At 41.3% G+C, this 122,048-nt stretch overlaps 13 protein-coding genes, 1 long non-coding RNA gene and 2 pseudogenes across 16 annotated transcripts; 9 read left to right on the plus strand and 7 right to left on the minus strand.

Annotated features, from left to right (window-relative positions):
• Positions 1 to 4,694: 4,694 nt before the first annotated feature.
• Positions 4,695 to 8,422, plus strand: LOC115753218 (IQ domain-containing protein IQM2-like). Its single transcript, XM_030691739.2, has 9 exons — positions 4,695 to 4,819; positions 5,388 to 5,899; positions 5,990 to 6,104; positions 6,185 to 6,250; positions 6,332 to 6,420; positions 6,517 to 6,604; positions 6,690 to 6,929; positions 7,026 to 7,127; positions 7,402 to 8,422. Exons 2-9 carry the CDS (start codon positions 5,424 to 5,426, stop codon positions 8,176 to 8,178), a joined length of 1,953 nt encoding a protein of 650 aa, XP_030547599.1. The 5' UTR covers positions 4,695 to 4,819; positions 5,388 to 5,423; the 3' UTR covers positions 8,179 to 8,422.
• A 10,188-nt stretch (positions 8,423 to 18,610) lies between these two features.
• On the plus strand, positions 18,611 to 20,816 carry LOC115753221. The gene is made up of 2 exons (XM_030691743.2): positions 18,611 to 18,918; positions 18,954 to 20,816. The coding sequence occupies exon 2, from the start codon at positions 18,962 to 18,964 to the stop codon at positions 20,642 to 20,644; it is 1,683 nt and encodes a 560-aa protein (XP_030547603.1). The 5' UTR covers positions 18,611 to 18,918; positions 18,954 to 18,961; the 3' UTR covers positions 20,645 to 20,816.
• A 2,161-nt stretch (positions 20,817 to 22,977) lies between these two features.
• On the minus strand, positions 22,978 to 25,955 carry LOC115753250 (uncharacterized hydrolase YugF). Its single transcript, XM_030691784.2, has 8 exons — positions 25,606 to 25,955; positions 25,375 to 25,467; positions 24,512 to 24,723; positions 24,050 to 24,194; positions 23,895 to 23,967; positions 23,641 to 23,787; positions 23,404 to 23,529; positions 22,978 to 23,227 (listed from the first exon to the last, which is right to left on the minus strand). Exons 1-8 carry the CDS (start codon positions 25,881 to 25,883, stop codon positions 23,147 to 23,149), a joined length of 1,155 nt encoding a protein of 384 aa, XP_030547644.1. The 5' UTR covers positions 25,884 to 25,955; the 3' UTR covers positions 22,978 to 23,146.
• Positions 25,956 to 37,755: 11,800 nt separating this feature from the next.
• LOC115753219 (transcription repressor MYB5) lies at positions 37,756 to 39,403 on the minus strand. The gene is made up of 2 exons (XM_030691740.2): positions 39,079 to 39,403; positions 37,756 to 38,635 (listed from the first exon to the last, which is right to left on the minus strand). Exons 1-2 carry the CDS (start codon positions 39,360 to 39,362, stop codon positions 37,990 to 37,992), a joined length of 930 nt encoding a protein of 309 aa, XP_030547600.1. The 5' UTR covers positions 39,363 to 39,403; the 3' UTR covers positions 37,756 to 37,989.
• LOC125315426 lies at positions 38,433 to 39,474 on the plus strand. The gene is made up of 2 exons (XR_007198679.1): positions 38,433 to 38,565; positions 39,402 to 39,474. It is a non-coding gene; the product is annotated as an uncharacterized LOC125315426 (long non-coding RNA).
• Positions 39,475 to 42,714: 3,240 nt separating this feature from the next.
• LOC115753195 (ethylene-responsive transcription factor ERN1) lies at positions 42,715 to 44,751 on the plus strand. The gene has a single exon (XM_030691714.2). The coding sequence runs from the start codon at positions 43,589 to 43,591 to the stop codon at positions 44,459 to 44,461; it is 873 nt and encodes a 290-aa protein (XP_030547574.1). The 5' UTR covers positions 42,715 to 43,588; the 3' UTR covers positions 44,462 to 44,751.
• Positions 44,752 to 45,817: 1,066 nt separating this feature from the next.
• LOC115753192 (tubulin alpha-5 chain) lies at positions 45,818 to 66,871 on the minus strand. Of its 3 annotated transcripts, none has more exons than XM_048280309.1 (6): positions 66,743 to 66,871; positions 48,736 to 48,865; positions 48,072 to 48,286; positions 47,787 to 47,986; positions 47,031 to 47,539; positions 45,818 to 46,349 (listed from the first exon to the last, which is right to left on the minus strand). In XM_048280309.1, the coding sequence occupies exons 1-6, from the start codon at positions 66,792 to 66,794 to the stop codon at positions 46,037 to 46,039; spliced, it is 1,419 nt and encodes a 472-aa protein (XP_048136266.1). In that variant the 5' UTR covers positions 66,795 to 66,871; the 3' UTR covers positions 45,818 to 46,036. The 3 variants fall into 3 exon arrangements, with proteins under 3 accessions (XP_048136266.1, XP_048136267.1, XP_030547567.1); XM_048280310.1 differs by having other exon boundaries at positions 48,736 to 48,869; XM_030691707.2 differs by lacking the exon at positions 66,743 to 66,871 and adding an exon at positions 48,890 to 49,028 and having other exon boundaries at positions 48,736 to 48,857.
• Positions 57,305 to 64,783, plus strand: LOC115753194 (mitochondrial dicarboxylate/tricarboxylate transporter DTC). Its single transcript, XM_048280312.1, has 7 exons — positions 57,305 to 57,351; positions 60,817 to 60,986; positions 61,259 to 61,342; positions 61,538 to 61,599; positions 61,820 to 62,181; positions 63,973 to 64,187; positions 64,313 to 64,783. Exons 2-7 carry the CDS (start codon positions 60,867 to 60,869, stop codon positions 64,367 to 64,369), a joined length of 900 nt encoding a protein of 299 aa, XP_048136269.1. The 5' UTR covers positions 57,305 to 57,351; positions 60,817 to 60,866; the 3' UTR covers positions 64,370 to 64,783.
• LOC115753199 (arabinogalactan protein 13-like) lies at positions 66,493 to 67,183 on the minus strand. Its single transcript, XM_048280313.1, has one exon. The coding sequence runs from the start codon at positions 67,056 to 67,058 to the stop codon at positions 66,879 to 66,881; it is 180 nt and encodes a 59-aa protein (XP_048136270.1). The 5' UTR covers positions 67,059 to 67,183; the 3' UTR covers positions 66,493 to 66,878.
• Positions 67,184 to 73,386: 6,203 nt separating this feature from the next.
• LOC115753209 lies at positions 73,387 to 76,172 on the minus strand (annotated as a pseudogene).
• Positions 76,173 to 79,702: 3,530 nt separating this feature from the next.
• Positions 79,703 to 83,249, minus strand: LOC115753193. Its single transcript, XM_048280311.1, has 8 exons — positions 82,849 to 83,249; positions 82,287 to 82,373; positions 81,920 to 82,177; positions 81,635 to 81,799; positions 81,477 to 81,530; positions 81,242 to 81,388; positions 80,008 to 80,402; positions 79,703 to 79,970 (listed from the first exon to the last, which is right to left on the minus strand). The coding sequence occupies exons 1-7, from the start codon at positions 83,050 to 83,052 to the stop codon at positions 80,025 to 80,027; spliced, it is 1,293 nt and encodes a 430-aa protein (XP_048136268.1). The 5' UTR covers positions 83,053 to 83,249; the 3' UTR covers positions 79,703 to 79,970; positions 80,008 to 80,024.
• Positions 83,250 to 89,961: 6,712 nt separating this feature from the next.
• On the minus strand, positions 89,962 to 90,675 carry LOC115753197. Its single transcript, XM_048281458.1, has one exon. The coding sequence runs from the start codon at positions 90,561 to 90,563 to the stop codon at positions 90,267 to 90,269; it is 297 nt and encodes a 98-aa protein (XP_048137415.1). The 5' UTR covers positions 90,564 to 90,675; the 3' UTR covers positions 89,962 to 90,266.
• Positions 90,676 to 94,830: 4,155 nt separating this feature from the next.
• Positions 94,831 to 97,300, plus strand: LOC115753196. Its single transcript, XM_030691715.2, has 2 exons — positions 94,831 to 95,937; positions 96,845 to 97,300. The coding sequence occupies exons 1-2, from the start codon at positions 95,597 to 95,599 to the stop codon at positions 96,906 to 96,908; spliced, it is 405 nt and encodes a 134-aa protein (XP_030547575.1). The 5' UTR covers positions 94,831 to 95,596; the 3' UTR covers positions 96,909 to 97,300.
• An 8,015-nt stretch (positions 97,301 to 105,315) lies between these two features.
• Positions 105,316 to 110,438, plus strand: LOC115753222 (beta-amyrin 28-monooxygenase-like). Its single transcript, XM_030691744.2, has 4 exons — positions 105,316 to 105,900; positions 109,045 to 109,500; positions 109,604 to 109,791; positions 109,942 to 110,438. The coding sequence occupies exons 1-4, from the start codon at positions 105,399 to 105,401 to the stop codon at positions 110,260 to 110,262; spliced, it is 1,467 nt and encodes a 488-aa protein (XP_030547604.1). The 5' UTR covers positions 105,316 to 105,398; the 3' UTR covers positions 110,263 to 110,438.
• Positions 110,439 to 112,327: 1,889 nt separating this feature from the next.
• Positions 112,328 to 116,358, plus strand: LOC125315543 (annotated as a pseudogene).
• Positions 116,359 to 118,586: 2,228 nt separating this feature from the next.
• Positions 118,587 to 120,575, plus strand: LOC115753223 (beta-amyrin 28-monooxygenase-like). The gene is made up of 4 exons (XM_030691745.2): positions 118,587 to 119,137; positions 119,441 to 119,896; positions 119,985 to 120,172; positions 120,264 to 120,575. The coding sequence occupies exons 1-4, from the start codon at positions 118,645 to 118,647 to the stop codon at positions 120,558 to 120,560; spliced, it is 1,434 nt and encodes a 477-aa protein (XP_030547605.1). The 5' UTR covers positions 118,587 to 118,644; the 3' UTR covers positions 120,561 to 120,575.
• The last annotated feature ends 1,473 nt before the right edge of the window (positions 120,576 to 122,048 follow it).

The raw sequence follows: 122,048 nt of genomic DNA on the forward strand, positions 1-122,048 counted from the left end.
AGTCAGTGGCGTTTTTTTCCGTTTTAGCTCTCGATTTGCCCTAACGACGACGACGACATGGATGAGGATTTCAAACTTTTCCGACATTTTCCCAATTCCGACTGTCTGGCGGTGGGGTGAACTGTAGCAACGCCGAAAAATTCAGACCGCGACCTTCACGCGTCTTTTCCATCCCCCGCCCCCCCATGTCCCCTCGACATGGCCAAATGTTTTTCTTACCTTGGAAAAAGTGCTTAAAAAAAAGTCCTAAATCGAATTGTATCTGTGCCAATTCAGTCCCGAATCGTTTGTTGGTGTCAATTCGGTTTCTTGCCTTTTACGTTTATGTTGATTGGGTCAATTCGACCAATTTTGACCGGAAATTTTTTGGTGCGAACGTCGGTTGTCATACATGGCATGGCTGGCGTGATGAAGATACTTTTTTTATGTCTTTAATTTTTTTTAATAATATTATGATTTTTTTCTTCTTTTTCCTTTTTTCAATCATTAAAAAAATTATTAAAATTATTTAACATTGTCAAAATACTTTTTAAAAATATCTACGTCAAGATCGGCCGTACCGTGTAGAACAGTCCATGTCCACTTCGGTGAATTTCCGGCCAAAATTGGCGGGATTGACTCGGTTAACATAAATACAAAAGATTTAGGACTGGATTAGCACCGATGTAAAATGTTTATGATTGAATTGGCATCAATAAAAGGTTTATGACTGAATTAGCACTAACGTAAGAACTTTTTTTTAACACTTTTCCCTTTCTTACCCTATCCCATGTTTTGTGCTTTGTATCTCTCCAAAATTTTGAGAATGAAAGTTTGCGAATAAGATAAAGATGTGAAGAATGTGTATATTGGTTTAACGATGATTGGCATGAATGTCCATGTGTTCCGCAAGGCTTCGGGTGTTCCCCTCGAACGGAGGTCTAAGCGTGAATATCGCGAGATTGGGAAAAATAAAAAAAAAACATTTAAAATTAAAGATGTATCGGTTTTTCTTTTCCATTTTTTTTTCTTTTTCATCATTCGCGTTTCCTCCTTTAGCCGGTCGTATGTAGAGAGTATAGAATGATTGAGAAAATCAGCTATTACATGGCAGTCGATTATGCTGAACAACAAATAGGTGTCTTGTCCCACATCGAAGAGATACGAGTGTTTGAACCAATATATAATTGGGAAGGCTTCTAGCCTTGGTTCAGTGGACTAGACACCGCAGATTCTGCATGCGAGTATGCGATTATTGCACTAATTAAATTTTCCTTTTCACTTTTCATTTTTCTTTCTTTCATGAGATGAGGTCTTTATTCTCCAATTGTTTTTTTTTTTGTAGAGTCCTTTGTAGAAATACTAGAATTACTATCAAATATCTTCATTTGAGAGGATTTTTGTTGGTAATCATTAGCAATTTTGCGAGATAAATAAATTATTAAAGACAGTGTATTCACGTCTCAAAGTCCGATTTCATTATTCTCGGTTATTTGTGTAACAAGTTATCTTCTATATATAAAGACATAATTGACACTCGATCTAACACGGCTAATTCAAAGTGACTATCCACGATAGTCGATAGGGTCATTGGTAATTGACATATCTTTCCTAATTATCTCTAACATAATCAATAATATTCTTACTAAAAAGAAACAAAAGGAAAAAAAGAACTCTTGTAGCAATTACACAACAGGGGGACTCCCGGGCAGAAGTGATGATGCACGAGAGGTGCGCAGCATCCCAACATCGTATGCGGACATAACCTTAAAAATCTTGGAAGAGCATTTGGCTTGTACCGAAGTTCCCCGGCAAGCACGACGTGGCTGAACAGTCTTCCGACATGTGGAAGCCGGGGGGTATTTCCTGGCGGCTGGTGCGTACGGTACGTGGTACTTGTAATTATAGTATAACTCGATTAAAGAGAAATTCGATTAAAAAAAAGAGAAGAGAAAAAAGAAAAAGAGGTTTGTATTGCATGGAGATCCGAGATTGACAGTTGTTGGTGTCAGTACAATGTCTGGTTGTATTAAAAATTAGCCCAAAATTGGGACGAGGGTTATGTTTTGCACGTGACGGCGGCAAAGGCCATCAGATTCGTTAGCCAGTGTTGGTGCTAGGGGCGAGCAAATCAGACCGCTCGAACTGAGATCGGTCGGATCGGATCGGAACTAGTGATCCGGTTCCCGATTCTAGAGAGAGCGATCTGATTCCCGATTCTAGGGTTCGTTAGGATCGAACCGATCGAATTTTTTTTTTATATTTTGATCAAGAAAACTCCACGCGCATGGAGTTTTCTCAATCTTGCCTTTTTAGTCCCCAAACGAAATCCTCATTTCGATCTTGCCTCAACTGGTTCTTAGGCCGTTTTTGACCCGAAAGGAGATTGTTTCTGCTTAAATTCCATGTGCATTTTAGAAATAATCTTGCAAAAAGTTCTCAGCTTTGCCTTAAAAGACCCGTTTCAGGAAATGAACTCGAATTTTTTTTATGTCTAGCCTCTATATTTGTTGGATCGGGATCATTCGGAAATGGTGCATTTTTTTTTTTGGGCATATGTCCAATTCAATGGAACCGGACCGAACCGGTGGTCCGGTTCCCGGTTCCGAAAAATTGAGAACCACGACCACCGGTCCGGTTCTCGGTTCTTGAAGGGAATCGGATTGGATCGGATTGGGAACCGATTACCCCTAGTTGCTGCTGCTGCCCTAGACACATGTTAAATCTTGCTTGTTTTTGGCCACGTAAGCTCCCAAATTTTTTTTTTTTTTTGCATTTTACCATCACCATAAAATGCCAATTTCACTTGGATTATTTATTCCGCCTTTTCGGATGTCGCGGAAACGGTGCGTTTTCGAAGACCACGAAGAGTCGTTCGGACGATACATTCCCAGCGGGGAAATTTGAGGGGAAGTTAAGTTGATGCTTGCGCGGGAAGTCATCTCGGGGGTCCGCTGAATTGACCGGGGACCCAAGGAAAGGAAGTGGGAAGCCCTAGGGAATGGTTCAAAGCAGTGAATTGGAGTCATGCTTGTCGTCATCTCCATCCCAGTCCTAATCAAAGCAAAAGCACTAAGCTTAATTTTAATTAACTAAGTTTAGTTAAGTGACGTCATGCTTATCGTCACAAGTTGCTGTTATCTCCTGCCGACTGATCTCCGTTGGTTGGAAGGGAAGTGGTGGACTGCCCCATAATTTTCGGATCAAACGGTTCGATTCGAATCGATCATATTCGTCGTTAATGTCCCCCCGAAACCATCGGATTCTTAATCGACGGTGAAGTTGGGGGTGACCAATCCTTGTTGATTTGCATGGAAATTTGATTTTCTAGAAAGCGATGCTCATTAACCAAATGAAATTACAATCCCGTTCCATGAGAAGAAAACGAGAAAAACGAGCCATCGCATTAACTCCCGGAGCCATCGCATTAATTAGGGGGGTCTCACTCCCCCTAATTACGTGTGCCTTGCATGGCCTTCAGCTTTGAACATCCAACCTAAATTTTGGCTTTTAGCTATGTCCGAAGGATTCACGCGTGCCATGACATCATCCGACCAATTTGTTGTTTTCTCGGTCGAATCATCCGACCAATTAAAACGACACAGACAAAAGCAGAGAAATTTCCAATGCGGAAAATATATGAGGTTGACTTTTTTGACATGTATGCCAGAGCTTGCGGATTAAGCTCGACGCATCGGATGACCCAAGCGATTGCGAACTTGCGATTCAAGGAACAAGTCAACCCCCTACCCCCTCCACCTTCCTGATTTAGTTCTGAATTGACTTGGAAGAGCAAACGACTCCTCGGGAGTTGGAAAAAAAACTATCCGCAGGCGTGACGCGCAAGTTTAAGAAATTGTTTTTCGGGGGAAGGGGGGGAAGAAAATGATAGGAAAGAGCTCGATTAAATCGATTTTCTATTCCGAATTAATAAACAATTACATAAGACCTAGGTCTCTGCTACGAGGAAATTAGAAAGAGCAGCAAGGAGCGACCTTCCATGGGTGGATATTCTAAGATCCTTGGGATATATAGATGAATATATTGGAATAACCACGGTTCGAGAAACTTTGTTTTTCTCGGACGGGCGTGTGTCGAAATAGACCCTAGCCAGTTTGCTTGGAGAATTCTCTGGTTGAAGAGTGTACTTATTTAAGGGATATTACCTATGCGGGTACACGATGTAAAACATTGATATGCGTTTATCCGATCGATCGTGCCGCAGCTTCCCGTCGTCAAGATATTTGGACATGCTTGAGACATAGCGAGTTTAACATTCTCATTCCTAAAAAAAAAAATATATTAAAAGTATCATAAAAATCTCACAGAAAAAAAAAAAGGGGACAACGTCTTGAAAATTTTGTAAATGAACAAGTCTGAAATGCGTCTATCGCATGGCGTAGAATTTATGGATAGAAATATTTACTTAAAAAATAGAAATTGTATATAATGGACCCGAGTTTAGACGGGGCAACCAAAAGAAAATTTTAATTCGCAATAATTTGCGATAAAAAAAAAATAAATAGGGAAAAAACAACGAAAGAGAGAAATTCCTGTCCGAGAAAGATTTTTCACCCCTAGTGGCCAAATGGTCTACTCCACGTGGTCGAGACCAAAAATGAAGGAAGGACTCTCTCTCTCTCTCGGCGTCCCTATAAATAGCGAGCATCGAGCGAACGAGCCGAGTAAGCTTTTTTCTGTTTCCGCTTCGAAAAAGCGTTCGAACTTTGCACGACAAGAGCCAAACGGAAAGCCCCATATTCGACTCCCTCCTTCCCTCCTCGACGACGCGAGCTCTTCTCGAGTTCTCGTCGCAGCTTCGGAACTTGTTCAATCTCAGGTACTCTCTCCCCCCCCTCCCCGTGCCCAGCGCATTTTGCGCTGCCATCTCGTTTCGTGGAATTTTTTCAGGCTCTCTGTTCTGTTCCCCGATTCTCCGCGCAAATGGGGTGTTGTTTGATTCTTTGCCCGTTTGGGTCTCTGTAATCCAGTGCATTCCCTTCTTCTGTGCGTTCTTGGGAACGAGTCTTTTGTTCATTGGGACGGGTTTGCGGGCTGATCGCGTCGGGTGGTTTCTGGTGGTGATTGTTTTTTGAATGGAATAGATTGAATTGGTCCAACTGCTGAGTCTCCACCTGCTTTTCGGTAGTTTTTCTGGGTTCTTGGGTTTGAAGGGCGACTGCCTTGGGATGTAGAATTTTGTTCACGCATTTGTCTGCATTGGTCATAGATCAGTGGTCAACACTGATTTCGACGACCTCTTCATCAAGGTTGCATCGGTTCATTTCTGTTAGAATGCAGTTTTATTTAGCACGGTTTAGATAGGGATGCATTCCATAGTTACCGTGTAATCTGCTCTTGTCATTCTCTTAACATTGTTTCCTGGCATTTCGGTTTGTCTCCTTCAGAAAGAAATTTGGACCACCTGCTGTGTATCTCGTCGTATGGGAATTTCCTTTACCTGCCCATTGGCGGACTTTGCCGACGTGGAAAATGGTGTCCAGTCCATTATCTTCAAATCCATAGCATTTGGAGACGATGAAGTCAAGACTCCGGCTCGTTCCATCAGTTTCAATATTCAACGTTCAGGGCCGACGATAGCTAAGCCATTAGGCCCTGGGGTGATGGCACTCGAGCGTGCCGTTCGCTTGGAAGAGTGGGATTCGGAGACGGTAATTTCAATCGAGTCTCGTACTCCGATATCGAATGAAGAGAAGCAAGTGCCCGCCATGTCAGTTGGCCCAAAATCTGATGGTGGGAACGATCAGATCCCGAGGTCTGTTGGGATGGCTCAGGGATGGTCTGTTTTGGACCCAAACAATCCGAAACATGAGGCAGCTGTGAAATTACAGAAAGTTTACAAAAGCTTCCGCACTAGAAGGAAGCTGGCAGACTGCGCGGTACTCGTTAAGCAGAGCTGGTAAGCATCCTAAATGCTGATGGTGATCCATTATAAGTCTATGGTGCGAATGTAATTTGGTACTCATACTGCTGTTTATGGAACTTACAGGTGGAAGCTTTTGGATTTTGCTGAGCTCAAGCATAGCTCTATATCATTCTTCGATGACGGGAAACACGAGACTGCCATTTCACGTTGGTCGAGAGCAAGAACTAGAGCTGCCAAGGTACATCTATGAGCTCCAACCGAATGATATGTGTTTGTTTGCCTTTCCTGGATGTGCGACTAAGCTATTTCATATTGCAGGTTGGGAAAGGTTTGTCGAAGAACGATAAGGCTCAGAAACTTGCATTACAGCACTGGCTTGAAGCAGTAAGTTCTCCATGACAAGAAATTGTAACTAGTAACTACACGTCTTTGTCAGTTTGACTTATCCCCATAACTATTCTACAGATTGATCCACGTCATCGTTATGGGCATAATCTTCACTTCTATTATGGCAAATGGCTTCATAGTCAGAGCAGAGAACCCTTCTTTTACTGGTAATGGACTAGATCTGACCACGCGACACTTTTACCTCGTTGATATCATAAGAACTAATCTCTGACAGAAGGAGACTTGTTCAACTTGCGTTGCAGGTTGGATATAGGAGAAGGCAAAGAAGTAAATCTCGAGAAATGCCCCAGACCAAAGCTTCAACAGCAATGTATCAAGTACCTTGGCCCGGTTGGCTTCCAAATCCACTCGTGATTGTCCTTTGCTATTGTTGTGTATGTTAATTTCTTGCTTACAGTTTTCTTGTTCCTGACAGATGGAAAGGAAGGCCTATGAAGTTGTCATCGAAGATGGGAAGCTCTTTTACAAGCAGAGTGGCGAGCCGATCCACACCGCCGGTGAACCCAAGGATGGGAAGTGGATTTTCGTCCTGAGCACATCGAGAGTAATGTATGTCGGTAAAAAGAAGAAAGGTTCGTTCCAGCATTCCAGTTTCTTGGCTGGAGGGGCCGCAGCAGCTGCAGGGAGACTAGTTGTCGAACACGGTGTACTAAAGGTAATTTTTCGGGCTAAGAGATAGCAATATGTTCTTGGATTGGCGATTAGTCATCTCAGCGTCATTTAACAACGGTCGTTCTCTGTTTGTTTGCAGGCAGTTTGGCCTCACAGTGGCCATTATCGGCCCACCAAGGAAAATTTCGAGGATTTCGTCTCCTTTCTCCAGGAGAACGACGTGGACCTCTCTGATGTAAAGGTAAGATAGATAGAGATGGGTTCTTGGCTATGCCTTGTGTCTTTTTGTTTGATAAATGAAAATTCACTCGCACACACTTAGAAACATGAGTTAGCACTCATATTGATAGATCATGCGAGGAGGTATCTCCCTTGTTCCCGCATGCCAATCCTCGTTTAGGCAAGGTTCCACCTTAGACCTTTAGGATGATGCCAAGGGGCTTTATAGTTCGGTTATGTTCTCGTATACTTCACAACAAGCAAATAGCTGACTCATTGTTGTATTCACATTTCAGTTGAGTCCAGTGGATGAGGAAGACACGACGCCTAACAGGAGAAGCAGTTTTTACCTACGAAGCAACCCATCGGAAGAGGATTTAATGCAAAAGGCGGATGTCTCAGAGATTGATGCTTCGACCTTGACCGAAGTAGAAACAGATCCACTGCACAAAGAGAGTGGTGAATCTTCAGAACTGGAGTTGCGTAAGCCAAGGCACCTACAAAGCTTCGCTAGGAAATTGACCAGCCTCGAAGTACCAAAAGGGCGTCAGTCATTCGAAGACCTAGAGAGTGAGAATGTAGACGGTTATGAAACAACAGAAGAGCCCTTTGATTCTGAACCCATTTCCATTGTTCCGAAACCTAACTCGTTTGACAAACTCGGAGAGAGGGGAGTCGAAACTACACCCGAAGAATCGATTGTCCAAAGGGTTAACTCTCATAAAGAATCAAAGTCGTCTCGGCAAGTAAAGCAATTGTCTTTCAAATGGACGACAGGAGCAGGGCCCCGCATCGGTTACATGAGGGACTATCCCCTGGCGCTGCAGGCTCGAGCTCTAGAACATGTGAACTTGTCTCCAAGGTGTGCAGGATTTTCAAGGTCATATTTCTCTCCGCAAAGCGCTAGTGCAGGTACACCGAATAAATTGAGGTGGCCTTCTCTAGTGCCAGGACTAAACTCAGGCTCATCGGAACACGACAGTGCTTCTTTTCCTAACATCGGTGTTCTAGATTCTGCAGTGAAGTCCTCACCTCTGAAAAGGAAAGCATCAGCCCTGTCCCCTGGGGCCTAAGTAGAGGAATTTTTTTATCGACTTTATTCTTTTTTGTGTCAATAGATAATCGATTCTTGATACTTACTTGAAGAAGAGAAATTACAGCAAAGAAACTAGGAGGGAAGACTAGAACTTAGAGGAATTCCTTCTCATTTTTTTATTGAGAACAAATCTTTTCGAGTTCATCTTTGCACATAAGATGTACATTGTAGAACCCAGAGGTTTTTTGGCCCTCACCAAATGCAAATCAATTTTTGTCTCTAAGTTTGGATGAATACTTTGTTTTTCTGCAAGTTTGCCGCTTCAAATACTTTACATCAGCAGTCCAGTTTGTCCACAATTGAAATCCTGATTATTACTGTTGCTGCTGTTGCTGTTGTGGTTGTCGTCGGCGGCGGCCATCTCCTGAAGCATGAAATTAAACATAAAATTAGCCAGTCAAGTTCATCTAACTTTGCTTCTTGTTATTATCGTCGACGACATTGTTAATCATGGAAGCATGAGCGTGAACTTTAGAGGGCCAAATGTACCTCTTCCGTATAGGCTGCTGACTCAACTCATTTGTCCTTGAAAAGGTTCAACCGCTCTCCCATGGTGCGTGAGAAGTCACCTTGTAACTGGGAAGTCTTCTTCAATGTCTTCGAAAACTCGATGAACTCTAACAAAACTAATGATTCGTCTGTGTACTGGTCCAAAGTTTGCTTGATATCTGATTTTGCAACTTCAGTTGGACAATTTGAAGCACAACAATCATGCTGTTACGAGGACCAAAACCATCCTTAGAAATGTCAGAGAAGTTCCTCCAGAGATTCGACTTCCTCGTTCATTCAGCAACAGCAGCACACCCCTAAACTCACTGGTGATCTAATCTAAGAAAACTAAAAGTTCAGACAGTAGCTTCCATGCTGAGCTCCTATCAAAAGAATCAGCGCTACCAAAAGATCAAACAAGGCAGGTGAGAAATCACTGTACGCATAAATTACGTTGTAACACAGAATTAAACGGTTGTTGCTTCTCCAATTTGATGAAAGTTATACTTACCAGAATAACCAGTTACTCATCCGTATCAGACCTAAATGGTCCCACAAGTTTGCGAGTCCATGGCAGAATCATCCAATAGAAATGCCAACAAGTGAAAAGAGGATGTTCATGAATAACGCAGGACGTAATGTTTAAAATTCCTCAACTGAAGCAACACGGTTGAAGTATATTACCTCTAAACTGAGCCAACAACTGATCTTGTGCACACACCAGCGCCTTAACATAATCAGGATGAAGTCTACTTTGATGAGGACTAGTCAGGTGATCGCTTGCGCTAAATGGAGATTCCGAAGCAGCATTTGAGACCAGAATAGCCAAAATATCTTTAACAATCCGCTATAAGGTAGGATATTATGCCCATTTGATTCCCGCGAAGAAGGGATGTTAAGTCCGAACTCCTAGGCAACGGGTCTTCCTCCAAGTAGTAATCCAACTCCGACTTCACGTCTACTTTTTCTTTGCTTTCTCTTAGAAATAAACATGTCGAAATCACAGAGGCTATCCCCCTTCCCTGTGCTCATCTCCTTGGCCTGAAGAGATGCGGATGCCCGGTTTGTATGTACTGGATGGGCGGTTTGTATGTACCCAAACTTTGATATGATTGGTATTCTTAAAAGGTCGCGATAAACTCGACAAATTCTCTTGATTTTGCTGCGAGCCTCTTCTCCATACAGCCTAGGAAAATGATAGCAGATGATACCCTGGATCCAGGACTGCTGCCTCTCTGATAAGATCGTGAACGACAGGACGGTACTCATCAGCTTCTTCAACATTTCTGGCCTTCCCCATCTCCTCTGTGACCATTTTGTCAAAGCTAATTTCACTTCGCAGAATTTTGGGAGATGCAAAATTTGGTGTGGGATGTTTTGTGCCTGATAAGCCAATGACTTCTCATTGAAATTTCTCTTTTCTGTCTATGAGTGTGCATGGGGAATAGCTTTTCTTCCATTATTGAGTTATTCAGATATCGGCATGCCATAGAAATCCACTAAAGTGCAAAAGTCAGTTCTAGTTTCCACAGAAATGCAACTGGAATACAGTGAAGTTGTCTGAATTATGTTTGTCATAAAAGTTTTCCGACAATCTCTTTGTTTTTGGATCCTCACATCTGTATATGTTAATTTGTTTCGGTTTCGCGATCTTGATTAGCTTTCATATATGCTCAGGGACATTGAGACTGGTCGGCTGGAGGCCATGGTTAATTTTGTGACGTCATCTTGTCAGCCCGAGTTGCTGAAACCCTTAGTAGAGAAAATTTCATCTTTCCCTGAAGTGGTTTGTCAGGCAACTCTTCTATGCTAATTTAATGAAAACATTTCATGGTTCTTTCATTAGGTTGAGCAGAGGAACTTTCCAACGTTAGGTGAACTATGTTTAGAGTATCCAGTTTGCTAAAAACCTTGGCCAACACACTGGATAAACTTCTCCTTTAAAGAATCTCCATTGTGATAATTATCTAAAAAAAAGAACCCGACCAATCCGAGACTGTCCTTTTCGGGGTTAGAATGTTTATGGTTACTGTTGACACCTAAATTTTGGATTCTTATTTATGGCATAAAAATTAGGGACTAACATTAGTCCTTAGCAAAAATATCAAAATCATTTTCATATAGTTATTACTTAGACTAATTTATTTTAGCACGCACTTACATTTGCATTTGAGTCGGATCGACATCGGATGAAATTAATTTAGTTTGTATTAAGCTCGCAAGAATGTGAAAATCAATCAAGTTGATATCCTCCATGTGGTGAAATATCGCGAAGGATTGCACAACGGAATGGGATCTTTGGGGCGTGGAATTTTTGAAAAAATGATGATAATGAATGTGGGCGTAATAAGAAAAGAAGAGAAGCATTTCTCGAAGAGAGAGAAAAACGGAACACGAAGCTTCTGTTAGACTCACACTCTCTCCACTAACGAATTGGAAAAAATCTGAAACTGTGGAGTATCAAAAGTGATCTGGGCAATCCACGAAATCATTCTAGGCGCGGTTGAACACTACTTTTGTGGCAAGAAAATCTCGAGCAAAAAGAGTCAGTTGTTTATAGAAGGTTGCCGAATCCCTACGATGAAGGGATTTCGCGGGCACTTAAATGGTTGTGGGGATTTTTCTTGGGTCTATAAAAAGGGACCATCAATAAACTGTCAGGGGGAGGATGAGTGTGCAGAAAAGTCAAAAAAGGGGAGAGCTTCGTTGAAAAAGGGGAATGCAGAAAAGTTGAGGGAGCTTCACAGTACTATAGTGTAGAAAAGTTGGGGGGAGTTTTGGTGTAAGTGAGGTTGCTCGGAGAAAAGAAAAAAAAAACGAGAGATTGAGTGAGAAAGAGGATGAGATCAGCCATGAAAAGTCTCGCCTAGGCGTCTGATGATTGCTCCCTTTATCATCTTCACCATGTCTTTTACATGAGCGAGAGAGAGAAGGGTGAGGGAGAGGCTTCGTCCATTGAAAAGAGATTAGAGAGTGCAGAGAGAGGGAGCCTTCGGATTCCTCGTGAGATAAAAGAGACGGGCTAGAGAAAAAAAAAAAAGAAAAAGAAGAGAGAATAGGTCTGATTTAACTCCCAAGCACTCAAGACCAACGCATCTGTCCTGCAACGTTGGCCTTACTCCAGATTGCCATGACGTCCACAACCTGATCCGGAGCCATTATCATCCTTGACCTTCGGTGATAGCATCCAGAGCTATTGTAGCCCATACGTGGTGACATTGAGGAACGAGAGCTATTGTTCTCTCATCGTCGCCTTACCCAAGGAATCTCCCGTCCGAGCCAAGTTCATCCGTGCGAGAGTCATTCCCCCGAGCTAACGGCAAATTCGAAGTATCATCGGCGAATCGAGTGCAAAAATCAAATTCCGAAAGTGAATTTTCGAATTTAGGTATATCTCCTGATTTGATATTCCGAAGATTATGTTGCTCGTTTTTGCTTGATTTAGTGCTTCGATTGCATGTTATTTGAATGATGTCATATTTTGCACTATCAAATATGTTATCCAGTTGAAGCATCTAAAATTGGCAGCATATCTTTAATTCGGAAATTTGTGTGCTTGAAAATGTGAGGATTGCATATCTCGAAGGTTGTTTTGCGAGATTCAATATTCGGTTGCCTTGATTGGAAGATTTGCACGTTAAATTTTAAAACCGAGAATTCTGAATAAATCTTATGATTTGATTGAGATATTCTTTTGAAATCTTGCTGATAATCTGGTTAATTCGAAAAAAAAAAATCTTTTGAATATATCCAAGATACTCAAGATATCAAAAAAAAAAAAAAAAAAAATCTTTCAAAATGTGATCGATTAGGAAAATCTCCTAATCCGCAACTTGACACACGAGCAAGGATTTGAATTCAACCGTTAACCGTAAGATTACGGATTAAAGATTGGATTCGGATATTCGCGAAATGTTTTCAAAAATTGGTTGAGATATCCACTTTCTTGATTGATTTGATCGGCATAATATCTTTAGAATGAATATGCTCTTGCGTGATATTTAAAATTCTAAAAGATATATTGCATTGCATTTTAGATAAAAATTGCATTAAAATCATGTAGATATTTGCACGTTAATTTAATTTTAGAATAGGTTAATATAGATTCGCATTCTAGGATAGAACATGCATATTTGCATTGATTTTCATGTCTAAAATAATTCATCTTTAATATATTGGGGGATTAGGCAAACCCGAACCTTAAAACATGAAAGATAATTATCTTTAGGCATATTTTTTATTTAGGGTCATTCATTAATCCGAAAATATAGAAAAATAAAACAAGCTCGCCATGTCATTTGCATGCTAGGTTTAGATCATATAGAATTTGCATGTTTAGGTCTTCAATTAATTCGTAAGTCATGCAGCCATTTTAATTAGACCGTAACATCATTTGTACATTAGTTTCATTTAATTGCATGTCATCTAGGTTAGTTAATCAAATTAATTTCATATGCATGCTTAGGATTTCCTTGCATTTAATTTAATTCATTTGCATCTTAGGTTAAATTCATACATTGCATATAGGTTAGTCTTTATCCCATTAAAAAGAAAAAATTCAAAAGTGAGAACAATTTGTCTTGGCGTATGCTTCCTGCAATTACCTTGACTTCTGGATGTTCAATTAATTGATTGTGCAATCGCATGATAACCTTTGTTAGTGACTTAGGTTAAAATCAATTAATGTTGCCTGACAAACATTTTTCATGAAATAAAATGGTACCGAGAGGGCGTTAGAGTAATCTAGCGTAATCAAGTCCCCGGACTTAGAATCTCTGGTTCGTAGAAGTAATTTAGTTCTTCCGCTAATTTACTTAGGTTTCTAATCGACCTACCAAAAATGATTAGTGGCGACTCCAATTCAAATATCTTTGCATGTTAAGTTGCGATTTGGTATGGACTTGGGAGAGTCCGAGTTAGGTTAGTTGAATAATTAACCTAATAATCCATTAGCCTAGAAACCTGATTTTTAGGTCGCGACAATTACGAGGTTGTTGCTCGGGCCGTCTCCGATGCCCGTCCGAATCCCAAGCTCAATGATATCAGCAATGCAACATTTATTCAAGGAGATCTCAATAAGATCAATGAAAATCTTGGCAGCAACTTCCCTAAATCGGATATTGTCATTTCAGGTATCTCTTCTTAACTTTTATAATCGAGCCTTTGATGGTTGGCTTAACGATGGTTCTACATCTACAATCTTTTTTTGGTGTTTATGTTCTCTGCAATTCAAGTGGTATCTTCTTGGATAATTTTTGTAGGTACATTAACTTTTCACTATCTAAGCAGAGCTTCTCTGCAAGTACAAATAATTCCTTCTCCCACTGTTTTACTGCGATCGATACTGGAGATCCACATCGGCCAGGCATGCACCTGAAGTTGATTAAGTATCTGCTGAAGCTCAAGGCTAAACCGAAGCGTATTACTTATGTATCTTGTAATCCAGCTACTCGTGCATGCGACCTTGAGTACCTTTGTCACGGGCCGGCATGCATCGTGTCCGTCCCACCAGCTGCTCTTTTCCTCAGCTGTCTATCGCTCATTCCCGCGTCTTTGCAGAGAGAGCAAAACATAGCAGAAGGGTGTCATAAACTAAAAGTTATGCAGCCGATAGACATGATTTGCAGATCATCGAGCACCCCTTCGGCGCATACGGTGTCCGTTTCTATTAGAGGTGTCCTGGATTTTTCATCTACCGTATGCCTCTCCTGACCAGGATGAGCCCGGGGATCCCCACGGAAACAACTTTGAACTCTTCTCGAAGAACGGTTGGATGAAAAATCTGACATTCATGTGGCCCTCTGAATAAGGTGAAGAAATAGTGCAGAACAAGTATTGATGGCTGCTATGCCATTCCAATTTCACTTATGCTTAGAGGAAAAACATTCTCCACTGGAGTAACTAGAATCTGACTCCATCTTTTTTGAGTAATATTGGATACTATGTAATAGTAAAATCCGAGGTGCGCACATTCAATACATGTAATATTGGAATAGACCACGTTTTCCTTGTCGTGCAATTGATGTGCATTTCATGCACAAAAAAGTGGAATGTCCAAAAAAATAATAATAATATTTTTTTTTTTACTTTTTTGGAGAAAATTTTGGATATTGAAATTAATCTTTTGTTAAGTTTTAAAAGTTGCGAAATTATATTATACGTCTTTACACAATATTTATTCATTGTAAGAGATCTCGAGTGTTTCAACATTGATGAAGTTCTTGTGCGTGTATGTGACGTGGACAACTTGGTAATAGTCGAAATTTTGGGGCACGCATGGAAACATAATCGAGAGAAAAAGTTGCCAATGATATTATTACTGTGTTCTATGTTTCTTTTATCTCATTTTGCCCTATTTTACCAAATTGGTCATAGGTGTATCGGTTTGAGATTTTTGGCTGTCAAAAATTAGTTTGGGGGTAAAATTGTCACAAATGTACTAGTTTGTGATTTTGATAATAAAAAAATAATAATTTAATTTGTCACAGGTACCAGTTTGAGGTTCATTAAGGTTAAAAAAAATAATTTGAGATAAATTTGTCACAAATGTATAAGTTTGGGATTTTTTGTGGTCAAAAAAATAATTTGTGGTAAATTTGTCACCGGTATACCAGCTTGGGATTTATCGTGGTATTAACCTAAAATTTTATACTCCCTCACTCGCTTTTCAGCTCTAGCCGGAAATAGCACTTCGACTCGCTAACTTTCGAAGACGTCGTCGTCGCTAGCTCCCACTTAGGCGACGGCCAACGGCGTTGTCGCTACTTCCCTTTCCCAAGGGCCGAGTATTTCGAACTATAATGCCACTCACCCACCTTCTTGATGAGGTTTCGGGATTGTCAAAATGCAGCGAAATATAAATATAAATCGAAACCCTAGACAGGATTCATGCGTATATTGAAATCAATAGAAGCTCAAGACGTACATTTTGTAGATCGAAGTTAAATTAACGATCGGTTGTGTTTGGATTAGCGCCCCAAGTGTTGCGCCTCTATCGGTATCCACACACACAAACCGAAGTCTCCAACGATCCAAGTGCTAGCTTACGGATTTTGGTGCTCCTCCTCTTTGATTGCCTTTTTTATCTTCGAGACTCTCTCAAAGATCTCAAAAACAGAGAATAACTCTATGCGTTTTCTTTTTATTCTCATAGACGTCTGTAGGGTTTTCTACGTCTATATATAGCCTCAATATTTACGCATAATAAAATAAGTGGGGCCGAGCGATTCGGGCCCGCCAAACCATCTATCTCCAATCGTGCGTTTCATCGTTATCTCATAATATACACGATCGCGTAGATATTTATAATAGGAGAATAAATTAAAATCTACTTCTTAAGTAGATCAAGGAATAGAGAAAATATAAACTCGGTTCGCTATTTTGTGCGACCCTGTAGGTTTACTAAACATTAGTAGTGTGCTCAAAACTCTTTTTGGCTTACAAGTTATAAGCGGTCTCTAGCAACACATTATGACTATCTAAGTATAACGAAGGTCGTTTTTCGACACAACCTAATCCACAACTAATATTAGAGTATCAACCTTGACTGGTTCTTAGGGCAAACCGCTATACCGCTAACACTTCTAAGCGGAAGTGCCTTTGTAGCCTAGATCGTGCTCAGCTGGATAGGTTCTTACTCTTATTTACAGATCGAAATAACATAATATAGAAAGAGCTAAAGGCCCTCTGTTCTAAAGCACAAGTCAGGGGGTTGGATTCCATCGAGTTTGCCAGTCAAGTTTTAGCTGGTTAGTCGTAGGGACCTGCAGCTTTTCTCGTCTCTCTTATGTAGCTGACCAGCAAGAAACACTCTTCCGACCTTTCTCAATTGCCTCCAGGCCAGAAAGATCGAATTCAATGATTGAGCACAGCATCGCGCGCATGATCGAATTCAGTGTTTTCAGCTTTCGCGTCACCGCTGCTCTTTCGTAAATATAAATCTTCGAACAGTCGTTCCTGATCGCTCTTCTAGAAACCATCTTGAAAACACTCGCATGTTCAGACAACTTACGGTTTCGGATTTTCTAAATCCAACGTGTCCAGAATTGAGAGAGGATGCTCGTGCATAATTATCATTCTCGCATGTTCTTTCCTTGATTTCTCCGGGTCAAAGTTGCATTGGATTGCAGTATGACAAGCCGTTCTTCTGGTATCAAACCTTGAACATGCTGAGTCTTGGCTGCGAACAGAAGAACTACAGTACGGCAAAAATTAGTTCCTTAAACTTCAATTTGATGGAACATCTGCTGAAAACATTTCGGGGAAGTTTATAAGACTATTTGAGATCATGTGAAAAACAAAGCTAGTTCCTCTTACGCATCCCAATGATCACGGTCGAAGCTCTTAGGAATCAGACCTGGAGTGAGTACACAGACTCCAGAGGAAAATCTACCCTTCCGGGAGATGAACCGGTTGGAAAGTCGCCTTTGCCGACGTCGGAAGGACCAGAAGAATCTCCAATGCTGCTCATGATATATACTCTCAGTCTAACATAAAATGCGAAAAGAAGCCGAGAAATAGTGCCGTCTCCTACCTTCAAATCGGCAAAATCAAACAATCATAATGCACACGCTTTAGCTTCTTCTTTTTTTTTTTTTTTTTGGTTCAAAACAGGCTTTAGCTTCATGGAGTGAAAATCTAGCTTAATACAAGCTGAACTATGAAGAGCAGTGGCTTTCTCGTTAAACAAACTTTGAAAAGGAGGACGAAAGTTTGCACTACACGACAAAGGAAAATGGGCAATCTCTTGACGAAAAACAAAAAGAAGAAGAAGAGGGAATGAAAAAGATGTGAGAACTACCAGTGACTTCTCGGGGGAGGTGGTGGCGGCGGCGGCGGCGATCGTTCGACAGGTTGATGGCGGAATGGGAGGAGAGGGCCGCCATGAAGTGGCGGAGGAAGAGCGAAGAGTAGGAGACGGTGGTCGCAGATTCATGAAACGGGAGAGCGCCTACGTAAATCGTTCCTGTGTTCTAAATTGATGGAATATATGGTTAAACGCATAATTACTATTTATCATGAATTTACATTACTCTTTTTGCAGTAAAATACCATTTGCACCACCAGAAAAGAATAATCTACAAATACCAGGAAATTTGAATCGAAGGAGAAAAAGAATTGCATTTATTCTAATAAACAAATGACACGCGAAATATGCGACAAGATATTGTAAAGAGAAAATGATGCAAATGATTTATGAATTTTGACTCAACGTGCAATATTATCCACGAACTTTAGCTTTCGATTTTTAATTTATTTATTGCAATTCCTAAACTTTTGGTACATGTTTAATTTAGTCCATGTACCGTATGAAAATATTCAAACTCATCCTTCCTTAAATTCAAATTAACAGAATTTGTTAATTTGGCTTTCAATCCTGTACATTTGAGCGGTAGACACAAAAAAAAAAAAAAAAACAAAACAAAAACAAAAACAAAACGTTACGCATAATTCAACTCCAATTTGAATTCTTTTAGTTTGTTGAAGTTGCAAAAAAATTATTACTCATGTTACGGGATGACGTAAGCTATAGATACCCCGATTTGATTTGTACATCTTACATGAATAATCCACGTGTAACTTATTTTTTTAATCCACCATTCAAACGTACAAGATTGGAAGCCAAATCAACAAATTTAATGGTAGGATAATATTGGATAATTTCGTATAGTCTAAGGATTAAATTGAACATATTAAAAATTTAGAGAAGATATTACATAATGAGTTAAAGTTTAGAGATCATATTGAATAAATTAAAAATTCATGAATTATATTATATATTAAATCAAAATTCAAGAACTATTCGTGTAATTATTTGTGTGGCTAAGAGAGAGTTAATTTCTTCTTCTTCTTCCTTTTGTTTTATGTTAGTTCGGTATGAATGATATTGAAAATGTAGTGCTGCCATTAATTTCTGTCTTTCTTTTTATGTTTTCTTTGGCTTCGGCGGTTCCTTCCTCCTCCTCCACCGCTGGCTTAGGAAGCAAGGATCCGGAGCCCCTCCACGTACCGACAGCACTATTGACCCCCCACCAGCATGAACCTCGTTCCAGATTTTCAATCCCGGCGAGCACAAACTCAAGACTGAACTGAGACAGTGAACCAGGATTTGCTCCAATCCGATCACAAGATCTCCCAGAAAAATCCCATCCTTTTCTCGTAGTCAGAGGTGAGTGCGCCCCCTACCCAATTCCTCTCTCTGTCGTTAGCTTAGCACGAAATTGCTGAGATTGGAGGACAAACAGTGGAAAGAAGAAGAAGAAGAAGCACCCATGAAGGATTCGAGTCCGAGCACGGAGCCAATCGGGCAAAACCTGATAAGGCTCATAGGAAACCTCTGCTTCTCTGTCTTCGTGTTCTCTGTGCTTATTTTCACTGTGATTGCCATCACCTACCAACCCCCAGATCCTTGGCTCGAATCGGCCCCTGCCCTCACCAGACTCTTCACCCAGAGCGAGAACGCCACCTTCAAGAACGACAACTCCATCCTCAATACAGGCGAGGATCTGCAGCTCTCTCCTGTGGGTGCCTCAGCGGCTTCCCCTGATGCAGGGGCGAACCCCATCACCGAGGCCGTGATCGAGAAAGCCGAGGAGAGGATCCTCGGTCCTTCCTCGAAAGCGAATCTGGGTTGCCATAAAATGGCCGGAGGAGCTGTTAATTGCTCCGACCCCCGTATCTTGATCGCGGTCGAGAGGTTCAATTTGCGGACTTTTAAGTCCATTGTGTTTTTGGAATATCAAGCTCCGGTTAGTGGGTCGAAGCCAGATGAGTGCGATGTAGCTTGGAGGTTCAGGAACAAGAAGGAGAAGTCTTGGAGGAAGTATAGGGATTTTAGGAGGTTTAAGATGGAGATTGGAGACAATTGCGAGTATAACGTGGGGCATTCCGGTGGTTGGCATTCGGGCATCAATGCCCGTAGACCAAGTAGATTGAATGCTGCGAGGGGCACCAAAGCAAAAGTTTTGACACCTGTTAGAGACGATGAGATTAACGATACAATTCCGAGCTTGGGATCGGATGCAAACTTTAGGAAGGGAAGATACTTGTACTATTCGCCTGGTGGGGATTATTGCAAGGAAATGAATCATTATTTGTGGAGTTTTCTGTGCGGATTAGGAGAGGCTATGTACTTAAACCGCACGTTTGTTCTGGATTTGAACATGTGCTTGGCTGCAACTTATAATCCTAGTAAAAAGGATGAGGAGGGCAAGGATTTTCGATATTATTTTGATTTCGAGCATCTCAAGGAGGTGACATCGATTGTGGAGGAGGGCGAGTTCCTTAAGGATTGGAAGAGATGGAATAAGAGCCGTAAGAAAAAGGTGCCTGTGAGAAAGGTGGTGACATATAAGGTTACCCCAATGCAACTGAGGAAAGATAAGAGTACAATTATATGGAGACAGTTTGATGCTCCAGAGCCAGAGAATTACTGGTACAGGGTCTGTGAAGGGCAAGCTGCAAAATACATCCAGAGGCCTTGGCATGCGCTCTGGAAATCGAAGAGATTGATGAATATTGTCTCAGAGATTAGTGGGCGAATGGACTGGGATTTCGATGCCGTACATGTGGTCCGGGGTGAAAAAGCGCAGAATAAAGAGCTCTGGCCTCATCTTGATGCTGACACGTCTCCTGATGCTCTTCTGCTGAAGCTTAAGGGAATGATTGCGCCTCGAAGAAATCTTTACATTGCAACCAACGAGCCTTTTTACAATTACTTTGATAAGCTGAGGTCTCGATACACAGTACACTTGCTTGACGATTACAGGGAATTGTGGTCAAATGCAAGCGAGTGGTATAATGAGACAATGCTTCTAAACAAGGGAAGACCTGTAGAATTTGATGGTTACATGAGGGCCGCAGTTGACACAGAGGTCCTCTATAGAGCGAAGACACGTGTGGAGACATTCTATAACCTAACAAAAGATTGCAAGGATGGAGTTAATACATGCTGACCAGGTTGGAGAACACTCTTATTGCTTCTTCTTTTTGTTGTTTCATATATTTTGCTATGCCTTATGTCTCTCCATTCTTTCTTTTGAGTGAGAAGGTTGAGTTCATCTTAGCTCATCTTACATGTACCTGTTACTTCATATAGTTGCTGAATGTCAATACTGTAAACTTGCCGAACCTGTCTGTACTATTCTTCAACTTCACTCAATGTCCTTGTTCTTGGAAATTCCAAGTTCTTGCCTCTCTGTACCTGTTATTTGTTTTGTTCTTCATCCGATGCGTGTGCACTTTATGACTTTTCCCGAATGTACGTCACGTGCTCCGATTATGCTAATTTCGGTGCAAGAAGTAGAAACAGGATGTGCTAATATCCTGGTAGGTTATGACAAAATCGATGTGGGAAGAGGGGGCTTTTTCAACTGGAAGACTGCCCAAGTGGGAAATTATCACCTTGTATTTGTCCCTGGCATCTTGATGGTAAATGCTGTATACTGGGTGTCTCAAAAGCCCCCAATCAGAAATCTGGCAGATCCAGAGAAGTTCAAATTCGATCCTATTGTAGGTTCTGTTCGCTATCCGAGTCATGGTAGAATTTTGCAATTCTAATTTTTTTTTTTTTTTGCATTGCGTAAATGTTGCCCCCTAATTAATTGCCATGCCTGCAGTACATCTTTACTCTACAATATACTATTAAGCATTAAGGACGATACTTTTAACTCTTAACATGAAACACTATACTGATATTGTCATTGTATGTGGTGAATTTTTTGCCATTATATCTTTGGAAGTGAAACAGACATTTGCCTTATTGTTGTGACCATCATAGCACTCTATATCCCCAAGGTGGCCCTTCTCTGTAAGTCGAAAAAAAAAAACACGAGACCTCAAATTGGAGGAGTTAGTGGAAATTAAACTTTTCTATTGGGCTAGGCAATACACTTGCTAGAGGCAAAAAATGGAGTTCTCTTCCTCTAAAATTTGACTTCTGATTGGGGAAGAGAAGGAAAGCAGTGGGATTGTCCCTCAATCTGATTTTCCTCACTCCTACAGATGCATAGGAAGTGCCTCAAAATCTATCAATGAGGCATCAATGGGTATCAGATGAGAATAGTTAAGTAATGTTATATATTTCCATTCAAGCTGCTTTGATTTGCTCTTCAAATCAAACCGGTGCATGGAGATCAATCTATGATATTGTCAAGTAGAAGAAGCAATAGCTCTAAATATTGATCTCCTATCAGCCTTAGCTTTATTTCCTTCCTTTTCTGCTCGTATTGGGGAAGTTTGCAAAGTGCAAAGAGAAACAAACAAATTGCTTTTGATCAATGGGAAAAGCTAGATTTACCGAGACATTTAGGAAGTTACTTATAGGAAAATGAAAATTGCTAACGCAACGGTAAAATCACCGTCACCTATTAAAATTACTAAGCACGGATGAAAAAATTGTGATTTTAGTCACAGCTTGGTAGAATTTCCTTATGCTCTAGCCCGCTGATCAAGATTAATGCACGTTTCTTGTATCATACTGGAGAAACAAATACATTTTCTCCATTCTTCATAATTCGTGTTTCCGTTTTGGCATGCTGCAAAAGCAATCTTGCATAAATGCAGATGAATCTATTCCTGCAGAAACATGGGGTTCCTACCCCGGCAGGATCAATTTGTCTTTTTCTCTCGAACTGATCAGATCTCCTGTTACCCTCTTCAATGAACTTGTATTATACTGCAAGCTACTACACATTCAGCTGATGTTATTCATGTCGGTATAGAGATGCAGACACCACAGAGGTGGTACTTTGTATCACCCAGAACATCCTACTTTCATAATTCACTGTCTCCACAGAGTTTATATGTCTTGACATGTTGATGCCGAAATGGGAAACCCTCGATTAGCCTTAATTCAGGTTTTGGAAGTCTTGCTCTCCAATTTGGGCCGGTTTGATACGCCTCTCCGATTTGAAGAATTGTGTATTCACCCTTAATCGTAATGCAAAGCACAAGAAGTGCGCGGTCAGGTCGGGACAAGCTTGGTTCATTGATTGAGGGGAAGTGAAAAAAAAAAAAAATTCGGTTCACCATGTTTTCAAGTGCAAAGCGTGATGTCCATTCAAATTCTCCAGGGCTAAGGATGGCACAAAGGTGAATTAAGCGCGCTGGTTGATACATCATGCATGCCGTCAATTAGCCTCCTTTAATACTTTATCTTCCAAATAACTTACTACCAGATGTCAAATTGGAGTCTCAGCTTTGATTATCGTCGTGAAAATAATTACCCGCGGCATTGATTATAGAATTGTCGCCTTAGTCAAGCAATCGAAGTCGTATTATAAGAGCATGATAAGCCCACGCAAGATGAGGAAATATCAGGAAGAAGTCGACATTCATCAAGAGGCAGTGACTTGCTTCTCATTAGCATTTTTCAGTGCAGTAGAAATTGCCACTGTTCCTCGAGCGTTCTTACATCTATAATGAATTTGACAAACAAAGAATGATCCTCCAAATCATCATGTTGAGGCAGCCGACGGCATCGCATGACGAGCCACAAATGATTCGACAAGCGGGTTTACAAGATGGGGCGCTTCGTCCTTCGTATGTGTTACAAGAGAAAAAAAGAAGCTAGTCAGAATGTTTGCAGAAATGATCATCAAGTGTCGAGCAAAAGCACAGAACCAGTCAAGTTTCAGCACCAAATCGCAAAGGGAAAATGCCCACAGAAGCTCAATAGAACCTCCACGTTAGGGAGAGAGAGATAGAGAGAGACCTGAGGACAGTGACCGACATCAGGGAGCACCACGAAGTCTTCCACAGAGTCGAAACTCTCAAAGGCTCTTCCAAGCTCAATGGGTTCCCATGGATCCTTGTCTCCCCATGCTATCAGAACAGGACACTGACAACGAGAAGCGACCATAAGAGGAGCTTTTAAGTATCATCGCAATCTCTATCTCTCGATAGACGACACTGCATAGCTTTTGAGATCGTGGTTGAAAAGCAAACAGACCTTCACTTGCGGCAGTAGTTCTTCCGGAAGCGGACCACCTGAGTAACAAATGAATTCGAGAAAGACATCAACGGCACCGGACTCGAGTCCTGGTTGAAGGATCTTCTGAACTAATTCATCAGTCACTTGGGAGGTGTCATGGTAGCACTGTGACAAAGTTCATCGGAGAAAGCACCCAACTTAGTGAAAAAAGATGAGGCAAAATGCTTTCATTCTGCACTGTCATGGACTCGGTGCAATTTGCACTTTTTTACCTGGCAAAGGATACTTTTCACAGACTCCGGTGTTGCAACAGAATTGAAGAAGAATTTCCCTACCATTGTATTTCTGCCACAACGGTAACTCGCTTCAGAAATTGAAGACAATCAGCAAGAGCTTAAAGGTTCCAAGAAGGGACAATAAGTTTCACCTCAGCAAGTTCTGGAATGATCTGATCAGAGGTCTTCCATACCATGGCTGCTTCTTGATATGAAGCATCCGAAGAGAGATGTTCAGGATGACGATGCCCCTGCATATCTGCGGCTGCATCACCGCTGCTTGAAGGCCAACAACTCCTGCAATCAGATGGAGAACAGAATCGATGAGCGAGAACGTATACTAAGCGTACAAATGAGTTGTAATTTAGGTCTCTATTATCAAGTTTGCATATGCTGAACCATGAGATATCTGAAGAATGGGGCATAATGTAATGCGTCATGAAAAGTACTATATTACTAGTAAAATTAAAATCTTTACATCTCATAATCATCCATCACATCCCCGAAGAGCAACTTATCCTCTGATCCTTTTGTTTTCAGATACAAGAATGGAGTTACAAGTCGTAAACGGAAACCAAGCCCAACCGAACTAGCTATAGGCTAAAGCTCGTTACCTCCAATGGAGTTGCATATAAGAAATGCTTTATCTTTGACCACTTCAACGCTGAAGTTGTTTATCTGTGTTGCCCACCTCTCAAATGTGTAAAACAAATCATCACCGAAATCGCGAGGATTTGGTTTGTCGGAGTATCCATAACCGATCAGATCGATGGCGTATACCCTGTGCGATTTTGCAAGAACTGGAATGTTTTTCCTCCAATGGTCACTGGGCAAAAGGACAGACACATCAGCAACAGACGCATCAATCTGACTCGAGAGATAAAAGAACGTATCCTTAAAATACACAACTAAATGGCATTCGAATGTTTGTACTTCTTCTACTATGAAGCATAGGAGATCCGCCCCACCTGATATTAAACCAGTGTAACTAAATTTCAAGAGTTCCAAGTAGAGTCTACATGAAGCAAACGTCCCCTCGCTTACTCATTGCATCTAAGGTTCCACAGTCTAATCAAGAAATAGATGGCCATACCCAATCTTGCCACTACTAACAAAACAATCAGCCTTCACTCAAGGTTTTACAGAAATTGTCAGATGAGACTCTGCCATAGTAACACCAGCAACATCACAGAAGGAATTTCAAGCTTACGTAGAAGAACGAACAAAAATGGGAACAAAGCAATCAATACCCAACTTCGTCACTACTAATAAACTTTCGCTTACGTTTTACAGAAACTATCAGGTGAGACTCCGCCATAGTAACACCAGCGACATCACAGAAGGAATTTCAAGCTTACGTAGAAAAAGGAACACAATGGGAACAAATGTAGACACAAAACAGAGCAATGTCAAGCGATCAAAGCAATGAATACCTAGCACATAGTTTGTCTGATAATGAAATGTGAACGGTATAGACCTGTTCGCTCCAAAACCATGAATCAGAACCAAAGCGGGTCCGCTGTCTCCACAACACTGATACCGAATCGAATGGCCCCTCCAACGCCATATTCTAGAACAGAGCACAGAAGGCAAGCAAAAGAGACGACTTTTCAGATACTTTAAACACGAAAGACGAACCGAAAATTCACACCCCGCGACGATTGGTGTCACAAAAGCGACCCGCGTTCGTGGATTCCGTGTTACTCACCGGCTCTGGACTTCGGGCTGTGGTGGGTGTGGGGTGTTGTAGTCTTCGACTAGGTCCTGGGTCGTGTACTCGTTGAGGACAGCATTTGACAAGGAGGAGCTCGAAGGAACGGAAGCGCGACGTCGGTAACGGACGGCGATCAGCTCCCGAGAGCGGACGGTTTTGCCGGAGGATGAGGAAGGAGCGACCGTGCTCGACCTCCTCCGCCGGTGGGATGGATCGAATGGGAACTTCAGCTCCGTCGAGAAGTGCAGTGTGGGGGAGCTGATGCTCGCCATGCCCTTCGACACTTCCAGGGAGAGGGAGGGAGAGAGAGAGGCGTTTCGTTTCGAGGGGTGGCCGTGAAGAGGGTCAAAGTCAAACAATCAGTGGTCGGGAATTCTGCAAGCTCAACGTTCTACCGGATCCACGTAGCACGGTTTTGTCCTTTCCAATTTGTGTTCTTTTTCTCTTTTCTCAAAATAAGAGACTTTTATAGTCTTTATTGGAAAATTTAACTCTAGCTAATTTAACTTTCAAAATATATAAATTATGCATAGCAAGAGAACAATCAATGCATCATAAATCGTAAATTTTTTTAATAATATAGGTACTTATTAGCAAAACCTTTTTTGTTTAAAAGGGTCGGAAGTCACTTGCTAAATACTCGTGCAAAAAAAAAAAAATTATCGGCCTACTTTTCGTATGATTACTGTATTATGAGAACTTTTGTTTTCTAAGCATGATTAACGAATGCCTCGACAGCACCCTTTTTGTTGTACTAATTTGTGTAATAAACCATGTAATGAGTAACTTGGAAATTAAAATCATTCTTTTCTTTCTTGGAAAAAGTGTCGAGAAAGTCCTAAACATATTGCGTTTGTACCAATTTAGTCCTAAACCTTTTATTGGTGTCAATTTAGTCATAAATCTTTTGAATTTATACCAATTCAGTCCTAAAACTTTTATTGATGCCAATTCGGTCTTAAACCTTTTACATTTGTGATAATTAAGTCCTAAACCTTTTGCATTTGTGTCAATGAGTCAATCTGGCCAATTTTTACAGGAAATCGCTGACGTGGACGTTGGCGATCCCACCTAGATCCGGGCAAGGTTGCCGGTCACCCTCGCCGACCAAACCCTAAATTTCAACAAAAAAGAGGAAAAAAGAAAAAATAATTGAAACATAAGTTTTAAAAAAAATATTATTAAATAATGGCCACGTCAACGCCGGTCGCCCCGCATGGCATCACCGGTGTCCACGTCAGCAATTTCCAGCCAAAATTTACGGGATTGACTCAATTAATACGAATGCAAAAGGTTTAAGATTTAATTGGCACAAATGCAAAAAATTTAAGACCGAATTGGCACAAATGCAAAAAATTTAAGATTAAATTGGCATAAAAGGTTCGGGATTGACTTGGTACCAATACAATAGGTTTAGGACTTTTTGGACACTTTTCCCTTTCTTAATATGTATGATAGCAATTGAGATTTTGTTAAGTTCTATTTCTTGAGAAACCCTTTTAACATTCTTTTTTATGATCCGGTAAAATGTATTGGACGAGCTATCATGACTATTGAGCATATTCTGTATATTACCCTATAGGACCACATACTTAGGTGCCCGTACATTTATTTCATGTGCATAATATGAAATGAAGATTAATTCGATAATTAAAGAGGAGTGTATGCCATCCATCAACTTACCGGGCAAAGAGGTTCTTAGGGCATATGATGATCAAGGTAGACCTTAATTAGGCTTAAATGGAGAATTAAGTATAGGTTGGACCGAACCAACCTAACTTGCGCCCTGGATATTTGGTGGGGTCTAGTGGTGACAATAGGTCGGGCAAAATTATCGTGCCGCCTCGTGGCCTTCACGTGCCTTGGGGTTGCGTCGGATTGAGATGTGACATGTCGAGCCAGCCCCATTGGGCACCCCCTAGTAGTGGTGATCAAAACTGCGCCGCCCCAAAACATCACACGCGACACGCGTCCTTTCTAATTATATGTTTTAATGAGTAATAGCACGTGGAAGCGCAATAACATTTTCGTAACATCCCATACGAGAAATTGCGCGAGCTTAATCGTTATACATATGCCTTGTCATATTAAACGCGACTAGTTAGTAGCTGCCATCTTCATCCAGTAGTCAAGCAAATTCAATACATTACGAAAATCATGGGAAGAAAGTCGGGTCAACTAGCACCACCAGCCCAAAGGGCAGCCTATTACATTCACCAAACCACCATCTAACTCAGGGATTGATGGCCTCCGGTACACAGCATCTTTTCAGGCAAATCCTTACCCCTTTCAATGATCACATACACGGGTAATGACAATAACATGCTTTCGTTTGTCATGCAAAATAACTACATGCACTTCAGCACATATACCCTCCTCTCTTCTCATTGTGCTATCATCAATGTGACAAAAGCCTTTAACGGTAAATGATGGAAATCGGATATTAGGTAGAATCGACAAATGAGTGTAATTGACAAGTGAGTATAATCGAGAGGTGGATATAATCAGCAACCGGGTATAATCGATAAGCAGGTATAATAGATAGGTTGGTATAATCAGCAATGTAGATGTTACTTTCAAGCCCAGTTTAGTAATTTCACATTTTTTTTCACATCCAACACGCAGCCAAACCGCATAGAAATCAATCAAACACTTTCTAGACATGTAAGAACTCATCAAGACAAGTCATATTATCACAATATCTCAATACGTCATTATTGAAGTTTATGCATACTTATCATCAAATTCAAACTAAATTAACAAATATCAACCAACCGAGGCAAGAAAACTATGTAGATCAATCTAATTTAGCCTCTAGGGTTTTCACTTATCTTGAATAAAAAGTCTGAGCCACATGCTTTAATCAAATTGCGAACTCTTGAAAGCTAGAATTTTTTTTTTTTTTTAAGCTTCAGCAAGACAAGAATGGAATCTTTGCTTTTATTAAGAGAATCGGAAAGTAATAGTAGGAGGAGAAGCGACGGGTGATCTCTTTTTTTGTGCAATACGGGTAAGCTTAAAAACATAAAAAGATCTATTTGTAATGCAAAGGAGAAATGAATTTAGTAGATTACTCAAAGAGTTATTAAGAGATCAGGTCAAATAACCAAGGTTAAAGTAATAATAACCTTGAGTTGGAAACACTAGGTGTAAGAGAGAGAGAGAGAGAGAGAGAGAGAGATAAATGTTCCAATCCAAAAGCTACAAATGGCCTAATGTGAGTAGCCGTAATGAGATGCATGAATGAGGACTCAAGCTTATCGAGAGCGTTAATGCTAAAGAGATGTTCAAGTAGAAAAGTCACAAGTGGCATAATCATACGGTTCCAAAGTAAACATTTTGATAAGTTACCAAGATGTGTATTATATAGGTACGTAAACAAGAAAATCGTTGTCCGTTCTAAACATTGGTAAATCAGAAAAATATTTTGAACCCACTAAATTCATCAGTGAAAAATAACAAATGCTAGGAAAATCTCAACTCAATAAATTTCAAAACTTAAAAATCATTGAATGCGTTTGGAGTGTATCAGTCCCCTTCAACAGATACTATGGCGGTAAATCAACTATTGTCACTCTACACTATTAATGCACATGTTGGCTTCTATCAATCTAATCTTAAAGCATCGCATCCGGGTGACTCCGATTGCCGAAAATAATCCTTCGCACTTTTCTCACGTGACAAAATTAATGACCCACATGAGATTCCATGCATCCCAACCAAAACTCCAAGTTAATTAACACTTTACTTTACATCCTAAATATTATTATCAAACACAGAAATTTCAGATGTCATAAAAAGAATCGGACCGAACAAGGAATTGGACCGAATCGGCCGAAAATTTGGAACCGGTGAATATCGATCCCTTTCCGGTTTCAAGAGTGGACCCACCCATTTGGACCGGAACGATTTTCTTTAAGTCGCACTATAAATTTTTCAAAACTCTAATTATCATTCTTTTATCACTTAGAGTATGAGACTCAGTCACGCTCATGGAGCATTTTTTTTTATGGATTAATATTAAAGTTTCTAAGTTGGAGATGGCTCGTGGATCTTTTATAGACTTGGTTAGATTCAAAGCTTGAGAAGTTAATTTATTTTAGTGGCTCATGAGCTCTCAAGCCATTTTGCTTGCCCTTTTTATTCATGAGAATAGGAGATTAGTGTTCATTTATCCTCAGTAGATTTACTTGCTTGGTTGCTTGCTCATGCGAACTCGTGACAAACTCTTTTTCACGTGAAATATGTAAATGTAGGCTGTGAATGCATTTGGAGTGAAGCTTGCGAACATTTTGGCAAACTCTTGTTGTGATTGTTATGATCGGAAACTTCGTGCCAAACTCACAGAATTGGTTCTTAATAGTCATTCATCGAGATGATGATCATCATGCTTAGCTTAGAACGAGCTTGTTCTATTAACATCACTCGTGCAGTAGTTTAAACTATGCAACAACACTTGTAGTCTTATAGGAATAGGAGGAAAGGAGTTATGGCCGGTTCCTAGATCCAACCAAACCGGTTTTCGGGTGGGTCCAGGATTAGGTGGGCTAATTCCCAGTTCCACAAACCGAGAACCAATCCTTTCAATCCGGATCCCGATTCCAAGATAGGAATCAGTCCACCCCGAAATCGATAACCCCTTATCTCTAATCTGGACTAAGACCTGAATTGGAAGGATTTTGAGCCGGACTTTAGGTTTCCACTCTTGCCGGCGCTTGGATAGAATATTATTAAACCCAGTTGATATTAAGAAGACCGGCTCAATAGGCGCTTGATTGCTTACCACTAAGATCCCTTATCTCCTTAAACTACAAAGAATGTCGGTATGTCCTCAAGCGTTTCAACAGTGCTTTTTGTCATACAAACATTATAAACCTAAAGTATTCTCTCGTGTTTCCAAAACCACCCCTCCGTCGCATTCCTTTCGAAGCTCATCCAAAACGCTCCGTACAGCTTTGATTTGTCAATTTAAACAGAGCTCCCATGTTATGGAATCCCCACCCGACTGACTTAGATTTGTTGTCCAGTCTCAATAATTATTTCCCCTATTGCTGCCGTTGGTGTTGCGGCCGAGCAGTTGGCAAGTACCTTTCCAAGTCACTCGCCCCCTCATCTAATCACTAACCTAATCAGCGGAGACTCGCGTCTTAACTCTGCGTCCCGAAAACTTTTCGATACCCCGTGTTCGTACCGTGAATTTGATCTCTAGCAATCCTTTTCGATCGCCACGTGACTCTCGCGATCTAACCCGTTCTCATGTCGGCGGTCCTCTGCCGTGCCGAGCCCTCCCTTCCCTCTTTTACTCGAACGGGGGCGGCCCAAGCGGGAAATGTTTTGCGAACCGGGCAGCGGAATTCCGGTAAGGGGAAAGCCAATCTTCGGCTATTGATTAAACTTGGAAGGCATCGAAACCAACTTTAGATTTTCTACACCGGGAGATGGTCAATTCCACGAGTTTTCCCGTTGCGTCTATTTTTGGTGAGAAAGAGGAAGTCATCATTTTTTTTTCCTTTTTTTTTATGGGGGTACGTAATGGGAATGGTAGGTCGTTGATGCCGAGCCCCTTTGACTTTTGGAGGTAACTTTGACCGTAGGTTGTCCGAGAGTTGACTGGTAGTCTACTCCCTATTGGTTGGTTCCTTTCCTTTTGCTCCATATCATCATTTGTTAAATTTTTTTTTTTTTGTAAAATTCGCTCGAAAACTCATAATTTGGGACGACCGAATCCTTCGCCTGGTCCCTCGTATACTTGCATTTATATGTATTCCCGCCCCGCCCCGCTTCCTTTGTTTTATTTTATTCTTATGGTACCTTAAATTTCACGAAGAATATAATACGTAGAGACGATTAAACAATGTTCTTATCGCGAATTTTTCTCGAATTAGTGTTATCATTACAGGCCTCTCAGAAGAAGGGTCCCAGATGGGAAGATAAATGACGAGATTAACGCGTACATAGGGGATACCGAAATTACTGGAAATGCCACTCGATGTGCGTTAATCTGAAATACCGGCAATAATTTACGTGATTGCTGAGTGCCGACGACACGATGTCAAAATTTTTACGCCTTCCATAATGGAAGCATCACCGGATGGATGGCTAGGATCTAATGCTTGTAATACGATGTCCCCTAACCGACGTACATTTCCGCGAGTCCCTTTCAGCTCCTTCTTTCCAAGTATAGAAAGCTCTTGGTCTTGTTAATTGAGAGTGAACATCCGGCAAGAAAATGACTTTACACGCGATCCACTCCCGGGACTTAAAGGGAGGCAATTTCCGATCGCCTCACCGATCGGACCCTGCTCCATTTCCGACCCTCCGGAAGTCCGGGAAACGGGTTTTCGACCGTGAACCCTAACGTACTTACGATCCTGTCAATTCAGCTTTTGGAGAATAACAGAGTTCAAGAGGAGTCAGATTCTTCCAAACTACTATGAAAAATAAAAAATAAAAAATTGCCCTGGAAATGTCAGTGTGCGCTTCCCCTTCTGGGGACGTGATCTCCAAGCATCAAAACCAGAAGCAGAGGGATGTCAAAGAAAGGTTGTTCTGTCTAACATATTCTGACCCGTCCGGTTAGAACGTTTGGTTGGCCATTTCCAGGGGGGCCAACCGGACTCAGCCGGTAGTCCCCCCCGCAATCTACCGGTCAATCCTTGCGGCACCCTTGAGGCCCAAGGCCCATGTGGCGCTCCCTTACTGGTTCTGTTCAGTCCTCCGCGCCCTGCGGCCGACTGACATGTGTCGGTCACCCCCCGTTCCCCGTCGTATGACTCGGGACAAATATATTGAGAACCCGCACAGTGCAAGAGAGATCCTCCGACCTCTTTGAAGAGATCTCTCTTCGCTCATTCTTTTCTGGCTTCGCGACCCCCTGCAAATCATTTCCTTTTCGCCTTTTTATTCAGGACCCCATCTTGGTGATGATCATTGGTGTCATCATGTTCGAGACCCCCGAATGCATCGCCTGCGGAAAGAGAGAGCTCCAATGATGGCGGATTTTTTGCATGGTTTTTCTCGAATGCGGCTTTCTCATGGAGGTGAGTTGTCCATCTTTTTGCGCGCACCGGAAATTTAGCTTCTTGCTCTGTTTTCTTGCTCTGTTTCGCTCGACTTCGAATTCATGCGATGCGTTCATCACATTACACGTAAAGATAGCTGCTTATGCGAAGTTAATTTTTCCTCTGTCTTTTTGTTTTGGTCTCTTGCTTTGTGGTTCTGATGTTAATTCTTGCTAATTTTTAGATGGGTTGGAGTTTGCAACTCTTCCAGCTTTAACTCTGTCTGTAGCCTTCATAGATAATGTCTGGTTCATGGCCCTGCATGCTTGTTGGACTCCGAAGTTCATTCTTTTCTTTTCCCCTTGTCACGAGATTGCAATGACGATTTATCGCGTTAACCAATAATCGCTAAACGATTCGCATCTGTAAAGTACATTATATCTGTCGAGCATCAGCCACCTGCATTTTGACCAAGTAAACTCATTTTCATGTCCATTTAAAGGTAGCAGACACGAATGTCTTAGGTTAAGGCTCCATTTAAGTTTGTGGCTGGGTTATCTGCCAAAGACGCAGAAAATCAAAGCCCAACGTAAATATTGCTTGTAATTCCTATAGTATGAAACCCTGCTGTCCTGGGAAATAAAAGATAGAGACAAAGAATACCATAGATTTAACGGTTTTTTGCAATAGGTATGGCTGCAACCGAAAGGTCCAAAAGGAACACGTTAAAAAGGATTATAGCAAGCCAAAAACCTCAAAAAAAAAAAAAAAGAAGAAGAGGAAAAGTAGGGTGAAAAAACAGAGTAGAAGAGAAACAGAGCAGAACCATGTTATGTGTTCAGCCAAAATCAGGACCAATCCTTAATCACAGGAATGACACAGAAGCCTGAGGAATCCGACTTCTGTAGACCGGTTCCCCGCTTCGTATATCTTGATTTCCATGAAACGGCGGCCTAGATTCAGACATAGCAGGATTGAGTCAACTGAGCATGGATTGCCTGGAGGGAAAGAGTCTTTTTCGAGATATAATTAAGATGGTTTTAGTAAGTTCCATAAGGAAGTATAGCCAGAAAGAAGAAAGTAAGCTCTGTAGGCAATTGCCTTGTAGATTAGCATGGGGTCAAATTTCACCCAAAAAAAAAAAACCATGATGCAGCAATTCGTGTTCTCGTAGACATGCTAGTAAGGGATTAGATTTCAGCATCCGTCGCGAAGCTTCCACCACTACAATCGTCTTCTCACCGAGCTAAGAACATGACACTGCAATATTCAGATTAACCAAGGTTTTCATTCTTAACAAGCTCAGCATGTATTCGAGCGACATTTCGCGGCGTATATCGTAGAGTCGTCTTATTTAACCTAATTGACTACATATCGAGAGACGATGGAACTTGCCGAATCTGAGAGAGAGAGAGAGAGAGAGTTTTTGATTTTTTTGGGCAGCTCTTCGTTTGGGAAAAGCTTTTTTTTTTCAGCTTAGGGGCATGCGTTGGGGGAACATGTCCTTTAGTTTCTTTACCAAGGATTAAAAGAGAAAAAAATAGTTTAGGGCATGGGTTGAGTGGTCAAACGAGCGGGGCGACGTTTTGCACTCGTCACTTTAATCTGTCTGGACGCCCCATTAAAATCAACCCCATCTACCAATCCCGTCCGCGTAACGAGACTGGTAGTTTCGTGAGCTTCTCTGGCTTCCCAAGCTTTTGAACCGAGGGTCGGATTTGATCATTGGAGTGAGGTCATAGCTACTGGCACATTATTGTTATCGGCCGTTCAATACCCCAGGAAAATAAAGAACTTCAAGAAAAGGTGGCCGCCCAGTGCGCTTCCCCCGCCGCCGCCCTACGCAGCGGCGGCGGCGGCCTAGTTGCTATTGTTTAGTGGGCCGGGCCTCGCCTCACCCCCCCGACCGTTTTTCTTGCTGTAGCCCGGCTCGGCCAGGACCAATCTGTCCTCCTCTGGACCACTCTCTCTTTTACATCTCTGTTACGGTCTTGAATGCCCTGGGTTTGGACATGAATTTTAAGCCCACCAGGCAATGCCGAGCCTAGAAATTTAGATGGACAGGCCCCGGATGAATAGTTTTAGGCTCGCTGTCAACCCGCCTGCCAAAACCCGACCGGAGGTCGCCCGCCGATCGGGTCTAATTACTCCTCAAGCACCAAAGTTTATTACGCGTGTCGGTTATCGTACTAAAAGATGTGACCATGTACATGAGATTGTTTGAAACGATATAGTCACGAAGTATGCTTCGGCATAGACATAGTGGATGAGTTAATGGACAATGAACGTCCTCCACACAAATGCAAGATGTCTGAAATAAAAAGAGTTGCTCTTTTTTCACAGGCTTCCTACGAATGGGTGAGACATCAAGAGGAAGCTAATGGGTTCAACTCTACACTCTTGAAGATGGAGTTCAATGGGGGGAAATCTTGCACAAGTGTGCATGCTTTCCAAGGTAACTATAGGTTTCATTTCTTGTCCGTAGAAAATTTCTTCTGGGACAGATGAAGATTTTTCACATCTGCATGAATGTGTACTACGCTAGGTGAATGGTGAAGCTCTTTTACTAGAAATGTTGATGACCCGAAATTACTATAGTGAGATTCGAATCCTATGTTCGATTAAAACCCTCGCGTAGCAAAGATAGTGGCGGCAAACATTGTTTGGCTACTTCAAAGAAGAATTATTCACACTCTTCATTCATTAAGTGTCTTCACCGTACTTAATCTAGATAAGAAGCTCTAGCTATATAGGCATGCAATCAAGTTGCTGTAAAGAGACAATAAGCATCCCTTCAAGGTGATCAATGTGATGAGTTTGCTGATAAGGGGATCCTGAAGGTTAACTTCAGAAGCGCTTAAAAAAACCCAGATTACTTAGAGCCCCTAAGACACTATAACCGAAAATATTAGCACTAAAGCACCGTAATTCTCAAAAAATGTTCGACCATCCTCAAGAAAATAATTTACCTACTAAGAGACTCTACTGATGTCGCCATATAACTATATAAGTTATTCACCTTCTAGGGTTTCTTTTCAATATCTCGAATGGCTTAAGCAGATATCTCATGTGTACCATCGTGTTTAATGAGTATAGTGCGTAGAATGAAACTAAACCAGCATTTGAGCTTCATGTATTGTTGCTTTAGAGTTAACATTTTATCTCAAGTTCTCGGTGCAACAATGTTTCTCATCGGTCCACTCATCTCGCCTTAATTTAACCAGGGAGTTGAAGCTTAAAATTATGAGATCGTGAATTCAAAATGAAGTGTAAAGATTGACCAACCAGTCTACATTCTTCCTAATACGAACTTTGATCCTAACTTAAGCACATCTATGACCACAGCAAGCTAAAATGCGTGAATCATCAACTGGAAAAAAAAAATTGCCAGAACAAACGTAGTGGAATCAACGTCCTCACGCAGTTCGTTACAATTTGCTTTTCACCTTCTAGGGTTTCTTTTCAATACTTCGAATTGGCTTTAGCAGATATCTCATGTCTAGCTGAGATTACTTTCATTGAGTACAATGCATAGAATTAAACTAGGCCAGCGTTCAAGCTTCATGAACGATAATCGTACAATGAAGATTATCTGGTGTTCTTGGTGCAAAAATAGTGGCCATACGTCCATGTTTGCTGACCTATCTATTCAAGGTTCCACATGCCCACTTTTATGCTTATTAATATTTATATGAGTTTAGCCTTTTTCACCTTGACTCGGGAAGTAGAACCTTAAAAGTATAAACTCGTGGGGCTCAAAATGGAGTACAAAAGTTGATCAGCCAGTTTTAAGTTCTTCCTAAATATGAATTTTTATCCAGGGTGGAGCATGTCCATGACAATAGTTAGCTAGGATGCACGAACCGTTGGCTGGAAAACTAAATTGCTAGGAACAAGCATAGTGAAACCAATGTTCTAGACATGAATCTACTGCGACCTGATGATGCTAACAAGATGAGATATAAAGCTTGAGGGCTCTAACAAGATGATTAATGTAGTGCAGGAGTCTCGATTCTCACCATTGATGTAACTAAGAAAATTCGAGTAGATAGATTCTGGAATACTCTAATCGTAATTGTTCATGAAAAAACCTACTTCTTTTTTACAGTACGTACCTACATGGGTTAAACATCTATGGCTGGTCTGTTCTAGATGAAGTATCTTACACAACAACTGAAGAACATGGTAAGACGACAAGAGCAGTTCATGACTATGAACCAAGAAGTGGTAACACACCTTTGTTGGATGACAATCTGAATTCAAACACTATCGCAAAGCCATTAACTTTCTGGTGTATCGCAACGCCGTCTATGTAAAGCCTAATGTCATCCTAATACTCTCATTTCAGCTTAACATAGCACACCCCTCATGACTAGGGTTTCCTTTTTGCGGCTCTTAGCATTTCTCTAGCCTCTGTCACTAATTAAATCTGTTAGCATGTCCACTGGAACAAGCTTTAGCAAGCGTGCATCGTATTTCCTTTGTGAGCCATTCGGGTATATATTGTTGTCTTTCGTTGCTGCAAAATTTTCAGTATATGGATGCTTGCTGACTCGTAGAACAGTCATAACTACATAATGCTCGTTCATATGTGCTAGTGAATATGTCAAACCACTTTGTTTTCTCTGTGGGTGTCAATTTCTTCGCTTTTATCGAGATCTATGAATAATAGCAGGAAAAATGGATTTTCCTTGTATATATGAAATTGTTGCCTAGTTAAATTGGAAAATGGCGTAGTTCCTATAAAACTTTCCAAGAATTATTGTCCAAGCTTAGGCGTAAGTGTCTATTGCTGTGGCTACCTAGATGTGGTTATTGTATTGCGACAGGAATTCAATTGCTGTGTAGATTGGAAGAACCAACGTGCTGGATTCAATAGTTTTGATTAATGATCAAAAGCAAAGTTCTAGTGATGACTAGGCATACATCCTCATGTATTTTGATGCTTTAGGATGAGATGGAAATTAAGATACTGACCACAACTTATAACTATCTGATTCAAGAAACCTTATCAGGTGAAAATTAAGGAAAGTTAAGCGACCAAAAAGCTGGAACTGTCGATTGATTATGAATTTCTTGTAGGAATCTCTAGAAATTCTTCACTTTCTTCCGGAAAATGCAAGACCAAGGAGTGCATTCGGCATATCAACACACATCTTTATATATCAAACAAGTACAATACCAAGTGGAAGGTTTGTTTACATCAAATAACACACACCATTACAACAAATCAGCCGTGATAAATAAGCAGCTGATTGAAGAGATTCAACAAGAATCAGCACAACACGCATAGAACGACATTCCAAACCCTAGAGAGACCTCGTAATTTATGGCAGCTGATAGCTAGTACTCTCCAACTTAGGATATACATATACTGCTATTCAACCTGGTCATTCAGCCTCCTGCTATTATTGTCTTGGTTAATCACCGAAGACATGATTGCAGATTCCCAGCCAGTTCCAATCCCAAAAGCAGGTGCGGCAGCCATGGGAATCAGAGAATCTGAATCTGGCGAGGAACCGATCGCCTGTTGTTGTAGCTGGTGCTGGATTGGGAATGCTTCCTCGTTGATCAGAGAGTTCAGGAACGACGAGAACACGTCGTCCCCGCAGCAGTTGAGGTCCTCCTCCTCAGTAGACAGTCCATTGCCGCTTCTCAAGCCCAGCAAATAACTGGTTTGGCCGACGTGAGCCGTCGCAGTCCCATTTTGGTACACAGCCTCCATATTGTCGGCACTTTGGAGCTGATCATTTTCTTTTGGGATGGCTGGGCTGCCGCTGCTGGTTTCTTCGAGGCCGGAAGAGATGGGACTAGGGTTAGGGCTTCGGGCACGAGGTGCCGGTTTGGAAGAAGGAGCTCTAGATGGAGGGTTGCTGCTGGAGTTCTGGGTTTCTGGATTGAGCGGCTTGTGTGTCCTAGGATCGATTCCTTGACTGATGAGCTTCTTGCTCAGGTGAGTGTTCCAGTAGTTCTTGATCTCATTGTCAGTCCGTCCTGGGATCCTCCCAGCTATCAAAGACCACCTATATCATAGTGCAATCACACACAAAACATCGGTCAGGATAAGATTCAAAACCGCGACACAATGAGTAAGAGAGAGAGAGAGAATGAGTTCTTTAGCTGAGTTCCGCAGAGATTTCTGATTAATCAGTGAGTGTTATTATTGTGGATGCTATGGATGTAAATCCTGATGAGCTAGAAAATGCGAGAGAAAGTGAGCGAGTGATTGAGTGAGAGTGTGTGTTCCTGTGAGAGATAGATGGAGAGCTGAGATTTTGCAGGAACTGGTGGCGAATCAATCGGTGAGTGGGAAGAGAGAACTAAGTGAGCGAAACCCTAATCTGGCCCTCCCGAGATTCTCGCGATTCGAGAATGAAAGAAAACCCTAGCTGAGATCGAGAAGACTCAACCCCGATCCATCCGGGACTCGACGATGTTCGGAATCGAGGAGGAGAAGGGTTGGTACCTGTTGCCGAGGAGGCGGTGGAGGCGGAGGATGAGATCCTCCTCGTCGGGGGCGATCTGGCCGCGCTTGACGGATGGGCGGAGGTAGTTCATCCAGCGGAGGCGGCAGCTCTTGCCGCAGCGGAGGAGGCCGGCCCTCTTGGGGAGAGTGCGCCACCGGCCCTCACCCTCGCGGTTGATGTAGCCGGCGAGGAGCTCGTCCTCCTCCGGCGTCCACGGCCCCCTCTTCAGCCCCACCTTGCTGCAGCATGGGGTCTTCGTCCCTCCCGCCGACGGATTCCTCATGGGTTGTTGCTTCTTTGTTTGTTTTGTTTTGTTTTGCAGTTGCGAGCGTGCCGCAGAGTGCGCGCGCTTCTCTCACTACTCACTGGAGATGGTCGATGGAGCGAAGGAGATGGAAAAAGGAAGAAGAATAAGAAGAAGATGAAGTCTCTCTCTCTCTCTCTCTCCTTGTGGTTTTTCGGATGTGATGAGTTGGTGCTCATTCGTTCGCCGAGTTCGCAGGGAATGGGGAGCCGAGCCGAGCCGAGCCCCGAGCTGAAGGAGGGAATTCCTTTTCCTGAAGCGCGGTTCCTGAGGAGTGCTCTATACGCGCAGGTTGTTGGGCTCGGCCCAAGGCCCAAATCAAATTGTCTGCCCGGTGTTGCCTTCCTTCCCTTTGGTAGGGTTTTATAGTAGGGTAGGAACAGGGATCAGCATCCTTAGAGAATTTTGCTTTCTATTTCCCCGGACATTAGCATCAGGCGATCGATTGTGCAGGCTGAATTTCTAATTTTGAGAAGAATTCACTCTCTAGCACGTATTTCGTTGTCCGATGGAAGAGGAGGCTGGACACGTCACGTCATGTTCCGTCGAGTTAAGATTTCATAATCCGAAACCATCGCCGAATGAACCAAAGAGAAATGTAGGGTATCAAAACGCCACCAAGGAACTTCGAGACCGAAGTCTAATTTGGTCAAGATGTTGCTAACCAAATTCGACGGTCGAGCCTCCACCTGCGGTAATCCTCGGGCCGCCTCCCCGATCCACGAGTGGATCCTATCTAAATGAATTGCTGGCGTCTTCCAATGTGTGGAGCTAACAAAGATTTTGCAAGAAAAACTGCCGGAATCCCCAACGCTGGCGGTGGCCAGTGGGTCGTATAACCGCAGTCAGTCAATGTGAGCGCGTGCGATGCAGCCCGACGACTGGCGCGTGTTGTGGGGTGGGGGTGTGGAACTGGGAAGAGAGCGGGACCCGCAGGCTCATTCTGCCCACATCCTTCCTTCTTAGTTCTTAAGGAAACAAGTTACCGGGTGCAATTGAAAAAGGCCCTACCGAAAATGACCCGCAACTTCATGAAATTGCGGGTAAGCCGGATCCGAATCCGGTAAGATTCACGAGGGGAACTTGATGATCCGACGCGGCCGTGCACGTGTACCCGCAAGGCTCGTCCGCAACTCTGGAGCATTTGGGCATTCTCTTGAACATTTCCATTCGATTTGAAGTTCGCGGGTCGCTGTCGAACTTCGAATTCAATCGCCTACGAGATCCAAAAACATTTCTTTTCTTGTCTTTTCCGCAATTGCTGCATTTGGGCTGGAATCCTGAAGATCGACCGTGTGTTATCTCTATGCTATGTGGTGTGTTGCGCTCTCTTTGCCCGTGTGGTCAGACATCACGTTAATGATTGTCTTGGTTGTTCGAGGCGCCGGCTCATGTTCGTCTTGGGCGATTGTTGGGGAAGCAAGTATCACGTCATACCAAAAGTGAGGACTTAATCTTGCCATGCCAATGACTGCCGAGATGTCGAAAATTTGGAGATAACGCCATTTTACTTGGAGCAGTGCCATTTCCTAGGGAAGCCCTCACAACCTTTTTTGTTTTTTTTTTTTTTTTTTTGCGGCGTCGGTAGTACTAACATTCTGTGATCACTTTGGTTTGAAGATCTCAGGTCATAAAACTAATGCTTGAAACTTGAACTAGCTACCAGGCTAGGAGTAAGTTTCATGCGTCTTCTTCCAACTCAGAAATCGATTTACACACTCTTTCAGGATTATTCTTGGGTTTTGAATCTATTGCACTTGCTAGAATTTGGGTTATGCACAGGTCCTTTACCCCGTCAGATGCTCTGAGAATCGAGGTCTCTCATGTTGTCTGGTCCCTTCAAATAGAGCAGTTTGACTTAGATTGATCTGTCGAACAGGTTGCCTATTTAAGGCAAGTGTATGCGGACACTCGTTTGCCGAGTGGGTTAGTGCAAATTGAGTCGGCACATAGACATGTTCTATCCCAGTTCTCAAGAACTCAATGGCGTTATTGATGATCTGAGTATCTCTTAACCTTTATTCATGTCTCATGTCATATCACAGAATTTTGTCCAACAAATTGGCTCTGTCTTGCAGTGTCATATTTGGCCAACCGAGTCGAAGGTTCTGTCAATGCTAAAGTTGTTACAGTTTAGCAACCTCTGCAGGTGCGTTTAAAGTTCCACAGATCATTCTGTACCTGCTGCTTTGAGGGAACGTAATCGTCGGATCCGTGTAAATGCCATAAAGTCTCCCAACTCTTCTCTACTCAAGATGGGCAACTGCATATTAGCAAAGATGAGCCTCTTGTCTTGGCCATCTATAATAGGATATTTAAGAAACTATTCATGTATTTTGGGAAGTCAATTGGTCCAAGCTTTGTGGCTTTAATGTATGATTCACGGAGACTGCTGAATTTTTCTTTCGCTTTTGCGTGCGCTGTGCAGGTCATGCTCTACTAACACAGCAAACTGCAAATTGAACATTCTTTAGTAAAGGTGCAAGCTTTACCTCACGAGCTTTGGCTTCCAAATGGTCATCCTTGGATTGTAATCTGTCTCCTGCAAACGACATTCGACATATAATCGTCATTCCTTCTTGCTTTATCAGGAGGTTACTGGAATAATCATAATTAAACAAAGTTGTTTTCGCAAGATGCGCTACTTCTTTTCCGCAAAGCTAGTTTCCAGAGTCCTGAGAAGGGTAGCTGATTGTTTGCTGTTCACTCAATGTCAAGAGTCAAAGGGTTGTCCTGCAGGCAACCCCATGACAGTTCTTGAGTCTCATCAACTGTTCCTTATTGCATGCGAATCCGACAGGTATAATGCATTGCTGAGACTTGTGAATGCAATTCATAAGAACTTCATCCAAATCGCTGGATGCGTCATCTGAATTGTTGGATACTTACATCTGAGCTTTTTTATCCATCAGAGAGCTTCGCATCGCTTGAGCCAGGAAAAGTTCCTTATATTCTTCTCTGCGGTGACCATGATCAAGTAGGGTGACTTTGTTCAAACTACGTCGAATCAGTGACGCTCTCATTTGATTGGGGAAAAGGCAGCTAAGCTAAAGTGGTTCGCCTGCTTAAATTTAAACCTAATGCAATGGCTATCTTTGTCTAGACTCCAGAACAAAATGATATGTCGATTTATCCTTGATATTGTTGCCATGAACATGATAGCTACAACGAAAACCGGCATAAATGAATTAAGCTAGATCATGGGCACCGTTCTGATTAGCCAGGAATGACTTGGAGGACGTTCGGTCGTCTCCTTTTAAGTGCTTAGAAACTATTTCCCAGTATTTGATTCAATTCAGTGGCTTTGATAATCTTTGAACGCATAAAACATAGTATCGAACAAATGCCGCATCGCCGCAGAATGATCTTAATGTGCCAGAACAACACAATCCCCATGATCAATCATCAAACCTCTCATTTGGTGTTCTTGCTCCTCTGTGTTGAGACAAGAGGATGGTCGTTGGTATTGTGGGGATAAGATGAGATTGAAAGATTCTTTCCTGGGAAGAGCGTGCCAAGGAAAGATTCCCATTTGAACCTAACCTGACCTTATGTGCCCACCATCATCTTACATCTGAATCATCGGGTCCACCTCCTCCTTGGAGAACTCTGTCGTGCATCCAAGTGTCGAATTTTCGTGATCTTCCTCCTCACTTCGTTGACCAAACCATTTTCTGAGAAAAATGACCTGCAACACACCGTTGAGGCCTGCCAAAACCAATCCTGCTCCTTGCGTAAGCAGAAATGCAATAAAGCCAAATGTTTACTTTTGCCATGATTATGTTAATCATGTAGTTTTGTGCTTTCTGACCGCTTTATTAATCAAAACAAAAGTACTATAAAAGAGCCAAAGCTTTGACTTTTTGATCTGCATATTGTATTCTTATAATCTTTTTCAAGATTCTAATGCTGTAGGTGGCTTCCATGACACAGAGACAAAGGGTAATGATCAGCATGTCAACAGGTCAAACGACTGACTCTGATCTGGTCTGCTGATTGAATATGGAGAGCGATGTCAGCTCAGGCATCTCACGAAAAAGAACAATTTCAGCCCCCACCAAATGACAAGAGCATAGGAACGAGCGACCCACTCCCCCCCTAAAGTCAGAAGCTGCCCTGTCTCTCTCTGTCTATAAATCACCCTCCTCTCTCTTCTCTGGGTCATGCAATTAGCAGAGGATTGAGAGTATCCTCTAATTTTGGCCATGGAAATTCAATTCCAAAGGCATGGCAATTGTCATCAGCAGCAGCCGCCCCAGCAGAAACCACTCTCACCCATCAGGAAAACCAAGTTCAAGTCCACACCCGCTAACAACACGGCCAAGAGCAAGTTTGTCGGAGTCAGACAGAGGCCTTCAGGGAAATGGGTGGCCGAAATTAAGGACACGACCCAGAAGATCAGAATGTGGCTTGGCACCTTCGACACTGCCGAGGAAGCCGCAAGGGCCTACGATGAGGCCGCCTGTCTCCTCCGTGGTTCCAACACGAGGACAAACTTCTCCCCTCATTTCCCTACCAGTTCTGCTCTTTCCCTCAAGATCAGGAACCTCTTAAGTCAGAAAATCAGTTCACGGCGGGAACTGCCCGTCATTTCGCCTCCCAATTCGAATTCCACCAAGAAACCTGCTTCACAGACCAAGTCAACTACTGGCACTAGCAGCATGATCAGCCCCAGCACTGTTACCAATTTTAACACGAGCAGTGACAGTGATTGCTCCTTCTCCGGTGGGATGATGCAAGATGCCCGGATTTTCAACGATGCTTACAGACCGGATTTGAGCAGCTGCCTAGCGAGCCTCGGATCAACACCTATGTCTCAATACGACCATTCATGGGCATTCGCCTCCAGCCTGGAGCAGCTCCCATTAGTCCAAGAGGACGGATTGCCGAAGCACGGGCCATATGCTTCCACGACTGATTTCGAGCTCTCAGAGTTTGAACGTATGAAAGTGGAGAGGCAGATTTCTGCTTCACTTTACGCGATCAATGGACTCAATGAGTACTTGCAGAGCACGTACAGTTCCAACGAATCTATGTGGGATCTTCCCACATTGAGCCAATTGTTCTGTCAAAGTTGAAACAGAGACATCTTTCTTTCAATCCTGTTCTTTTGCGTTCCATGGACCTTATTATGTGTTAGGTTGATTCTGTCAATTACAGCGCAGAATACAGAATAGTGATGAAGATGTTATGCTTCATTTTTATGCTGAGAACTTTCCAATTACAGACGCCATTGGAAAAGAGCTTCTTATTGCGGCAAATAAACTAGATTATGCCTGAGTAATAGCCCATAGCCTTAAATGTTTCTACCCTTTTCTACTTCGGATACATTGGGAGTGTAAGATCTTCTGAGCAGCTGTGAAGTCATTCTAGTTTGACCGAAAAATAAAAGAAGTCATTCTGGTGTTTTCTTTTTTCTCCCAAGGTGCTTCCTTTCCGGTGTAATGGTATTCAATTGATCTCTTCTTTTTTTCGTTCTGGCCAGAAGGAATGGCTGTTCCTTCCATCGAATCATTAGGATAAATTTATGCGATTCGTCTCGAGTTTTGACTATGTCCAGTCCGATGAATCTTTAGATTCAATGTCAAATGTGGTAAACTTTTTCAGCTGACAGTTGTTTTTTATTTATTTTTTTGTGGTCATAAGCTGACAGTAGTTATCGGTACCTGCATAAAGACATCTTAAATAGATATAACCCTTCAATTTCGGCAACAAATGGATTATAGTGATCAAGCTAAACTTAAATCTATAGTCAGATAATATGCAGTAAAAGGAATACCGTCTCATTCTACAGTTCTAGAGAAAAGGAACCAATACATCACGAATCACTCCTGCCGAGTACTGATTGGCCAGAAAAAATTTCAGAGTGAATTCGGAGGACCCTATCTGGATCCACCTTCCATTGTCTTATACACACAGGACGATCTCACAAATCTAGATGATCTTGCATACAGCTTTTTGGCAATGATCGAGCCACAAACACAATAGCCATTGCTGGAACCCATGAGAGAGAGAGAGAGAGAGAGAGAGAGAGAGAGAGAGAGAGAGTCAAGCAATGAGTAACAAGCCATGAGAATCGAGAATGATTGTAACAGAAGGAGAAGCAGCAATTCTTGTTGGAACCAAGTCACAAAAGCTGCTGCTGACCAAACAGCAATTCTGTTCAAGTATCAAATCACACCGAAAAAAAGAACAAAGAAATGGAGGCACACTCCTTCCCAGATCCAACATGTACAGGTGCCAGATGATGTACCCTTACATTGCATTAATGTTCTCACCTGGCATAAGGTGAAAATTTTGGATGCCCGCCCAACCAAGAATGAGGCTTGTGATGGTATTAATGAACTGAGTTGCTAGAGATTTTGACAGCTGCAGATGTCATCCAGATTATCATCCTTCGGTGACTATGGAATGGCTGCTTGAGACGCGGCGGGTACAAGCAAACCGGGTTCGATATTTATTGCCATCTCAAGTTTCTAGCACCACAAAATACGACACCTTTCATAATAAGGCCACAAGTTTCACAGTTTCATAGGCATGAGGAAATAGCACACATCTACACGAGAAATATAAACAGAATTCCATCAAAGGTGGCGGACAAACCCTGACCACTGAATCATTCCTCAAGATCTCCTTGCAGGATTACACCACTACTAATAGTCTTCAGTTTCTTCCTCATCATCGACACCTTCCGCACCCACTTCCTCGTAGTCTTTCTCGAGGGCAGCCAAGTCTTCACGAGCCTCGGAAAATTCTCCTTCCTCCATGCCCTCACCAACATACCAGTGAACAAATGCCCTCTTAGCATACATGAGATCGAATTTGTGGTCAATTCGTGAGAACACCTCGGCCACTGCTGTGTTGTTGCTGATCATGCACACAGCACGCTGAACCTTGGCAAGGTCACCCCCAGGAACAACAGTTGGAGGCTGATAATTGATACCACACTTGAAGCCAGTGGGACACCTGTTTGATCCAAAGAACATATTTTCAGCTCCGAAGCAAGATGAATGCTACAAACCTCTCGAAGAAGAAAAAAGGTCATGAAGTCACCACATTTTTTAAACAAGCACAGAAAATCATTTTGCAGTAATGGTAAACAAAACAGGCACACTTTACTTCTTGCAGTCACACGTACACTATCCAAAAGCGTGAACAACTCATTGGTACTTGCTTACAAAACACACAGAAGAAAAGTTGTCTGGCAAAACAAGTCTTTGCTGTAGCCTGAACAACAGGATACAGAAAAATTGGGCAGCCAGCAGAGTGAAAAAAAGAAAAGGATAGGGAGGAGAATAGAAAGTGACACTGCACCAAAAATTTGGCAAATTATCAAGCAGAGCTGCCAAACAAGTTCCTTTTTTCATTTTCATTAATACTACGACACAACTTTTTGCGAGCCTAGACAGTGAGTCTACGTTGTCTGAATATGTATGTCTCACTTTTCGAGATAGAGTGATGAAACAGCAACCAAGAAAAGTTTGAATTAGCATCACATTCCACAAACATAATAAGATGACCATATCCATCTTCTGACAATAAAGGTATTTCCCCTGTTACGTTGCTTTGTACTCACCACTCTCCCTGGTTCTTGCCTTGTGCTTCATAAGTAAAACCTTACTTATCGAAAGCAAAAATTGTACTCACCAGTCAACAAATTGAACAGTCCTTTTGGTTTTGATAGTGGCTACAGCAGCATTAACATCTTTAGGAACAACATCACCCCTGTACATCAAGCAGCAGGCCATGTACTTCCCATGCCTAGGATCACACTTAGCCATCATGCTTGATGGCTCGAATACCGCATTAGTGATCTCAGGAACTGATAGCTGCTCGTGATATGCCTTTTCGGCAGAGATTACGGGAGCATAAGAAGAGAGCATGAAGTGAATGCGAGGATAAGGAACCAGGTTGGTCTGGAACTCTGTGATATCCACGTTAATGGCTCCATCAAACCTTAAGGAAGTTGTCAAAGATGATATGATTTGAGATATCAATCTGTTCAAGTTGGTATAAGTTGGCCTTTCAATGTCCAGGGATCTCCTGCAAATATCGTATATAGCCTCATTATCCAAGAGCACAGCAACATCTGTGTGCTCAAGGAGGGAATGAGTAGAAAGAACACTGTTATATGGCTCCACGACGGCTGTTGAAACCTGCAAATGATAAGCGTTAGACACTGCCTACGATAAAAGAATGGCATCTTCCTATTCCGAATTTTCAGTGATCTTCTACATAATAAGATCCATCCATCTTTCAAATGAGGGGAGAACTCAAAGTAGAACAGCAATATGCAATTCCAGAATGAAAAAAATTGAATCTGCTATTGTATAAGTCAGGAGATCTTGACAGCGATTTGAGAACCACAGTTCACATATGAGCAACTAAATGGTCGTCATGTACCTGGGGAGAAGGATAGATGGTGAAACCAAGCTTCGACTTCTTCCCATAATCTACCGACAACCGTTCTAGCAACAAGGATCCCAGACCAGAACCAGTCCCACCACCGACAGCACTGAACACCAAAAATCCTTGCAACCCGGTACAGTTATCTGCCAACTTCCTCACTCGATCAAGGCACAGATCGACTATCTCCTTCCCAACTGTCGAACAACGCGAAACAGTGTTAAGAAGCAACAGAGCAAATGGCATCTATCCAAATCGGAACCGCATTAAACTTCTCCCTACCAGTATAGTGGCCTCTGGCGAAGTTGTTGGCAGCATCTTCCTTGCCAGAAATCAGCTGCTCCGGATGGAAAAGCTGCCGGTAAGTTCCAGTCCTGACTTCATCAATGACAGTTGGCTCCAGATCCACGAAGATAGCCCGCGGAACATGCTTGCCTGAGCCAGTCTCGCTAAAGAAGGTGTTGAAAGCATCCGCCGAAATGCCTACCGTTGTGTCGCTACAATGTCACAGGAGACACCCACTTAGATTTATCCTCGTAGCAAAATGACCTCTCAAACCAACAACATTACCAATGACTCGAGAACTATGCGCTAATCTGAAAATATTGTACTCAGAGGTTTCCATTAACAACTACCAACGCGAGTCGATTTCCCTTTCGATGTGCCTGACAAAACCTATAATCAGGTCAGAACAACGCCAAAAACGAGAGGCCGAAAGCTATCATCTCCACGTCCACGCACGCTCGGCCGACCTCGAAGAAGAAAGCCATTTCAACCAGATTCTCCACCATTTCAATCTTCCTCTCTAGCTAAACCACAGTCGAACAACAGGCACACAAACACAATGCAAAGAGATTTACGCGACAACCGAACAGGACCGCGGACGACGAAGCACAACATTGCAAGAGATGCGGATCGGAAGGGAAGAAGGAGAAGCCGCGGTTACCTAGGCATCATGCCGTCCGGCTGAATGTCATGCTCGAGGCAGTACAGCTCCCAGCACGAATTCCCCACCTGAATCCCCGCCTGCCCAATGTGTATGCTTATGATCTCTCTCATCCTCTCTCTCTCTCTCTCTCTCTCTCTCTCTCTCTCTCTGTGTCTCGAAACCCTAGACCTCCCAGATCTATGCGAAGACGCCCTTCTTCTTCTTCGATCTTCCTCTGCAATGGAGACTCGCGTAAATGAAAACTCTCTTACCTTCTCAGGTCCGCCTTTATATACCTGCTTCAACCTTTTGTTTTCCCTAATTCTTCTTTTTTTCTTCGCAGAATTACTTTTTAACTGGATTGGCGAGATTTTTGGAGTCCGGCGACAAGTTGCCTGGCCCCTCGGCGCCAGCCTTTTCCGTGGGACCCGCGGGGCCTCACCTGAATTGACGGTAATACCCCTCTTCACCTCAGGACCAGTCGGGTCTGGAGGGTAAAATGGGAAAATGAAATTTCGGGGGGACCGGCTGGGTTGGGCCACGTAGAGAGAAGGCCCAGAAAAGGTTCGATCTGCAAGGGTGGGGATTAGCTGGTGGATGATGCATTATCATGCGATGCTTCGTTGTCTTTTTTAGCTATTTTTGCTAAAATTCTATATTTTCGCAAACTTGTTTTACTATTTTCTTTTCTTTTTGTAGTTTTGTCATTGCCGAGGTTCCAGAGGTCTGCAATCGTAGTAGCGGCGAATTTGTGCCGTGTTATTGTGCTCTCGTGTGATTTGTACCCGTTTGTCTAGACAATCCTTACAAATGAAAACCTGTAATTTTCGATAATGAGTGAAAATCGCATGACATGGTGTCGATTTTTAATTCTTTGTACCAAGTCAAATTATGTTTTGCCTTGTTAAGCATCGGTAGGGATAGGCCCCATCATGCTGAAAATCAGAAAATGCTCTTCCTCTAGGCAGATCTCGTGAACCGCCAGATCCATGATCGGATCTAGTCGATCGCACTCGTGACTTCTTTTTCACCTTTGGATTTTTAACCGGGTCGCCACGAGTTAAAAAAAAAAATCCGGTATTGTATCGGGTTAAGGATAAGATTTGATCAGTGGGATCGGGGGAGAGTCCGATTCGGAATCTCGTGCTTTTGGGAGCGCCAAGGCTCCGACCATGTTGTCGCTCGGACTGGTCCACGTAATACCCATCTCGGCTTTAAATCTGCTGGCTGATGGACACGCCCTAACTGCCCCAGGCGTCCGGAGCTGATCTTTCTCGATTTCGGCTGATTCTTTAGTCCGCCAATGATCATCCCACTGCCGATACGAACAAAAAGGAGGCACGTTCCAGCGATACGACGTCGGAAGAAGGACCTAAGAAAATGTTATCCAAGGCGGGGGGGAAGCGCTCGGCGCTTCTTCACCCAATAACCGAAGAAATGAACAGGCGAGAAGAGTTGGCATCCCATGTGACTATATTCCTCCGGTAAGGATGCGAACAAGATCAAGATGTACACTCTGTCTTTAGAGCATGGGCAAGTGGCTTAGGTAGAATAAGAACATAACCTCGCATTTATGTAGACTTAGAACACTTTCCTATCGAGCGATGATGTGCCGTTCAATGTAAATATATCCACACTACACTTATTCATCCTTTGAACGTGCGTTTATTGATTGGTGATTCACTTTTATAGGCTTTTTCGGGAGAAAATAAAAGGTCGTACATGTCGATGGTGCAGATGAAATGCCAATGGAAATTTCAGGGCTCAATGTTAGATGTGCTTGATTGTTTCTTTTTTCACGAAAGGGAGAGGGAGAGGGAGATTAGGGGGGCCGAATATGACTTAGCTGCTCGAATTTGAGCAAGTGGTATCCTTTATGGGGCGCAACTCTGTTAGGCCCACCTAGTGGATAACAATCAGCTCGCGTATGGAGTTGAATGAAGCTCTTTAGGACCTGTCCCAAATTCGACCGTCGAACCTATGCTTGCCCCTTAGGTCCGACCGAGCCAAGCAGACCCCGTAAAGGTATGATGTACAAATTAATGGGGATAATTGCTCAAAATCTGTCTAAACATTTGCACCGTTGCAAAACAGCTCAAAACTTTGAGAGCCATTAAGCATCGTCTAAATATATGATAACTCGTGTCTTTTTAACTTGAATATTATCTACTAAAATTTTCTTAACTCCGCAAACCATGCATCTCCTTCTTTTTTTTCCTCCTTTCCTAACTTCATTAACCATGGAGATTTTGAGCAATTATCCCCAAAACTTTGAGAGCCGTTAAGCATCATCTAAATATGTTAATTTAACCCCGTAACAGGTAAGATGGCACCAAAAGTAAAAAGTCGGGAGGTAATCTATGGGTTTTCCAAAATCCGGGGACTACTATGCAAGGCCGTCGAGTGGACCGGGGGGGTTAATCTGTAACTTTTCAAAGTTGGGAAGCAATTGCGTAGCGGCCCCAAAATTCACGTGGTTTCGAGCAATTCGCCCGATCCTCTTAAAGTTGCCAAGTAGGCCCAGGCCCAAAACGACAAGGGTTGGTGAATAGCCCTTGTTTGACTTCACAGCTTGGTCATAGTGGCCGATGATAATGGGCCTACATCCTTCGTTCACTATATAGTCCATCGTCAGCCTTAGGCAGCGCTACATTTTCTCGGGTCGGGCCGGGCCCATAACCCACCAGTTTTCTCCAAGGGCAACCCACCAAGTATTGAGGATGCTTTCGAGTTCGATAAGACACGTTTTATGTATGCGCGTGCCGACTAGCGCGAATATTTAAAATCGGTAAATTTCAAGATCAAAGCTAATAAATTGTCGAGTCCAAGTATTGGTGGATAGACAGTAGGATTCGCCATCTTCGTGCTTTTCAGAAAGAACTATTTCTTTCCTTTTTCCTCCCTCCTCTCTTGTGTACCCTTTTCGTGTTCAAGAGAGTCGGCTCTCTCGTGCTTGCTTTTTTGAGTAATTAATAGCTCTCTTTCTCTTTCCCTCCCGTGAGCAATCTTTTGTGTCCGTTCGCGAAAAGTCCATGGTCAACAATTTAAGCATGAATTGCTTAGTCACGAAAGGCACTACGACTTTGTGAGTGTTTTATATAAAACACGTGATGATAATGCGTGAATCTACAGTTGAGATTATTTTGTCTCTGGCGGTATTATTAGGGAATTATTTTCCATTTTAAAATATCAACCAGATTACAAAAAAAAAATCATAGGGGAATTGGATATAAGCCTTGTGAATTCTAGAGTAACACTCATTTGCCCATTTTATTAGAATCGTTAACAACGTGTTAGCATGAGAAACCCACGTGACTTTTAAAAAATAATAGTATATTTTCAATTTTATTTTCTGGGACATCTCTCTTTTCTTCTTAATTGCCATGAAAAACGAAAAATACTAAACTTCGGATAAAACTAAATTAAGTAAAACGCTAACAATTTTAGAATACACATTAAAAGATTGTTAAGGTGTGATAAAAATATCTACTCTAATAGAACTAAATAAGACACTTTAATAAAAGGTATAAACGAGAATAAAATAAGAAGAAAAAAAGCCTCAATAAAAATAAAGGTCAATCGACATAGTTGGTTACTTGTGTGTGTGTGTATATATATATATATGTGTGTGTGTGTGTGTGTGTTTGTGGGTCAATACTCGTTATGTATATTTAAGTGATTGATAAATGTAGATAAGACTAATAAAAAAATTTCAAGAGTCATAACTGAAAAATGATCGCCTTAGCTCATACAAGGAAATGTTTAACCGAATTGTAAGGTTAATTTTTTAACGTCTTTATTGATCAATCACCTTTTCATTGATCAACGATTTAAGAGTACACCGCGAGTATCCAAGTCTTGTTATTTGACCTGTTTAGAGAAAATTCCAAATAAGAACCCAAAATGCTCTTATTTTTTTCAAATAAGAGTGTGAAGTAAATCTTATTTCAAATAAGGTGCTCAAGTGCCCTCATTATTTCAAAGAAGGGCCTTGTTGAAGGGAATTTTCATCATTTACTTTTTTTCCTTTTTTGCTTTTTTCTGTTTTCCTTTTTCTTTTCCTCTCTCGCTTCTCTACTCATTGCCTACATCGGGCGAGGATCGCCCTCACCTGCACCGGGCAAGCGAGGGAGACGTCACTAGTTCGGTAAGGCCAACCCCGGTCCTAACTTTGGCTAGCGAAGCCGGATGAGGGCGATGGTATCCCTCACCCGAGCGAATGAGGGCTTTCCTCGTTGGTGTTGGGCAAGGGCCACCCAGCCTCGCATGGGCTAGGTGGGTAAGGGTGACCATCGCCCGAGTCGAGCGACCTCCGCCGATGGCTTGGGGAGGAAAGAGAGAAAAAAGAAGAAAGATAAAGATAAAAGATAAGAAAAGAAAAAGAACAAATAAAATAAATAAAAAGCAAATAACAGAGATGCCCTTAGCTTGGTCATTCTTTACAATAATGAGAGTACTTCAAGCTTTTATTCGAACAAAATCCAATTCAAGCTCTTGTTTGAGAAATGAGAGCCCTTCGGACCCTTATTTAAAATTTTTTCATTTTTTTATTATCAATATACTTGTGACGCTCAGGAGAAAGTATAGAGAAGTAGGAGGTAACACAAGTGAGAACTCGAAATGATAGAATAATCGCCGTAGGTATCCACCTAAGGGATCAGAGCAAATAAGAACAACTCATTGTTCTAAAACCAAAGGTATTAATTTATCAATTAATCAAGTCTGCCTTTTTATTCATCACAGTATGCTTATATAGACGAGCATGGAATACTCCTCCAAGCATGAGTAACTCTTCATAGGAAACAAACTTACACATAGGAACTTGAAAAATAATAAAGTCCTAGAAACTGGAAAATGACATTAAATACTTTAGCAACTCGAATCGTGACTCTTTTAGAACTTAAACAACATTTACTAGACCTCGAAAAAGATGAATGATAATGGTAGTTGGTTGAAGGTCTTCAATACCTTGACTATTCTTAAGCTGTCGAATTGATGTCCTTCGATGAATGTGAAATTGACTATCGACGGACGCTTGAGAATCGATAACGAGTAGATCGTCGGCTATGAGGAGTTCAATCAGTAACTAGGAAGTCCGTAACTCCTTTGCATTGTCGGCATCTTTAGGGAGGAGGGTGATAGACTTAGTAAATGGTACAATATGCTCATTAGTAGGCAAAAAAAAAAAACAAAAGGGGGCAATATGTAATATTTCCAAATTAAAAAATTATTTAACCATTGCTTTTGAGTTCCGTGATTTCGAACACGGCACATATTTCAAAATTCCGAAGTGGTGGAAGGCTCATTTAACCCAATTCTCGGTCATCGCTCTCATCACAAGACAGATGTTAACAACCCATTCTTTAACGGTTGCAGTTGAACAAGCATTTAGCGCTGGAGGATTAATTTTGGACGACCGTCGTTCAAGATTAAATCCGGATGTTGTGGAGGCTCAAGCTTGTGTCCATGATTGGACAAAGGCTAAATTTCGACAATAAGAGCTAAATCAAGACGACGAATTTTTCAAAGATGACAGTGGAGATACCACTGTTATGGATACCACAATGGGTAGCGACGATTGACGATGAGGTAAGCCGAGGTTATCAAAGGTAAAAGAACTACATGAGCTTTGATTCTTCTATCCTCAAGAAGATATGTATGCGCTTAATGATAATTCATTAAGTTCAAACCTCTTCCCTCTCCCCTTTTTTCCCCCAAATTTGATTACAATGTACAATTTGATTATAATTTATTATTTTTATTTCATAATGTATTATATATAATTAAATTTTAAATTCGGAACCGGAACCGGCTCTTGAACAGGTCCGAAACAGGCGGTTCCGAACCGGAACTGGAACCGCCGGTTCATGGCCCATGGCCATGTCTAATCACAGTATGCTTGTATAGACGAGCATGAAATACTCCTCCAAGCATGAGTAACTCTTCGTAGGAAAGGAACTTACACATAGGAACTTGAAAAATAATAAAGTCCTAGAAACTAAAAAATGACATTAAATACTTTAGCAACTTGAATCGTGACTCTTTGAGAACTTAAACAACATTTACTAAACCTCGAAAAAGATGAATGATAATGGTAGTTGGTTGAAGGTCTTCAATACCTTGACTATTCTTAAGCTGTCGAATTGATGTCCTTCGTTGAATGTGAAATTGACTATCAACGTACGCTCGAGAATCGACAACGAGGAGATCGTCGGCTACGAGGAGTTTGATTAGTAACTAGGAAGTCCGTAACTCCTTTGCATTGTCAGCATCTTTAGGGGGGAGAGTTATAGACTTAGTAGATGGTGCAATCTGCTCCTTAATAGGCAAAAAAGACAAAAGGGAGTAACGGGTAATATTTTTGAATTAGAAAATTATTTAACCATTGCTTTTGAGTTCCGTGATTTCGAACACAGCACATATTTCAAAATTTCGAAGTGGTAGAAGGCTCATTTAACCCAATTCTCAGTCATCGCTCTCATCACAAGACATATGTTAACAATCCCTTCTTTAACGGTTGCGGTTGAACAAGCATTTAGCGCTGGATGATTAATTTTGGACGAATACCGTTCAAGATTAAATCCGAATGTTGTGGAGGCTCAAGCTTGTGTCCATGATTGGACAAATACTAAATTTCGACAATAAGAGCTAGATCGAGACGACGAATTCTTCAATGATGATAGTGGAGATACCACCGCTACGGATATCACAACGGGTAACGATAATTGACGATGAGATAAGCTGGGGTTATTAAAGGTAAAAGAACTACATAGACTTTGATTCTTCTATCCCCAAGAAGATATGTAGGCGCTTAATGATAATTCATTAAGTTCAAACCCCTTTCCTCTCCCTTTTTTTTCCCCTCCAAATTTGATTACAATGTACAATTTGATTATAATTTATTTTTTTATTTTATAATGTATTATATAAAATTTAAATTTAAATTCGGAACCGGCCTGGAACAATAAGTTCTGAACTAGAACCGGAATCGCCGGTCCATGAACTGGAACCAGCGGTTCATGGCTCGTGGCCATGTCTAATCACAATATGCTTATATAGACGAGCATGGAATACTCCTCCAAGCATGAGTAACTCTTCGTAGGAAAGGAACTTACACATATGAACTTGAAAAATAATAAAGTCCTAGAAACTAAAAAATGACATTAAATGCTTTAGCAACTCGAATTGCGACTCTTTGAGAACTTAAACAACATTTACTAGACCTTGAAAAAGATGAATGATAATGGTAGTTGGTTGAAGGTCTTCAATACCCCGACTATTCTTAAGCTGTCGAATTGATGTCCTTCGATGAATGTGAAATTAACTATCGACGGACGCTCGAGAATCGATAACGAGGAGATCGTCGGCTAGGAGGAGTTCGAACAGTAACTAGGAAGTCTGTAACTCCTTTGCATTGTCGGCATCTTCGGGGAATGCTCCGGCATCAACTTGTCCTCCGTACTAATTACTGTTTCTTTTTTCTAAAATGTTTTATTAGTTACATTATTATTTTCATCAATTTTTATTTCCATAATCATTATTGATATCTTTTTATTTTTAGCTAATTTATTTTTCTTTAATTTCATCTTTGCAAAATTCTAGGGTGAAAGAAAGATTTTCATAGAAAATGAGATTAAAAAAATGCACATTTACTTGATAAAAGTCAAGTGCATTGCTCATACTAATGAAAATGATGACGGTGCAACGAAATGAAATTCACGAGAGCAACGCATAACAGTTAAAAGTTTAAGGGTACACATGTATCGTCACAAAGTCAGAGATAGTTTTGTGCAATTTCCCCGAGAATCATATGAGAATTCACAAGTCAAAATTTGCATACTATCAAAGTCTCAAGTGCTGCCGGCAAAGAAAAAGTTAAGTCGCATCCATTGCAAGATTTGAATGAAAAAGTAAAAGGGAAAGCATATATAGATAACCACAATTATCTCAAAAAAGCATAGCAATTGCGCATACATTATTTTGGATTTACATTATCCGCACGCACAAAATATCTTAATTTAATCAAATTCACAACGAGTTGCGCTTTTTCCACTTGCTAACACACTCCCTAAAATTATTTTTTTGACTATAATATCATTTACGGGTCCCGCCTTTTAGCACATCATTTTTATTGACAATTATTAATTTCAAACATGGGCCCCATTTTGTGTTTTCTTTATTTATTTTTCTTCCCTATCTCTCTCTTTACATGTTCATTGCCTTCTTCCTCCTTGCTGTTCGCTTGCTTCTCCGCGTCGCCGCCCCTTGCGCCTAGACCCGCGGCCCACTAGAGCCGAGCTTAGTCTTCTCGGTGAAGATGGTTCAGAACCTCATCGAGGAGAGCAACGAGAAGCAATTGGTGGCAAAGCGCAGTCGCAACGGTTGTAATTGTGTCAACGACAGCAAGAACAACAGTAGCTTCGAAGATGAATTAGACATGTGCAAAGGCTTCATCGAGTCGGTGACCGGCAGATTATCGAGCGAGTTTGGATGTTCTCAAGTTGAAAATACTGCATCTCTCGAAAGGTATCTCTAAAGTAGATGTTGATTGATAGAGGGCTACAATTCCTCCACAATCCATATGATTAAAACCTCCTCTTTCCTTGTCGGTACTCTCTCTCTCTCTCTCTCTCTAGTTCCTCAAGCTCATCATCATCGAATTGGATCTTCATCCTAAAAATCGTTTAGGCATATAGTGGGGTCAAACGATGCTTTGCCAATTTTGTGCCCCTTTACGAAGAGTATACAATAATCAGGAAGGTCTTGATGATGGCGAGTCAAGGCCACGAGGAGTGGCGACGTGGAGAAGCAAGCGAACGGCGCATCAGGGTCAGAGGTGTGGGTGAACGTACTTAGTAAGAAGACGATGGACACGCAAAGAGAGAGTAGAGAGATAGGGAAGAAAAAGAAAAAAGGTAAATATAAAACGAGGCCCACAATGGATATTATAGTCAATACACTACTTTTATGGAGTGTGTTAGCTAGAAAGGGAATGGAAAAAGCGTGACTGTTTACAAAACTTATAGATATACCGTGAATCTCTATATAGTTTATTCATTGACCCATAACCCTAGATCGCGACAAAAGAAAAATCTATACATATGTTCCCAAAGATTCAAGATCCAATAACGAATCCTCTTCTTAAAAAGAAAGAATCTCGACGGATAATTTACGGTGGATATTGGGCGCTCTGTTAGAAATGTTTTCTGCTATGTTATTCCAATCTCTAAAACCTATAAAAGTCACGGACGAATTAAGACGTTCACTAAGAAAACAAATTGTTCATTTGAAAAAGTAGAATAAAACGGAAAAAAAAGAGAAAATTACAGAGAAGAATCACTTAAAAAAAAAAATTGTTGTGACAAGAAAAGAGGGAAAATCAAGTGGGCACATCACACATGCGAAGCAATAAAAGGACATATTCGACGTGACGTCGCAGGAATATAAGCAGGCCAATGGCCAATGGCATCTCGCAAAATAACAAAATCCTTAAATTAGACAGTGCCAAAAAAGAAAAAGAAAAAGAAAATCCTTAAAATAAACGGACAAGAGAGAGAGAAAAAAGAAAAAGGAAAACAAAAATCCTTAAAATGGGCCAATGGAATCGTCTCGTTTTTAGGTCAGGCGGTCCAAGCAACTTGTGGCTGTGGCGGCGGCGATTCCGAGGAGGATCGGCGCAACAAAGACTGTAGGGACACTTTCGTAATTTTGGATTCTTTTGAAGACCCAAGGATTTGTTAGCCTCCTGCCGAAAGAGAAAAGACATTGGCAAAAATATGGGAAAAAGACCAAATCAACTATAAAACGAGAATTTCGACCCAAAATAAATAAATAAATAAATAATAAAACGATAATGTCGACCCAAAAAATTAATAATAATAAAACCAGAATTCCAACCCAAAAAAAGACTGTAAAACGAGAATCACACGAAAATATACATATTAATAAGGGAAAATGACACAAGTACCTAAACTTTGAACTCAATATATAATGCGGTTTCCGAACTTTTAATTTTTTCAATTTAGCCACTGAAATTTAATCCAATGTGTAATGTGATCCATAAATTTTAATTTATTCAATTTAGTTCATAGACTATATGAAGATGATCAATGTTATCCTTTATTTTAAATTAATGAAAGGACTACATTGAATATTTTCATATAGTCCATAATCTAATTTGAATATGTATCAAAAGTTATAGAGACTATATAGATAAAACTAAAAGTTCGGGGATTACATTAAATAAATTAAAAGTTTAAAAATTCACATTGGACGAAATTCAAAGACTATTTGCGTCAGTAGTCCTACTTATGATGGATTTTTGTTTACATTGGAAAAATGGTCGAGCACTTTGTAATCATCGCATAGTGAAGTTTGATCGATTGAGTTGAGTTTGTTTAGGAAAGATGGTATGAGGCATGAGGGGAATTGACAACTGCATGGTGTGGAGATTAATAACTATATGGCATGGTCATCGATAGTTATATGATGTGGTTATCGCAGAGGGCGAAGGAGGATTGGCATGTACCAACTCATTGACAAAGCCTATGGTGACCAATTATCGTGAAACTTGGCTAAGTGTTGGACACAAAGAAGATGGTTAGGTATATTGAATAGGGACACCGGTATCGAGTGACGATAGAGTGTTCTAGCGAATTTGATAGTTGTAATTACTTATGGATAATGTCTCATCAGAACGCAAACAATACTCCTAAAATTTTGGGAAACGTGCACTAGTAAGAGCAATAACCGCTATATCTGTATCATGCTTAGGAGGTTATAAACATCCGCTACATTCGTTGAAAAGGAAAAATCTATCTCGAACGTAAATTTCCAATGTTCTTAATCGATATTTTAACTTTTACCTTATCATCTTGAATGTGCATTTAACGTTATCCGTACTTTTACTTTTAGAATTTGCATTTCATCCTCATTTTAAATGCCTAGACTGTTACGGGGCTGTCCTCACAAAAAGCGAAGAATCAACTTCTTAATCGTAAATCCTCATTTTTCGTGAAATAATTTTAAAGTTGTCACGGTCCTTTTTTTTTTAATCTCGTGATTGGCTTCATCGAAATAAATCTTGCGTAGGTAATTCACACGACATGTGAAAAGACCGTTCAGAAAACTGGAAATATGCTAAGACGAGCCCCAAAACTCGTTGGAGGTGACTTCGAAGCCCATCACATCGCGAAGATACCGATGGTCCCAAGTTTATCTCCGGCGGAATTAGTAAGAAATTCTCGGCGCCATACAAAAAACAGTCCAGACACGCAGCTGTCGCGTTCAATGACCATCCTGCCCCTGAACATCTCTCACAGGAGCTGCAGAACAAAAAGCAAAAACGCCGGGTCCGGTCTCATCAGACATGGAAAAGTCAATGTTGATACACTCTCGAGCGAAGTTGACCTTGAAGACGGAGCTCGCGAACCACGTTTGGAGAACAGATCTTCGAAAGTTTGGTGGGGAGTTGGCTTGGAATGAGTAGGTAAGTAAGCAAAGAGCTCCATGTTGGGTCCAAAATGGTGGGAGTTTTAAGACGGGAGGTTTGACCCAATGAGATAGGCCATTCGGTTTAGATTCGACTTATCTCGACTATGCATGACTTGCTAACCCTATTGAGATAAATTGACTAATCCCACCGCAAGTCTTTTAAGAAATAATGCTCAAACGAGTGACGAACGACTAGACATACTCGATAAAATAGAAAAAAAAACGTGCAAGGAACGATCTAGAAACAACAGATGCGATATTGGGCAGCTCATCGTTAATTCAATCGCTAAGAGGAAGGCGCTAAATTTAAAAATCACACTAGCAAAATGCCTAATAAGTGATTCGAAAGTTTTCGTGTTCGAAAAGAAAAGAAAGGTGCAATATCGTAAATTTACGCAAAATCGGAGGCCAAACACCAAGGCGTTTTCCTTCTTCACAGGAAGCAAGTGGACTTGTCAGGTTTTTTTTTTTGCAATTTCATTACATTTCTTATTTATTTATTTTTTAAAAATTAATATTTATGGTGGTCGCCTTACTTCCTCCATCTGTCTCCGCTCTCTCTCCAGTCTCTCTGCAGCGACGCACGAAAGCCCCTCCTTTTCTGTGCTCTCTCTCCCTCACCGCGTTGAATCTCCAGCGAGGATCCGAATCGCCGAATGGGAGACGCGAAGAAGCCGAAGTCCGGCGGCGTTTGGCCCACCGTGAAGCCCTTCGTCAATGGAGGTGCCTCCGGCATGCTCGCCACCTGCGTCATCCAGCCCATCGACATGATCAAGGTAACCACGGAAACGCATCGTCGGGGGGGTTTTCCTTCCTTTCGCGCTTCATTGTCGAGGTCTCGCGTTCAATCTCCCGGTTTCGCTTGCGCACGCCGTCTTTTTGGGTTGGTCTGCTTCCGTGACCTGTGACCGATTCTGCTCAGATTCGTTCTCTCTGGTTTATGCATTTTGGTTTGCATTGGAGTGGGATCAGTCCGTTGTTTCAGATCTACGGCCGAGCGGTTGGATTTGCTCCTCTTTTTGGGTGTTGATTTTCGTTTGGTGTGTAGGTGAGAATCCAATTGGGTCAGGGATCAGCAGCTCAGGTGACAAAGACCATGCTAAGGGAAGAGGGCATTGGCGCTTTTTACAAGGTATCTAGCTCTTCTGGTTTTGTTTCAAGTCTGTAATTTTTCCTTCCTGCCTGCCTGCCTAGTCGATCTGGTAGTCAAAGCTGAAGTCTGTAATGGCAACTGTTGTTAATAATCTCAAGACGGGCGCTGTTGCATTTTTCGCTTGAGCAGTGACTTGATCTGCCCACTGGTTCTAATACCGATGTGTTTGAGCAGGGACTTTCTGCTGGTCTGCTTAGACAGGCCACCTATACTACTGCACGGCTTGGATCATTCAGGTGAGTGTTTTGCAAGTATCTTGTCATACAGTATCGCTGATGGATAGTTTCACGCGTTGTGCCCGTGTGAGTCGTGCTTGTTTAATTTGTTGCTCAATTAGCTCATCGCTACTTGCACGTGTTTGAACTCCATCTTGCAAACTTATGGCCTCGCAGTTTACTCTCTCTTATCTTGACCCCATAAGCATTACTTAATAGGTTTTTCTTTTCCTTCTGCTAGGATTTTGACTGCTAGAGCTATGCAAGCTAACGATGGGAAGCCTTTACCTCTATACCAGAAGGCCTTGTGTGGGTTAACTGCCGGTGCTATTGGAGCTTGTTTTGGTAGTCCGGCAGATTTAGCTCTTATTCGTATGCAAGCTGATGCCACGTTACCTGCGGCTCAACGGCGGCATTATACCAATGCCTTCCATGCTCTTTATCGCATTGTTGGTGATGAGGGAGTTTTGGCACTCTGGAAGGGAGCTGGCCCTACTGTGGTGAGAGCAATGGCTTTGAACATGGGAATGCTGGCGTCCTATGATCAGAGTGTTGAGCTTTTCAGGGACTCACTTGGTTTTGGTGAAGGTGCTACTATTATGGGTAAGAAGATTATTTTGTGCCAGTTGTTATATGAAGTATAAAACAAAAAAGTATCATCTTTAATATTTTTTTTGAGCTGAAACTTACTGAATTTGAATGCCTGCAATGTGACTCCATTGGAGATTTATTCATTTTGTTAGTTGCATGGTTATTATTTTAAGGTCTTGTCAAACCATCTGTCCATCCTCTGCACCATCTTGGTATACTGTATTTTTACCTGTATTCTATTTAAAAGTGTGATGAACTGAATTTCTGCCCTCTAGTGTGATTATATGAGAATTTATGACTCATGCTAATTGGTCGACTGATTTGGCCCTTTGGCAGCTTGTAAATTCTGAATTTCCCATTTAATGATGTGAGGGTGATGGGTCAACGTTCAACCCTGGTTGCCAACTCAAAGTAATGGCCATGTTTTTAGCCATATCAACAATTTATGATAACTAGAGTATTTTGTTGAAGTAAATATCTGCCACGAAGTAATGTCCTAGCCCATAAGTTTCTACACTCTGATGGAACTGTCCAGTTTGAATTACCTTCAGATTTTTTAAGTTCCTGTTAAGGTGGTGTTGATGTGAGCAAGAACCATGGTGTAACTTGCTGGGGAAAAAAATCAATACCAAGTTTTCTACAATGGTCGTTTGCATTTTTAACGATTCATTTAGGCCATAGATCATGTTTTGTGCTTGGGGACAAACTGCAAGCACCATAATGTGGTCACGTGAGATTGGTTGGCTAATTTTACACGTGCATTGGCCTGGTAACCTGCTTTCGCTGCTTCAATTCTGCAGTTGGTATATTATGTATGCCGGAGTGCTGCTTAGTTAACTGGATATACTCAGCAAAGTCTTCTAATTTGTCTATCTGATGTACTGATGGGTTTGTAAAGCTTATGCAAGGATAATATGTTGTTCCACCAGAAGAATCAAGGAACAATTACACTGAAAAGCTGCATTAAGTTGCTTGAACATACAAAGGCTCAATGAGATAAGCCTCACAGCACTAGGACTATTATGTCATTTTTGAAAAGGGATTCCCTATGGTAGATGATCTTAAAGTTTTTCTGCATCATTTGTAGTGGTGTTATAGTTTGTGATTAGTGACCTGGTCTAGTCATTATTTATCAAGAAGCAAAACAGTGTTTTCTGTATACTTCCTGCTTTTGCTTCAAACGATATGCTGTTTTCTTGTTATTTCACTACTCTTTTACATGAAGAGACCTGTAGCAAATACTCATCCACTAGGGTTCACTTAGAAATGCTCATAATCTGTCATCAAGGTTTCCAGTTTAGTAGTAGTAGAGAGAGCTCCTTCGCATAATCTAATGTTCTCTCCTTGACGTGCTTCTTTCCTTTTTCTATTGAGGACCCACAGAATAGGTTGTTAGCATAAATGGCACATGCTGAAGCCTCCTTCTAGCTTCAGGCATTTGGTAAAAAATTCATTTCAGCGCTTTCATCTATGGCTTTCTTCTATACATACACAAGTACGATCATAGTTCCGCATGACTGAGACATCTGAAAATTCGTTCCAGAAGTGAGGCAAGGGCTTTATTTGCTTCCAATCGTACTCTCTAGAAAGTTTTATTTCTGTCCCTTTGTGTAATTTGTAGTGAATTGTAATTTCTTTGGCCTGCAACTTGCTAACAGTTAGTGTTTTGTGGAAATTTTCTTGATGCAAGCAAAAAGCAACCACGTCCGGGCTTTTTATGGATCATGTACACCGGTTACGTTAATATCAGTTGGTTGAGCTGATTCTAATGCTAGTGTCTCATTTCCTTGCATACTTTTGCAGGGGCTAGTACTGTGTCAGGTTTCTTCGCTGCCGCTTGCAGTTTACCTTTTGATTATGTCAAAACCCAAATTCAGAAAATGCAACCTGATGCTGAGGGAAAGTATCCATACACTGGCTCCTTGGATTGTGCAATGAAGACCCTGAAAGCCGGAGGGCCGTTCAAATTTTACACTGGCTTCCCTGTGTATTGTGTTAGAATTGCGCCTCATGTGATGGTATACTCTCTCTCTCTCTCTCTCTCTCTCTCTCATGGCCACACATGGATGCTTGCCACTTGTGAATGTTTATCGATGTTGATAACTAATTTTTTTTTTTGTTTGGTTGATTTTTGCTTTTGCAGATGACTTGGATATTCCTCAACCAAATCCAGAAGTACCAGAAGTCCCTTGGGTTATAGAATTTAAGCTGATGGGATTGTTTTCCAAGTTCACTATCATTAATAAGGATTTAAAATACATTTTTGCTGTGTTGAAATCTTAGACAGGATTGGCGATATCACACCCCCAAATGCGGAATTTTTCTTTTCTATGATGCAACCGAAGTAGGCTCTCTCTCAATATGTCTTGATTTGTAGCAGTAATTCTTTTTGGGGGGTTATCATATAGGACACTACAGTCTTCTTATTCTTGGGTGTTTTAAGGGAATTACTCGGCTGAAGAGCTTTTAGGGAAAGATTGCTCCAAGTGAAATAAGCTTTGTACTGAGAGGATAACTGATTTTCTTTTTCAGAACCTACTTACCTTAGTTGCTTTTCTGGATGGGTTTATCATCCACTGAAGTGATCAATTGAGGTTGCTTCACTCTTGTTGGATACTATGTTTCTCTGTTATTGGTATCAGAGAGAACTGTTCTTTGTTTTCATTGAAGAGGTGAAGTTGGCTTGTTTTCTGTTTTGGTTTGTTATGGTTTCCCTTCTCATTTGGTACTATGTTTATTCCCATCTCTTGTTAGATACTATGTTTCCCATTATTCGTTTAATCAAAATCTGGAATGACTTGGGCTTAAACCGAGATGTTTAGTGATAGAAACATCAAGGTTGGCACTGGCAGGAGAGTGGACAAGATTTGTCAAATTCATGAAGTAGAGAAGATAACATAAGTCCTTGCCAACGCCATTTTGGCTTGCGTTTTGCATCTTCGGGTTTCTATAGATCCGATACTTTCGTATCAGAGTTTTCAGAACCGATAGCGAATAGGCAGCGCGAGTATTAGTTAACTTTCTCTTGAAACTTCAGAGGTCAAAAGTGTCGTACACTGAAGCTAAAAAGAGGCATTTTAAACTGTGAATGCCTATGTGAAGATGCAAAGTATGTTAGAAGACGATGCGAGGAAGGAGATGTCGCTTATTAGCCATTTTCCCCTTGATTGCTTAATCGCAGCCACAAGTAAAGAAAGAGTAGTTTACCCATCTTTTTCGCTGAAAGCCATTGTGTATCCTTCGAAATTTCAAATGATAATGAATACCCACGAGTTCGGTTACCTCATGTTTGATTTGGAGATTCCTCGACCTCGTCCAGAATTTTGACAAGTCTGCGGGCTTGTAGAACAGCCGGTGTTTCCCATTCTGAAAAATTTAGGGAACACATATGGACAGATTCGGAAACCCAAATGATTAGTCGAGTCGGTTGAGATTAGGCTTGGAATGCAGCAAAAGGGGTCATGGGTTCAAGTCCCGGCCAAGACGACTTTCTTGAAGCCACCTCCGAGAGCCTTGGCCCTTCTGCTCGGGTGCTGGGGGTGAGACGCGAGTGCGCGCTACCGTCGCTCTGGTGGGGATATCGCATCCCAAATGCGCACGATGGTATCAGAGTAACTGGGGTTTAATCCGGGCAATGCCTTTGCGTCCTAGGCTAAAAGTCTAGCGATCCCCGGTACATGCCACGACCGCCCGGTAGAATTTACGTCAGCTAATACTAGTTTCGCTTCGATTGGTCGAGAGATCTAAAAATCTACAGTTCAAGTTTTCAACACGGTCCGCCCTTTCGACCTAAAAAAAAAAGACTCGGTAAGCCCAGAGCCGAACGTTCTCTCCCCCTCAAATCGTAGGTAAAAAAGGGTGCGACTTGAGAGAAGTAGAACTGCTGTAGACCCATTCGGCGCAAAACAACGGACATATTCATCTGTCTTTAACCATGCAAGGGGCCCACGATGTTCCCGGCTCATAAACGGACGAAACTCATCCCCCCCCCATGTGCGTCTTCTTCCCCATCATCTGGTCCTTAGGCCACATGCTGTTGCTCAGTTCCCCATCCCACATTGCTTTTTCTTTCTTCTTTTTACCAAATGTTCTTTTTGACGAGTACATTCACCAGCCTAAATTCCTTCAGTTCATCAAATGAGCTGAGGAAATATCTCAAGAATTAGGTAGGATCCGAGCTGAAACTCGAGCCATGGGAATGGGTGCGTGCTCATTCCCACACATTTCTACTGAAAAACAGAGTACTTCGGATGGCTTCTTGGATTGGAGTTTGATGATGAACCAGAGCAACAATGTCCCAACAGCAGAAGAAGGGAGTTCGAATTCATGGAAGCCCGAGGGAATTTTATTTCTTCAAAACAGGGTATTCATAGATAAAAGTCACAACAGCCCAGAAAGCATATCATGCCCAATGCCTTCGAACATATGAATATGAATCAGATTAAAAGTGAAAAAGAAGAAAACCCAGAAACAAATCATCATCCCTTCATCAACCACAGACCCAACCACAATCTCACTAAAGATCCTAACTTTATAATAAAATAAGGAAGAGAAACCAAGCCAACCCCACAACCTCTCTCTCTCTCTCTCTGCCCTCCAATCCTCTTCTCCCGCCGCAAACTCATCAGCCAAGAGCTAAATAGAGAGAGAGCGAAAGCAAGAGGAAATAAGCGATCTCGCCGCCTACGTTGCTCCTCATCGTGCGAGCCTCAGAACAAGAAGCCCAAAGCAAGAGCTGCCACGGAGGCGAAGAAGGTGGGGACGAAGGCGGAGGCGTCCGAGGCCGGGCTCGGCGCCGGGGCTTCGGCGGCGGTGGTGGTCTGGGCGGCGGCGAGAGCCAGGAGCGCCACCATCAGGGTCACGAAGAGCTTCATCCTCATTGCCTCCATTTCTGTGCTTTTCTTGGAAGGATTGCAAAACTTTCTTGCTGGCTCGAAACGATGAACAGAGAGATATATTATGCAGAGCAATTCAGCGTCAATGACAACGGTCGTGGCGTGACGAAGGATGGGTCATACCTTACATATTTATACACTGACAACGGACATCTCTCTCTCTCTCTCTTCGTTGTTCTTACCTTTTTGAAAAAAAAAAAATTGGGAGGGGAGAGAGAGAGAGAGAGAGAGAGAGAGAGAGAGAGAGACGTTAGGGTTTTGACAGAGTGGAACAGGGGGGGGACAGAGTTGCCATACAGCTGTCTCCTCTCGCCTTTTGGGGCCTCCCCTCTGGCTGTCCTCTCTACTCCTGTGTTTTCCTAATCACCTTTCTTTTTTTCTCTTTTACATTGCTTTTTTTTGGGGGGGATAATACCATAAAAAACTCTAAATTAATGTGCACATAATAAATTTATTCAAAATTATTTTTTTTACCACAAAAAACTACAAACCGGTACACCTATTATAAATTTCCCCAAAATAATTTTTTGATCACAAAAAACTCTAAACCGATACATTTATGATAAATTTATCCTAAAATGGTATACATATGACAAATTATTTTATGTTAATTTTTGTAAAATTAAGTTAATATCACAAAAAACTCTGAATTGGTATAACTGTGATAAACGGAGAATAAAAAGCCTAAACCGATAAACCCGTCTACCGACACGTATCATTTAACTTAGAAATTTAATGGTAAAATTTAACGAAAATTGATGGAGGATAAATTTATTTTTTTTATCTGGTTCTATCCTATCTATACAAGTCATATTGCCTACCCTATGTGCCGTGTGCAGGTTACGAAACCTTACTCTCTCCTCACGCGTCCCCACCTCATTCTCCCCGAAAGGAAGGGATTCGACCACCGAGAAATTTCCTAGTGGTTGACGATAAATTTGTCACATGTATATCAATTTGGAGTAAATTTATTGTATACCAATTTGAAATTTTTTGTGATCAAAAAATTAATTTGAGTTAAATTTATACATCCATCACAGATGTATAAATTTAAGGTTTTTCTTGATATTATTAACCCATTACCAAAATTTTCATTCCCAAAACAGAAATCATCTTTAAAATCTACTGGGGTAACTGTAGTTTACTTTTGCTCCCCAAGCCACACAATATTCCATTCAAGTCCAAAATGACCCCCTACCTCTCTCTTATATTTACGTCGAGTCCTCATTCTTGTTTTGGTGATTCGATTCGATTCGATTCGATCGAGAACGAGAATGCATGAGCCCGCAGAGCCCATTTGATATGGACAGCTATGCCATAGGCGCAACTGATTTACATGCTGCGATTCCACATATCTTTTAACCGTCGCGATCGCGAAGGTGATGCAGCGGTAATGTATCTCCACACCTTCCTCTGTTTTTCGAAGCTAAAATTGCCGCGATTTGAAATAACCACCATATCGGATTCGAATCCAAGGCGACCGGCTCCTTTCAAATTTGCCGATGCTTCCCTTGCCTTTTCAGAAAAAGAGAGAGAGGAAAGAAAGGTGGGTCATGTCGTGGGTTGAGGTGCAAACATCAAGAACAACCGAGGATTCAAATTTGAAACCAGCCTCCCAAAAGCTCCGCACCAGTTAGTTCTCTCAGTTCTATACAGTACCATCTTCCCCGCGCGTAGAAAGAGTTCATCACAGAGGCTCAAGAACTCAGATATCTGCTCTGGCTCACGTAAATTATTCTAAATCTATTCTGTCATTTTCCTTTAAATTAATCAGACAGGGGAAAAGAATGAGATTCTTTAATGGAGGGATTGAAGAAACAAGAAAGGACGAGCCAAACTCTGTGCTGGCAATGGCATGGAGTCAATTATAGGACAAAACATGGGGTGACACATTTGGAACTCTCTCGTCATGTGCAACCCAACATCACTGATTTTTCTTCTTGTTGCAGATGTCAATGATTTCATCCAACAGGACACCACCCAAGCATTACCAAGTTTCACTAACGTCCGCATGATTAGCCTGAGTCTATCCTTCATTACACAAACACCCTTCTGAAATGACTGATTAACAAGTAGAGAAGATGTTCAATTCTCTAGCAACCGGGTGTTCAATCCCCTCGAAACTTCGATTCGTTCCCTATTATCTAGAGACGGCGGATACCCTTAAACAAGTTAACATGATTCATTAAGATGAAAAGTTTCTGTCCGATCGATAAATAGGCATGTCCAGTCCACATTTCCTCCATGATTCCCTTGGCTTTTGGAGATAGTCTTCCGTGCAACACGAATGCATCCGACAGAGTCATGTAGCTTTTGCATTACGTCATTAGACGCCTTTATCCTGGCATCGACAAATGAATGATTCCAAAAATATTTTTTAAAAAATAATTATTTATGTTACCTGAAATAATTGGGCGACGAAGAATATTTTCATTGCAAGTGCGGGGCATTTGGGCAGTGGCAGGGAGAGGGACACAGAAATCAAAGCTAAACACTGAGGCGGACTTTTCTCTTTTCCCTGATAAGAGCTACAGATTGCGCAGTGGAAGGCTTGATTTAGCTTGAATCGCGCAATGAATTGGGGCATGTTTTCCCTTTGACAAACGATGAAAATGGGAAGCCTCAACTCGACGACTTAAAGAGAAATATTAGCGAGAATGAGCAAAATATTCCAATCATGATGTCTGAGCCATAACTGTCGGGCTGAGGAAAGATCAATCATCAATGGCCTCTGTGGGGGCTCATCCAAGAACCTAAGCTTGCGGTCAGTCTTATTATATGTATGGCCACGAGAACAGGAACAAGACCTCATCACTTTAGCGAAAGAGATTTCTCGGCATATCTAGCATCGCATCGGTTTAGCTGCAGCTGTAATTGTAAGCAAAAGGTACCGGACCTTCATTCATCAAGAGTTCGACCCGCCGATTCCGTTTTCAGTTTCTTCCTCCTAGACATAGGTTATGATTGATGAGCATCCGAGACTCTTGTGCATCTCGATCTTTAAAGTTTGAACAAATATTGTTTCATCATAATGGTATCGAGATTCTAATCTTCTGTGCTAATTTCTCTAAACAACTTTCTCTCCTTGAAAGGCGTCCGTGTATCATTTCCTTTTTTTTCTGTTCCTTTCTGGTAGAGTGAATTTCGATACAGATGATGGAACCACTTCCATAAGATCTCCCTGAGGATAATAATGTTCCGAGTTTACGTGCATTTGATTGCAATGGCAGCGAGTGAGAGGAGGGGAAGTGGGGATCATTGAAGGACCAATGCAAAAGCATGAGGCAGAGTTTCTGACTTTCACTCACATGCAAGTTTTTCTTCCCTAGCCCCACATGCTTTTCGGTGGTACTGTTTTTCATCTTTGGGACCCCATACCGGACCAATTTTCTGTTGGCTAAAGCAATCTGGGAGAATAGTAACAGCTTTTTCACGAGGATGATATCTAATCTTGCACCAGCACTTTATATTACAGTTGCAGGGTAAAAAGACTGAAAACAGGAGGACGGTCCACACAGCAACAAGCCCCACAATAATGACTCGAACTGTTGGGCTTATGGGTGGGCCGTGGGCCTCCCATGTGGGCTAACCCAGCCCATTACCCTCAAGATTAACCGCCAGAGGCAGTTATTCCTTTTTGAAGTTATCGCTTTCTCTTCTTAATGTCACTCCTTCTTTCAACGACGTTCTTTCAAAAGAGACTAGAAAGTATAGTCAGGAGAAAATGTGAAGATGGCACTCTGTTCTTCTCCCGAGCGAACGCACGAATCGTGGACGAACACTCTCTCTCAAAGGCTACAAAAGGAACATTTAATCTGTGGAAAACAAGATATATTCGTCACGTGATGTACTTCTACGATCACCGATTCAAGTTGATTATATGCACATTTTTCTATGTAATCCGCTGCATTTGTATTGTGATTCGTTTCCCTTCACAAACAAAGAGACATAATATACACAAATTATGGAGAGAGATTAGAGGTGTAAAAAGGGTAAAGTTGTCTTTGGGCTTATTTGGTACTTATGTAACTTTTTTTTTCGTTGGAATGTAATTTTTGTTAAATAATGCAATAAAATGATTTTCCTTTATATATGGTATCGGAGCTTATAGTCAATTGGCGGGCCCACAATTTGTTTCAATGATTGGTGAAATATCAAGGAAAGAATCTAGTGACCAACAAATTTTTTGGCGTAGTCCTAATGGCAGCTTTCATGATTCAGTCTGGAGAAAGAGACTAGGGATGAGGGTGGGGCGTTGATAGATATTCAAGTTGAGATATCTTGACGCAAAAGGATATCCGAATTAAGGAGGAGTAAAACCTGATATTGAGCTCACACGTGAGGGGAAGATTGTTAGGATGCATGCACGAGTTGTGTTAGAGAAGTTTCACTTCGGAGAATTGATGTGGTGTAAAACAGTTAATATATCTCGGTTAGACCATAATTCTTTGGCTTAAGTTTCTGAGTAAAGGTGGGTCTAACTAGAAATTTTAAAAAGCTCACATCTTGAGGTCCCTCTTGGCGGTCTCCTTCGGTAAAGGCATAGGATTTCTGCTGCGCGTATTGTTTTTTGCAAAGGTACATGTACTTACTACTTACACTCAATCTTTATTGCATACTCTAATGGGTTTCCTTCTTTTCGATCCTTTTTATCCACTATTGATCAATATCCTCTTCCGAAGTCCGTAGCTAAGGTATTACAAAGGCTTGGCTGGAGGACAGCCATGGTAGAAGAATTAAAGGCATTACATGTTAAGCAAACTTAAGACTTGATGACTCTTACTTCAGGAAGAATTGCCATTACTTGTCAATGGGTGTATATTATGAAAGTCAATCTCAATGGTTCTCTTGCTCGCTCAAAAGCAAGAGTTGTTGCAAAACGGTATAATCATGTGTATGGGATTGACTAACTGGATACTTTTTCTCCCATCGCCAAGTTTACGTCTGCTCGTATTTTGATTTCTCTTGCTGCCACATATAATTGGCCATGGTTTCAGTTTGATGTAAAGAACACTTTCATGCATGGTACTCTTAATGAGGGGGTGTTTATGGAGCAACTTCTCGGGTTTGTTGCTTAGGGGGAGTCTAATGGACTCGTTTGTTAGTCAAAAAAGTCCTTTCTTATGGTTTGAAGCAATCCCCATGAGGATTTTTTAAGGTTTTACTCTCGTTGGGAATGTCTAAATGTGGAAATGATCATCCTTTCTTTTATAAAGAGTTAGGGGAAGGCAAACTGTTCTTGATTATGTATGTTGATAATATTGTCATCATTGGAGATGACTCAATTGATATACATAAACTTAAACTTTATCTTCAGTAGCAATTTCAAACTTAGGACTTGGAGAAGTTGAAGTATTTCCTAGGAATTGAGGTGTCACGATCACGTAAAGGTATTATTTTATCATAATGAAAGTATGTCCTGGATTTGCTCACTAAAACAAATATGTTGGGATCAAAGCCTCATGATTCACCTATGGAACAAGGAGTTCAACTGGGTGCTAATGGAGGAGGAACTCTTGATAATCTTGAGAGATATAGAAAACCGATTGGCAAACCGAATTATCTCATAGCTACTTGAGCAGACATTGCCTCTCTAGTTAGTATGGTAAGCTAGGTTTTTGTCTTTCCCTTGTACATTTCACTGGGATGCAATTATTAGAATTTTGAGATACTTGAAGAAGGCTCTATGGAAAGGAATTGTTTACCAAAATCATGACCATAGTAGAGTTAAAGGATTCTTTGATGCCGATTAAGCAAAATCTGTAGATGATAGGAGATCAACTACTGGCTCTCGTACCTAGGTCGAAGGAAATTTGGTGTTCGTGGAAGAGTAAGAAACATGGAGTAGTTGCCCGCTTCGGTCTTGAGCTAAGATATAAAGCCATGACACAAGTGACATGTGAATTAATGTGGATTTAACAACTATTGGCTGAGTTAGGCTTTAAAGCTTCAACTCCTATGTCTCTATGATGTGATAATAAGGCAACAATACATATAACTTCCAATTTTATGTTTCATGAGAGAACAAAACACATTGAGATTGACTGTCATTTTATTCCGGAGAAACTCCAAAGTGAAATGATTTTTCCCAGTTATATTAGAACTAGCTAGTGAACAATTTGCAGACATCTTTACTAAACCTCTAGGTAATGAGAGAATCGAATATATTAGTAATAAGCTGGGCATGATTAATATATATGCTCCAACTTGAGGGAAAGTGTTACAGGTATAAAAAGGGTAAAGTAGTCTTAGGCGCTTATTTTATGTGTGTGTGTATATATATAGATTTTTATTGAATAATACGATCTAATGATTTTCCTTTTTACACGCATTTTGGATTTCTACTGGGACCTCCATAGTAAAAGTAATGGCCCCAATTAGCGGCAATGCCTGTTTGGATATTGTAGCAGTCGGATCGCCCCACGAAGGTGCTAATCCCTTTCGGGGCCGAGAGCTTGTCGGAGCTGTCGACGACCTCAAGGTTCTTGAAGTAACTTACCTTCCGAAACCCTTCTTCAGGGAAATGGCCGCTTCCCATTTCGGTCGATGTGTGTTCGCCGCCGGGTTCTGCGTTCACGACCTTGCCTCCCCACTCGACCTCGGATGCGCTGTCTCCCAAGTATGAGAACAGGGACGAGGGCCAGTAGCCCAGATCATGGCCATCGAATTGCAGCCACCAGTGCCCTCCCTTCGGATCCTTGAAGAAATTCACCAAGCAAAAAGGATTTTATTGTTTATATGTTCAACAAGCTTCTCTGGAGCTCAGAATGGAGACAAATATCTTACCTTCCAGACAAGTATACTCATAATGTGCCTCTTTACCATAAGCAGAAACCGGTGTTATGCTGGCTCCCATCGCTATCTCTTTGTTGGTTTGTAAGTATCCCGGACACAGGAGGTGGTAGCAACCGGTCTCTTTATATGCATCCTTCTGCCAATTTTTGTAATTTGAGAACGAGTTCTTGATGCAAACGGATCGCTGCCCCCTTGGAATGCAAAAATTTAATGATTCAAAACTGACAGTCCAGTAAGAAAAGAGTCGTAGTCTTATTATCGCCGTAAAGTTGTGGACTGACCTGCATGGACCAAACAATCCATAAATATATAAAAGGCATGTGCATGTGCATGTGCATGTGCATGTGCATGTGAAAGTAAAATCATCAGCCCCCTCCATTTTCCTGAGAAAACCATGTCCTCCAATCTACTATCATCTGCCAACCGACTTCGATGTTGTTGAGGTCTTTGCCGACGGTGCCTGCCACAATCCACAACTGAGACAAGCTAACCTCGTTCGGTTCCTGAATCTTCAGATTCCACACATTTATGGATGCTTTGGCTCCGCAGTAGTTGCCTCCAACGACAAGAGCTACTGCATACTGATCACCCTCAAAAGAATCAAGAGCCGAAATTCACATTACAGAAAACGAAACAACCATTAGAAAACAAAGCAAAAGAAGTTGGGAGGAAAAGGGCTAAACATCATCTTCTTCACCTCATGCCGTACTTGGTGTTCTCTGGGCATTCACCACTCAAGTGCCAGAGCTGAGCCACTGGGTTTGTCCATCCTTTTCCTTCTGTGGACACTTTGTTATCATCAAACAGCCCTTCTGGATGATAGCTAGGTCTCATCTGATCACCAGATAAACCCCATTTTTTGTTTCAAATGACATAAAAAAAATCGATCACTCCTTACCAAAAAAAAAAAAAAAATCGATCACAAGAAATTCTCAAAAGAAGAAGAAGAAGAAACATAATTAAGTAAGATGAACGGGAAGGAGACATGTGCAGCTGAATTTTGTGGTCTTTCAGGAGAGGGGTGATCAAATGCTGGCTGGTCGGAGATACGGACACAGTCGATTACGTCCTCGTCCGGGCTCTGTCAATACCCCCCAAAAATCAGAAAAAATAAGAGAAATTCACACTATCGTCAACTTGAAAAAAGAAAAGTCCTTCCATTCAGTTTCCTTTAGTTACTCAAGAAAATTAGACAGTCAATACAGCTTCCATTTGAAGAGTAAAAGATCATTTTGAAGAAATTAAGAAATTATCGGAGAAATGATAATGATATAAATAGAGGGACGACACTGAGAAGATCGTCACAGCTGGAAAGTCAAAAATCAAAATGACACCTGAGAAGTGAGGAGTTTCAAATTCAAAAGTCAAAAAAGTGAGTTAATCAAAAAGCCCATTACCTTTTCAATGAGCAAGGTAGGAGCTGAGTTTTTCCCGTTTTCTTTTCTCATCCCACGAAAGCAAGTGCATTTTCCGTCCTTTTTTTTTTATTAATATCACGAAGAACCCTAAAATGATACACATATAAAAAATTTACATAAAACTAATTTTTTTACCATAAAAAATCTCAAATTGGTACACCTTGATGAATTTACCATCCGTTTATTTCTGTTATATTTTACTATCAAATTGCTGAGTTGGATGACACGTGATTGTTGATAAGTATACTAATTTGGACTTTTTCGTTGTATTAATCCAATTTAATAAAAGTTAATGGAAGATAAATTTGTTATTGGTGTATCAATTTAAGATTTTTGGTGAAAAGAAATTAGTTTGGGATAAATTTATCATATGAGTACCAATTTAGGGTTTTTAGTCATCGGAAAATTAATTTGGGGTAAATTTGTCATATGTATACTAGTTTTAAGATTTTTATGGTAAGAAAATTAGTTTGGGATAAATTTGTTATATGTATACCAGGTTAGAGTTTGTCGTGGCATCAAAATTTTTTTTTTCCATACATTCCTCACAAACTTCCTCCATGGAAAAAGTTTGAGAAGAAAATAAAGAGCGAGAACTGAAAAAAGCTTGCGAAAAAGCGACCTTAATGCTCTTGAGGGCGGGTTTGTTCAAACGCCTCAAGGGCTTCCGAACTTGGAGCTTCTGCTTTGAGCTCGGGGCTAGAAGAAGAAGAAGAAGAAGAAGAAGAAGAAGAAGAACAAGCTATGGAGACGGCAACGAAGAAGAAGAAGAAGAAGAAGAAGAAGAAGAAGAAGAAGCACAAGCTACGGAGACGGCAACGACGCCCCAGAGGGCACAGGCCAAAGGTCCCGTCTTTATTCGTCGGTGAGAGTGCAAGCCACCCCAACTTTCCATGGTTCGAACGAAAGAGTCCAGCCAAAGCCCGGAAAGATTTGAACAAAGACCCTCCAAGAAGGAGGAGCTAGGCTACGCAAAAGACGGTGGGAGGCGGAGCTTAGAAGACAGTAGTGCGGTTGCGCTGTGAGACCAGCTTCGTCATCGTCATCCCTTAACAAAAGCCAAATTACCAGAGAGATCGGATTGGGAAGGTCCTCTTCCCCTTCTCTCTCTCTCTCTCTCTCGAGAAAATATGCGGTGATTTCGAATCACAACGTTATCATCATACACTTCACACATAATGCTACTCAAATTTATTGAAAAAGTGACATGTGTCTAAGTCACGCGGAAATTAAAAGATGAACAACTAAAAACCTTGCACGCTTGTCAATTAAAAAAGTTGTTCCCCTCTCTCTCTCTCTCTCTCTCTCTCTCTATCTTTTGATTAATTACACTATCTCACTTTTCAAAGGGCAAAAATCCATCTAAGGCAAGATCTTATCTTGTGATAAAGCTACTTCAAGGAGTACTTGGTTATCGTTTCGCCGGGCTTCGCTTATATATATATACATATTGAAGGTGTGTTTTATTTTGCATTTTGAGGGGAAAAAAATTCACCTAGCCTTTAAACCCCGCACGCCCTTTTTTGTCGTTTCAACAATGCTTGTCCATCTCTTTTGAACAATCGTTAGTTTCGTGACGGAAAATTATCAAAAAAGTCCTAAATCTATTATAATTATGTCAATTCAATCATAAACTTTTTGTAATTGTGTCACTTCGGTCCATTCGGACAATTTTAACCGACCGGGGCTAACGTAGATCTCGGCCGACCCCGGCCGTTCGGCGATATAGTATCTTAATAATTTTTTTATTGTTTATTTTATTTTATATTTTTTTCTTCTATCTTCTTTCTCCAGCTGGTCGTCGACGGGGACCGCCCAAAGGCAACCACATCAGCGTTGGCCAACCAAAATTCGTCGGATGAGTTGAAGTGATTCAATTGCAAAAGGTTTAGGACTGAATGATAACCGAATTAACACAATTACATTAGGTTTAGTTTTTTTTTTTGGTAATTCTCTTGTTTTGTGACTACTCAAGCAAAGCACTTCACGCAAAGTCTAACTCAAAGGATAAAGTCCTCATCCGGAGAAGATAAGTTCACATGAATCGAATCTATTGCATGAGACTAATATGATCAATGGTTATGATGATGATGAATCTAGATCCAGACAAGAGTTATGGATATGGCACGAGGTACCACATGCGAAACAAGCACTTAATCACTCAACAACCGAACTTTCATGGATGGTCAACTTTTCCATCATCGAAAGTTTGTCCTCTTTTCTCAACCCATCGAACGGTTCATGCACGGCTCATGCGCATTACCTCTAGTCACTTTTCACCCGTGATCATGTTCTCTCGTGTTCTTCCCAAACGGAGATTCTCCGGTCGTCAGCCCCAGTTGCCATATTCTTTTATAATGTTGGAGAACTTCCATATTTCCAGTTACTGTTGTTGCATGTAGTTCTGCTGGTGCGGTGCAGAGTCAAAAGGGTTCCGAATACGGTAGCCCAAGACCACTGTGGCCAATGTCCGTCGAGCAGGGGTTCCCGTCTACCCATGAAATTATAGCTACGCACTACTGCGTTCATAGGAGAGAGAGAGAGAGAGAGAACTAGAATAATTCTCACTATTATAGTTCAAATTTCATATTTTTTTTCTGAGACTTTTATCTGGTGTGGGGATGCTGATGCTACTTTGAGGTTTGGCTACTCATGTGGCTTTGTGGCAATCAAGTCCAAAATGACTCCGCTTCTCCCTTATGTTTACGCCAAGTTCTCGTTTTTTATTCTTGTGATTCGCTTGAGATCGAGACAAAACTAGAGCCACGAAAGGAGAATACATGAGACAGGGTCCGTTTGGCATGGACAGCCATGCTATATGCATAATTTCTCTGTATATATCCCGTGATCTGTTTGGTAACACGTAATCTGAAATCATATCTCGAAAGTGTATGGTAACTTATTGAAGCCTGTTGTAAGAAGGTGACAGTCCCACGGACCTAGTAGTAGGTCCTACCCTTTATGTCCAATATTTTGCTTCTTCTGTCGAGTAAACAGCTATTTTCGAAGAAATTACACGTGATGCGTGAAATGAATTTCTTCTGTCTCACCTCTCCTAACCTCAGATCTTTAACTGTCTCGATGGTGAAGGTGATGTAGCTGTAATGTATCTCCACGCCATCCTCTGTTTTCGAAACTAAAATTGCTGCTATTTGGAAATGACCATCATATCAGATTGGAATGCTAGGGGGCTGAGTCCTTTCAAATTTGCCGTTGCTTCTTCCCTTTCCTTTTCAGAAAAAAAAAAAAAAAACAAAAGAGAAAAAAGAAAGGTGGGTCATGTCGTGGGTTGAGGTTCAAACATCAAGAACAACCCAGGTTTCAAATTTGAAACCAGCCTCCCAAAAGCTCCTCACCCAGTCAGTACTCTCAGTGCTATACAGCACCATCTTCCCTGTGCCTAGAAAGAGTTCATCACAGATATCAGCTCTGGCTCATCCACAAATTATTCTATCTATTTTGTCAAAATTTCCTTTTAATTAATCAGACGGCGGAAAAGAATGGGATTCTTTAATGGAAGGATTGAAGAGAGGTCGAGCCAAACTCTGTGCTGGCAATGGCATGGAGTCAATTATAGGAAAAACATGGGTGACACATTTGGAGCTCTCTCATCATGTGCAACCCCACCATCACTGATTTTCCTGCAGATATCCAACACAACACCACCCAAGCATTATCAAATTTCACTGACATCCACATGATTAGTTTAGGCCGAGCTGAATCTATCTTTCATTATACAAACTCCGTTTTCAGTTCCTTTTTCCTGGAAAGGGGTTATGATTGACGCGCATCCGAGACTCACTGATAGGAGGGAATTGCAGACTTTCTCATTGAGCAAATCTTGCTCTTGAAAGCTAGAACCACACGCATTGTTTCACCTTAATGGTATCGATCTTCGAATCTTCCGTGCTAGTTTCTTTGGACTACTTTCTCTTCCCTTGAAAGGCATCACTGTATCGTTTCCTACTCCTCTGGTTCTATTGGCTATTTAGAGCAAGACGGATGTCGTCAACTTGCCCATGTAGATTATTTAGCTTCTTTCAGTAGGGTAAATTTCAATATAAATGATGGAACGACATCCATAAGGTCTCGCTGAGGTTAATAATGTCCGAGTTCACGTGCATTTGAATGCATTGGCAGCGAGTGAGAGAAGGGGAAGTGGGGACTATCGAAGGATGTAGGCAAAAGCATGATTGAGAGTTTCTGACCTTCACTCACATGCAAATTTTTCTTCCTTAGCCCACATGCTTTTCAGTGGTATTATCTTTCAATTTTGGGACTCCCATACCAGACCAATCTTTCTTCTTAACTAAAGTAATTTGTGAGAGTAGCAATAGCTTTTCACGAGGATGATATCTAATTCTGCACCAGCACTTTATATTACAGCTGCAGGGGAAAAGGACTGAAAACAGTAGGCCAGTCCATACAGCAACAAGCCACTCGATAATGACTCAAACAAAGAGACACAGTATACACAGATTTAAGGAGAGAGATGATCAAAAGGCCTGTTTTTTTTTTCAGGCTTTGGGACATACTTGGTCAGCTCTACAACCACTTATTCCAAACTTAGAGACACAGTCAAAAACTTCCAACTGCACAAAGAGGTCACTTAGTTACTGGCCTGACCACAGGTTTGAAGGGCAGATGGCATGGTGGGGATGCATTTTATATCCATACCATGGGACAATGAGAGAGAGAGAGAGAGAGAGAGAGAGAGAGAGAGAGAGAGAGAGAGAGAAGACATCGATCATGCGCATTTTGGGTTTCTACCAGGGCCTCCGTAGTAAAAGTAATGGCCCCAATCCGCATTACTGCCTGTTTGGACATCGTAGCAACCAGATAGCTCCGTGAAGGTGCCAATCTCTTTCGGGGCCCTGAGATTGTTGGAGCTATCGACGACCTGAAGGTTCCTGAAGTAACTCGCCTTCCCGAACCCTTCTTCAGGGAAATGGCCGCTTCCCATTTGGGTTGACGTGTGTTCACCGCTGGGTTCCGTGTTCACGACCTCGCCTCCCCACTCGATCATGGATGCGCTGTCTCCCAAGTATGAGAACAGGAATGAGGGCCAGTAGCCCAGAACGTAGTCGTCCCCGAATTGCATCCACCAGTGCCCTTCATTCGGATCCTTGAAGGAATTCACCAAGCAAAGGGATGATTTTATTAACGCATTCAACAAACATCTCTGGAACATAGAAAGGAGACAAACGACTCTTAATCAATGACGTGACAAAATAGAACCACTGAATTCTTTCTGTCTTGTTGCTTCCATGAAGAGCTAGTCACAGCTTTCAATCCCTAGATGGCTTATGCCCTTGTGAGACAGCATTAGATCCAGCAAAAGCCAAATCCGACGAGTAAGAACAATGCTAGTCAAAACAAAATGGATGCCTCTAGTACTGTTCCCAAGATAACAAGGCCCCATTGTTAGTAGGGATGCGCAGTAATATATTTATTTCCTTTTCTTAATCTATGTACCAGACAGCATTGGCTCCCATACGCATGTTTACTATAATCTGGATTTCTCATGTTTTAATTTGACAGTCTTCTCAAAAAGAGTGTCCCAGTGTGGGGGTACTTTGGCATTTACCTTCCAGACAATGAAGGTAGCTACATCTTTCAACCCATAGATACCTTGAACAGACCAATACCATATTAAATCTTGCAAGAAAACCGAAACAAACAGCACAAGAAAATTGCTAATCCAAACAACACAGATGTTTCTGATATGTGTCCTGAATTGCCTTGGCCCTATTATGGCTTCAAGTACTGCCAAGTCTGCATACCAACGCACTGTCTGCATATTGTTAAATAAACAAGAGAAGTTCCAAGTGGTCCTTGCGTGGGTGGATTGTGACAACAACCACCATTTCGCTTTGTTTCAATGTAAAATCCTTAAAAGTGCGCATTAGCGCGTTGGTCGGTATGTTCACCTAGATCTAAGTGTGGGATGCACTGGTATTTTACCTTCCAGACAAGTATACTGATATCGTACTGCGAATTACGATAAGCGGAGACCGGCGATATGCTGGCCCCCATCGCTATCTCGTTGTTGATTTGAATGAATCCTGAACACAGGAGGTTGTAACAACCAGTTGCTTGATATGCATCACTCTGCCAATTTTTGGAAAAAGAGAATTAGTTCTTATTACGAACGAATCCCTGGGACTGTGGAATGCAAAATTTAACGATGCAAACTTACAGTCCAGTAAGAAAAGAGTCGTGTGTTATTATCGCCGTAAAGTTCTGGACTGACCTGAATGGACCAAACAATTGTTAAATATGTAAGGCATGTGCATGTGAAAATAAATCATCAGCCTCCTCCATCTCCCTGAGAAACCCATGTCCAATCTACATCACCTGCCAACCAGCTTCAATGCTGTTGAGGTCTTCGCCAAAAGTGCCTCCCAAAATCCACAGCTGAGACAAGCTAAACTCGTTCGGTCGCTCTATCTTTGGTTCCCACACATTTATGGTTGCTTTGGCTCCGTAGTACTTGCCTCCATCGACATAAGCTATGGCATGCTGATCACTCCCAGAATCAAGAACCCACATTTACATTAAAGAACACTAACTAAAGAACACAAAAACAACCATTAAAACAAAGCAAAGAAGCTGGAGGAAAGGGCTAATCATTATCTTCACCTGATGACCTCCTTGGTTGATAAGACCAGGATCAGCAGACTTAGGCTGAGGTATGGTTCTGTGCTGCTTTCTCCCGTATCTTTTGACTGAGCTTGCTCTAAGAACATCATCCTTGTCTGTTCTCCTGATGGGTATGGTGTTCTCTGGGCATTTACCACTCAAGTGCCAGAGCTGAGTCACTGGGTTTCTCCTCCTTTTTCCTTCTGTGGACACGTTGTTCTCATCAAACAGCCCTTCTGGGTGGTAGTTAGGTCTCATCTGATGAACAGATAACCCCATGTTTGGTTTCAAATTACACAAAAAATTGACGACAAGAAATTCTCAGAAAAACAAAAACGGACATAAAATGAAAAGGAAACATGTGCACCTGAATTTTGTGGTCTTTCAGGAAAGGGTGATCAAATGCTGGCTGGTCGGAGATATGGACGCAGTCGATTACGTCCCCATCTGGGCTCTGTTAATACCCCAAAAAATAAGAAAAACTACGAGAAATTCACACTATCATCAACTTGAAGAAAGAGAAGTCCTCCACACAGTTTTCCTTAAACAGTCAAGTCAATACAGCTTCCTTCTGAAGAGTAAAACATCATCTAATGCAATTAAGAAGGTATCTGAGTAAAGAAATAAATAGAGGAACGAAACACCGAGAAGATCGTTCGCAGCTGGAAAGTGTAAAAAAAAAAACAATGCCGCTTAAAAAGTGAGGAGGTTCAAATTTAAAACTCAAAAGAGGGAGTAATCAAAAGCCCATTTCCTTTCAATCAGCACGGCAGCTGAGCTTTTCCCCTTTTCTGTTCTCAACCCACAAAAGCAAGCGCATTTCCCTTCTTCTTCCTTTCTTCGTACATCCCTTACAAACTTCCTCCATGGAAAAAGTTTGAGAAGAAAAGAAAGAGCGAGAACTGAAGAAAGCTAGCGAAGAAAGTGACCTTAATGCTTTTGAGGGCCGGTTTGTTCAAACGCCTCAAGTGCTTCTGAACTTGGAGCTTCTGCTTCGAGCTCAGGCTCGACGAAGAAGGAGAAGAAGCACAAGCTACGGAGACGGCAACGAAGCCCCAAAGGGCATAGAAGATCACGGCCAAAGGTCTCGCCTTTCCTCGTCGGAGAGAGTGCAAGCCACCCCAACTTTCCATGGTTCGAGCGAAAGAGTCCAGCCAAAGCCCGGAAAGATTTGAACAGAGACCCTTCAACAAGGAGGAGCTAGGCTACGCAGAAGACGGTGGAAGGAGGAGCTTAAGAAGACAGTAGTGCGGTTGCGCAGCGACACCAGCTTCCTCATCGTCGTCACCCCCTTAAAAAAAGCCAAATTTTCAGTGGGATAGTGGGAAGGTCCCTCCTCTCTCTCTCTCTCTCTCTCCTCCCACAAAAATCCAACGTAACCGACTGCTCTCTCTCTCTCTCTCTCTCTGCAGATCTTGCGTCTTGTTTTTCGTTTCGAGGGGAAAAGAATTCACCTCGCTTAATGCATTAGAAATCACAATGATTTTTTCCAAGTATGATTACCAAGCACTTGCGAAACGCTCCTTGAAAGAGAGCCTTGTTAACCTTTGCCTTTAGTGCATTTGTGAACCATACTTGATAAAGTAACCAACTTTCATTTCCAATACACCCAATGACAAGAAAGACGGTGCATTAGCAACTACACAAATTCTTTCCGACAAAATACTTATTACAACAAAGCCTTGTAAAAGAAAAGAATTACACAGCCACCATTAAATTGGTGCCAGATACGTTTGTAAATTAATGACGGGAGACCTAGTTCTCGAACTTCAGCTTCCTAGACGGTCTAAATTTATTTCATATAAACATGGCGCACAGGAAAGTTTTTGAGATAATTTGCGATATGGTGTGGGATATTGTTTCCACGTGCGAAGATCCTTCAATGTTTTGGCAAAAACGAAAGAGGGTAATCACCAAACATCAAAGGCATGGACCATGGAGGAACCATCGGGCTCCAGTCAGACATGGTCGTCATATGATGGAGGGGAACAATCCTTCTTCGTACCATGCAATGCCTTTCAAACCGCGAGCCCGCGCACCTTCTTTCTGTCGTTTCAAACAACTTTGTCCCTCTCTTTCGGATTAATCTCCGATGTCGTGCCTACTCCAGTAAACAAACTTCACGTACGTCCAACCAACTACAAGGGCAAATTCTTATCTGGCCGCGAGTTCACGGGAACCGTATACGATCCGCGGGGGGCACCGCATGCTAAACAGTAAACAAGCGCCTTAATCACTCGGCCATTGGCCGGTCCGACTTTTCCAGTTCTTGAAAAGCTCGTCATCTCATCACGGCCTAGGTAAATCATTCCAGACACTTTTCACCCGTGAGACACTCGTGCTTCAACAGGGAGCCCCGTTGGCGATTACTGCCATGAAAGTGTTGGGATTCTGGGGTGATCTAATCATCGAAGCGTTGATTTCGTAACCTTGATTAATTATGTGCTGACTTAGTGGGATCTCCTTCCCCTGAACATAATTTCGCACTTTTTAAGGAAGTTTCGCTTTTCTCTCGCTAAAGGAATCCAAAGGTCTCTGTTACAAAACCCATTCCTGAAAATAGTTTTCAACTTTTTTTAAACTTCTGTAATCACTTGGGCACTGGTGTGCTCTGGCAGGACATCGATCCCACCACCGCCGCCCACCAATCAAGCTTCTCCACAGCACGGGCTTAATCCAAGACCATGGTTCTTCTCTCGTGTTCTTACCCAAACGGAGATTCTTTCGTCGTCAGCCCCCTGTTGCAATGTTCTTTTGTGATGTCAGAGGACTTCGATATTTCCAATTATTGTTGTTGCGTGTAGTTCTACTGGTGCAGTGCAGAGTCAAACAGGGGTTTGAAGGTAGCCTAAGACCAAAACATAGTCAATGTTCATTGTTTTCTGTTTAAGTGTTCAGTCGAGCAGGGGTTCTCGTCTACCCATGAAGTAAAAGCTAGGCACTACCGCTTTCATAGGAAAACACTAGCGTGGACCTGGTTCAGTTAAATTGTGCATGATAACACTTTTGAAAATAGATTTCTGCTCCATAAGTATTTTTAGAGCAGAAATTCATTTGACAATATAACTTTTGAAGCAAAAATCTATCCAAGTAAAAATTTTTACTTCGAAAGAAATTTCCATTTCTAAAATTATTTTTCTCTCAATTTGAGAAGTTAAAAAAAATAATTTTTCTAACTCAATAAGTACTTCTCACTTCACTCTCTTTTTATTACGCTCTCAACCTCTTTTCGATTATACCCACCTCCGCCGCTGCTGATCGTGTCGGGCCGCCGCCCATCGCCGACCTCCGCCGGCCGCCTCCCACGACTATCGCCAATCGTCGACCATCGCCTGCCTCCGCCCACCGCAGGTCTCGCGCATCTGCCACCCATCGACTACCCCCGATAGCTAACCACTGCCGACCTCCGCCAACCATCGCCCATCGTCGCCCCGCCATAGCTAGCCACTGTCGACCTCCGCCGGCCACCGCCCATTGCCAACCTTCACCGGCCGCGATTGCCACCAACCGCCGATCTTCGCCGATTGCGACCGCCGCCCCTTCTTTGCCGACCATCGACCACCACCACGCGCGGCCCGTCGCCACGGGTCGCCGATCTCCATTCCTGGATTAAAAAATAAATAATAAATTTGTATTTTTAAAAATTAAATAATATTTTAATAATAAAAATATTCTTAAATAAATTTAAAAAGTTCAAAACTGAAGTAGAAATTTTTCAATTGCCGATAATAATTTTTCATAGAATATTTTGTATTAATAATATTTCAGAAGTAGAAATTTTTAACGGTTACCAAACAAATTTCTATGATCGGAAATAACTTTTGGAGTAGAAGTAAAAAAATTAACTTATGCTTCTGAGAAGAAGTAGAAAAATCAACTTATGTCCATAAATTGATTTCTGAAGCAGAAGTGTTACCAGTGCCCCCTTAACTTAGGACATGACCTAATGTCAGATTGTCATGGGACCTGCATGCTGCGTTCACCTGAGACCCGCAAAATCAACAGTTGTGATCCAGCCTTGCAACTCGGATTCAAGGAAAGAATTAGCTGTTCTCGTGGTGGAGACCTAGCTCCTTGGAACAGCTTTAATCTACCGGTCCAAAGTCTTTCTAGGAAGGTTAGTTTCTCAACGCCTCAATGTTGTTTTGAAGCGATATTTGACTACCGATTTTTATCTTCTCGGCATGAGATGTTTAAGACTTAGCGAAGATACAAATGCGGACATAGAAAACAAGTGCATCATAAGTTTTCAGTAATTTGAGATATTGTATTTTATCTTTCAACTTTTAGGAAGAAGATCAAAAGCGGGAAAAAAGTACTACTTTGATCTGTACATGAACAGAACCTTATAATCTGGGAACTAGAATAATTTCAACTTCATATTATAGTTCAAGTTTCATGATTTTTTTCTAAGATTTTATCTGGTGTGGAGATGCTCATGCTAATTTCAGTCTCGGGCTTTGCTGCAGAGCCGTCCTTAATTCAAGGGGGAAGCCTGGAAGGGCGATCATCAATCATGATCCGCCAGTGTAATTTTCCTCACTTCAGCTGCTCAGGCGTTACACGTTCTTGATTATGTACTTTATGACTACGTAAAAGCTGCTGCATTTTATGTCGATCGCCACGATTCCGAACATCGCCATGTTAAAGAAGAAGAGGAAGGCGATCATGGGGATGACGGAAGGTGAGGAGAAAGGGCGAAATTATTGGGGAACCCCAGCCATGTGGCGGACGTGGAGGAGGGACAAATCAGAATTGATTGTGGGTGTACGAAGTGGGGAACACCCTTGATTTACATAATTAGTACGACAAGTCGTGTCCTTGGAAGGGGGTTTTTGATTTCCAGAACATGGTTTGCGCGCATAATAGTGAAACATGTGAACGTGCTTGTGCTTCGACAGTAGCTGTGTAGATGTGCCCATCACGGGACCTTGTCTCTGTTAATGTCATCAGTTAAGGTCCCGGGGGGCTTATGTAGGGGAGGACGGAGATGAGGTGAAAAGTCGGATGTTCTCCAGCTGCTTGACTGGGCCACGCTGCCGCGACGGAAATGCCAGTAGGAAAAGAAGGAAGCTTCCTTCATTGTCGCAGGAAAATGCACTCATGGAGTTACTTGTTGCACTGCTTGCAATTCTGCAGACGCGCAAGGTCCCCCTGTTCCTTGCCAATGGATTCCAATTCGGGGATGGCCCCATCGCGTCCTTGCCGGGGTGCGGTTTCTTGAACCTGTGAACTTAACGCATCTCGATCGCAGGAACATTTGATGTATCAACAACAAAGAAATGAGTGAACCAAATATGGGATGCTCTCCTGCAGCTCATGAATTCACTGATCCTCTCTGATCCAAAACCAAGGCCCACCATTGAAAGTGAAGTGAAAAAGGTGGAATAGGCCGTCCATGTCCACTATCGAACCAAAAAACTACTCCCACTAGTCCTAGCACCACCTTTTTTCCTTCTCCAATATCCACCTAAATTTTTTTAACAACAGATTGAGGCATGCTCACTCCCTGTCTATTCGATTCGTGAATCATGCCATACAACTACAAAACCCAGAGGGGAAAAAAGAAGAAAAAGGGAACTGCAGGGGACCTACACTAGTCTCCTAGTCCATTCTCACCACTTCATGAATAGACTATAATCATACAAAAAAAAGCACCCTTAATTGATTAGATACGTTTTCGAAAGGTAAATGGTCGGTCAGAAAAGGTCACCTGTGCATGCTCGTAGACACGTTGGCAAGCTGAGAAAGTCCAGGTTGAGCAACAGTGCCGGCCGGTTCCTCAAACTTCAATCAGAACTCATGTACAAGGGACACTGGAGAACCAACACTGGGTCGGGCCCAGATTTTCAATTCGTATTTTTACCTGAATCAATCTGGAGTGGACTCATCAGCCAGCAGAAGACGGAATTCTATCTTGTCTTCATCAGACACATTCATATATACAGATCAATTAAGCTTCATAAATCTTGAAGCTTATCTGTACCACGAAAGACTTCAGGAGGTGAAAAAAGGCATGAAGATGATATCACTCTTCCTTGCAATTGTAACCTAGTCACCTGGAGAAACTCTCAACCTAAGCTAGTGCTTTATGGAGAAAAAAAATCAAACACTCAACAATACTATAGTAAAAAAATCCAGATTGAACAGTAATTAGAAGACTGACAAAGTTTGTCATTTTGCAACAGTTTGCCTTACCTGAAGGATACAGCATTTCGCAGAATCATTCCTAGCAAATACAAGCAACACCAGGAAGCTCCAACTTTTATGGCAATAATAAAGGAAGAAAGAAACTCAACACTTCAGTTTAAAAGAAAAGGAGGAAATCATATTTTCTTATGACGAGCAACCCACCTTAGGTAGGTAAGACTTGAGCCAAACCTGGGAGGATGACCCAAAAAACGGAATTGTTTGCACTTGGTGGTGCAAGAGGTTGAACCTGTGCCATGCGCTTGATGCACATACACATGCCTGCTTCTTAACAACTAATAACCCCTTTCGACCAAAAAAAAAAAAAAAACAACTAATAACCCCGACAAGATTGAGAAAAAAGAAAAAGAAACCACTATTCTTTTCTTCATTGTGTTTTATGCTTTCCCTCGTCCTATTGTGCTCTCTTGTAGTGCCAATCAAAGTTCAGAAACTCCCTTGTGTTCCTGCGCATGGTTTTCTGACTTTCAGTTACATGTTCCCTCTAGCCACAGAAATGGCCACCAAGCATCATCCAACTTGTACCATTCCTCAACTATTCGACGAACATTAAAATGAAAGAACTTTACTTCGGCATCAATAAAAACCTAATTCACCCTTAGTCCTCAGAAACACCAGATAAAGATTAGGCAGCTCACTGTGCCTTTAAATCAAACTCAAAATATGGAGTTCTTGTTTGCAATCCAAACTGGTGTACTGAAAAAATAACCAGAAGTTTCTTAAAAAAAAAAAAAAGAGTCATCCTTGCATCTTCTTACTTAAATTTTCTTCCTGGTGAAACATTTAAGCTCGCGAGCTGGAAATTTAGGCTTGCTGCAACCAGTCCTCTTCCATAGGCAACAGTCCTGAAAACCTTAATTTGTACTGAGATGTCTGCTCTTGTAATGTTTTGAACAGAACGAGTTCATCCCCTCGACAAGGGACCTTGTCCAAATACCATAAGGAACTCCAAATGCATCTGAATGAACCGGGAAAAGAAGCAAGTTGAAATGGTCTGCACCTACATTCCCTGTCCCTTGGCATCCTAAGCCATATTCAAACAAGAGCCTCACTACATAATCGGGACCTAAAAAAACTCCACAGTCTATATTATTTCCCGAATTTCCTAAGAAGTTTCTTCAACTTTGCTTTCAACTACTGAAAAAATGAAGAGACTGAACATTGAGAAGTTTGTCACTTGACTACATCATAGGATCATGCAATAGGAGCCTCAAGCTAGGCATAAGCATACTTCTATCCAATAAGAAAGTCTCACTCAACAGCACATGCAACTAAGAGAACAAGCAATCTCCCGAGTTCTCTGCCGCTAAGCGAGCAAATGGGTAATGCTGTAGTAAGCAACTGAGAGCAGGATGCAGTAATTGATAAGATAAAGGAGAAAGATGGTTTTGCATCGGAGAGTGCACCAAAAAGAACATTGCAGTCACAAAAGTTCATGCCTTACCGAGGAATGCAACATTTTAGCCTTTTAGTACCTCCAAATGATCATGATACCCTAAAATTACCAATGAGGAATCATATGATTCCTCATCTCACACATATCCAATTTGAGTCTACACTGAATTCTCACTTATCATGGTCTTTGATCTAGACGTACAAAGCAACATGCACAAGAACATTACCCAATTTCAAGTACCAATCTAGAGCTTCCAATTTAATCCAGGACACACACCACCAAAAAACTCCAGTGATCATGTTTGCATATGGCAATAGCAATCCCATCCCATACATATCACAGTTCATACAGCCACAGAACATTGTTACCAGCCCAACCACTTCAATTCACCAATCTAGCCAGGCAATTATCATCAGCAAGATCGATACTGAAAAACTAAACTCGAAATATTCACCTCCATTTCAAGATTTACTGAACCCCATTTAGTCTAGTCGCCCACCAAGACAAACGAAATTACAGAGAAACAAAATGAAAACCCGGATACGACATCTGTTAATATAACACAATAAATACAATGAACTCCACCGGAGCCCCAAAAAAAAAAAACCAACTTCACAAAAAGAAGGAAAAAGAAAACGCAGAAACTATCTGTAAAACCAAAAGAGACGCAAAACAAAAACAACCCAAAAGCATGGGTTGGATGGTGAGGAAGTTACTGTACAGGAAATCCACCCGAACCAATCAATCGGAATGCGAGTCGTGGCGGTAGTCATCGTAATCGACGGGGGTTTCGCTGCCGTCGGAGTCGGAGTCATCGGAGGCGTAAGAGTAAGAGTAGTAGGAGTCGGGTGGGGCCACGCAGAGGAAGGTCCAGATGAAGAGCGCGAGACGACCCAATTGATGGAGAGGGAAGCAGCAGACGAGATCCAGCAGCTGGCGGCTGCTCACCCGCTCCGCGACCGGAATGCAGGCCGCGCTTTGCCACATGTGGGCGGATTCGTGGGCGACTCTCAGTATCATCACGCCATTGAACACCATTTCTTGGTTCGTTTTTTCTGCCTGGGATTCTGTTGTCAGAATCGTCGAATCTGTCCGAGAAGTGGTGGGACTGTGTCGGAAATTCCTGATGAATCTTCGAGGTCGGATTGGATTGTACCTCTCTCTGTCTCTTGCTCCCAAGAAAGTCAATTTTGAGCTTGGTCTGTCTGCATTGGGGTTCTTGGAAAGTCTCGGTTATAATTTACTAATTAAAAGTAATGAAAGTCATCATATGTATCGTCTATAAAAAATTAATAACTACAATTGTCTAAAATTATAGTTACCTGCAAAACGATTTTTTAAAATGGGTTAACATCACGAAAAATTCTAAACTGATACACCTGTGACAAATTTTTCCTTCGTTAAATTGGGATAGTACCTTGAAAAATCTCAAATTAATACAATTGTGATAAATATAGGATGAAAATCCCAAACCGGTACACTCATGAACTTCCATATATCATCCAACTTAGCAATTTAACGATTAGATTTAATGAAAACTAACGTATGGTAAATTTGTCATGGGTGTGCCGGTTTGGGATAAATCTGTCACAAGTGTGTCGGTTTAAGATTTTTTGTGGTAAAAAAAAAATAATCAGAGATAGATTTGTCACAGGTGTATCGGTTTGGGATTTTCCGTAGTATTAACCCTTTTAAAATTCATATCCATAATTAATCTTATCACACTATCAATTAATTTGTCTTTTCCTAAATGATTTTCTTGCTCTCGTGTTATTTTATAACCATATATTCTGAAATACATTTTATTTAGTTTTTTTTGCTATGTGTTTGCGTGTATCTTTTAGTAACGTTTCATCATTTTCCAACCTCGCCTCGAAGTTTCTGCGTCAAAGAGCTTCTAAAAGATGTCGTGATAAACGGGAAGTACAATACCTTAGGACAAATTGTAATCCCAGAAATATTTGATTTGGCAACCCATAAATTAATTAGATTTTGCTCAATTAACCCATCTATGTGTCGATCTGTAGTAACCAAACTTTCAAGGAGCTGAAATTCAACACAAACCGCAAGACAATGCCCTCGATTTCGAGTAATTATTTCAAGCGGTTCCCTTGATTATGTATGGTTGTCTGTCAACAACTTCATAGACAGTAGACGTCATATTGTTTAAGTTGTAAGGAATGTCGTATCCCATCAGTTACATTTTCGTTCGTTCATTGAACAAGAAATTTACTCAATATTCTTGTTACTTCAATATAATTTAACTTTCTCTAGATCAATATATAGATTTCATGTCCCTTTTTTTGAGAAAATCAAGGAAAACCATAATTTTGGGTTAGACTCTATGTTTCCCTGGTATCAATCACTTTAAATAAAGTGCAGAATCCCAATCAAATATTCACAGAAATACCTGGAATTGACGAATGACTTTTCTCGTTTCCTTCGATATGTGGACTCAAAGAGGACTTCCTAAGGCCGATCCTCCTAGAAGTCGATGAAAATCGACAATACAATTTGACTTTACACTCCTCAATTGTTATCATGAGCGAAAATTTATCTCCTTAATATCTCATAAACATTGCTCGATAGCATGTGTATCTAATATGTTTATTAGAATGTCTCGTAGTAAACGATGTATCTCCTAGTCAAATGTTGTCCAACGATGTTGCTCGAGGGAAATTACCGCAAGAGTCATAAACTTATTATATATCGGTCAATTCAATGTTAAATATTTTAATTTGGCCAATTTAATTCTGAATCTTTTGACAGTTTGCTAATTTAATCCTTTCGGTCAATTTTGATAAAAAATCGCTTACCTAGTGGCCTAGGGTTGGAAAAGAAAAAGAATAAAAAGGAAAGAAAAGAATAAAAGAGAAGAAAAAGAAAAAATATATATAAAAATTCGATTTTCTTTTTAAAAATTGCAGAAATTGTCCAGTTAACGTTGGAATTGCCACATTAGACGACCGATATTCACATCAACATTTTTGGTCAAAATTGACCGGAAGGATTATATTGACAAATGGTCAAAAGTTTAGGACTATATTGACCAAATTAAAAGGTTTAGTACTAAATTGACCACCGTAAAATTATAATTTTTTGTTGGTAATTATCCCCTGTTGCTCATGCACGTTGAATAGAAATTGGGGGGGCCAAAACTTGTCGAAAGAAATGTAGGGCAACTGGTAATACAAATCTAATAATTAATCACATGGAATTATATAAAATGAAACTATATTTTGTTCGTAAACATCTCAAGAACAGTTTGTCACAGCCAAGCCAATTAAACCAACTATAACCTATATTGAGATTCTTTTTTTATTATTATTAGTGATAAAATAGGAAGGGATGACTCGTGCAATCATCCCTATGAATCTTACCATAAAGTTTTTCGACCCGTTAGGAAATGTCCGACTTGAGCCATAACCACTCAATCACCTAATTAATTTGTAAAAATTCATCAGTATCGCATGAAACTCGAGGACCATTGTAATCACATGGTTCTACTCAATGTACAGTATGTACCACCAGGCATTAGGTACAAGATTTGAGTCGCCACTCCTCTCATTTCAAAGAGTTTTCTCTTTTTGAGTAAAATTCCAAACCACGACAAAAAGTTCATTGCATGCTGTAAACATCTTTTGGAGAAATTAGCAAAAGAGCCCTTGTTGTTCCTACAGGTGAGTGCTACGGAGCATGCGGATGTCCCCTACATCCATCGACAAAAAGGCAATTTAATAAAGCCTACACTTCACCTTTTTTTTTTTTTTGGCCAAATTTCATTGCACTAAGTTTGGTCCTTTACTGGTTTTGACAACGATGTGATCTCCAAATTTCAAGTGTCGCCTACCTCGCTTCTTTTGATGTCCTACCTGATTCAGATGTTAAATTTCGAGGACTGCGTCTATGTTAATAAATATGGTACATTCGGAGGTGGGAATCCAAAACCCTCTTAACCCGTGGCGACAAAATAATCACGCGATTTTTTCTATTTCATTCTAATTAGGATGCTCGAAATAATTAAAGGTCGCATAACCTTTTCGATCTTCAATAGAGGGGGAAACAAAAAACTAAGTTATGCAATATCAAATTTGCCTTGTTAGCTACTGCTGAATTCTACCCCAAACGCAAAAAATCATGGAAAATTTAAGTAGTGGTTGCAATCACCTTTCTTTAGGGTCCACCTTGGATTTTCGGGGGTGGGGAAGCTCACAAGAGGAAGAATGAATTAAACAAGAAGAAAACGAAACTTGCATTAGGAAGAAGGCCTTAGATAATCACATCTTTCTTTGTCTTGAAGTGGAGGTTTTTAGATTGCTTTGGCCCAAATCTTCTTAGGCATAAACTTGAGAGACTTGATGTTCCAAGGCCATTATGATGGATAAAGCACAAATGTGAGGCAAAGTTGGAAGCTTTAATGGCTAATCATTCGCATAAAGATGACTTTTGCCATATGCCTCTTTTGCATCCGTCAATGCTTCACGTGGCTTACGAATCCAGCACCGAAAACCAATTTATCGAGATAAGCTGGAGAATTACCAAAAAAAAGTTTTAAACTTCTTGCAATTGTACCAGTTCAGTTTTCGAAATGCACTTTGTTCTATGTATTCAATAAGTATTGCATGACTAGATAAATCAACGAGGAAATCCTTTTTTTTTTTTTTTTTGCCAATGCAGTTCTAAACTTTTTACATTTGTCTCAATTCAATCAATCTGAATAATTTTGGTCAAAAATTGCCGACGTTGAAGCTAATCATCCTACATGGTACATCTTTATTAATATTTTAAAAAAATTGATTTTTTATGATTTTTATTTATTTTTATTTTTTTGCACTAAAGGCCGGCGAGGTTGTCGGGATCTAAGATAAGCAAAATTGAAATAGATTTAGGACCCTAAGATAAGCAAATCCCATCAATCGTTAAAGTATCCAACCGGGCACTAAGGGGAAAGAGTACAGTCTTTTGTCTTTAGTTTATAGTAAGAAATGGAGAAATTTCAAATAAGGACTTTTTTTTTTTTTTTTTTTTGGTCATATCAAATAAGGACTTGAAACAAGCAAAAGTTGAACCGGACGACACCAATGTGTAACCGAATGTTTATACTGCCGCTTATGCAATTTCTGTTCTTGAAGGCAGACAAAAAAAAATGAAACATTTTTAGAGAATGATTATGATTCGTGAGACATTTGCAGGATTGATTGGCATCGGCAAATGGGAATGCTGCTGGGTTCAAGAACGAGGACGAACGACTCGCGCATCATGTAACGTCGCCCTTTCTCTCTCCTCTCTCTTCTTGGTTATCATGAGGAAAAAGTTCTAGAAACCCACACCTGAAGAAATGATGCCATTGCATGCTGGTTGGTAAAAATTTTTCCTTTTCAGAAAAGCAACTTTTTAATCCAAAAGTTGTCGTCGGCAAAGTATGGGAATGGCAATCTTTACTGTGTTGGTATTTCTTCTGGGGAGGTATTAACAGTCTACGTCATCCAATTGCGGACAGTTGTCTTGTTCTTTCCCTCCCTGATCTTCCATTGTCCCCTCTCTATCTCTCTCTCTCGACTTCCCAGCTGTAGTTTCCTTCTTTTTGTTCTTTCTTGACCTCGCCACTTCCGGGTTGGAGATGGGTTTCTTCCAGTTTCAGCTTTGATGATGGAGTGGAGTGTCCAAACAAAGAGGGTAGCATTGTTATCTTCCACAGGGTTAAACCGATTGCCTCCAAAGTTTCCACCATTGTAGATCAGAGCAGGGCACCGACAGTCCTACGAAATTAAGGTTGTTCAGCAGGAGAACAACCATCTGATTTTATTTTCCTTGGAAAATGAAAGCTCTCTTTTTTCTCCTTTGAACTTGGTTTTGCTTCTGGTGATGATCTCCCAATTTGGGTGTTCTGAGCAATTTACATTCAATGTTCTGCTTCTTAGCTTCTCTCCCCCACCCTTGCGCAAATCTTGAAATTCTACAGATTTCCAGTTCCTCCTCCAATCTTCTTTTTCCTCCTCTTTACTTGTGCAGAAGTAGTGTGGGTTGACACATGTTTTTGATTACCAGAGCAGTGAATTTTTGGCTTTTTGATGAGGTTTTTGTTTTGCAAATTACATTGCCCTTTCATCTGCTTCTGCAAACCTGCTCCTCATATTTACACACCGGGACCACTGAAATTGGAAAGTGCCCCTCATGTCCCTCCTTCCACAGTTGTCTCTGTCCCTGATGCTTCTCATCAGTTGTCTGCTCAGACCAATGAGGTCAAGCATGATGAGCGGCGGCAGCAACATCAACAAGGCGAAGTTGGTAATTGCGTCAAGAGTAGTCTCAAGAAGGCAACTTTGGAGACCAAAGAGTCGAGGAAAAAGCAAGTCCAATGGATGGATTTCATGGGGAAAGAACTTTCTGAGGTCAGAGAATTTGAGTCAAGGTTTGCACTTTTGCCTTCCTGATCTTTTATTGAAGATGTTACGGATGTGAGTGGTTAATTTTCACTCTGTTCTCCAGGATTGCTCGATTAGCTGTATGACATATTGTACATAAACCGAGAAGGATCTCACTTTCTCTAGAGCAGTCTCATGTTTGTTTACTAGAATGTGAGGACATTCCCAACAGGAAACATTAGAGTGGCCATCAAGTACTAGGTTGGACTTTCTGTGACACGGTACAGGAGTTGTCTAAGGGAGCAAGAGTTGTGAGAGAGATCATTGATTATTTACTTTCACTGAGTTGAGAAAATGGGATCATTGTGCTGAGGATGAGCAGCAGTTCCAATTTAATTTCCTAATTTGGGACTTCCGGAGACGATGAACGAGCAAATACAAAGTTAATCATAGAGATAGGCCTTGAACTGCTTAAATTTGTTTCTGAAAATGGTCCTTTTCCAACATAGTATGATAAATCCTAGCCTGCAGAAGAAATTGATCGTAGCAACTTGCTCGAATGCCAAGAGAAAGTCCTCTTATCTAGGAAAAGAGGAGAGAGCAAGAGCGTGACACGAGAATAGGTCTTATTTAGCAGCTATCTCATGCAGAGGCAGACAGGTAGAATGTATAATACATGTTGGATTGAAGGTATATGCTTAAGGGCTTCCTGATATACATTGCTAAAATCGTCGACATCCAAGCATTTCCGCTTCTTTCCACTGTCTTTTGCCGGAGATGATCGATCTAAATTCTATGGGTGTAGGTCAAGGTCACGATGGCTTTGCCAGTTTTTCTTTTAACTGTCTCGCTGCAATCTGCATTGCCAATTCTACTTAAGAGTCTCTGTTTGTGTTATTTCCAGGGAAATGCATCAAATCTGATTGTTCATGCATTTTCTGTTTCCTCGCGCAGTGAAATACACGACAACTACAAAGATGCAGAGACAAATAGAGGCTGCGTCTGTGTCATTCTTTGATCAGACCGGAGAGATGAAAGAACAGTTTGCGCTTCTCGTCTCCACATTGTGTCCACCTGCATCGGTGAGCTAGACAGTTCTCTGCATCGATATCGACTTCCTGATCGAGTACCTCCATCAATTGCAGCAATTCCGGCTCCGGATTCGACACTTCATTATGTTGAATCAATCTTGCAGATCTAGGCACTTGATCCACGAAAGTGCATCTGAAGTATCGTTTGAAGCCAACTAAAAGACATATACAAGAAGAGGGATTCATACCATAGAAATTCACTTTTCCTTGATCTGAGAATCAGACAATGTTTCCTCGTTTCGCCACCATCAGTTACATGTTGCGTTTCCAAGGTTAGGATGCAGGGGTTCATCTTGATGTTCTTTCTATCGTGGCAGCCCAAAAATTTTCACTGAGAAAATGGGAACAAGAGACTTAGATTCATCCATTACATAATCAGCTCCTTCTAAAAAATACATGTAGCCACGGAAAACATACTGCTGCCCAACTTAGTACAGCAATGTCTCACCTGGAGGCAGCAGACTCGATTACTACATTTCGAGTGCACGGCTGTGAGTGCCGGTAAAACCCGAATCGCAAATCGGGCAAGTTTAATCGAGTAATTTCCTTCTTGAGCCGCATAAGTCGAGTCGCTTTATTTACAAAATTTCAGGTTTTTGCCTATCTTCAATTCGGCATGCCCTTTGTTCATATCTAGCTTGGAGATGTTCATGTGACTTACGTAATATTGTCAATACGTGGACATCATTCAAGTCAAGTCTCCCACCTTTGACTCCCAAAAGCATCTACGAAACAAAGATTTATAAGTAATTCTAAAGACCGAACGTCCCAATTATACGTTTTCAAATAAAATTATGTATAATTAGAACCGAATGCGGAAACGTAAGGAATTTTTACTTACCTCTAACCATTGATGAAGACAATTGACAAATCGGAATTCGCGGAGCTTTGTGTGATTGATGACAAGTGCCTCTAGCCAATTGTCCTCTCTATACGACGGAATGTGTTATTTGTAGAAACGTACGTTCTGAATGAACATTGGAATGGAAACTGACGATTAGAGGGTTTAGCTTGGATGACCATTTTATATTCTTCCATTTGCACCCCTTCGGATAACGTCGTCCATCAAAATGTTATTGTAATTTTTGGGTGTCGTAACTCTTGGGCGAGAACAGTTATCACTTAAGTTAACGCGATCAATAAACATTAATGAAATAATCAAATGTGGGATCACATTATCTATAATGTATTGTAACATTCTCCCACTTGATCCCAACATTTCATCAAACGAAATATTGAACTAAATTCACAAAAACTTCATGCTGAAGACAAAGCACACGAATCATGGCGATATGTTCTCTTAGAATGAGTAGTATCTTCCATGTATCACAATGCACTTTATCTCATCTAAATCAGCCCATATGTGATAATATGACTTAATGAATAAACCCTATATTTATGATATGTATACTTAATGAATAAACTTGAAGTTTATTCCAAGTCAAAGATTACTATTTTTCTTAGAATAAATGAATGTGTACACCAGGATTGAGAAAAAAATATCATAAATAAATAAGAGTTTCACTAATTCGTCCATATGAATAAAAATTACATGATAAGATCTATTCCCATCATAACCACATGATCCTTGTATCTCATTGGTGGCATGCCTTTAGTATAAGGATCAGCTAACATCAATTCAATGCTAATGTGTTCTATGATCACTTTTTTTTTTTCCTTAATACGTTCCCTTATGACTAAATACATAATGTCGATGTGCTTGCTTCGACTACCACTCTTGTGGTTTTTAGCCGTGAAAACTGCAGTTGAATTGTCACAAAACATCATTAATGGCCTAGCAATGGAATCCACAACTTTAAGTCCCGAAATGAAACTCTTCAACCACATACCATGCGAGGTGGCCTCAAAATAAAAAACGAACTCAACCTCTATAGTGGAAGTAGCAACTAAGGTCTGCTTCGCACTCCTCCATGATACGGCTTCGCCAGCAAATATAAAGATGTATGTAGATGTTAATTTTCGAGAATAAACGCAACTAGCAAAGTCCGAATCCGAATAACCAACTATCTCTAGGTTATCAGTCCGCCTATACATAAGCATGTAACATTTTGTACCTTGAAGGTACCTCATCACCTTCTTTGCAGCTCTCCAGTGGTCAATAGCTGGATTACTTTGATATCTTCCCAACATTCCCACAGTGAATGCAATGCCAGGTCGAGTGCAAACTTAAGCATACAATGAACTTTCGACAGCAGAAGCATATGTAATATTTTTCATTTGTTCCCTTTCTCAATCATTCCTCGGGTACTTGTTCAAATTGAACTTATCACACTTCACAATAGATGCTGTACTTGATGAACAATCTTTCATCCGAAATCTTTCTAAAACTTTATTGATATAGGTTTCTTGAGACAGTCCTAAAATGCCTTGAGTCCTATCCCTATGAATCTTGATGCCAATGAAATAAGATGCCGCGTCCATATCCTTCACGTCAAAACTGTTAGAAAGAAATTATTTAACCCAATGTAGCAACCCCTTATCATTGGTTGCAAGTAAAATATCATCCACATACAGCACAAGGAAACAAATTTTGCTCCCACCGACCTTTTGGTATATATATTGATCCATGACATTTTCTACAAAATCGAATGAAGAGATGACACTATGAAACCTTAAGTACCATTGATGAGATGCTTGTTTCAAGCCATATATAGATTTCTTAAGCTTGCATACCAAATGCTCATCATTACAAGAGGAGAATCCCTCTAGTTGTTTCAAGTAAACCTCCTCCTCTAGCTCTCTATTGAGAAACGCTATTTTCACATCCATTTGATGCAATACCATGTCAAAATGGGCAATCGATGCCAAAATGATATGAAAAAAAAAATCTTTCTTAGATATCGGAGAAAAAATCTTCGTGTAATCGATTCCCTACTTTTGAGTGAATCCCTTGGCAATGAGTCTGGCTTTATATTTCTCAATGTTGCCCACCGAGTCCTTCTTAGTTTTAAAGACCCATCAACTGAATAGATGAATTCTATGACAGATTACGTTAGATGCCATAGAATTCATCTATTCCTTCATGGCATTGTACCACAAATCGGATTTATCCCAATTCATGGCTTGTGAAAATATTTCAAGATCATTCTCGGCTCCTTCATTCTTGCGAATACACAACGTAATCACTAGGAATTACTGATTTCTTCATTCTAGTAGATCTTCTTAATATTGCATCGATGTTCTCCTAGGAAACATGTCGTTCAACTAGTTATTCAACAGTTTCTGGTAATTCTTGAACAATCGGATCTACTAGATCAATAACAGTGTGTCGTGGAGTCTCAATGATTCCGGTTCGACTTGAGGGGCGTTATTAACAACAAGCAATCTAGTACTCGATGTAGAAGGTTGAACATCCGAATGATTTTTCTAAAGAACAAGGTTTCCTGATCAATCGATCCAACTAATCAAGTTATTTTCAAGAAACTTCACGTTTCTCGATTCCACGAATCTAGTGGTATGAGATGGATAATAAAATCTATATCCCTTGGACTTTTCGGCTTATTCAACAAAATATCCACTTATAGTCCTTGGGTCTAACTTCTTTTTCTTTGGATTGTAGACTCTTAATTCAAACGAACACCCCCAAACTCGTATATGTCGCAAACTCGATTTTCAACTTTTGAATAACTTAAAAAGTGTCTTTAGGATAGCCTTGGTCGCAACTCGATTCAATATATAAGCTATTGTCTTAAGAGCTTCAGTCCATAGGGACTTAGGAAGTTTGGAACTGCTAAGCATACTCTGCACCATGTCCAAGAAAATTCAGTTTCTTCTTTACGCTACACCGTTTTGGTCCGGAGACCTAGGCATGGTGTATTAGGAAACTATCCCATGCTCTTGAAGAAACTTCGCAAATGGACTAGGTACTTGTCCATCTTCAATGTATCTACCATAATATTCTCTAGTTTTGTCTGATCTCACGATTTTAATTTGCTTACCGCATTGTTTCTCTACTTCGACTTTGAATACCTTAAAGGCATATAAGGCTTCGTGCTTATTATGAAGTAAGTAGAGATACATGAAACGCGAGTAATCATTTATGAAGGTGATGAAATATTTCTAACCATGTAAGTCCATATCCGGACAGCAGATATCTGTATGTATGATTTGTAATACTTCTGAGCTCCTCTTAGCACCTTTCTTTGACTTGTTGGTTTGCTTTCCTTTTATGCAGTCCACGCAAGTGCAATGATAAGTAAAATCCAAAGTACCGAGTACTTTATCATTTACTAATTGCTTAATTTTATCTATGGAGATATATTCCAATCTCCGGAGCCACAATATAAAGGAATCTTCATTCACAACACATCGTTTTATGCCAACGTTATCATGAACACGCATCGCGTTATAAAAGGCATTGCCTTGTAAATTAATTCGAAAAAGACCATCAGGCAGAATACCACTCCCAACAATTTTAGATTTATATTACAAACTGAAAGTCTATTTTGAAAAGTTACAGGAGTAACCAAACGGTAATAGTCTTGAAATAGAAATCAAATTTCTAGAGAAACTTGGTACATAAAAGGTCCTTTCCAAAATTAAAACAAATCCTCTATTGAGAACTAATCTGCATGTCCCAATAGCTTTCACATGCGAACGCATCTTATTTCCAGAATAGATGCATTGTTCATTTCCCATTGGTTTTCTGTGGTTTTGAAAACCCTGCAAGAAATTCAAAATATGAATTGTAGATTCAGAATCAATTCATCAAGTGTTGTGACTTACGTCAATCATATTAGATTCATAACAAACATACGAGGTTGGATTACCTTTCTTCTCGAGCCGGACCTTAAATTGCTGACAATTGTTCTTCATATGCCTTTTCCTTTTACGAAAGAAGCATTTGGATTCCTTCTTAATGTCAGCTTGGAGAGGTATTTTACCATTTTCTTTCTATTTGCCTTGTCAAATGAACACTATCTCCCGATTCCATAAGCAGCCTATCTTCCTTTTGAACACACATGGTCATAAGTTCATTAATTGACCATTTGTTCTTATGTGTGTTATAAAAGATCTTGAAAGGTGCATACTATTGGGGAAAAGTATTCAAGATGTAGTACACAAGAAAAGATTCAAATATATCAACCTCAAGATTCTTTAGCTGAGCTACTATGTCCCTCATCTTCATGATGTGCTCATGCACACCTTTAACACTCGTGAGCTTCAACGATGAAAACGTCATAATTAGGATCATGGCATGCGCCTTTTTTGAAGTCTCGGATTGTGCACCAATGGCCTCTAACGGAGCCTTAGCATTGTTGCTGAGAGACCGAACCACGAATACTAGGATAAATTTTTGTCCTTATGAACATCGCATTAAGGCGGTTGGATCGCTCTCATCGTTTATAAAGGGCTATCTAAGCTGTAGTGCTCGTATCAATAGGAGTAGATGGTTCGTCTTTCCTTATAGTATAGTCAATGTCCATGCACTCCAATTGAAGAAGGATTAACTCCTTCCAAATTTTGTAACTTTCACCATTCAACATGGGAACATCATTCTTAAATTCAAAGAAATTCATAGGTGGTAAAACTGCATAATTAACAAAGTAAACAAGCTTACGTCATAATATTTGAGGCAAATTCACTTAATTCATATTTTATTAATGCAAAACAAGTTATATAATATGAATTAAATAATATCAAAAACTGCATATGGGCTAATTTTCTAATTTAAATAGATTCATAATAACTGTATGAAGAAACTATCATATTATATTCCTTTTTCCTAGTCATTATGGGGAAATTAAGAAAAATAATATGGTATTTCAACCTAATTAATCATATTAATAAAATAAAAATTTCTGTGGGATAAAATTTATTAAATTAATATAATTAATTACAAGTAAATGTCTTTACTATATGTGATCTAGAGGCTCTTAATATATAATTTTAATCAATTAGAGTTGCTATGGCTAATCTCTAATTAATTTAAAAAATCTATAGATCACTAGACATTTAATTACAACAAAATATACTTAATATTGGGCAAAAGTACAGCAGAAGTGCCAATATTTGTGTACAATGCTCACTTTAGTGTCAATATTTTTTTTTCAATCACTTAAGTGCCAATTTTTTTGAAAAACGATTATTTCAATGCCAACTCCGGTGAGCATCGCCAGAAAGCATACGTGGCGTCTACGTGGCTCGCCGGAGCATCCCGATTAGCAAAAAAAAAATTAAAATTTAATAAAAAATCAACGTAATATTAAAAAAAATAAAAATAAACTAAAAAACTGAAAATAAGCTAAAAAATTTTAATTTTAATTTTAAAAATAACTTGTAGCGACGAGGGCTCACGGCCCTCGTTACCGCCGCCGCCGTCCACAATCGCCGGCGGTGGTCGGTGATGGGTCCTGGCGGGGTCGCCGATCCCTGACGACCCCCACCGAGGCCTCACAGACCTCACGGCCGGCCCGGAATCGCCACGCCACAACCACGCCGAGCGGTGGCTGAGTGATTTTGGCCTCGCCCAGCCATGACGAAGCTCGACCTCACCCGGATCTGGGCAAGGTCGGCCTCGCCGTGGGGTCTACGAGGCCTTGGCTAGCCACAGCTAGGCCTCGGCGGCCCCTAGCGAGGCCTCGGCGGGGGTCGTCGGGGATCGGCGACCCTGCCGGACACTCCCCCACCCATTGCAGGCCGCCCGGCGATGGTGAGCGGTGGCGGCAAGGGCCGACAGCCCTTGTCGTTGCAAATGCAAGTTTTTTTTTTTAAAGTTATTTTTTTGTTTACTTTATAAAAATTAACTCAATTTTAGATTTAAAAGTCCCAGTGGAGTTCACGTGAACTAAATTTCAAAAGAAAACTTGCCACGTGGATGCCATGTGGACGAACTTTTTAAAAAAAAATTCCACATAATATTAAGAAATTAATAAAAAAATATCACGTGTACTGTTTGACCGAAATTGGCACTTAAGTAATCATTTTTGCCCAAATTGACATTTGAGTGATCGTTTTTTCTCCAATTTAGTATTGAAGTGATCCAAAAAAAATATTGACATTAAAGTGAGTGTCATATATAAATATTGGCACTCCTACTGTACTTTTGCCCTTAATATTGCATATGAGGGCTAATCTCTAAATTTACGTGGGTAGGGACTGAATTGTAGATTAACTAAACGGATAAAATCGCAAATAAACTGAATGGGGGCAAAACCGTAAATTTCTGGCTCAATTAGCGACAAAATAGGAAAAGGACGGTGCGGGGGGAAAAAAACTAGTATATGGCCACTCAAAAGCTTACATGAGCGTAGCCCACATTTCCCCAATGCAGCAGGACTCTTGCCCCATTTTTTTTTTTTGGAAAAAAAGGAGACACTCCCACGTGGGCGCATGGGCAAGTGGGCACCATGGCTGCGCCTACACATCTTCTTCCCCAAACAACGCGAACAGTTCTTGCATCCGCCAAATCCGCTGCTTGTTCCGCCACCGATTCTCCTCCGACGGCCCACCAAAAATCATTGGTGGGTTTTGAAGTACACGCCGGTGCGACCACATAGGTCAGAATCCACGAAAACGGTGAAGAATTTGCCCGGAATCATCCCAAATTTCAGGGGGCGAAACCCTAAAAAACCGCAAACCCTATCGCTTGATTAGCCTCCGGCGAATACCCAAATTCCAAATTCCAAAAGACCTTAGGGCTTTTGTTGCTCATGGCGAGACGACCCTACTGGTCCAAATCCGGACCTTGATTCGCTGGGATTTGGCCGGAATCGGCAATTTTCTCCTCCCCCAGAAAAGCCCTAATTTGCGATTTACCCAAAATCCGCGAAAATTGCACCCAAAACATGATAATTCATTCATGAACAAACGCTAAACATCAAGGCAGAGATTTTAACGCTCTGATACCAAATGTAAGTAATTTTAAAGACTGAATGTCCCGATTATACATTGTCAAACAAAATCATGTGTAATCAGAACCGAATGCGGAAACGTAAGGAATCTTTACTTACCTCCATTCATTGATGAAGACGATTGACAAATCGTAATTCGAGGAGCGTTGTACGGTTGATGGTAGGTGCCTCTAACCAATTGCCCTCTCTATGCGATGGTGTGCGTGTTCTCTGTGAAAACGTATATTTTGAATTTACGTTGGAATGAAAACCGACTATTAGAGGGTTTGATTTAGATGACGCTTTTATATTCTCCCTTTCGCACCCCTTCGGATAACGTTGTCCATCAAAATGTTATCGTAATTGTTGGGCATGATGACTCTTAGACGAGAACAGTTATCACTCAAATTAATGTGATTAATAAACTTTAATGAAACAATCAAATGTGGAATCACATTATATTATAACAAGATTTGCTACGTGGCCAGCAATCGAAAGGCGGAGGCAGATTCATCCTTACATGTGTCTCCCTCGACCATTCCCTGAAAGCTTTGTGCCCACACCATGCAACTCCCAAGTCTAGGCCCAGCCCTAGCTCTCCTCCTCCTCCTCCTCCTCCTCGGCCTCATCTTCATCCGAACCAAACTCAAAGTCAAAACCTCCCACCTCAACCTCCCCCCGGGCAGCCTCGGATGGCCGGTCCTCGGCGAGAGCCTCGAATTCTTCCGGGCCAACTGGGGCGGGAACCAGGGCAAGTTCATCCGGGACCGGATCGTCAAGTACGGCTCCACCGTCTTCAAGACCTCGCTGTTCGGCGAGCGGACGGTGGTTCTGTGCGGGCTGGCAGGTAACAAGTTCCTGTTCTCGAACGAGGGCAAGAAGGTGGTGCTGTGGTGGCCGAGCTCGGTGCGAAGGCTCATCGGGGCGAGCCTCATAACCAAAGTCGGCGATGAAGGGAGGTCCGACAGGAAGATGGTCATGAGCTTCTTCAATCCTGATGCGTTGATGAGGTTCGTGGGCACCATGGATGAGGTGACTCAGCACCATCTCAGGACTCAATGGCAAGGTCCGTTGTTATATGCTTTGATTTTTACTTAAGGAATCCTCCTAATCCTTATACTTGGAGATTTCGTTTTAGGCTCTACTCGATTTGGTTTAACACGGTTGTTTTGCCTCTAGACGAACCCTAGCGTCTATCCTAGAATTGAAAGAACAATTAAGGGTACGTTTGGTTGGAGGAAAATTCAATAAAAAAGAAAAATACTTTCCAAAAAATCATTTTCAGTAAAATAATTTGTTTTCTTATTTTTGCTTATATGTGATAGAAAACGCCTTCTGGCATTTGGATCTCGTTTAAAAAATTATTTCATTCTTTTTCTTTTTTCTTTCTTCCTCCACCGTGACCTATTGGCGGCAGCCATGAGCAAGCTTGAGCTCAATGGACCACGTCTGTGGCCGATCGTTAGCCGTCGCCAAGGAACAGAGACCAGTGGAGGAAGAAGAAAAAGAAAAAGATAATACAGAAAAATACAAATATAGAATAGAAAATAAAAAAATACTAAATACTAAATATATAAAAACATAATAAAAAATGTTAAGAAGTTCGAGATGAGCAATTTTGAAAAATATTTTCACTTCTTTAGATTTACTAATCAACTTTCCTAATTTTATGCATGAATTTTCCGTTAACCGGAAAATGTTTTTCGTTGACTAAGTCATTTTCAGGGAATCAAATTAGTGAAAGTCTAAAAAAATAATTTTCGAAAAATACATTCACTAAAACAAACGCATCAAGAGTCGGTTTATTATATTTAACGGATGTGAATCATAATTTCTTTTTGTAATCCTTCTTGTTTTGATAGATTTCATAACAAATAAAGAAGATGATGATTTCAATTCGCTAGTCATTACATGTCATTTCTAATGATAAAATACAATTGAGTTCAAAATTTTCACTCGTTTTCGGTCCTGTTGAAAAACGAGGATGTATGGAAAGGACCGTGGTCCGCCTATGTAGGCTATCTCAGCCTCTTTACCAGAGGATTAACTGTATTTGGCAGTTATCATATTTTGAATGTGAAAAGAATCAAAGGCAATTAATCCTTTAGTAAAGAGGCTGAGATAGCCTACATGGACGAACTACGATCTTTTTCATACATCTTCGTTTTCAACATGTACGAACAAACTTCAGAAAGGTGGTGTACTTTATAGGAAATTAAATTTCATGAAAACGACAAAAAATTTTTGTCCTCATCTTAAACTTGGGGATTTTTGTAAAGTTGTTGGGGTGTCTGGCGGACACTAGTGGAATTCAGACTATTGCCATTTTCAAATTGTCGTGATTGAGACATATCTTCCCACTATTTCTTATCTTCATCTATTCAATTGAGAACAATCCAAAGACAATTCTTAATAGTACCCTTCGAACTCCTAAATTTCAAATTATTTTCACTACGAATCCCTATATTCATCGAAAGAATCAAATCCATAAGCAAAGAAAGTATGGCATATAGTATATTAATAAATGAAAATCGATTAATTTTTTTTAGCATTTCGAAGAAGTAATTGATTGATCAGCTAAAATATGATCCAAAAAATTCTCGAACTTTTTTTCGGATTTCGAAAAGGAATAACAAAACCCACTAGCATGTGGATAGTGTTGGCATAAAAATGTGGTCGCCATTCGCATTTAAAAGTGATTCTTCTGGTTGACATTCAAGAGCGCCTTCGTCCATATACTTTTCAAGTCACTTAATTAACATCGTCGCTACCTTAAAGAATAATAATTTTCTTAATCAATTATTTAACAAGGGATTTAAACGTGCTAGTTCATACAATTTTTTTTTCTTAGAATTATTAGTTTGAAGGGGGCAAAATCATAAAAAAAAAGTTTTGAATCTATTACAATTTTATCAATTCAGTCATCAACTTTTTTTGGTCAATTTTTTGTGTCAACAGAGTTTTAAACCTTTTTTAGTTATGTCAATTCAGTTAATCTGATTTATTTTAGCGGAAAATCGTTGACATGGATACTAATTGTCCTAAATGGCGCGATCGGCCTTGAGTGCATAATATTTTAATATATTTTTTTTTATAATTTTATAATTTTTCCTCTTTCTTTTTCCTTTCCTTTTCTTCTATTTTCTTTGTCTTGCTAGGCGTTGCCTGCGAGGGTCGTTGGGCCCTTGCCGCCCACGGACTAGGGTGTCACGACCATTGCCCAGTGGCCAATGAGGGCTCGACGACCCTCACCGGCCACTTTAAAAGGAAAAAAAAGAACAGAAAAAATTAAATAAATTAAGAATTAAGAATTATCCATGTCAGATTCGGTCATACCATGTAGGATAGTCAACATCTAAATCAACGATTTTCTGTCAAAATTGACCAGTAGATTAAATTGGCACAAATGCAAAAAGGTTTAGGACTCAATTGGCAAAAAATAAAATAAAAAATATTTATGACTGAATTGATACAATTACAATAGGTTTAAGATTTGTTTATTAATCTTTTCATTTGATGAGTTATTATAAAGTGGATGCCTTTTAATAGTTCAAGACAATCCTGAAGAAGAAAAAGTTGTGAGGACATCACAGGGAATGTATTAACAATTGGAATATCAGTTTCAATTTGATGACTCATTTGAATGGCTAGGGAACATCAAACGCCAAAATAACATACAAATCCGTTCACGTAAATTAAGTTATGAGAACTACTTAATTAATCATTTATACGATATTTGGTTTACGTGATTCATACGCTAACTGCTTATGTTATTCATTTTCCCAACCTCAAGCCCCACAATAATGGCATATCGCCACATCAACGTTGCGGATAATGAGGATTTGACGTGTTGTCTCGCCATTGTAGCACCACTTTAGCAATTCGATGTATCCAGTCGACATTAGTGCTGCTTTTGAGCGATTTTAATTTGCGATTCGGTCATTGACCCGTCACTTCAACCTAAACCGCGAGACAAGATTCGACGTAACGAGTTCGATGAATTGGAAACGTCTTTTCCTCGTGACATGATTTCGAGTTAAAGCTAAAAACACTCGGCGGACAGAAACCTTTCAACAAAAAATGATTGGAATTTTCTGATCATTTGAATCTCTCATCCTGGACGTTTTCTTTCCACTTCAATTTCTGAGATAAGAGAATTGCGTGGTTCAAGTAATGTCTTCATGGCTTGAACTTGTGGCTCGTTGTGAAGGCAAAGATCAGGTGGAGGCGTACCCCACCCTAAAGCTGTACAGTTTCGAGCTCGCGTGCCGGTTATTCATGAGCATCACGGACCTGCAGCTCGTCACGAGGCTCGCCAATCACTTCCAGGTGTTCCTCAAGGGAGTGATCTCGCTTCCTCTCGACTTCCCGGGCACGAGATTTCACCGTGCCAAGAGGGCCGCGGACTCCATCCGGAAGGAGCTCCGGGCGCTGGTGAGGCACAGAAGAGCGGAATTGGAGAAGGAGTTGGCTCGGCCGTCGCAAGACATAATGTCCCACCTGCTGGGCAACGGGGACGAGAACGGGAAGCTCATGCCGGAGGCGGAGATCATAAATAACATGTTGGACCTCCTGTTCGCGGCGCACGACACTACCAGTTCCACTCTCATGTTGCTCCTCAAGTGCCTAGCTGAACTCCCCCATGTCCTTGACAAAATTCTTGCAGGTAATCACATACTTTGTTCAATCTGCTTCTTGTTGTATATCGATGTATAAAGAACTCACGAGCTTCATTAATGGCGCAAATTTTGCAATGTCTGTGTCGCCAGAACAACGGGAAATCGCAGCATCAAAAGCTCCAGGAGAGTTGCTTCAATGGGACGATTTGCAGAGAATGAAATATTCCTGGAATGTCATATGTGAAGTCATGAGAATGACCCCACCGGTTACCGGCTCTTTTCGCGAGGCCTTGGTCGATTTCACGTACGAAGGATACACCATCCCTAAGGGCTGGAAGGTAAATAAATGGTCGAAGTTGTCCCATTTCCTTTTCGGTTTATGTCGAAGATCGGCACAATCAGGTGGTCGGGGACTGATTCAAGTGCGTGCCTGACGGCACCGTGCTCGATTGTTTCTGAACGCCTCTGTCATCTTTTCCCCTGTGCAGCTGTTTTGGAGTGCTGCTCTAACGCACGAGGACCCGAACTTCCACCCGAAGCCCGCGAGCTTCGATGCGTCAAGATTCGAGGGTTCGGGGCCTGCGCCGTATTCATACGCCCCCTTTGGAGGCGGGCCGAGAATGTGCTTGGGGAAGGAGTTCGCGAGGGTGGAGATGCTCGTGTTCCTGCACAATCTGGTGAACGGGTTCGACTGGGGCCTGGTGATCCCTCACGAGAAGATCATCTACGATCCCATGCCCACTCCTGTCGAAGGACTCCCCATCCGTCTTCGACCTCGCGGTTTTCGCCGTGGACTCTCGTGCTCGTGATCAAGATCTTAGTCTATTCCAATGTTGCAATCTATTCCTCGTATCGTCGGGGCCAAGAGTCCTCGGGTTTGTAATAAATTACGATGGACGCCCGATACAATCTTACTCCCCACCTGCCATGAAAGTGGAATAAAAGGAAAGAAGAGATTAATACTACACTTTGCCCGATTTTCGTGGATCCGGATTGCCTAACATTGGGATTTCCATGACATGTGTGACATTACTCAAATTAGACCGTCCAAATAAAAATGGACGGTCTGATTTGAGCCACGTTTGGAATTCAAAATTTTTCAAATTCCAAAAAAATTCTTACCCACATTTTTTCCCTCCCTTTCAACACTTGACGTAGCTCAAATCAGGCCGTCCATTTTCATTTGGACGGCCTGATTTGAGTAATGTCACGCATATCACGGAAATCCCAATGTTAGGCGATCCAAATCCATTTTCGTGATGAGATTGCATCTCATGTTTAGAGATGATGATGTCGCAGTAGATCTTGGGAACTCCGTGTCATTGTTGGCATAATTAAGCCGATTCAATTTCAGAACCGGACTGGTCAAAACCGGTAGTCGGTTTGTTCTTTTTAGGGATTAGTGTGTTAGAAGTCCTAAAACTCATCATGAAAATGTATTGTCATGAAAATGAAGTTGAGTTCTTAAACTTTCAAAAGGGGCAACTAAGTCCTAAAATTTGTTAGAAAATGCATTTTAATCATAAAACTTTCAAAAAGTGCAATCATGTTTTAAAACCTGTCAAATTTGTGAAATCAAGTCTTTTCAGTAATTGCATTTCTTGAAAGTTTTAGGACCGGATTGCACTTTAGAGATAAATTTTAGGACTTGATGCACCTTTTGAAAGCTTTAAGACTCAATTGCATTTTCATGATAAGTTTTATGACTCAATTATGCTTTCATGATAAGTTTTAGAATTGCTAATATACTTATCCCTTCCCCCTTCTTTTAAAGAGTACGTCCCGGATGTAGTAAGGGAGATCAACTCTAGCCATCAAACCCGGTTATTAGTTTTGGAAATGGAGAACCGAACCGATGGACTCTGGAATGGGCTTGCTTATTTTTGTATTTCGTTTTAAATTACTCTTCCCTATGCATTATTTTCACAAAAGCTCTCAATTATGAGTCTATGACACTATAATGGCCAGCGTACGTTGGAATGCTCAACCTCATCATCATCGTCATGAAAGTTTTTAATTAAGTGACTTGTAGGTTTTGATTTTGAATCGATTCGAAACTCGGTACCTGTACGAGGATTGAGAACCAAATAGGCCAAGGTCGGTTTCTAGATTTTTTATCGGGTGCCCGTGTGAATCAGCTTGGGATCGGCCGCGTAAGACCAATTAAATTCTAATATTTTTTCTTCCATTTCTTCTTTCTCCAACTGGTTGCCATCGAGGTCCGGCGATTGGCTAAAGGTGAGGGCCGGCGTGATCGACCTTGCTGTCCCTTGCCTCTGGCAGGCTATCGTGATCCGGCGATCGGCGGAAAGAAGAAGAAAGGTAAGGAAAAAGAAAGGAAAAAAGAAGAAAAAAGAAAAAAAATTAAAAAAAAATTTAACTATTATTAAAAATTGTGCATGTCAACATTGGCCACATCACATTAGCTATTTCCAACTTAATTTGGTTAGACGGACTGAATTGACACAAATGCAGAAGATTTATGACCGAATTTATAAAAGTAAAGTTTAACACCGAATTAACACAATTATCATAGATTTATGAATTTTTTTGGTAATACTCCTTAGATCTAGGAGGAAGAGGGACTAATGGAACTTTGGCTAGCTAATCATGTCATAAAAATAACTACGAACATATTTTTTCCCGGCCCCGGTGACCTCACCCACGTTAATTTGTCCACTTCTGTTTCAGAACATGAGGTATACCATCGGGCATATTTCTTAGGCGTGCTACATTATTTGTTTTATAGATAGAGAACTGAGATCGGCGTAGTAGTCTCGTCACTTGGATGACATTTCTCCTTTTAAACAATGCCGACTCCCCTTCCTAGGAGAACGATCATTCACGACCAAAACAAACAAAACGTGAAAAGCCATGGAATTCTTGACCCCAGCCCCGGCCGTAGCTCTCCTCCTTGTCCTCGCCCTCATCAAGCTACTCAAACCCAAAACCGCCCATCCGAACCTCGCCCCCAGGGAGCTTCGGATGGCCGATCATTGGTGAGACCCTCAAGTTGCTCCGTTCCCAGCGCTGCGGGAGCCCAGAGGCGTTCGTCCAGGACCGGATGAACAAGTACAACGCCCCTGTGTTCAAGAGCTTGCTGTTGGGCAAGCCAGTGGCGGTTTTGTGCGGGCTGGCGGGGAACAAGTTCCTGTTCCCGAACGAGGGCAAGAAGGTGGCACTGTGGTGCCCGAGCTCGGTCGGGAAGCTGATGGGGATGTGCCTCATCTCCAAGGCTGGCGACGAGGCGAGGTCGGACAAGAAAATGTTCATGAGCTCCTTCAATACGGAGGTGCTCATGAGCAGCTTTGGGGTCATGGATGAGGTGACCAAGGACCATCTCAGGACTCACTGGGAAGGTATGTGCATAGTCAACCATCGTTAGTCATTGATTAGCTTTGAGATTTGCATTGTTTGTGATTCTACATGGATCTGGCGGTGCTCCTCCTTAAGCTTCGTTCGATCGGATCTATTAGAATGAGTTTCTCACTTGACGATATTGAACATGTGTCTCAAGTAAAGCTCTGGTTGTTTATCTAAAAAGGGAAAATGTATTGCTTACTTATTACTCTCGCAATATGAGTTGTAACGGGTTTTGGGAAAAATTACAAAAAAAGTCATAAATCTATTGTAATTGTGATAATTCAGTCTTAATTTTTTTTTTTTGCTCAATGGAGTTCGTCCAGCCAAATTTGGCAAGAAAATACTGACGTAGACATCGATCATCCTATGTGGCATGGCCGATGCCGATGTGGAAATTTTGTTATAATTTTTTATTTTTTCTTTTCTTTTTTACCTGGCATAGGGCGGTGACGCCCTCATCTAGGGCTAGTGAGTGCTACAACATCTTCGCGTGGTCAGATTTAGTGAGGGCATCCCGGCCCTTGCCAAATCTTGGCGAGCGGATGTGCACCCTCACCCTAGCCGATGAGGGTCGGTCGCCAACCCTATGTACAGAGAAAAATATAAAAAGTACATAAGAGAAAAGAAAAAAATAATAAAAACTTCAAAAAAAAAATTATTACAATTTGTCCACATCGGCGTTGGCCATGCCACATAGTATGATAGACGTCCACGTCCGATATTTGTGGTTAAAATTGATCGGATGGACTGAATTAACACAAATGCAAAATGTTTTGGATGGAATTGGCAAAAAATTTAGAATTGAATTGAAACAATTACAATAGGTTTGTAACTTTCTTGGTTATTTGCGGGGATTTTGTCATCGCTTTCCTTTTTAGATCATACTGCCAGTATTCGGTCCATATATTGGCAGAATGGCCGGCGAAGTGAAAGATGAAACTTAATTATATTAACTATTAATGTTAGGTTGGGAGATTAAAACTAATCTAGCGAGTCAATCATCACAAAGGTTCAAATCGAACTCTACTTTAAGTTTGGCGTTTCTGGACATATGCTCAAGCAATTTATAAATGCGTACACACCAAACTAAAATAGTTGCATATATAAGTGAAGGCAAAGATCAGCTGGAGGCCTGCTCCACCCTGAAGCAGCAGCACCCCTTCAAAATCGCAGCATCGAAGGCGGGTGGATAGCTTCTTCGGTGGGAGGACTTGCAGAAGGACTTCCCGTCCGGCTTCGACCTCGCCACTAGCTTCTTCTTTCTTTGTGGTACTTAATATTGTCGATAAGCTATGTGCTCGCTTCTGCCTCCCTTACCAGGAAGCCTAAACGCTTGGCATCCAAATAATTGAATGTCCCTTATGTTCGTGTATCTTACAGTTTTGAGAGCTTTCGTCCGATTGGTGTTTGTCAAATAAGCTCGCGATGCTTAGGATAAACTTCAGATAATTCTGGAATTTAGCCCAGTAATAAAAATCTTCTCAATACGTGGACATCATTCAAGTCAAATTTCCAACTTTTGACTCCCCAAAAACATCTTAGCTCTCCTCCTCCTCCTTGCCGAACTCAAAACCGAAACCTCCGGCTCCAATCTCGCTCCGGGTAGCCCCGGATGGCCGGTCCTCGGTGGGAACCCTGGCAAGTTCGTTCAGGACCGGATCGACAAGTACAGCTCCCCCGTCTTCCAGACCTTGCTATCAGGCGAGCAGATGGCGGTTTTGTGTGGGCTGGCGGGCAACAATTTCCTGTTCTCGAACGAGGGAAAGAAGGTGGCGCTGTGGTGGCGGAGCTCGGTCCAGAGGCTCATCGGGAAGAGCCTCGTAACCAAAGCTGGCGATGAAGGGAGGTCCTTGAAGAAGATTCTCATGCGCTTCTTCAATCCTGAGTCGTTGATGAGGTTTGTGGGCACCATGGACGAGGTGACTCAAGACCATCTCAGGACCCAATGGCAAGGTACGTAATTTCTGAGATAGCCAATTGTAGACGGGATTTTCTCTTCATGGTATGTGCAAACTGCTCATGTAGCTTTAACTTGGCTCACTGCGAAGGCAAGGAGCAGTTGGAGGGGTACCCGAACCTAAAGCTTATCACTTTCGAGCTCGTGTGCTGATTATTCACGAGCATCACGGACCCGCAGCTCATCGCGAGGCTCGCCAATCACTTTCAGGTGTTCCTCAAGGGATTGATCTCGCTCTCGCTTGACTTCCCGGGCACGAGATTCCACCGCGCATTGGTGAGGCAGAGAAGAACGGAATTGGAGAAGAAGCTGGCTCCGCCGTCGCAAGACATAATGTACCTCTTGTTGGCGAGCGGGGACGAGAACGGGAAGCTCGTGCCGGAGGCAGAGATCGTCAATAACACGTTGCACCTCCTGTTCGTGGGCGCACGACCCTCCTAGTTCCGCTCTCATGTTGCTTCTCAAGTACCTAAGTGAACTCGCTCATGTCCTACAGAAAATTCTTGCAGGTAATCACCTCTTTTCCTCTATTTTGTTTTTTTGTTTTTGTTTTTTTTATGAATGAAGTGCTCATAAGCTTCATTAATGACGCAAATTTGCAATGTCTATGTTGCCAGAGCGAAGGGAAATGGCAGCAATACAGAAACAAAAGCTCCAGGAGAATTGTGTTGGCCGGTTCACTCCTTTGTGGAGAGGAAGCCTAATGAATTGCAAGCCCGTGTATATACACGCGCGCGAAGAAATATGGTTTCTTACTATCCGGATTTCATCAAGCGTACCTCAGAGGTCAATTCGTGGTCCGATTGCACGCAACCCATTGTTCTCAAATCTGATCGGTTTGATTTTCATCTGGATCTTCTTTCATCAGGTTTTTCGTGGGTAAAACTGAATCTGCCTTTTTGGTGAGATTTATCCTTAATCTCTTGCGAATTTACGTGTATTGCCAAGAATGGCGTTTTAAATGTTATTGCTGCTATGTATCTCTAGTATTAACTAGAGAAGAACATTGTCTACCCAATTCGTTGATAGTGAAGTTTTTGGGCGGACTACGGTCTCGTGGTTGTTTATGTCCTCACATAGGGGAGATTTTCCACGTAAAAATTCTCTTGTATTCGTGAATGCTTGGTGTTGATATATTCTGTCAGATAGATTGCTCTATTATATCGTTTTCTATTAAGTTTGCACAAGACGAGAGATTTTTCTATTCTGCTGCTCTAATTCGATATTGTTTGGATTGTCACCGATCTCCTAACAAGTTGCTTCAGGGTCACGATTTACAGCGAACGAAATATTCGTGGAATGTCATGTGTGAAGAAGTTGTGAGAATGGCCCCGCCCGTGATTAGCTCATTTCGTGAGGCCTAGGTTAATTTCACGTACGAAGGATACACCATCCCTAAGGGCTGGAAGGTAAATACGCCTCTCTTCTCCCCATAATCGTGTTTCCAACTTCCATTGATGGTCGACGGAACAAATAGCGCGATTACGTCGATGCAGTTCGTGCCTGAGAGCAGCGTGCATGATTAGTTATGTTGGCCCCGTTGTGATCTTTTTCTATGTAGCTGTATTGGAGTGCTGCTCTCTAACGCGCGAGGACCCAAACTTCCCCGTTGTGATCTTTTTTCATCCTTCTTTTGCCAGCCGGCTGGCGAGGGCGAGCCAATTTGGTTTGTCTTCCCTTTCTTAGGCCCCCCATCTACTCCAGCGTCGAATCCTCCTCGTCTACTTCACATTCTATATTTCTTTTTTATGTGGATAACTATCTTAATTGGTTTTTGGATGTCTTAGAATCTCAAAATTGAATCGAGACGCTCTGTTCAGCATTTCAATGATGATACAACCAACGCTCCATAAATAAACAGTAAAAGCAATCTCAGGACTTGTCTTCTTCTTTATCATAGATCCCTGCAGGACCTGCATGATAATTTGAAATATGACATCAAAGTTTGCACTGGCATGGACACACAAGCTTAAAATAGTTTAAGATGTGCTACCTCCGGAGCTATCGAATAAGGACCACCCTTTAGGGAGAGAACGGACACATGTCCTGTGAGCTGTATACAAGGTTGGGTTAGCATACAAGCAACTAAAAAAGTTGATGCAGTAAACTTCCATGATGCTACCCATGGAACGCAAAGGTGGAGCCCTTCCATCCACGACAGCACCTATTTTTACTTTGGTTATGTTTTTTAATCCCTTGAATTTTGCTGAATCCAACCACCCGGGTTGCACACCTTGCCTAAAATTTTTAGCTAAAAACCAAGTTTTCTACATGTCAAATAAACTTCCCCAAAACTTGTAATTTCCTAATTATGCTTTCTATGAGTAATATATCTTCCCATTGCGAAATGAATTGAGCAATACAATATTTTATTTTAATATTATTTTTATGTTACTTATGCTACTATGTCTTAAAATTACAACAGTTCCCGACAGCCGTCCCCTCGAGCTCTGACTCAACCGCCCTGTGAGTGAGCAGAGATTCGCCATGTCGGCTTCCAAGAAGAGTCTTCGGATGGTACAAGTTAAGAATCATTATATTGATATCCATTTTCTTTCAAACAATGGACAGACTATGATATAAAGATATCCGATTTTAAATCTATAGTTCATCAAATGGGATATAGGATATGATCAAATCCCTGAATTTCTTATCTTAGCTTATTCAGTCTTATATTGACTAGAAATGCGGACGACTAAACACTTGATCTGACCTCTTTCAAAAGACATGAATTGAAGACGTTGACTTACCTCCTAAGAAAAATTTGAAAAGGAAACAACAGCTCCACCTTGAAATGATAGGTTCGCCAATTTACATGAGTATAACTTCTCATATGCTTCCAAGTTTATACGTACATATAATTCAAATTCATGAGAAGATGGTTATCTTTTAAGACAATGTAATCAAGGGTTAATACCTCCAAAAACCTAAATTGATACATGTGTGACAAATTTAATGTAAATTAATATTTTGATTACCAAAAATCTCAAACTGGTATAAATAACAATTTTACTCCAAACTAATTTTCTAGCCACCGAAAACCTCAAAATGGTACGCTTATAACAAATTTACCCTTCATTCGTTTCCGTTAAATTGGGTTAATTCCAAGAGAAAGAAAAACTCTAAGTTAGTATACTTATGACAAACAAAGGGTAAAAACTCCAATTTGATACACCTGTCAATTGTCACGTGTCATTCAACTCCGTAATTTGATAGTAAAATTTAACGAAAATTAACGGACAATAAATTTCTCACAGGTGTATCGGTTTGAGATTTTTCGTGGCCAAAATATTAATTTTGGACAAATTTGTTAAAAATATATTAGTTTGAAATTTTTCGTGATATTAATCTTATAATAAATTACAATTACGCACGGTTGACGAACGACTCAAGACATTTTCCAAAGAGTCAGTAGGAAAAGAGGCCAATGGGCCGCGATTGACCAATCGACTCTTGTCATAAAAAAACTACTAACTTTTGTCACCCAAAGGCAAAAGGCCAAGTGGTAGTGGGTGTCTTTAGAAAACAAAATTGGAAACCCCGACCTTATCCTCAAGTCCTATATCCTATCGGAATGATAATAAACTCCGATAATTGCGGCATCACAAGGCGTGAAACACGCGAAGTTCCCTTTCATACGTTATAAATAGAAAAATGCTCTCCCTGACGTCTTTTAGAAATGGTACAATATCAATGAGAGATCGTGTAGCAAAAGATAAATGAATTATCGAATCATCATGCTAGCAATTTCTTTATAAATATTCATATGCAAATGATGCCCAACTTCATCAGTGCCGTCACTTGATGGACATTTCCTATCAAAAACATTGCTCTCCCCCTTTCCTTTTTGAATCCAAGTGAGAGAAAAGCCATGGAAGCCTCGACACTAGTCCCGGCCTTCGCTCTCCTCCTCCTCCTCCTCCCCCTTGCGGTCATCAAGCTACTCAAACCCAAAGCCAGCCACCCAAACCTCCCGCCGGGGAGCTTCGGGTGGCCGGTCATCGGCGAGAGCCTCGAGTTCCTCCGCTGCCAACGCGGCGGGTGCCCGGAGAAGTTCATCCGGGACCGAATGAGCAAGTACAACTCCCCCGTGTTCAGGACCTCAGTGCTCGGGGAGCCGATGGCAGTCCTTTACGGGCCGGCGGGAAACAAGTTCCTGTTCTCGAACGAGGGCAAGAAGGTGGCGCTGTGGTGGCCGAGCTCGGTCGGGAAGCTGATGGGGAGGTGCCTCGTCTCCAAGGTCGGGGACGAGGCAAGGTCGGACAAGAAGATGCTCATGAGCTTCTTCAACCCGGAGGCGCTCAAGAGGATCGTCGGGGTCGTCGATGAGGTCACCAAGGATCATCTCAGGATTCACTGGGAAGGTATGCGCCTAAAAAGTAGCTGAATCAAGACTCTGCTTGTTTGGTTTGTTCAGAGAAGAGAGAGAAATCCATTGCTTACAGATTTTTGAGTTGGAACGTGATATTTCTTCATTGGATACTATCGGGTCCCACTTGGACATGTGGCAGCCATTTAATGGAGTGAATTATAGCCCGCGTGGCATGTCTGGCTCACCCAATATTTTTTTAATCTAACATGATATTAAGATAGGCATCTCTGGACATATGCTTGAGCAACTTCTGAACGTTTAATTCATCAACTATCTAAATGAATTGCTTATCAAGGCAAAGATCAGCTGGAGGCCTACTCCACCCTTAAGCAGCACACCTTCGACCTCGCGTGCCGTCTGTTCATGAGCATCACGGACCCGCAGCTCGTCTCGAGGCTTGCCGACCACTTCCACGTGTTCCTCAGGGGAGTCATCGACCTCCCCCTCAACGTCCCCGGCACAAACTTTTACCGCTCGAAGAAAGCAGCGGATTCCATCAGGAAGGAGCTCCGGGTGTTGGTGAAGCAGCGCCGGGTGGAGCTGGAGAAGAAGACGGCGTCCCCTTCGCAGGACATCATGACACACCTGATTGCCAATGGGGACGAGAACGGGAAGCTCATGCCCGAGGCGGAGATCATAAACAACATGCTGAACCTCCTATTCGCTGGCCATGATACTTCCAGTTCGACTCTAGTGTTGATCATCAAGTACCTGAGCGAGCTGCCTTATGTACTTGAGAAGGTCGTTGCCGGTTAGTCCCCTCTCCGTCCTCGATTTTCCTAGTCACCGTTGCACTTACATCGGCCTCCATGTACGTACTTAACATTCGCATTCGCCAGAGCAAAGGGAAATCGCGGCATCGAAGGCGGGAGGAGAGCTTATTCAGTGGGGGGATTTGCAAAAGATGAGATACTCGTGGAACGTCATCTCGGAAGTCATGAGGATGACAGCACCTGTCTACGGCTCTTTCCGCGAGGCCCTGGTCGATTTCACGTACGAAGGATATACAATTCCAAAAGACTGGAAGGTAAAATGCATGCATTCATTCTCTGAAAGCACATCAGAGGTAGGCAGTAATGGCGGGCTTACTCGTTTATATGTTGGTCTGTCGTGCATAGTTACACTGGAGCGCATGCACAACGCACGGAGACCCGGACTACCACCCTAGAGCGCCGACCTTCGATGAGTCCAGGTTCGAGGGATCTGGACCGGCTCCATATTCGTACGTCCCGTTCGGAGGCGGGCCGAGGATGTGTCTAGGGCTCGAGTTTGCGAGGGTGGAGCTGCTCGTGTTCCTGCACAACCTCATCAATGGATTTCGCTGGAGTCTGGTCAACCCCGATGAGAAAATAATCTACGACCCCATGCCTATACCGGTTGAAGGACTTCCCATCCGCCTTCGACCTCGCGATTAGCTTCTTCTGTCATCTATGAATGCGTGCCTGAAAGTTTGGCATTCGTATTACTCGAAGTCCCTTAATGTTTGTATATCTTACATTTCCCAAAGCTCTCGTCCGATTGATTCTATAAAATCTTCGGATCGAACTCTCGTTTAATCAGACACTAGAAATTAGTAGAAGAGAAGAAATTAAGCTACAACATTGACTAAACCATCTGGAAAGATAATTGTCAATATCGTGCTCTCTCGTTTACGGAAAGCTAGCCTATGGACGGGGGAAATAGATGGAATATACATTGAAAATAGGGAAGATTATTTCACTTTTGCTAGTTTAGTTCTAAACCTTTTAATTTTGTCAAATAAGTCCTAAATATTTTCACCTTTGGTCAATTTAGTTCATACGATTAATTTTGGCCGGAAATCGCCGACGTGGACGCCGTTTGTCTTATGTGGCATGATCAGTACTTACGTTAACAAAATTAACAATATTCTTATACAATTTTAAATTTTTTAATGCTATTTTTATTATTTTTCCTTTTTTGATTTTCTTATGTATTCCTTCTTTACTTTTTTTTCTTTTTTCATTTTTCATTTTCCCTCCACCGTCTAGACTATTGATGGCCGGCGAAGGTCATCGGATTGGTGAGGGCAGCCCAAGCTAGCCTAGCGATGGCCACCCTCGCCGGCCATCAACGAAGCCCGGATTTGGCCGGCGGAGGAAAAAAGGGAAAAAGAAAAAAGAAAAGAAGAAAATAAATGCAAAATTCGAAAACATGTTAAAAAATTATTAAAAATTATCCACGTCATTATTGGCTATGTCACATAGGATGATCGTTATTCACATTAGCCTCTTTTGGCAGCCGATGTGGAACTCATCGAAGCTCTCTTAAGCTAGCTTCTTGCTTGTTAGCCTCTTCTACCAGCTAATGTGGGACTCAAAGAAGCTCTTTGTCGCTGTCGCGCACACTAAATACCCCCCCCCCCCCTCCCCCCCCTCTCTCTATTGTTTCTTCGTGCTTGCTCAGGAGCAGAAAAAAAAATTGCGAATAGGATTTGCTACTCAGTTCACGAATCCCTCCCTGGAATTGCACGAATTGAGCAGAGTTTGTTGCTCCTCCTGATTCATATGGCTGTTTGGATTTTGGGACATCTTTTTGTAACCTCATGGAAATATTTTTAGTCAAATACTTATTGTGATTCAGCCATTGCATAGGAAACTTGGTCAAGCTTCATTTATTATTTATATATATAATATTTAATATACAATGTGTCGGAACGTGTCGAATTTTTTTTTTTTAAAGTAACGTATCGGCATGTTGTATCGTGTCATATATCGATATCCGTGCTACCTAGATTGGAGGTCTACCACATCTTCCGAAATCCTCTTCGATGAAATTACTTCCATGTGAGGCAGGGTCGTTGGCACATATCCAACCTATGACCATGTACTGTTTTATGTCCAGCTGGATTTCCACCACGTGTCCAAAATCGAACCAATCAGAAT

The sequence above is a fragment of the Rhodamnia argentea genome, chromosome 6 (genome assembly GCF_020921035.1).
Source record: "Rhodamnia argentea isolate NSW1041297 chromosome 6, ASM2092103v1, whole genome shotgun sequence".
In the NCBI taxonomy this organism is placed as follows: Eukaryota; Viridiplantae; Streptophyta; class Magnoliopsida; order Myrtales; family Myrtaceae; genus Rhodamnia; species Rhodamnia argentea.

Coding starts and splice junctions, on each gene's coding strand:
- LOC115753195 (XM_030691714.2), top strand. CDS start 43,589: ATGGAAATTCAATTCCAAAGGCATGGCAATTGTCATCAGCAGCAGCCG.
- LOC115753222 (XM_030691744.2), top strand. CDS start 105,399: ATGCAACTCCCAAGTCTAGGCCCAGCCCTAGCTCTCCTCCTCCTCCTC. Junction 105,901..109,044: donor TCTCAGGACTCAATGGCAAG/GTCCGTTGTTAT, acceptor CTCGTTGTGAAG/GCAAAGATCAGGTGGAGGCG. Junction 109,501..109,603: donor CCTTGACAAAATTCTTGCAG/GTAATCACATAC, acceptor CTGTGTCGCCAG/AACAACGGGAAATCGCAGCA.
- LOC115753197 (XM_048281458.1), bottom strand. CDS start 90,563: ATGGTGTTCAATGGCGTGATGATACTGAGAGTCGCCCACGAATCCGCC.
- LOC115753250 (XM_030691784.2), bottom strand. CDS start 25,883: ATGGCGAGCATCAGCTCCCCCACACTGCACTTCTCGACGGAGCTGAAG. Junction 25,468..25,605: donor CAGCCCGAAGTCCAGAGCCG/GTGAGTAACACG, acceptor GCTCTGTTCTAG/AATATGGCGTTGGAGGGGCC. Junction 24,724..25,374: donor CATGGTTTTGGAGCGAACAG/GTCTATACCGTT, acceptor CCTTTTGCCCAG/TGACCATTGGAGGAAAAACA.
- LOC115753194 (XM_048280312.1), top strand. CDS start 60,867: ATGGGAGACGCGAAGAAGCCGAAGTCCGGCGGCGTTTGGCCCACCGTG. Junction 61,343..61,537: donor GCATTGGCGCTTTTTACAAG/GTATCTAGCTCT, acceptor GTGTTTGAGCAG/GGACTTTCTGCTGGTCTGCT. Junction 64,188..64,312: donor GAATTGCGCCTCATGTGATG/GTATACTCTCTC, acceptor TTGCTTTTGCAG/ATGACTTGGATATTCCTCAA.
- LOC115753193 (XM_048280311.1), bottom strand. CDS start 83,052: ATGGAAAGTTGGGGTGGCTTGCACTCTCTCCGACGAGGAAAGGCGAGA. Junction 82,374..82,848: donor CGGCCCTCAAAAGCATTAAG/GTCACTTTCTTC, acceptor GGGTATTAACAG/AGCCCAGATGGGGACGTAAT. Junction 80,403..81,241: donor TCAGTATACTTGTCTGGAAG/GTAAAATACCAG, acceptor AATTCCTTCAAG/GATCCGAATGAAGGGCACTG.
- LOC115753196 (XM_030691715.2), top strand. CDS start 95,597: ATGAGGTTTTTGTTTTGCAAATTACATTGCCCTTTCATCTGCTTCTGC. Junction 95,938..96,844: donor GTCAGAGAATTTGAGTCAAG/GTTTGCACTTTT, acceptor TTCCTCGCGCAG/TGAAATACACGACAACTACA.
- LOC115753192 (XM_048280309.1), bottom strand. CDS start 66,794: ATGAGTTTGCGGCGGGAGAAGAGGATTGGAGGGCAGAGAGAGAGAGAG. Junction 48,866..66,742: donor GCAGAGAGAGAGAGAGAGAG/GTTGTGGGGTTG, acceptor AGAGAGAGAGAG/AGAGAGAGAGAGAGAGGATG. Junction 47,987..48,071: donor CGCCAGAGGCCACTATACTG/GTAGGGAGAAGT, acceptor GTTGTTCGACAG/TTGGGAAGGAGATAGTCGAT.
- LOC115753199 (XM_048280313.1), bottom strand. CDS start 67,058: ATGGAGGCAATGAGGATGAAGCTCTTCGTGACCCTGATGGTGGCGCTC.
- LOC115753218 (XM_030691739.2), top strand. CDS start 5,424: ATGGGAATTTCCTTTACCTGCCCATTGGCGGACTTTGCCGACGTGGAA. Junction 6,930..7,025: donor TCGAACACGGTGTACTAAAG/GTAATTTTTCGG, acceptor GTTTGTTTGCAG/GCAGTTTGGCCTCACAGTGG. Junction 7,128..7,401: donor TGGACCTCTCTGATGTAAAG/GTAAGATAGATA, acceptor TTCACATTTCAG/TTGAGTCCAGTGGATGAGGA.
- LOC115753221 (XM_030691743.2), top strand. CDS start 18,962: ATGAAGGATTCGAGTCCGAGCACGGAGCCAATCGGGCAAAACCTGATA.
- LOC115753219 (XM_030691740.2), bottom strand. CDS start 39,362: ATGAGGAATCCGTCGGCGGGAGGGACGAAGACCCCATGCTGCAGCAAG. Junction 38,636..39,078: donor CACCGCCTCCTCGGCAACAG/GTACCAACCCTT, acceptor ACTATGATATAG/GTGGTCTTTGATAGCTGGGA.
- LOC115753223 (XM_030691745.2), top strand. CDS start 118,645: ATGGAAGCCTCGACACTAGTCCCGGCCTTCGCTCTCCTCCTCCTCCTC. Junction 119,138..119,440: donor TCTCAGGATTCACTGGGAAG/GTATGCGCCTAA, acceptor TTGCTTATCAAG/GCAAAGATCAGCTGGAGGCC. Junction 119,897..119,984: donor ACTTGAGAAGGTCGTTGCCG/GTTAGTCCCCTC, acceptor CGCATTCGCCAG/AGCAAAGGGAAATCGCGGCA.